General features: G+C 32.3%; 4 protein-coding genes and 1 long non-coding RNA gene across 5 annotated transcripts; 2 read left to right on the top strand and 3 right to left on the bottom strand.

Annotated features, from left to right (window-relative positions):
• Positions 1 to 28,424: 28,424 nt before the first annotated feature.
• On the bottom strand, positions 28,425 to 37,471 carry LOC139524928 (uncharacterized). Its single transcript, XM_071320106.1, has 5 exons — positions 37,090 to 37,471; positions 33,704 to 33,916; positions 32,277 to 32,604; positions 31,659 to 31,716; positions 28,425 to 28,920 (listed from the first exon to the last, which is right to left on the bottom strand). The coding sequence occupies exons 1-5, from the start codon at positions 37,118 to 37,120 to the stop codon at positions 28,441 to 28,443; spliced, it is 1,110 nt and encodes a 369-aa protein (XP_071176207.1). The 5' UTR covers positions 37,121 to 37,471; the 3' UTR covers positions 28,425 to 28,440.
• Positions 37,472 to 41,538: 4,067 nt separating this feature from the next.
• Positions 41,539 to 56,901, bottom strand: LOC139524920 (uncharacterized). The gene is made up of 2 exons (XM_071320096.1): positions 56,285 to 56,901; positions 41,539 to 42,959 (listed from the first exon to the last, which is right to left on the bottom strand). The coding sequence occupies exons 1-2, from the start codon at positions 56,847 to 56,849 to the stop codon at positions 42,463 to 42,465; spliced, it is 1,062 nt and encodes a 353-aa protein (XP_071176197.1). The 5' UTR covers positions 56,850 to 56,901; the 3' UTR covers positions 41,539 to 42,462.
• A 6,451-nt stretch (positions 56,902 to 63,352) lies between these two features.
• Positions 63,353 to 77,015, top strand: LOC139524915 (uncharacterized). The gene is made up of 3 exons (XM_071320087.1): positions 63,353 to 63,542; positions 73,031 to 73,291; positions 73,800 to 77,015. Exons 1-3 carry the CDS (start codon positions 63,485 to 63,487, stop codon positions 73,982 to 73,984), a joined length of 504 nt encoding a protein of 167 aa, XP_071176188.1. The 5' UTR covers positions 63,353 to 63,484; the 3' UTR covers positions 73,985 to 77,015.
• A 3,338-nt stretch (positions 77,016 to 80,353) lies between these two features.
• Positions 80,354 to 108,415, bottom strand: LOC139524907 (histidine ammonia-lyase-like). The gene is made up of 22 exons (XM_071320074.1): positions 108,123 to 108,415; positions 107,369 to 107,435; positions 107,213 to 107,243; positions 104,914 to 104,988; positions 104,513 to 104,585; positions 104,147 to 104,213; positions 102,867 to 102,904; positions 101,851 to 101,976; positions 100,479 to 100,618; positions 95,979 to 96,026; positions 95,725 to 95,776; positions 94,830 to 94,925; positions 94,408 to 94,503; positions 93,979 to 94,037; positions 89,122 to 89,202; positions 88,080 to 88,145; positions 87,310 to 87,388; positions 86,511 to 86,597; positions 85,728 to 85,862; positions 85,083 to 85,191; positions 81,748 to 81,817; positions 80,354 to 81,008 (listed from the first exon to the last, which is right to left on the bottom strand). The coding sequence occupies exons 1-22, from the start codon at positions 108,352 to 108,354 to the stop codon at positions 80,862 to 80,864; spliced, it is 1,974 nt and encodes a 657-aa protein (XP_071176175.1). The 5' UTR covers positions 108,355 to 108,415; the 3' UTR covers positions 80,354 to 80,861.
• Positions 108,416 to 111,352: 2,937 nt separating this feature from the next.
• On the top strand, positions 111,353 to 118,446 carry LOC139511210 (uncharacterized). Its single transcript, XR_011661985.1, has 3 exons — positions 111,353 to 111,483; positions 117,366 to 117,494; positions 118,341 to 118,446. It is a non-coding gene; the product is annotated as an uncharacterized lncRNA (long non-coding RNA).
• Positions 118,447 to 121,395: the final 2,949 nt, after the last annotated feature.

Genomic DNA, 121,395 nt, shown 5'->3' with positions numbered 1-121,395 from the left:
AAGGCTTTTCTACGTCAGGAATAGATTACCTTAGCTGATTTGGCAAAACTTTTTGGAATTTTTGGTTCTCAATGCTTTTCAACATCGTTCTATTTTTGGCCTTTTAAACATGTTTTGATTCGAGCGTCACTGATAAGTCTTTTGTAGACGAAACGAGCGTCTGGCGTAAATGTAAAATTTTAATTCTGGTATCTATGATGAGTTTCTTTGTAATCTTTCTTATTGGGAATACTACCACATCTACTTATTTTATAGGTTACAGAAATAAAAGTTTTGAATCGACGCATTAAAGTGACTTCTGGGTATCGTAGCAAAGTTTACCCCTGGATATTGGAAGCTGCACCGGTTCTTATATTTTTATCTTTAATTTGTTAACTTTGGCCTCTGACACACAATAACAATTTGTGGGACGTGTTGCTGTCTTTGAACAGACCTTGTGTTAAGCAACAACCAGTGCTAACCTGTGCATTATTCCAAACCTTGCTAATTTCTACCTATGCGCTACTATCCTGTGCACCGCTATCCTGTGCACTATCTGGCTTATTCATCCTGTGCACTGCCTAACCAGTGCACGTATTTCCGCACAGTCGCCTATACACCTATTACCCGGTGCGTAAATACAACTTTAATACTCCTGCAACCTTATTCAGGTACGCAGATAGATTCTTATTCAGATTCTATTAATTCTTTTATAAAGTGTAAATAATTACCTTTTAGCTCCGTTAAAGACTTCTTATTATCCAACAAGCGACCCTTGTTTTGACAGCACATCAGCTTATATACTAAGGTTTTGGACCATACCATTTAATTTGGACGATACCATATGTCTTATTCATATGAGTGTTTATAATTACCTAACCCTTAGTGCTACAACGTTTGAATGACGGCCCTTATGTTTACGACTACCGATCGGAATATTTCCGGGTATGCTAACCACGACCGGTCCGTTACTGATTCTAAATATCATAAATATCCATAGCAATGTAAACAAAACAAAACCGAAAGTAGACAACTGTTCAACTTTCAAACATAACGAGTTCGTATAACAATGTTTCAGCTTGATAAAAGAAATAAGATGAACCGTAGTAAAATAAAACTACAAAAGCATTTAAAATATATTATTCTTCAACAACACTTTCAACTCTCAACAGTTTTCTTTTGATCAGAAAACATTTTTTCTTGCTTCTCTATAAGCAATTGTATACTTCTTTCATTTGATATTAAGTTCATCATTGTTAGCATTACAAGCTAATAGCATATTGTTTTCATGATTTAGAACTTAAACAATCTGTAGATCCAATGTTATCTTTTTTATACTGATCATTAATTTTGCCTAATTTGAGTTAAGATCTATATATGATTGTGAAACTAAATTCACTATCTTCATAAAATTGTCATTGACTGTGTCACCTCGTATGATTTCATTCAAAGATAATGAGAAGTTTTCATAGTAAGTTGAAATTTGAAAACCCAAAAAGTGTTGCATCCAAATGTTGGAATTTTGACTGTGTAACAATATCTATCAAATTTGCATTTTGGGAGTAAGTTATAATTCAAAATAATTCTTCGATTTGAAGATTCTGATGGGATTTTTAATTCATCTACCCGCAAGAAATGCTTTAGTACTAAGTGGATAGTTTGGCAAATATTCTAAACTCTTACACAAAAGAATGCAAGTCTTGAACAATCTTACGGACAGCTGGAAGATACTTCACATCCGAAAATTAAAAAATATCAATCGAAACATGTTCATCAAGAAGAACAAGTATACCTGTTCTGTCAAACTAGTAATGTTCCTTTTTCTTGTGGAGACTTCTTCTTAGTGGGTATATCAGTTGATATTGTTTCGAGTCGGTTTTTTTTATATGTTGCGCATGATTTCATATTGTAATTTACAGTCAAAAGCAATTTCAGTTGAAAATTCAAAATTCTGATTCCATAAATCTAATTAAAATTAGTTCTCTGCACTTGCTTCTCGATCTTTATATATGATTTTTGATATGTAAACAACAATTTGAAGAGTAAGTGCGGAGAAATATTTTTTATCAGATTGTGAGTCTATATTTTGTATTTCTAATCCTGGGCTAATTCTGAATCTTCCCTTTCAAAGTTTCACAGATGTATCTAACTTTTCTTTCGTGCTTTCATTAAGTTTGATTGTTTTTACTGCTAGTATCTGTTCGGCGATTAAAATAGACTTAAAAAGGTTTTCTAAGTAACATTCTTTTGATTTATTTTTGTAATTTATTTCTCAAGGTGGGAGGAGATTCAAGTTAGAAGTGATGTAAAATGTGCTTGAAAATTCTATTATAGTATATAGTGCTTTGACATAACAATGAACATGAACAAGAAAGCCCCACTTAGGACATAATGTTTGTTCCAGTCTGTGAGTCCGTTAGTCTGTCCGTCCGTCTCTCCCTTTCGTCTGTCCCACTTTAGGTTAATATTTTTTGGTCTTCAAGCTTATAGTTTTTCGTCCTTGTAGTTTTGGATGAAGTTGAAATCCAAGCAACTTGAAACTTAGTACACATGTTTCCTATGATACGATCTTTCTTATTAAAATGTCAAATTAGAGATTTAACCTTAATTTCACGGTCTGGTACGCATAGAAAATAATATTAGATATAACTTATCTAAATTCTCTGTTTATAAAGTATTAAAAAACCTAATATTTCAACTACCTTGGCGAAAGTTGGCCTAATGAGGGTTTTGGTAATTATTTTACGCCTGCTTTAACTATACCTCTCCTCTAGTGTTCAAATTGAAATACACTCATTGTGATACGTTTTGGATGTAACAAAGATACATTCTACCTACTGTTCAAGCTATCGTTTTAATGAGTCAGCACTTCAGTGTTGACATTAATTAAGGAATAACAGTACTGTAGTTGAAGAGTTGCCACCGTCAATTGTAGATTTGACGGTCGCAAATGCAGTTTTACTCGCGATGCGTAACGGAGACAGTAAAGCAGAGATTTGCGACCGTCAAAACAAAATTCATGAATGATTTTTGCGCAAAGACGTCATGGCTAAACGTGACGTCATACAAATGAACACTTACAAACTGGAGGTTGTTACGTTACCTGTACGCTTCTAATTCGGACAAAATCACATTAAAACAGCGAATTCGAGGTAGGTGTTGTTTTATTTTCGATTATATAGTAGTAATCGAACATTTGCTGATTCAATCAATTCAAAATGGCTGGTCCCTCCTTAGTTATGTCCGGTCAACTGTGGATTTGACGGCAACTTTTAGCCAATGACAAGAATTGTCACATACAAATTGCATTACAGTTGGAAAGCAGGTCACGGTTTGAACCCAAGTTTATCAGCAACAATAAAATCAACGGTACTAATTTTGTTGCACCAGATGCGCATTTCGACAAAACATGTCTCTTCAGTGATGCTCGTGGCCAAAATATTTGAAATCCAAAGCTTATATAAAAGATGAAGAGCTATAATCCAAAAGGTCCAAAAAATATAGTCAAATTCGTGAAAGGAATCAGAGCTTTGCATGAGGGAGATACATTCCTTAATTTATAATAATTTCTAATATTTTGTAACAGCAAATTTTAATAACACAAAAAATCCGTATTTTCATGCCAGTACCGAAGTACTGGCTACTGGGCTGGTGATACCCTCGGGGACTAATAGTCCACCAGCAGAGGCATCGACCCAGTGGTAGTAATAAAATCAACGGTACTAATTTTGTTGCACCAGATGCGCATTTCGACAAAACATGTCTCTTCAGTGATGCTCGTGGCCAAAATATTTGAAATCCAAAGCTTATATAAAAGATGAAGAGCTATAATCCAAAAGGTCCAAAAAATATAGTCAAATTCGTGAAAGGAATCAGAGCTTTGCATGAGGGAGATACATTCCTTAATTTATAATAATTTCTAATATTTTTTAACAATAGTCACGTGACCGTGATAAATTCAGTAAAAAAACGGACGAGACAAACCTCATTTTTACTCATGATCACTAAATACTATTGTCGTAATAAAAAAATATTGACCCAACTAATCTTGAATATACATAGTTTTCACTCGTCAAAACTTACACATCAAATCAAAGTCCTTTATTCTTTATTTTATCTTCAAACTTGGAGTTTGGGTAAAAATTGTCAAGTCTCCTGATCGAAAAATTTAAATATTTACGAGGAAACTAAAAATGATGGGCTGAATTTAAATTTAATAAAGCATCTCATTAAGACAAACACTCGATATAAATATCTCGTCAATAGAATGTTGGATACGCAAACGTCAAGTTATTGTCGATACGAAGCGGTGGTTTTTATGCCGATTTGTGCAAGTGGTTATCTCCCCTTAATATCACCAGTCAAATATAATAAACCCACCAAAATGCATCAAAAGAAGTTTACTTTACAAAAATTAGAAAGAAAATAAACGAAACTCGATTTACATCTATGTTATAATAATATTAAGAAGAGATACTTCCTTATTTTTCAGAGATGGACTAAATGTAATAATTAAAAGACAAAATATTAGTAAAAAATAACAATTCAAAAATGTGGATAATGGCACCTACATATAAAACTAAAAACCTAGCTATCTTGATATAGATTAGATCTGGCTGATGAAATATACTTTGTAATATTTATAAATGTATATGGGATCAAACATAGTAGAATTTTTTTAAACACTTCTGATAATATTTAATACCATAAAACATATTTTATACAATTTGAATAATCTTTCTGAAAATTGATAGAATAATAGTACTGATCATTTATATTTTACAAGAGTCACAATAACTTTAGTAAGAGAGCCTTTAAATGGAAGCCTATGTAACTGTTTCTTAGTTGAACAGTAAAATACTGTCTAGAAAAGAGGGACGAAAGATACCAAAGGGACAGTCAAACTCATAAATCTAAAACAAACTGACAAAGCCATGGCTAAAACTGAAAAAGACAAACAGAAAAACAAAAGCACACACGACACAACATAGAAAACTAAAGAATAAACAACACGAACCCCACCAAAAACTAGGGGTGATCTCAGGTGCTCCGGAAGGGTAAGCAGATCCTGCTCCACATGTGGCACCCGTCGTGTTGCTTATGTGATTACAAATCCGGTAAATAGTCTAATTCGGTAGGTCATATTCATGAAAGGGAAGGGGATTGTAGTTACGACGTAAGGAACATATCCGATATCATTTGTGAAACGGTTATTCCATAACGGTCAACCAACTCGTTTACGAAGGGATGATTCCAACTTCACCATTTGGAACTCTTGGTTTAATAGCTTCCTTTTGAGCAGCAAACCTCTGTCAAGAAAATCATGATAGGAAATGCAAGCACGGGAATATCGTATCAATTGGGAGATATATACCCCGTATGCAGGTGCTGCTGGAATGTTGCTACTTAGAAATGGAAAGTTCACAATTGGAAAGCTGAAATCATCTCTTTTGTCGTAAAGTTTTGTTTTCAACCGACCCTCATTGTCAATTTCTAGATGTAAGTCAAGATATGAAGCCGACTTAACTGTATCTGTAGTATCCTTTATCTCTAGTTCGATTGGATAGATGCGTTCCACATAGTCTATATATATAGCGGAAAGTAGAGTTAAAGGATATTGCTAACTTCTTATCTTTCTTCCTAAGAAGTTCCTGCATGAAGTCAGCCTCATAATAATAAAGAAACAAGTCGGAGAGTAGAGGGGCACAGTTTGTTCCCATTGGAATGCCGACAGTCTGTTGAAAAACACGTCCTCCGAACGTAACAAATATGTTGTCAATCAAGAAATCAAGCATCTTGTAATCAGTTTCAGAGAATTTTTTGTTTGAATCAGAGTGATTCTTTACAAAGTAGGATTTATCCCTCCCTAAGACAAGATACTTGTATCTACGTTGGCCATTCTTTTTTATGAAGCAAAGTTATGTAGAAAATATCCTACAAGAATTTGCCAAATAAATTCAATTTTGTAGGAGCACATCTTTTGACTTTATAAACTAATTGTTGTTCTTATTATTGTTGCTTACTTAGTAAAGATATAATAATATAAGCAAGATTTTAACTTATAAAATATAAATATAATTAACTGACCTTCATTTCCTTTTTTAGTATGTTTTTTTCCTTCAGAAATTTTCTTTGCAATGCATTTTCTATTGCTGCTTTTTTGTGCCTTAATTTGTCCATCCATCAGCTAGGCTAACAATAATTTGTCAGATTTGTCAGAATTTCCCGAAACGTATAGTTTCAAACGCAATAAAGAAGATCTTTGTTTGTTGTTTCACTTTTCCAATGTGTAATTTTTTTACTATGTACATGACCCTGACACATTTTTATAAACGTTACATGACGTATGTTGAAAAAAGAAAACAATGTCACCGTCAATTTGTGATGGGGATCAAAAGGGTTTTAGTTACTTTAAAATACAGGTGTAGTATGGAATTGTGAAAAAAAAAACTTTTCATAAAAATTTCATTCATATCTTTAATAAAATCAGTATTTTAGAATACTTTTGAAACAGGTACAATGAAAAGAAGCTAAACTTCACTGTTTTGAAGTAGAAACGCAGCTAAAACCAGATACAAATTGACATGGCTGGTGGTCACTAAAATTGATGTAGAATAGTAAAAAATGAAGGCTTCCAAATTGTGTAGAAATTTGAAATAAGTTTCCCGGTTTGATTTAAAATTATAACCGTTCTTTTCTTTATTTGGATACGCAAACGTCAAGTTAGGAAAAATCGATTTTTTGGGATAACAAAAAAGATGGCTATTTTTTTTTAGAACGGACAGGATAAAGGAATAGCAATAAAAAGCTATTTTTTATAATGTGTGTCTGTCGTAAAGAAATTATATTGGTAAAAAAACCTACAAATTTTAAAATTTAATTATAATAAAAGCATGACAAGTTGAAGAAAATACTTTAAACGTCAATCTTTTAAGCGATTGATTTGGCGGACTTTTTGACGTTACGGACGACTGATTAATTCCCCCTGCTATTGTTGCTGATAGAACTTGACGACAACGGATGTTTCCAAGAACTTGCTTTCCAACTGTTAGAATAACAATTATATGGTCATTTTTTTTAAATTTCATGTTACATAACTTTGATTTTTTTTTTGTCCAAGGAATAAATTACCTTAGTCGTATTTGGCATAACGTTTTGAAATTTCGGGTCCTCAATGCTCTTCAATTTTGAACTTGTTTGGCTTTATAACTATTTATAACGATTTTTATCTGAGCGTCACTGATGAAGACGAATCGCGCGTCTGGCGTATTAAATTATAATTATGTTACCTTTGGTAACTATTTAATGTAACAACGCTTATCCATTGTATCTCCATTATATGATAGTGATAGTAATTACTGACAACAAGATACACATTATGAAAACAGCGTTATACTACTGTTGTCTTTATTTAGCATGGTTAGTTGACATTACTTTTGGTAATAGAATAGTTTTCACTGACAACGAGATTATTAGTATAAAATATAGCTTTTTTGTGATTTTTTGATAGATATTTGTTTGTTTTACAGTGATTATAAAACACTGTTGACTGCTGTACCCCTATTTGAGACATTTTAACCTATAATGTCTGTTTGTTTTGCTCGCACATCGTTGTCAATATAATGCAATTTTATGAGACTGTAATACGAGTGAGAGGTTTAGCAAGGTATAAACCCGGTTCAATCCACCGTTTGTCTACATAAGAACATGCCTGTACCATGTCAGGAATATAACAGTTGTTATCCATTCGTTTGTCTGTGCTTTTGATTTTACCATTTGATTAGATACTTTTCATCTTTAATTTCCTTGTAGTATTTTTCTTTTTTTCCGTACCGTAAACTTAACCAGGTGTTTATGCTTTAAGTCAACTAAGAAGATAGAAGCAAACTTGGTAAATAAAGGAAGCTATGGGATAATGCTTCAATAAAACAGCAACCAACATAGTGACAACTATACCATGGAAAGATAAGGGTTTCAATAATACGCAGATGTCAATGGATATGTCAATCCTTTAATCTTCCCGGCTCTATGCAAGTTATGAATTAATTTACAAGAAAGTCAAGCATCTGCAATCATTACCAAATTCTTCAAATAACTATTTAAAAAACAGTTAAATATGACATTTAACAACTGACTTCAAATTCCTGACTTTGAAAATGTCACATTGTTTTGTGAATTAAAGCTTAGGTTTTTAAACTTTTCCTTTTTTCAAAATATCGAACAGTAGATACGTTTACGTTCAAAACGTACACCAAAAAACATACAACTAAAACAAAAAAGCTTTGAAGAAGCATTTTACTCTTTAAACTAATATGAAGTTTAAAAAACACTTAAGACTAAGAACATGTTGTCGTATTAAATAAAAAGTCCAATTACAGAAGTCGAGTTAAAAGGGCTAGACGTACTATCCTTAATATAAGTCTTTATCACAGAATTATATCTATTCTCAACCTTAATTTTTTTTTTTTGTATAGTATCAAATAAACTGCTTGTTTGTTAGTTTGTTATTTATGCAAGCTCATAGTTATATGGTATCAAATACTCTGTTTGTTATTGATGCATGCTGATAGTTATATGTATTTATTCATATTTTATTATGGAAAGGACAAATGGTAATGGTATATAGATTGGGGTGGGGACTGTTTAAAATACACAACAATCCCTTCGAAGAGGAGCAGATAACAGTACAAGGCCCCCAATGGGTCTTCAATATAGCAACACAATCCTTTCTTAATTTTTTGCTTTAAATTAGCTTATCAAATATTCTTAACTAAACCATCCTACACATCAGATTCCATACATGAACGTCAAAACATAATAATATAAAGGAAAATAGGATCTTATAAAATTCCCACAAAATATGAAAGAAGAGGTGGTCTGATATCCTGTCTCATTCATTTTGCTTTAATTTAGAAAATACAATATTTTGATATTAACCATCATACACAGATTCTATATGTTGTCATTTTGATTTTATATTTAACAATGCCATCAAAGTGCGAGGTTTAGCATGCCACAAAACCAGTTTCAACCCATCATTTTTTTCATTAAAAATGTCCTGTACCAAGTCAGGAAAATGGCCATTGTTATATCATAGTTCGTTTCTGTGTGTGCAACATTTTTACGTTGTGTTTCCGTTGTGTCGTTTGTTTTCTCCTATATTTGAGTGTACTATAAGACGTGTCACGGTACTTTTCTATCCCAAATTCATGTATTTGGTTTGATGTTATATTGGTTATTCTCATCGGATTTTGTCTAATGCTTAGTCCGTTGCTGTGTGTGTTACATTTTAATGTTGTGTCGTTGTTCCCCTCTAATATTTAATGCGTTTCCCTCAGTTTTAGTTTGTTACCCTGATTTTGTTTTTTGTTCATAGATTTATGAGTTTTGAACAGCGGTATACTACTGTTGCCTTTATCTGTACAAGAGCGTCATAAAAATACTTAATTTCAATTCGTACAGAGTTACAGAGTTTAAATAAAAGTAGGTCTGATATAGTGTCTAAATATATGTCTTCAATACCTGTTACCCTTGTTATGTAAAACAAAACAAAACAAAACAAAAAACAAATTACATTAACTAAGGAAGTTTAATGGTTCTCCAACTAAAACATAGTTATTTGAAAAGTTAATTGTATGTGCGTAAGCGTCTTTATCACTTCTCTTAAATCAAACTGTGAAGCTTTAATAGTAAATAAAGGCAACAGTAGTATACCGCTGTTCAAAATTCATAAATCGATAGAGAAAAAAAAAATCCGGGTTACAAATGAGGGAAACGTATCAAATATAAGAGAACTACTACACATCAGAAACACAACACCAAAATGTAACACACACAGAAATAGTTACAATTAACATAATTTGTCAAAAAGTTTATCCTGTCCAAAAGTTTAGAGCCACATGAAGGTTTATTGATATTTACGTTGTTAATATCTTTCATAGTATTTTCAAAACACCGATTAACGCAATTTGGTATTTAAATTTTAATACCATGAAAATAAGAAAATGTGGTAGGATCAATAAAGCGAAACGTGTAGGTGTATGCAACAGATAAAGTTATCGTGTGGCTGTCAACAATTAGCAATCCACAAATTTTACATAAGTCCAACATCGAAAATTTTAACAAAAAGTACATGTATATATATTAATTTGAACACAAAATATTTACATTTTTAGATTATCGAAAAAGATTAGGCAAAGGACACTAATAACTAAACAATATTAAAACAGTATGATATCACGTACACGACAACCACTGATACAGTTTCTTACTTTAAACAGGCACACGCATGTAGAGTTTTTTGTCTGGATCTCAACCTTTTCATCAACAAAATATCCATATAACAAAACAATATAATATTGCAGTGATATTTATCTAATCATACTTATTAAGATGATTCTTATGTTCATGCATTAATATGGACCGAAATTTCTTTTATACCTTGTTTTAAATGTGTATATGTATATTGGAACTAATATCTAACATGAACCGGACGATTTTTCAGTTGTTATTGTTAATTATCCTTTTTTGAAGATTATGTTGTGATAGATTTTTAAAATATGTTGTTTCTCATGTTGTTCCATTTCTGGGTGGATGTTACATCAACTCTGATTTCAATCGACTTATTCGTTTCATTTTTTAGATTTTTTTTCATTAGAGATATAGTTTGCCTGTCCTATATCATGAGTTTCGGTTATGGTTGTCTTAAAAAATGAAAACAACACGTTAAAAGTTCATGCGTACGAAGCGCATCTCCAGATTTACCTTCATCAAGTCTTTCTAAATGTGTTTGCTACTCAAGGAAATTCGGAACTGATAGATCACTGATAGCCTCTTTTAATTCTTTACTTCTTCAACTCGGATCGAGTCAGATATTACTTAAGAAATAATTGATGCAAGCTATACTTTATTGTAGTTTTAACATGGTTAGGCATTAAATTCATGATTATTTTTGCCCGAGTGATAGTGAGGGCTAAAATAACACGAATATAATGCCTACCCATGCTAACACTACAAGAAAATATAGCTTGCATCAATTATTTCGATTCTGAATAGAACAATTAAGGTAATTTTTATGTCAGATAAGTATAGGTGTAAAAGCGTTTGTGTAGGCGCTTCCATGAACTTCCCTTTTTTGTTTGTAAAGAAGCAAACGGCTGGCACTGTGATTTTTCAGAGGGAGGAGTTTGAACAGCCAGCATGAACGGTTGTCGTATCTATGTCAAATATGTCAATTTCGGAATGCAACACATTACAGTCATAATAAATGAATAAGTAACATCATGTGCACCATTATAGAGTTTGAAAGTGTTTTAAAGTACATGATAATTTGATAAAATTCATTATTCTGAAGAAGTCAATATATACACATGTGCAAACAAATTTTGGATTTAGAGCATGTGTTTGTTCACAAAGCGAAAGAAGCACGCCATATTAGAATTTGACTTTAAGATCTTTATATTCTTTTGTTGTTAATTTGGTGGTTCTTTGGTGTAAATCAAACGCCTTCATTTGTCCATAATTATTATCAATTTGTACTTTTTAAATCGATTCCTTAAATAAATTGCATCATTTCACTTCTTGTCTTCTATCGAGAATTTTTCTTTCTAAGGATGCGTTGTGAAGACCTTTCTGAGACCCAGTTACGGGATATATATTAAAATTATCAGAGTTTGGAAAACTATTAACAAGTCATAAACCAAAGAGCGACCTTAGAAATTTCGATAATAATCTGTTATCGCCTCCATATGTATTATCAAAGGGTAAGCAAATGTTTTTTACATAGAAGATAATTGATTATTGTAATATGAAAAATGTTTTTATTCAACAGCAAGTGTATGTCAAAATTTCATTCAATTTCAACTTTTGTAGCAAGGAAGTGTAACTCATTAGACAATGGATAATACTATGATGTTTTGAAAACTCAATTTGAAAACTCTTAATCACAATTAACATCAAGGTATAAATCTTTGATCGAATTGTGCACCATTTTACTCATAATAATGACGCTTAAAAAAAGTATCAGAAATTGCAAATAAAAAACAAATCGAGAAAATGATGAAACAAAATTATTAATTAATATTTGTGAAAAACAAGTTATTATTTTCTAACCAAATCAAAAATAAAGCAGACAAACAAAGGAGGATGTTAGTATATGAAACTAGAAGCATTCCATACTCTTTTGGAAAGGTTAAATTACACATAAACACATTTTAACGTTTATTAACAAAAGTGAGATGCACACCTTACTCTATAAAAAGGTTAAACTTGCAGAAAATAAAGATGGTGTAAATTTATGACACTGCAAACCACACAATACCATTTTTGACAAGTTAAACTAACGTGTCAATGAGTTGTTTTTGTTGTCCTGTTGTCTTGAATTGGATCCATACCACAGCTTTTGCACTTATAATTCACAAGGTTGTCATCAGTTCAGTAGTAAGTGCATCAGTACAGGTAAGATTCACATCATATCTTATATTAATTTTCCCTTTATAAATTTAGAAAGTATTATAAAATAACACCCCAGGCAAAGTTGGCCTATTAAGGATTTTGATAATATGTAAAGCCTGTCTATGGCTCCTATATAACAGTTGTTTTCCATTCATTTAATGTGTTTGAGTTTTTAATTTTACTGTTTGATAAGGGATTTTCCGTTTTGAATTTTCCTTGAAGCTCGGTATTTTTGTTATTTTACTCTTTAAAAGTACTCATAGATATAGGAAGCTGTGGTGTAAGCACCAATGAGACAACTCTCCATCCAAATAACAATTTATAAAAGTAAACCATTATAGTTCAATACATACTTTCCAAATTAGCTTTTTTTGATATTTTAAAGATAAAGCTCATCAGAGAATATCCGTTCCTATGATATGCGAGAGACAGCGCGATTCGACTACTCTGCTCACCGAATTACATTAATTGTTACATTTGTGTGCTATTTTCATGAAGTTTGGATTGGCTGATTAATTGATTTCTGTTAGTCTATACTTGGGATATTTTTCAAAATGTAAAATTGACAAGACACAAGATTAACAACTTAGTAATTTCTTCTCAACAGCAATCAGACATATGCAAATGAATAATTAAACTCAGTCAATTTTCTGTTCATTAATGGAATTCATTGAAAAAAATATTTTACTTTTGCAAATGCTATTTGCCGTCATTAAGTCACCAAAACGGAGTTTTGGGGACTTATTGTTTTTGTATCGTTTCTTATTATGGCACCCTCAACGGAGTTGGGGTGACATATTGTTATTGTTCGTTTCTTTTTTTCTTATTATTATGGCACCCTCAACGGAGTTGGGGTGACATATTGTTATTCTACGTTTCTTTTTTTTCTTATTTTTCTTCCACACATTTTGTCCGCGCGAGTTCTTGGAATCCAATGGACCAATGTTGATGGAACTCTACTATAATGAAGACCCCCATGTGAAGTTGTGCACCTTGATATGGAATGGTAAAAAATGGCCGCCGTTTCCATGGAAACAGCAAAAATACGAAAAAAATCAAAGTGCTCCAAACTGGAAGAAACTCCACAGGAATGTTAACCGGCATGTGCTGATTTCCAGTTTGAATTTGGAATTTTCAAAATGGCTGCTGTTACCATGGAAACAGCTAAAATATCAAAAATTCTAACTCTTTCGTTATAAGATCCAACTGGATGAAACTGTATGAAAATGTTCTCCAGTATGCGAAGATGTCAAGACAATATTCAGATAGTTCAAAATGGCCGCCGTTGTCATGGAAACTGGGGCCAAGTTTTGCATTGACCCTATGGAAAAATGCATAAAATCAGCATTTTCTCAGAGAGTAGTGCACCATAGTCACTGAAACTGTATTGATATAAAACATGACATGTGGCAATGAGATGTCTGCTTTTAGAATTTTGGAATTATCTACTGTAACCATGGTTGCAGCACAAATGTTCAAAATTTCCAAAAAAAATTAAGTGCTGCAAACTGGATGAAACTTTACAGGAATAGTGACTGACATGTGCAGAGTTGCATTTTGAGTTGGAATTTCCAAAATGGCCGCCGTAACCATGGAAACAGCAAAATTGTTCAAAATTTCAAAATGCTCCAAACTTAGTGAAATTTTGCAAAAATGATAACTAGCAGGTGTAGATGCAATCTTTGACTTTGGAATCTCTAAAATGGTTGCCGCTCGCCTGGCAATGGGGGGACGAGGGTGCCATCCGTTATTGCTAGCAATTACAAATCTAGTTATATTTATTCTTCCACACTTTTTTGTCCATACTATTTCTCAGAATTGGCATACACAATATTGATGGAACTATACCATAATGTTGACCACCACATTAAATAGTGCAGTGAGGTATGGCATCATCAAGATGGCTGTCGTTGCCATGGAAACGAAACAAATGTGAAAAATTTCTGTCTTTTGTTTTGGTGAACTGTTTGAATATGCTTACACTCAGAATCATCATATTTTAATACAATGTAGGTGCCCACTATATACAGGTGTTGGATGATTTTGGCACTCATTGGACCTACTATGTTGTCATGGAAACTACACAAAAAATTTCAAAAATATCAAAATGCTCCAAACTTAATGAAACTTCACAGTAACGATGAGCAACATTGGAAGATGTGGAATTTGGCGTTGGAATTTCCAAAATATCTGTAGTTTCCATGGAAACAATGCAAAAAGGTCAAAACTTTGAATTTTCACAGAACATTCCAGAACATCAATGTTAAATTTATTCTAGAGACATTAAATGGTATATATGATTATGGAGGGAAAAAATTGCAGCGGGGGTTTGACTTTGGAATATTCAAAATGGCCGCCGTTACCATGGGAACAGCAAAATAATGAAAAACTTCAAAATGCTTTAAAGTTAATGAAACTTATAACAAATTTTGCCTAGCTTATGTAGACTTAACTTTTGAGTTTCGAATTTTCCAAATGGCCGCCGTTGCCATGGAAACAGTAAAAATTTTCTAAATGGCTGCCGCTGGCCTGGCAATGGGGAAAGGGTGCCATCCGCTATTGCTTGCAATGGCAAATCTAGTTATTATGTCACCCTGACGGAGGTCGGGTGACATATTGTTATTGTACGATTCTTTTTTTTATTATTATTATTCCACACTTTTTTGTCCAGACTATTTCTTGAAAACGTATGGACCAATTGTAATGGAACAATACCAGAATGTTAATAACCATTGTCCGAAGTGCAGTCGAGATTGGCACTTCCAGGATGTCTGCTGTTACCATGGAAACAGAAAAAGAGTGAAAAAACGAAGTTTTAGTTTTTGGTGAATAATTTGACTATGACAAAACATTTAATCATCATATTTTTATACAATGTAGCTGTCCTCTATATACACGCTGTGGATGTTTTTGAGATCTATTGGAACTACGATGTTGCTATAGAAACTGATCAAAAATATCAAAAATTTGAAAATTCTTTAAAAATATATAAAACTTTTACAGAAATGTTGCCTGGCAAATCTAGATGTGGCATTCAACTTTGGAATTTCCAAAATGGCTGCCGTTACCATGGAAACAAGGCAAAAACATCAAAATGAGAAAATGTGATGGAACATTCCAGAACATAAGTGTTGTACAGCTATTAAATTTTATATGATTGTAAAATATTATGGGGAGTACAATATGAAGCAGAAGTACGACTTTGGAATTTTCAAAATGGCCGCCGTTGCCATAGAAACAGTAAAAACATCAAAATTTTAAAAATGCTTTAAACTTTCTAAAATTTTGCAAATTGATGCATTGTGAAGTAAATAAATTAATTTAATGTTAAAATTTCGAAATGGCTGCCGCTTAGTGGCAATTGGTGGACCAGGGTGACATCCGCTATTGCTTGCAATGGCAATTCTAGTTATTATTCTTATTCTTCTCTTTCTGACCCCTTAAACTGTCCTACCATTTTCTTTAAAGCATTAGGGGATGGAAACTTGATATTTATTCTGGGTATAGGTCTGCATCATGGGGGTTGCAGAACCCAATGTCCGTGATACCAGGGTGTCATCTTGGCATAATTAGGGGGGCTCAAAGATGGGTGGGGTCAATTTTTTTTTGTATTTCATCAATTTTCTGCTGTAAATAGAGTAGATGGTATTATATTTTCTTTTATGAATATTTAGAGACACATGTCAGCTTCAACTTGGAACTAATTTTATTTCAGTAGGGGGTCTCCTTGGCATAATTTTAGGGGGGTGAATTTTTATGGAACATTCCAGAACATCAATGTCAAATTAGTTCTAGAGACATTAAATGGTACATGATTGTATATAATTATGGAGGGAACACATTTCAGTAAGGGTTGGACTTTGGAATATTCAAAATGGCCGCCGTTACCATGGAAACAGCAAAGATATGAAAAACTTCAAAATGCTTCAAAATTATTGAAACTTATAACAAATGTTGCCTAATGTATGTAGACTAAACTTTTGAGTTTGGAATTTTCAAAATGGCCGCCGTTGCCATGGAAACAGCAAAAATGTCCAAAAATTTCAAAATGCTTCAAAATTGATGAAACTTTAAACAAATGTTGCCTACCATATGTGAACATTACTTTTGACTTCAAAATTTCCAAAATGGCCGCCGTAACCATGGAAACGGCAAAAATGTTAAAATATCAAAATCCATTCGATTTAATGAAACTTTACACATAGGTAATTTGGCATCATTGATACCGCAGAACAAACGATTTGGGGTCCGTTTTGGTGACTTTTGTGTTAGCATCCTAACACAGGATTACTAGTTCAGAATTGAATTTGTATGACTGATATCAAATACATTAATGATTTCTAACATGTGGACATGTACCATTATATATATTTAATTATGTATCTCTGTTCTCTTGTGTGTATATGTAATGTATTCCTGTCTCGCAATGTTGTCATTTTAGTGGTACTTCTAACATTGCCATAAATGCAAGAGGTTTGGCTAGCCATAAAACCAGGCTCACACATTATTATGTCTAAAATGTCCTTTACCAAGTTAGAATGATGACAATTGTTATCAAATAATCATTTTCTGTGTATGTTGGTGTTTGTCTATGTTGCTATTCTGTGTTTCTGTTGTTCCGTTGTTTTCCTTTTAAAGTTGGTAAGTTTCCCATGGTTTTAGTGTGTTATTCGGATTTATTTTCGCTAAATCGATTTGTGTCTATTACAGAGCAGTATACTACTGTTGCCTTTACTTAAAGCCGATGATAACAGGAACTACGTTTTGGAAATGCTATAAATTGTAAAAGACGTAACAATAATATTTAAATAACAGACACTATGAATACGTATTAGATCATAAAAAAATGTCATTCGTCTTTCGGGTTGAATTTACTATTTATCAGTGTATCCCGCTTATATGAAGATAGTATTTACTATCAACATGATCCTTTAATTTTTGTAATACTCATAATGAAGTTAACCTGGTTATATGATATAATTCTTTACTATCGAGATTGTATTCAACGACAGCAAGATTAAACAATAGGGGAGTGCTCCAAAGTGAAGTTAACAAGTTAATATACTTTAATTTATCGTGGAAGAGATAGGTAAACTGGATGAATAAAAAGAGCTGCGGGATAAAAGAACTGCGGGATATGTGTCGATGAAACACGAACCCAGCAACATCAATAACATGGAAATATAAGGTCTCTAACAATAGGCAGGTCTCTATGCAATTTGCCAAACCCTTAATTCGCTGTTTCGGAAGCTTATGCATCATGGGTAAATAAAGGCAACAGTAGTATACCGCTGTTCAAAATTCATTAATCGATAGAGAAAAAAAAATCCTGGTTACAAACTAAAACTGAGGGAAACGTATCAAATGTAAGGGAACTACGACACAACACAGACATAATATTTTCAAAAGTGTACACCAAAACGTCCTGATTGGTTAAAAATGTCATAAACAATGGGAATTTAACCAATGACGTGCGTTATTTTCATTTTGGGGTACGAACAATGAAATGCGGGTTAAACTGGACCCTTAATGATTTGCTTGTGTCTCATCTATTTTGCTTTAATTTAGCAAATAAAAAATACATTCTTACATTTAAGATTCCATACAAAAACGTCATCAAAATTACTACAGGAACAAAGGTTCAGAAGAAATATAATGTCTGATATTCGTTTTTGATACCTGTCATCCTTTTTATGGAAAACAAAAGAACAAGAACAAATGAAATAAACTAAGGAATTTGAAAAGTTGACCAGTTCAAACTGTGTTATATCAAAAGAATAACTTTCTTTGTCTAAGTTTTATATAAGTATCCACTCTAAGACCAATTTGTGAAATTATAATTAATAAAATTATCACAATTCTCATGATTTGTCAAAACTTTTGACTTAGCCAAAATGTTAGAGCCACATGAAAGATGGTTGATATTTAAGCTGTTCATATTATGTTGTGTATTGTAAAAAATCTAACACAATTAGTATTTAAAATATTATCATATAAAATAAAATGTGATATGATGACAAATAATACAGCTATATATCAGAGACCAACTGATGTAGGTGTAAGTCACAGTTTAAGTCATTGTATGACCTTCAGCAATTAGTAAGGTCATAAAATTAACTTAAGTAACACATACCAAAATTTTGAATAGCTTGTAATAGCAGAAATGAACGAATAAAAGGTACCCGATACAATACAACAACAAAAACTCATTCTAATTTATAACAACAGATATCAATCAAAGCCTTAAAGGCTGTAAAAGCAATTGCTGCCATGTTAATGTTTGGGGACTTTTATTTTTCATCCACATATATACAAGAATTAAACCTGACATGAGTGTTGTCTAGTTAAAAGTAAGAAGGTTTTAACTTTATATAAATAAAAGACTTTAGCAGAAAGTCATTTTTAATATGTTTTATATTTCACAAGAAGACAACACGTTTACCAGGCTAAAGTTGGGGTCAAATATACATGTGCTGAAACATATAACTCAAAAAGAAATCATCATGGATTATCCCCTGGTAGTGTTTGTAACTTCCTTGGCAATAATTTCCTTTATTGATTTAATTTTAACAATTTTCATTATTAATTTATATTTAACCATTAACACAAATGATTAAGTTAAAACATTTCAACTTTCCAGACGCAAATGTTAAAAAACGGGAAAGAAATAAAATATCTTACAAGACATAAACATGTAAAGAATAAATGTATATTTCAGCTTTTTAAAAATATTTTCATAATGTTACTTTGTCATCATTTTCATGTTAAAACTAAGTTCCAAACATTATTGCTCAGTTGATATGTGTCCTTCTGATGCGGTACGAGCACAGGCACTTGTTTCTATCCATAGGAAGGTCGATTATCCATATAAATAGTTTTATATGGATAGTCCACCTTCCTATGGATAGAAACAAGTGCATGTGGGTACGAGATAACTACAATTCTCATGCAATCCCGAAAAGGGGGGTCATCACAGACAAACATGACATTAAATCGTTATCACTGAACTAGTATATATATTGTATAGGGGCCAGCTGAAGGACGCCTCCGGGTGCGGGAATTTTTCGCTGCATTGAAGACCTGTTGGTGACCTTAATTCTGCTGTTGTATGTTTTTCTATGGTCGGGTTGTTGTCATTTTGACAAATTCCCCATTTCCATTCTCAATTTTATTATACGAACAAGAACAAACAGCTCTACGTTGCTTTGATATTTATCAATTTTCAGGAAACATTGCGAAACATGATCTTCAATATTTCGAAAACATGTGAAATAAAATTGCTAACACGGTGGACCGTCGAGTGTCAACAAACGTAGTAGACTTGTTCACTGAAAAGACGAGGATAATGGTTTCATCTAACATTTGTTATGCAAACCCAGTTTTGATCATGATATTTAAAAAGACGTACTTTTTTTTAATCTATGTATTAATAAACTAGAAAATTCCAAATTGTAAATATCTCTTCATCTGGACCGACTTGGCATCTACTACGTTTGGACGGGTCCATTTCATTAGTAAGGTGATCGATAAATATTACGGAGTTTTGACAGAAAAGGAAAACGAACTTATTGTTATGTGTTTTCAACAAGGGTTTCGTTCCGCTAAATTATTTGCGCAAATAAAGTTTGTCTATTTTTAGATTACAGGTAATAATTTGACACTACGCATTAACCTGTGTAGTGATTTTGATTTAACGATAAATGTATGAATGAACGATAATTTTATGAATGAACAAGAGCACCTGACCTCTTAAAGAAACACAAATTAAACATAAAAAACCATATTTATTAGGAGATAATTCAGTTAAATTTTCAATACTAAATCAACAACTGAAATGAATCCATATTTTGTTGAAACATCGTACGAACGGCGGAAAACGGAATCGCATTTATAAAAATGTACTTTTTTTCACTCGGACTTCTATGTTATTTGATAGTCAAACGGTTGACCCTTTAAATACAAAAATACATCTACAAGAACATATTCTGAAACTTCTAAAATCCACTAACTTTTTTTTAAAGTTTCAAGCTATGTATTGCATTAGAAAACATACATAGGTGTTAAAGAATGACTGACCAGGAGCCTGTTTAACAAAATACTATGGCTTGATCTGGGCGGAGTCTCTGATCTGGGTCACAAAGATGGCCATACGCGACGGCATAAAAGCAATTGCTTTAAAAATGAAACAAAAATGTCAAGTTCTGCCATGTTCACATATTTCTTTTAAGAACAACAAAAATTATGATATAAAGCAAACAACAGCCACTGACGCTGTTATTTAGACACATGAATGCGGGATTAGTTTTTTTATATCTCAGACTCTAGCACAAGAATGTGTCCATTTACTTAAAAAAAATTGTTGGGGGGGGGGGTCTAAATACAGCACAAACAACATTTTACAAAAGACCAAAAAAGTGAAAAAGTATATTTAAACAAAGCACATTTTACTAGCAGGTCGAACAATTACTGATGTTCTTAAAACTGCCATTGACTATTGCAAAATAAATTTATCACAATATGTAACAACATAGATCTTTATATTATTGAATACCAAGTAGAAAACAATAAACTAGTGGCATATATTTATTGCTTCAGATAAAATGGATATAAAAATAGATTTTTTTTCTCAACAATATAGCTTGTATAATGAGTAAGTAAAAAATGAATAAACCGAATTTTTCACTGTGCAATTAACTAGATAACAATCCACAGAAAAGTGTATCAACCAATGCGAACAATTCATACTCTGGCTATTGGTTCCCCGGTTCTTGTTCTTAATCCTTAACGCCGCGTTCTTATAGAAAAAGCATCACATTTCATCCGATCAGGGATCAAATCTACGAAACTCGCAGACTATAATGTACTCGTTAAATGTAATGCAATAGACAATTTGTTGAAATAAAAGAAATGTCTTTTTTAAATTTTAGTTCGTTTATATGTTTTGGAGTTTAGTGTGACGTCAATTTTAACTGAACTAGTGCACAATGTTATGTATGGGCCAGCTGAGTACCACCGGGTGCGGGATTTTCTCTCTGCGTTGAAGACCAATTGGTGGTCTTCGACTGTTATCTACACTTTGGTCGGATTGTTAATTCTTTGACATATTCCCCATTTCCATTCTCAATTTTATTTCATGACAATATCTATTCCATCATTTAAGATAAACAGGTCGCCTAATTGCCTTACTGTAAATTATCTTGGGGAATGTGTCAAAGAGACAACAACCCAACCAAAGAGCAGAAAACAGTCGAAAACCACCATTGGGTTTTTAATACAGCGAGAACATCCCGCACCCGGAGGCGTGCTTCATCTGGCAACTAAACAAACATGCACACTAGTAGAGTAATGATGGACATCATAATCAACCTTTAGGTATATAAAAGAAACTAAAATTTAAAATCATATAAGACTATCAAAGGCCAGAGGCTCCTGACGTAGGCTTTGTGCAAAAATACCGCGGGTTAAACATGTTTTTTATATCTCAACCCTCCCCATATGCATCTAGCCAATGTAGAAAAAACAAACAAACATCAATACGCACAGTAAAACTCAATTAAAAGAAGTCAGAATGTGATGTCAGAACATGTAACAAAAGAACGAGACACAGAGTGCTTGTCCCATGCAGGGGCCTCGGTGGTTGTTTGCTACTTTAGGAATCTCTGTGTTGATTGGAGATCACTGACAGTCACTGTTAAAATTATTGACTACTTCCTTAGACTCGGGCCAAGTCAGATTAAAATATCATAATGATAAGAAATTATACCGTTCTTCATATATGTCATCATTAGAGAGATATATTTCTCCTTATTTTTGCTTCTTTTTTTCTTGTTCGATATAATCCAATAAACTGCTTGCTATAAATTTATGATAATTTTATCATTATATATATATACTCATATTGTATTATAGAGAAGACATCATATGTATTCAAAAGATAATGGAAATGGGGAATGTGTCAAAGAGACAACAACCCGAACAAAGCGCAGAAAACAGCGCAAGCCACTAATGGCTACTCGTCACTGGGAAATAATACTGCTCAAGGAGGCGGTCTTAAACTAAAGGATTTACCTGTGTCTAATTCATTTTGCTTTAGCAAATTAAATATGTTTGATACTCACCCCTCCTACATTTAAGATTCCATACAGAAACGTCATATGAATAACCACAGGAACAAAGGTTCAGAATAAATATCATGTCTGCTATTCGTTTTTGATTCCTGTTATCGTTTTTGGATAAGAAGGTTGAATAGTTGACCAAATTTAACTTTTTACAGCGGATAACCGTAAGGGCATTCTTGTGTATTGCTACCGCCTTCGTTTCCATTACATAATATTCGTTTTGTTTTTTTAACCGGTCTATAAACAAACATGATGAAAACGTAGACATCACCAAGTACAAATTATCATTCCTTGTCGCTTGTTATAAATTATTTTTTCATTGAATACTCGTCAATTACTTTTTAAGGAAGAGACATTAATATTATTGAAATGTTTTGTTATATGTATATACATATAAGTGAAAAATCATTAATATCTATGCACACGCATGTGGAAGAATATCTCAAAAACGTTTGCAATCTTAAAGATCGATAACTCTGCATGGATGATTAAACACTTTTTGTGGGAAAATACGAAGCTTACTCAAATCCATTCTATTAGAAAAATCGAATTATTACAGAAGAGTGACGTGTCCACCATGCACCTTCACTGCACTATCATTAATATAGTAGAATAGAATGATACACAACTGCATGAAAATTATATATATATACAAGTAACTGTAATACACAAGTATTAATATAATTTCTCTAATTCTTTGTCAATTTATCCCTTTCTGTACCCATTGTATAAAACAATTCAATCAACGTGTGGATCGTTTGATCTCAGTTCTTCATTAGTTAAGTTAATATTCGATTATGACGTCGAATTTTCTTGCTTTCCTCTGAATTTCCTATTGTGACGGCATGAAAAAAGGCGACCATGTCTGATGACGTCACATAGAAAGTACACATCTTTTTGCGGATCATTCGAAAAGGAGGATAATATTTGCCTGTATATTGTTTGCAAGTCATTAGAGATAGAAACAGATTCCACCACCAAATCTTGTTTAAAACGATATTTATCCACTCTCGACAGTTAAATTTTTAAATACTTAAAACACACGGCTAGCCTCGCTGTTTAAATTTGAAAATTTAACTGTCTCGAGTGGATAAATATCGTATCACACTCGATTCAGTGGTAGAATCTATATATATATATAGTAATAAACCAGAATATACTGATTTGTATCACTACAATATAATACTCATTGCGGTGAGGATGAATTCCCTGTCATTAATTTATCATCCACGCACGAACTTATCCCAGAAAAAATATATATCTATACATTAACCTCACTTTCAGGTATAGAGATCTGAATTTTTTTCTGAGACAAGTGCTTGTCGGACCATCCACCTGAACTTGCTGTCATCCGATGTTCAGTTCTTCAGTACTTTAATTTATCTTGAAAAGTTAATTTTCTGTGTGTAAGGTATATAAAAGTGTACATGGTAAGATCAGTTTCCGAAATTTTAATATTTAGATTATCACAATTATCAGATTTTGTCGATACTTTTATCTTATCCAAAATGTTAGAGCTACATGAAAGATGTTGATATTTAAGTTGTTAATATTTTTCTGTGTATTGTCAAAAATATGACTAATACCATTTGGTATTTAAAATAATATTTTGTAAAATAAGAATATGTGATATAATGACTTATAATTATTTATCAACCAATGACCAAATTATGTAGGTGTTAGTCACAGTTTGAGTCATCGCCTTAAACAATGAGCAGACCCATAAAATTGACACGAACAAAGCATACCAAAAATTTAATAGCAAAACATAAACTAATAAAAGTAGCCACAACATTATAGCAACAATAAATCATCATGAGTTATAACAACAGATATGAAAAATGAAACAAAAAATATCAAATTCTGCCATGTTCATATAATTTTGTTAAGAACAAACATTATGACAACAAGCAAACACCAAGCCGGATTTTGCTCTTACTGATAAAAGTTCTTATAGAAAAAGCTATACATTTCAACTGGTCAGGGATATAATCTACGACACCCTCACGCGAAGAGTCTACGCTGTATTCGTTTATGGTATTACAAGATGTAATTGGTTAAAATAAAGATATGGACTTTTCATGACAATATTTATTCCGTCATTTTAAGATGAACAAGTCGCCTTTTTTTCTTATTGTAAATTATCTTTTGTTCAAAGATGATGTTGCAGTGATCGCTTTTGATTGATTAGATATTTATAAGAAAATGTGATATGAGTGCCAATGAGACAACTCTCCATTCAAGACACAATTTATAAAAGTTAACCTTACAATGCGGGTTGATGACTGCGTGTAGTACATGTATCACCTCCGATTTCAATAGACATATTTTTATTATTGTTTAGAAAGTTCATAATAGAGATAAAGTTTGCCTGTCCCATGTCAGGCACCTTGATGATTGTTGTCTAATTCCATGTTTAAATTTGTTCATTTGTTTGCTACTTCAGTAAATTATTGGTTGATTGCAAATTGTTTACAACTTCTTTATAAGTCTCGGGCCAATTTAGATCTTGACATAGAATGAAATTCAAAACAGTGTGGCTGTGGCCATTGATTGACACATTAAATTCATCCACTGACTGGGACAATTTAGGTGAACGTTTGTAGGTAACGACCACTGCTCACGATGTACTTTTTAAAGACACTTGAACTATGGGGCCACCAAAGGTTCTCAACACCTTAATAAAGTAATTCGAAAAATTAATGAGAAATAACACGATGTTTTGATTTATATCAATTATATAAATCAAAACATAAAGGTTATTCCTGATTAATTTTTCGAATTATTTTATAATTAAAGGCGTTAAGAAACCTTTGGTGACCCCACAGTTTAAATGTCTATCGTAGGTACGTCGTGAACAGTGGTCGTTACAGACAAACGTTCACGTAAATTGTCCCAGTCGATGGATGAATTTAATGTGTCAATCAATGGCCACAGCCACACTGTTTTGAATTTCGTTATCTATTATGAAATTAATGAGACGTGGTATGAGTCCTATGAGACAACTATCAAGTTCAAATAAAGTGAAGCTAGCAAGTATAGGCAACAGAAAGTAATTTTCTCTTGTGTATAAGATGCAATCGATCATAAAACAGTCGGACAACTTCTAAATTAATTCCGAAAATCAGCTAAATATGCTATGATATTGTATCTATTTTGATACTTTTTTTTATACTTGAAGACTATTCTTACATTGTTATGTCGTTGATTTTGGTGGCTCATTGAAGTATACCAGACATCAGTCCGTCTTTATCCATTAATGATATTATTATGATTTTCTGTGTACTTTTCATTTGCCGTAAATCAGTGCGACATTTAACTTCTTGTCCATATGGACCCGTTTATCTTTTACGTGTATTGAATAACAACGTTTATCATATACTTAGACTAAATAACATATGATTTTTACTGTATGATAATAGCATAAAATTAACGTAAATTTTATATTTTTCGAATTGGTGTTTAGCGGGCTGATATGAAAAGTTTATCACATGCTTCGAACGTTATCACATGCCTTTCCGTAACGTTATCGCATGGCATTCCGTTGATACTCGGCAAATTCCGGAAAATACACCTCAATGCTACGTTTTCAGTGAAAAACATCACAAAGTAGTGTACAAAACAATAATTTGATTAGTGGAAAGTACATTTTGTAAAAAAACAAAATAAATGCATTTTAAAAAGTATCAAACATAATTTAGAAAGTAACTTTTATAAAATTTGACTTTTCCAAACAGGGTTCATTATGTAGATTGTTAAAAAAAAATTGTTGTTCATTCGTCCATATTAAAATGTTTTTCTTTTCTTTTGATGCATATGATAGAAAGATTTCATATCGAATGTACTAAATTTGGGGTCCGACGTTCGTCACATCGTGAACGTTCACTCTTTGAACTTCTATTTGGGGACCACATGAAAGGATCTGTATTCAATATATGAATCTGTTATTTTTCTCCATTGTTGAAGCATATGATAAAAAGATCAAAACATGTCATTTTTCATATCGCATGTATTATCAGCCCTCGGTCAATATCAGCCCTCGAGCCATGCGGCTCTTGGGCTGATATTGAACCTAGGGCTGATAATACATGCGATATGAAAAATGCCATGTAATAATCTGATAATATAATACTGTTGTGTTTAACATTGACTATGCGAAAATAGTAGCCAGAGTGATAGACAATAGTGTACGACCCAAAGGTGCACGACAATAGTGCAGTTAACGCTATATATTTCTTTCAAAAACTATGCAAAAAATGAGCAATTTTACTATAGAAGGACATTCTAACAGGAAGTATTTATAATAATGTTCGATAGTATGGGCATACGTTTTTAATGCACGATTAATGGGCTATATATCTGACCTGTAGTCAAGTCCCTATGTTATTGTCTTGAAACAAGAATTTTCTTTCTATGGGAAGTTTTGCAAATATATTATTCTAAGATCAAGCTATGGGGTTTATATCAAAATTATCACAAATTTTGAAAAATATTAACAAGTCAAAAACTAAGGATTTCCTAACAGATTTTGATAAATGATAATTTGTTATTGACTCCATGGCTGTTATCAAAGGTTAACCTCAAGTTGGTCTTGAAGAAAAATTAAAACAAGAACACACCCACGAAATCTCGGGCATTCAAAGCGTGGTTGAAAGTATGTAAACTGTTGTAGGAAGAATTTTGTAAAAGATTTTGTGACTGGAAAATTTAAGGAAAGGTATCAAAAGTCATAGGTGCTTGGGGATAGGACAATTGTTCTTGTCTCTCTCCTCCTTTTTTTTCCAATTTTCCGTTTGTTTTGTTTTCTATTAATTTCAATATGGACATACATTTAGTATATTATGAACATGCATTACTATAAATAAAGGATATTTGCTCTTTACTATCAATTCTCAGTTTATAAATCAATGATTTTTTGTAAAAGATTTTATGACTGGATAACTTCAGAAAAGGTATTAAGTCATAGGCACTTTGGGACAGGACAATTGTTTTTCTTGCCCGGCTCCTCCTTCTCTCCAATGTTCCCATTTTTTTGTTTTTTTTTTATCAATTTTACTTTATCAATTTTACTAACACAGGAATTATGTTAGCGCTTATCTATATATTGTTAATTCATTCCTATAAAAGGGGTCTCTGACTCATTGGGGGGTTTCGATCCCGGATCCCACTTACACTATGTACGTAAGCCATTTTCTTTTTTGTAATTTCCCATGTCCCGCTAGACTTCATTTACCGTTTTCATGGCACAATAATTTGACTTTCACGTGTCACGCTGTAACTGCCGCGGATAATTAACTTGAAAATGATAGCAGATAGCAAATACACTTTATTCGTAGCATATGTATGTTCACTGTAAACAGAAAAACGCCATCCGGAAGTCTGGTCTGACTTAAAATTTCGTCCAATAACGGAAACAATACCCGGATTCCTTTTTTCTTGTTTTTCTCCCAAAATAGTTCAATCTGAATAATCTTAAGAATGGATGACAAATGCGACTATGCACTGTACCTATAGGACACATAGGCATGATGATTAATTTATTGTGGAAAGAAGAGAAGCGACACACAAAATGAGGTCTTCTCGTTTAATAGTATAGATTTAATAGTATAGATAACCCTCGTATCTTATATGTTTGATGAAATTTAAGTGGATAAATGTGGTAACCTTGTATTTTTAATATTGAAAATTGAACAATTAAATATCGGTATCAACGCAGTGAAAGTATTGATATTTAACCCTATTGGGTCGGCATCACTGCTATTTGACTTTAATCCCCGAAAAGACATTATTCTACGTCTTAGACTTCTGCTGTAAAGCGGCAATGTATTATATTGAATTAACCTTGCAGATATGATATTAAAAACAATTATAAGCTTTGGTATGTTACACTTTATTTTTCAGATGTTTTCTCCAGTACAAAATATGTCTCCTCAGGTTTCGAAACTTCGTCGTTTTCTTTTATTTCCTTCATTGGTGGAACGTTTGTGTCTGGTTGTGTAAGTTCATCGGGATCTAAAATAAAATACTTGTGGGACGATGTCGTTGACATTGTATTACTTATAGCACTATCTCGAAAATATGAGTTGTAAACGATGTCATTTCCGGTTTGTTCTAGCTTCCGGTTTGTGGAAGCATCGTCTGCAAATGTCTGATACAAGCTACTCTGGTCGGAAACTCGTCTGTTACCAGGAGTATTGTTTCCGTTGCGAAAGTTTCTTGATTTGATACTTTCATATTTTGGTTCACTAAATGTCCTTGATAGAGCACCAGGTTCTTGATTCGACGAAACTTCATCATAGCGATGGTCACTTAGAGAACTATTCCTATTGATTGCATTTGGCACGTCTATAGAATATAATGGGTTGTCTGTCTGAAAATTAAAAAAAATGATCAAAGTATTATTACTGCTCCCTAATTTGTAAATGATCGTGTAATCTGATTCATTGTAGAGAAGTAAAAAGTTGCACGGTTTAATCACGCACTAACATGTCTTTGTATCAAAATTCATTGATACATGGACATTAACGAGTTTTAGATACAAAATGCGAGAGGAAGAACAGACCATATGACTACTATAGCACTTACTTTACTAGCCGACAATATGATTAGATATAAATATCTATTTATGCCCGCGTCACACTGTCCCGATTTTTATATACGATGGACACCCGAATGCGAAAATTGTAAGTTCGTACGAAGTTGGTCCCGATCTCGTTAAAATACCCTAAGGTAGCACTCCACAGTTAGGTGTGCAGTTTCGCATTTTGGCCCCTGTGGATTTTTCAAATATGAGAGCTAGTGTGCAATAAAAATCATTTTTGGATAGCTGAGTATTAAAATAGCCTTTGTATTGGGTTTATATGATCATCAAGGTTATGTAATGTATGTAATATAGGCTGTTTTCTGTATGACAGTCCGTATTTGCATGTCCCTACCATACATTGGTCCTGCAATTATTGCAATGTTTTTTTCCAACTTTTTATCGCACGAACTTTGTGATTGGATTTTACGAAAAAATGAGGCGAAAGACACCCATTTTTTATTTGATCATTAGGAAGATTTAGGAAAACAGTTTCTAAAAAGGTATCACTCAAAAGCATTGAAATTCTAGTTTGATCCAAATTTTTGGGGGAAATGAGACATGTTCACCCCCCTTTTTGCCATATTTTATTGGAATTAAATGCAGAATGTTGCCATGGATAAAGATAAAAGGAATTTATTTTCACCCTTTTAACTTTTGAAAATCAAATCTATGGAAGATACTGATTACATACATATGCACATGTACAACACAAACAGTAAGGTTAATGTATTAGAAATCCAGGAATAGGAGATGATAAAACATTTTGGGGCTCATTTTTAATTTTATTTTCTAACTGTGGAGTGCTACCTAAAGTGACCGTCGCCAGTAAAACTGCATTTGCGACCGTCAAATCTACAATTGACGGTGGCAACGCTTCAACTACAGTACTGTTATTCCTTAAATATACATTATATTGTACATTTAATTTTTGGTTTAATCATAAGACGGAAGATCGTGGGTATTTCCAGTTACTGACTAATTTGGTTGATTTCTAAAAAAATAGTTTATGTATCAAATATGCGTATTCACCATTGTCTGCATGTGTCATATACAAATATAGTGTCCATATTTGTCCCCAATATGTTACATACGAGGGGATGCCACGCTCGGCATTGCCTTGTTTGAACTGTTAAATGTTTGCACTAGTCTGAATAATCACCCATAATTATGCCCATGTTTACTGATCTATCTTAAAGGTACGGTAATGGGTTCGTTGATCCCTTTTATTCAAAAAGAGCTCTTTCCAGGAGAATATCATAATAATATAGACTAAAGGAAGGATGTGGGGAAAGTAACAAATGCGGCAAAATATGACATATAGAAAACAAAATGTTAATGGAGTAAACATTCGTGTGACAACAACTCAGACGATACATACAAAATCAGAATAATGAAGAAAAAGTTGGTTTCCCTATATACGTGTACCTGCAGTGTTGGTATACGAGGCGCGTTTATGATTTTCATTATGTTATTTGATATGAAAAATTGACAAAAAATAATATTTTATTTGTAAAAGTAAATCCTGAGCCTGTAATAACTGCTCTTCTTGTTCCATTTGAATTAATAGAAACAACGCTGTCGCCTTTCTTGTTCTCATAGAATCATATGATATGAGCGCCATGTTTTGTGAACGTCTTTCTTAACTGTCGTATTAGACTGACCAGTGCATATCGCGCATGGCACTTTAAATGTATTTAAGCGAGAAAATTAACATATATTTAGCTGGATTAATTGCCGTCGTAGTTCTTCCATCTTGTCACCTTCGTACTTTTATTCGATGGCATCACGACGGGATTACGAGGTCTTCACGAAGTCGTGTTGCCATCGTAAGACCTTCGGGTAGCTTCGTGATTCATTCGTGTAGACATCGTAATGTCAAAACTGCCCGATGGAAACGATGGAAACACGAATGCAATACGATGTTCAAAGATGCATTCCCGGTGACATTACGATGGTGAGGATGGTGATACGAACTCAATACGAACCCTTAACATCGGACGCACCTTCGGGGATTTTTTAACATGTTAAAAAATTTAGAACCCTTCCCGAAGTTGTCCCCGAAGGCTAGAAAAAGTGGCCGATGGTTCTACGATGGTTAAAGATGGCACTACGAATAGTCCGATCTGGATACGATCAGTCCCGATTTTGAAAATTTCCATAATCGTGTTGCCACCGGCGTAAAAATCGGGACAGTGTGACGCGGGCATTATGGAAATCAGGTCTAACGTTTACTGGTAAAAGGACATGAGCAAAAACCTTTCAATAAAAGACTACTCACACTTGTTTGTGACATATGGATATAGAGATAATCTTTTGTGTATGTATACGTCCAACGTATTTGAAATTCATCCAGTCTACCACAATAAGATGGAGCCGTAAACATCATTTACATGTAATCATTTTACTTTAAAGAATAACATAGGTTGGGATCTAAGGTCAAACGATAAGAAACAGTTTGAGCATTATGAAAATGTGTGCACATGCATTTACCAAAATTCAGTTTCTAGAGACAAATCACACAGTACCTGATTAGATGCTGGTGTAGCTACTTCTGGATTATTTTCTGTCATAATCCTTTTCTGTCTGAAATAGTCAAAACAAGATAATTTAGTGATGTTGTAGATGCATGCGTGTTTTGAAATAATATGTAGCAATTGATAATTAGTGTCTTAGTGTTTGTGTTCTTGTTCATTTGCGATTGCTCTGAAGTATCCAAGCGGTGGGCGTTTGATTGTTGGTGTTTCTGTGCACGTTTCTAAAAGTTGTTTTGTACCTACAAATTTAGTATTCTATCTTGTAATTTTCGTACCGTTGTTTTCTGTCGTATTTTTTCGGTTTTTGCACTTACATTTTCAGTTTGTTTTCGACTTATGAGTTTGAATGTCCTTTTGGTGCTTTTCGCCTCTCTTGAATATGGAATAGTAATAATGAAGGTGTTGATGCCAATAAAATATGGTTTTAACACTAAATTTGTATTATCTGTAAATAGTTGATTTACTTTGTTATATTTTCTTGATTTTTTTGTGTTCAGTTATCGGTTATTTTACACGGACTTATTGATTTCAAGACGTTTTGATTGTTTAACTGTCCGCTGTTAAGAAAGTATGCTGTACTTTAACATTATTTCATAAAGTTAAATATACCTTTTTAAATAATATTTCCAGCACAGAATAATTGCAAGTACAATGATTACAGCAAACACTGCTCCGATACCAATACCTATAGCTAGGTCCTCCATAACAACTCCATTGTCAGACATATCGATTGTGGGTTTTGTGTGAAGTGAATTCCCAGTATTTTGACTGTTCTCCTTTGTTACTTTGCTACTATGATTGTTGGCTGGTTTGATTATGTGGCCTTTATTGTTTATTGAATTGGTAAACGTAGATGTCGGTGTTATAGGTGTGGTTTTAAACACGGGAAAAGGTTTCCAAAAATTTGGGACAGCTGGGAAGTCACTTGGCTGGTAAACTGTAAAAAGAAGATGGTATTATTGTTTTGATCTTTTAGTTATAACATTTTACAAATGAACCCTTTAAGTAATCACAGTGATCAGCTAAATTTTTCAAAGAAATCGACATAATTTTAATGCGGACCACAAAGAGGACCCCAAAAAACAAATTTTGTTAAAGTACAGCATATATTTTTAACTGCGAACAGATAAAAAATCAAATTCCATTGCTTTATGTGTACTTGTACAAATTAAGACCCCTGTTACCCCGCTCCATGTTGAGCATAAACTTAAATGTCTTTTATTAAGACAAATGATGTCTACGATTAAGACCTAATGTTAATATGCTTTCTTTTGTTAAAACATCTGACATGTTGTGAAAGTAACTATAAACAAAGCATAAATTTCAGATCAAGTTACATAAAACTGTTGCCTGATTTAATTATGCCGGCACTTATGCAGTTCGATGCTCTTATATCTATAATCATATTTATCCTGCAATCAGCCAACTATTGTACAAATAACAGGTATACAAATTATTTTTTGATTTAATGTGTACTTGTACAAATAAAGTCTCCTGTTACCCCACTTCGATGTTGAGAAAGCAGTAATGTGGATATTGCTATTAGCGTAATAGTTCATTTTGGAGTCCTCTTTGCGGTTCGCATGTCGATTTCTTTGAAAAAATAGAGACAATGATTTGGATTTAAAGAACTAAAGCATCAATCGTAAATTGCAGGATAAAAACAATAACACATCGTCGGAAAATATAAAAGGTAGTTGTACTCGATACGAAACAGGAGAAAAGCTTGTCGAGTCTCGCTTTTCGTCCTTTTTTAAAGCTCAAACAAATAATTATATATTTTCAGACAATGAACATGTATTGTATATTTCTCTAACCGAACCATAATCTCTGATAGCTTCAAATCAAAGCCGTTTTTTCCGTAACATAATTCAAATAATACATTTTTTTCTAGATTGTAAGTAACTGAGCCAGCTGAGTTTCGTTTAATTCGAAATACATGTAATAAGTAATCCAGAGAAACACTTACCCCTAAATAACACAAAATTAAAAATATATATATATCATGCTTCTTTATTTATTTTTGTTTTACCAACCTGGGCCAGAACATATTTTGAAAGTAGCTTTACATCCAGGTCTGACGTAAAAGATTCCATAATGGTTAATTTCATCAGCATTGTGTACGCAAGACGGCTTAGAGTAATGAATTACATCTACACAGTCGACATTTCTCAAGGGAAATCCACAATCAGAATTATACCCTCCATTCCCTGAACATTCCACCTTCCTACAATACTGATAACATCCACCTGTCAAGAAACGAAGTAAATTATTAGAAGAAAAGTGTATTTTGTATTGAGTCTTTATTCTTTTTGATTTGTTCTTTGTTCAAATTCATACAATAAGAATCACACTGATTCAAAGAATAAATATTTGACGAAATATTCGTTTTTCATTGTGCATTAATTTTGAGGTCTATACAGAACATAGAACATTTACTTTAAAATATTTATTTAGATTATAAGTGATACAAAACTATCAAATATGTTGAATGTTTATTTTAGAAATTTTGTCTAGTTCATATTTTGAGAGTTTGGGTTTTTTTGATTTGGATAATGTCTTATGTAGTAAAATCATTCAATTTTACTTTTAGATATTTTTATAATGTTCTTTGATAGTCAATCTTAAAACCTCATTTGTATCCAAGTCGTATTCTGACAGTTTTAGGTACTTATAGTTCGAGTCCTTTAAAACGTAGCAATTTTTATATCTTCCAAAAATTTGATCTTTAGAGAACTATATGAGGGATATTCCATAAATATGTGTCTTTAATACTAAATTGATATTATGTTTATATGATAACCACTGGGTCAGTACTGCTGTATAAGTGGATTGTAAACCAATGTAGTTAAAAAAAATTCAAGTAGCTAGTACGATTTAAATGAGATACTAGTATATTATCTGTACTTTTTTTTCTTGTCATCACAAAACTTATAGAATTATACTTGAACTCCTTCAGTAAGAGTTTGGGCGGATTTAGAATATTGGTTAAGTGATTCGAAACGTTAAGACTATGGCCGTGTTCACATTGACCTAAATTCGGTGTTGTGTAAGTGTAACTCACACGTAAACTAAACAAAATTACGTTCCCATTGATAAAACTCAATGTTTACATGTAGTGTAAATCATGTTTTGTCTACATGCAGTCGATACTCGATGTAGGCCTTGTGTAGATTAAGTGTACACAAAACTGGGCATTTAAAACATTAGTTTCACCGTGCATATTTAAGGAAGAAAAGATTTAAAAAAAAAAAAATTACATTTATAGCAATTATTTATGAAGTTCTTTACAGAAATATTTGTCTGAACTTGATATATTAATTTGTTTTGTTTAGAAATAAAACTTAACGTAGCTTTAATAAGCCCTTATCAAGACTCAAAGCAGCATCATTGCCGAAAACATAATTCATTTGAAAATTAAGGTCTTTCCGAATCGACTTGACTTACACAGAAATATTTGCCACTGGTCTTTACTCAAACAACGATTCACTCATAAATGCATTACTTAAAAAGTGTGAGGTAAATGTATTGCTTGTCTAGTATCTCGGATCCGTGAAATTACACTTAAAAAGTAAAAAAAAAAGCATTACCTCCTCCCTTTGCCAAATACCTCTTTTGAACATACAGGAAAGATAGAAATATAGTGATCCCTAATATATCAATCCTTCTTCTTCGTCTGTAAGCACGCTGTTGCAGCCTACGTTTTCTAATGCTTAATCGAGACATCTTTATTATTTTTAAACTACTGCAAATCATCAAAATGGCTTTCATAAAGAAGCAACCACTTAACTTCAAAAAAAAGAGGGGGGGGGGTATTTTGATTATTTATCTGAGTCAGAATTTTGCCGCGCAAACGTTTTATTCCGGGTTTTTTTCGATGCTGGTAATCATTTTTTTTCTTCAACATTTAACACTTTAATGTATGGGGAAACTCTTGATTCAGAATATTTTTTGTCATCTGTAGAACCAGAATTGTTTTCTTTGTCCAATTGAGGTTCGGAATATTTCCATCCCTCCTATTTAGAGTCAAATGGTCGTTCCCTTACTGCTAGAAAAGTTGTCCGAAAACGTTTCATTCGATTCTACGTAATGAACATTTAAATGACATAGAGTTTACAAATGTGAACAAATCTTATGTACAGGTAATTAAACAAGGTGTATAGATGTGAACAAATTTAATGTGAAACCAATGAATGTCCAGTTCATTAAACTAATTGTAAACAAGTTTACTGTACATGGAATTTGGTGTGAACACGGCCTATGTTTAATGTAGACCTACTTTTTATTTAGAAAAATGAAAAAGTGGTCTGTTTAAAATAGTTTTAGTGTTTCCTTGCCATTTATTTGAGTAATAATCAAGTTGAAGGAATCATGAAAAGTTGAACTTAACAAAACTTATTCAATATTGCTTTCAATAGCTATAAAAGTATCAACGAGCATTTGTCGCTTTATCGTCTAAAAAACATTGTACATGTGAATTAATGGTTTACTGTTTGCTTTACGTCCAGTGGCAAATATTTTATGCATATTGACGTCGAGGACCAATTAAACAAATAACTTATCCACGTCTGGCTTGTTTTTCACTTTGACCGCTCAGATTTTAAAGTTGGATAAGCAAAAAAAAATTAATTAAGATATAAAGCATGCAACATTACAAAAGTAAGGATAAAACACATTATTAAAAAATTGTCGTGTTGCAACCGTCATGTTTTCTTGTTGAAAAATTAGGTAAGTTGAATCATGTTGAACGTTGGATATTTATCATTTGCAATAGAAAGTAAGGACATGTTTATTTAAAATGAGAAAATGTAACATGTTTTTCAAGAGTTTTCAAGTTTAAATAGCTGTAGTTATTTCTATTTTATAAGGTTTTTGAATGTGGAATATTGTGTAACCGCCTTCAAAAGACTAAAAATATTTTTACCACATGTTACACAACAATCTCTTTCGTGACGTGGTATAAATATCGACATTGGAGGGAATTTCCTTATATTATACCTTACCTTGTAATACTATGATCTACTATATACAAGCATTGAGTGTATTCGTCACTATCTGTCAAATTTGACATTTATGTATATTTTGATGTGAAATATTTACCTATTGAGATAAACTGATGAGCAAAAAACCAAGAAACATTGATCCCCTACCCCATATTTTTTAAACATTGAACAAAAGAAAAGATCATCATTAACACTACATGTAGAAATAAGTGCACTAACTTTCCTAAAAGCCGATTTAAAAACAAATCATTTCTAAAAAAAAACCAGATCGTTTGTTGAAACGAAGAAACAGTCAATTAAATGTGTATAGTTAGCATTTATAACTACGTATGTATAGTATTTATTTTCATATCTGAATATCTGAATATAAAAGATGAAAACAACATGTAGTCCGAAGCGTAGGGTAAATGTATACTGACCTTTACAACAGTGGTTATCCGGACAGTTCATTGTCGTTTTTCAGTCTTTAACTTTATTCCTGTTTTCTTTGTTTTGTCACTACTGATTTATTTGGTTGTTAAGTGAAGTGTGGTATTACGTACATAGGCCTTCCTTGGTTCAAATGAATCATTTTTAATATACATGTACACTAGCCTCGGGCAGTATTGTACAGAACGCTACATCATTCTAAATTAAAATCACAAGGAGAAATATAACTTGATTTTCCCCGGAAGAGATATTCCTGCTTGTAATGGTTCATTTCTATTTCACAAAATGTCTAATTAAAATGCTATTGTTCCAAAATTGACACCTCTGTTCTGTACTGCAATAACTACATGTACCTAGCTGTATATGTTTGTCATCGTTTTATAACATGTAAGACGTGTTATGTTATGTTTTATGATTCCGGGTATTTCGGAAATTTAATTTTCTAACAATTTTTAGAAAATAGGCATACACTGAATGTATTGGGGTTTTTTTTAATCACAATTTTTTTAAGTAGAGCAACGTATTTAATTAAGCATAAACCTAATATGACAATGACAAGTTCGACATTGTATATTTACTTGAGAAATGACATAATTTTTAATTTATCTTCAGGCTATAAAATATATGTTTATAACGGCACGGGACGTTTGCGCTTTTTCATAGGACATTTGCGCTTTTTTTTGTGGACACTTGCGCTTCAAAACATAGGACATTTGCGCTTTTTAAAAATGGACATTTGCGCTTTTTACATAGGACATTTGCGCTTTTTTTTATATATATATCTATAACTTCCCAGCCTCCTCTTTTATCCGGGCTTGGGACCGGTAGGTAGTCGACTATAGGTAAAAAGCGCAAATGTCTGGTGAATTTAATACAGGTGAATCAAAATTAAAAGCGCAAATGTCCATAGTATTTGAAGCGCAAATGTCCTATCGTTTTACAGGTAAAAAAGCGCAAACGTCCTGTGCCCGTTTATAAACAATACAGGTAAGGATCTTTATTTATATACTATATTAAAATGTGACTGTCTTGGTCACTATATACTAGCATTATAAAAATGTCATACAATCATTCTAAAGCTATGCGGATGTTAGCTTTTGCTGTAGTATAGTTTGAATTAATTGAAAGATGCACGATACCTGAAGAAAGTGACATGTCAAGAATATGCAAGAATAAAAATGAAACTTGCTTGGAACTTTATTAAAGCGACGGTTATTTTTGAACAGATAACACATCGTCGGCTTGAATAATATGAACAATTTAATTTGAAAATTACAAGATGTCATTGTACTCAAAATGCTTTGAACATACAATACTTTCCCATTTTATGCCAATGAGGAGGTTATTGTCTAACGGTTTCTTTATATGAGCAGATGAAATCACCTCATTGAAAGTATTACGGGGGCTATGTAAAGGAAAATCTAAGTCACATGTGTCCAGAAAGATGCTCCATTTGTCGAAGCCAAATTATTTTTTCTTATCCCCAAATGTGACTTGTTATTTGTAATATGAGATGACAATTCAACGAAACTGTTTTCAACCCATTGTCAAGGTTTTGGTGTGTTCTGGTTTTGAGTAAAGGTTATGGAGTCATTTTAAGGACATGCTATTTACATGTAATCCACCGATATCAGTTCCTAACTCAAAAAAGCTGTAAAAAGTTATTTAATTGCTTAAAGCTATATATTAAAAAATTAACAATATATTTTTTTGCAATAATTGGTTTTCAAATATTTTTGGTTGAATACAAACAGAAATTGTTACGAAATTATATATAAAACGATGCTCAACAACATAGTGTTATTTACTGTTTACGTAGAAAGTCAACCAAAGCTGTTGGCTTCTACAGCGCCAAGAACCATATGGCTATCAAGTAGTTATGTTTGTTTATCAGAAGATCCGAAGTAAATGTTCCTGACATGCTGTCTAAGCAGATGGAAGAGTCAAATGTATAACTCTTCACCTTTTCCACACAAAAAAAAGAATACGCAATTAAGTAAATCACGTCGTGGACTAACCAGGTGTTTAACTGTGGGAACTCACTGTTCTTGAAATGCTGTCTCAGTAGTTGGAAGAGTCAGTCTTATTTATGTCCACTTCCCCCTCCCCCCCCCCCCCAAAAAAAAAGAGAATACAAATTGGGTATACACGTGGTTAAAAGGGGTTTTTGACTATGGTTACTGACTGGGGAATGTTTGGGGAAACGAGACCACACCGGGTTTTTGTTGTTCAATCTTTACGGGATTTTTTTATGTTATATTTTATGTTTTGTGGTCTGTGTCTAATCGTCTTATTGCAATGCGCTATAACATCATATTCTTTAATTTTCAAATCCTATTTCACAAACGTAAATCAATTTTTTATAAGACTTGTGTCAAGGTCAATAAGTGTATGGAAATTAAATATAAAAAGAACATTTTATACATGAATTTAATTCTATGAAATTCAGGTCGTTCCAAAGTTAAGATTGTGTAGTCCTCTGTCATACGCGTAGTTGCTTCACACAAAGTACTTATTGGCAAATGATTTTAATATTTACAATTTTACCCATGTTTGGTTGCATGATACTTTCCCAAAACATTTTCGGGAATATCGAGAACTAAATTTCTGATAGCAAAAACTTTAATACTTAAATTTTGGTCTGCAAAAACACACGTTTACACTACTCGGAGTTAATATAAAAAAAGAAGATGTGGTATGATAGCTAATGAGGCAACTCTCCACGTGAGACCAACAATGACACAGAAATTAACAACTATAGGTCACCGTACGACCTTCAACAATGAGCAAAGCCCATACCACACAGTCAGCTACAATAGGCCCCGAAATGACAATGTAAAACAATTCAAAGTATTTTTGTGATTTAACTTTTTGAAAGCATACGAACACTCGCTAAATCATCAACTTATTCGTGATTTCATCTGCTAACAGTGTGTTAAAAATGTTGGTAACATAATCAAGGATCCGTTTGTCAAATATTTGCTTTCGAACAAAGATTAGTTTAGCTATTCTGTTTAGGTCCCATTATATCATATAGCTCTAAATGTTTCTGAGCATTAATACATCCCTGGATTTTAAATAGTTTGGGTTTAACCGTTCCCAAAGAAAGCACATTCAGAAAAGCTGTTTGGGCGTACATCATTTAATCCTGGTATCTATGATGTGATTATTTTCAACCATTGGGTCGATGCCACTGTTGGTGGAGTTATCATTTCCCTAGTAGTCAGAACTTCTGTGTTGACATGAATTATCATTGATATGGTCATATTTATAAATTTATTGTTTTCAAAACTTTTATTTTTAAATACTACGGCTTTCTACCTCAGGAATAGATTACCTTATTCGTATTTTGCAAAACTTTAATAAATTTTTGGTCCTCAATGTTCTTCAACTTCGTACTTAATTTGGCCTTTTAAACTTTTTTTGATTTGAGCGTCACTGGTAAGGCTTATGTTGACGACAGGCGAAATTAAGAACATATAATCTTGGTATCTATGATGAGTTTATTATGAATTGTAATATTCATTTATCGATTTTTTTTTATGTTTAGCAGCATGTACTCTACCTTCAGAGCCACGCTAAATGGAGAAGTACGAGTTCATCCATCGAAGTAATTTTTTGTGTGATAGTTCCATAAAATGACTACAATCTTTTATCTTTCCTCAATAGGGATGTTTGCCTACCACACAAACTAAGATTCTAAATGATTTAAGTCAAGATATGAGGCCGTTTAACTGTATCTGTTCTATCCTTTATCTCTAGTTCGGTGGGATAGATGCGTTCAACATAGTCACCAAATTTTGAATTATTTAGTGAAAGAACATCATCTATATAGCGGAAAGTAGATACATCGTGATATTTAAAACGTCAACATGCATAAATTCAACGGCCATTTAAGGATAATCATAATGACTAGACTCGCTTCTCAGTTGACATTTTAAATATCACCATGGCGTTGTCAGTTTAATTTTGATATATGAGTTGGCCAGCTGAAGCACACCTCCGGGTGCGGGAATTTCTCGCTACATTGAAGACCTGTTTGTGACCCTCTGCTGTTGTTTTTTATTTGGTCGGGTTGTTGTCTCTTTGACACATTCCCCATTTCCATTCTCAATTTTATTGACTGTCCTTCTGGTATTTTTCGTCCCTCTTTTAAACAGAAATGCACGTCAGAGCAAAGGACAGATAATGTCATGATTTGCCTCTAATATTTAGTAATGCGCGTACTTTCAAATTCTAAATATTGCCCGTGTGTGCTCAAATCAAACTTGGCAATGCTTTTTTTGTTATCTAAAGAAAAAGGGACAATGTTGATATCACCATGTTTATAGTGACGTTTGGGTTTCTATGAGCGGTAAATTAGTAGTAAGTCAGGGATTTCTTTACCACGATTGACTTCACTTAATTCTTTCATAATGAGATAGATACAAATATTTTGTTTGAAAAATTGGTTGGAATTAAGATACGATTCGAATAAACTTATCAATCCTTTAAATAAACTTATTCTAAATGATTTCCAATTCAACACTGTACTTAGATCTTCAAATAATGTTTTATTGGTATAAGTATTGATTTTGTTATCAGCCAATTACATCCATACTAAATATTATCGGTATACAGTTAATCACATTCGTGGTACTACAATCTGTCGATACCGATATTTTGATATTGTACAATCTCACGTCTTTACACTAAATCTATTGGATGTTGGATGTGTACTGATTGATAATTTAGTCTAAATTACACGATTTCTGTATTTATTGTTATTGGCCCTACACTAGCTGTCCGCAACTGCGAATACATTTAAATCTTTACTGTATGTCTTTTTTTCGTGTGATGATAGATAAGCTTCTAAGTCTGGTCTGTGTTTTTGTTAAATTTTTTCTGCTTCGGATCGATCTGATGAGTTGAGCCCTTTTCAACTGATTTATATAGTTCCAGAATAATTGTATCATTGAAAACCATACTACTCGAATCTATCCTTCTTTTAATGTTGATTGATAATTTATTGCAAATTTTCTATCTGATGATTGCTGGATCAAAGCAGCCTCACGTCTTCAAGAAGTGCTTAATGTATTACTACATAACAGATTTGATATATTTTGATATAGTGAATTATTCCTTCGTGACTGTACATCTATTTTCGTTACTGAATTTTTAACCTGCTCACATATGTATTAATTTTCAACACCACAGTCAACAAATTTCACACTCTCACAAAAGAGCAAGCAGTTTTAAATTTTAATGAATTCAGATTAGAAACTCGAACAGAAAAAAATTAACATTTATACATGGATTAGAAAATGCACAAACATCTCTGGATAATCCTATTTACAATCCAATTCAATAACACATTTTCCTATTTAAATTACCTTCTCTATAGTTTCAGAAGAAAACTTGCTTAGAGTGGAATTAAACTTAATGTCTCCTGCTGATGAGTAAATTCTCTTGTATTCAGAATGCAAATTGTTAATGAATGTGGCTGCAAAAAATGATGACGATCCTCCATGAACTTCTTCGTTTACAATATAAGGTCCATCATCATGCCTAACAAAGAGTAAATCACCTTTTTGTAAATTAACAGGCAGGCCAAAACTTCCAGTATTCCAATTTCTTCCATATGCTAACACTAATTTTTCCCTATTTTTCCAGAGAAATGCGCTAATATGTCTATTTTCGATTGATCGAATCGTGCAGGAAACAAAATAAATTCCGGCTTTTGGAACGGTAAAATATCCCGTAGCTGAATCGTATCCTTCTCCGATGTTCAAATTGACACTGTCAAATTTTAGTATTTCGCCATGGGATAATGGCATCGCCCTTTCATTTGTAAAGGAAGCTGCAAATGCTGGTCGTATTTCTGAAATAATAAATGCAATCAACCTAATTTTTTTTGTTTAATTAAGAACTTCAGTGATCCTCTTTGTTTTGGAGCTGTTTTTATAATTTTATTATATTTCATGAGGTGATACATTGTACTTTTGATAACTATTGTACATAATAATGTAACAGTTTTAATTCTGACGTCAAAGTGACATTATTTTTTGGATTTTTTCTTTTTATAGATTTAAAAGACAACGTGTTATACTGCTGAGCAAGGACATTTTTCACAAAACCAACGTATCATTCGTAGGGGAATGGGGAAAAACACTTCATAAATTTCGTGCGTCAAAAGTGCTTTCTTTCTTTACCTACATCAGAAAAATATATTTCCAAGCAGGATACTTTTGTGATTGATTTAACAGGTCAATATAAAATTGACGAACTTCTGAAAATTAATAACAACATACGAGAAAGATCCGGCTATTTTTGTTTAAATAAAAGATTTCATCATTTATGTTACTTTTGCTCCAATAATTCAATCGATTGACCGACTTAAACGATGAACTTTGTTTACGTAGTTTATCATATTAGGGATTTCTCAACTTTGAAAATGAAACAAGGGTAAACAGTTTGGTTAACTGATTTGATCCACAAAAACTTATTCTAATACAGGTAAAAATGACAAATTTACATACCTATGACATGAAATAAAGACTTAGAAAAATCTAATTGCACGCGTTTCCTATTTATTTTTATCTATATTTATGTTTATTTAGTTTTATAAGACGAGTGGAAGTCTTCGGAGGTCACCTCGATGGTTAATTAGATGGCGTCTAAACTTGAATTCAACGAAATTCTGATACATATTATCGAGACCGTAAATTGTTTAGTTTCTCTGACTTAAATTCATTAGGATATACGTTTAAGGAGGCTCGAGGGAACAAAAATTTCAGCAAAAATTTAAACTTTTTTTTCATGACAAATTTTAATTACTACACGATAAGCTGTTACTTTTTGATAAGGTACAAAAATCTCTTTATTATTTTTTTTTTTTCAAATAAGCTGTACTTAAACTAAACAATTGTAAAATTAAAGCAATTTCTGTAATTTAGTCCTTTTCTTGTTTCGATATTACCTCTATTTCTCACATTAGTTCAACAGAAAAAAGGTACTCAACAAAAATGCATGCTTTTTTTCGAAGGTAGATTGTTAGCTTAAATAAACAGTGACCCCAATTTTTAATTTATTTTTCTATTAAGTATATGATAAAGTTCATTTCTAGAAAAAAAAAATGCAAAATCCTACATATAAAACCCTGGAGCCTCCTTAAATTTTTATCGCAGATTCGATTTTTATAACTTATCTTGATCACCACAACAAGATTAAATTTCTTGCTTGAGCCGGTACGGCGAAAGTGAGAAAAGGATGACCAAAGATAATCTGTTTATCGCTATTTAACCTATGACGAAGTCACGCCACGTACCCCCTTAGTTTCTACCGATAATTTTTCATTTCACTCGTATCCGCTGAGAATGAAAATTATTAGTCAAAGGAAATCTCGTTAAATAGCGATAATATCAATTTCGGTTTAATTGATATGTACATTTATCATAAATATGCAATGAACAATACTATTTAGCTATTTTCATGAATATCTGCACAAACAAGTAGACATTTTCAATGCAAGCATATTTTAGGTCAATATTTTCTAAAGTATAAAAACAAAAATAAATCACAAACTCCGAGGAAAATTCAAAAAGGAAAGTCCATTATCAAACGGCAAAAAATAAAAGCTCAAATACATCTAATGAATGGATAACAATTGTCATATTCCTGCCTTGGTACAGGCAATAATTTAACTTTATCCAAGATGTCATAGTTCCTTTCGGCTGTCTTGATGATTAAGCGTAAAGTTTTATGATATTCCATGAGAAAATTTTGTGAAAGTCGATATTGAGTTATTGTGTTTATGTACATTATATTTACTTTAGAGGTCTACTTTAAACTTTAAAAGCAAAATAACCTCAACGTTAAAACATACTATTGATTTTACCTGTTTTCATTCTATTGATACTATTCATACAACGATTATTTGGATTTTTGGAGTGATAATTTAAATTCTGCCCTCATGGTACTCTGACTAATTTCATTTTTCATCATAAACATATTCATTTCCTCACGTACACTGGACATCTCTTTTTTATTATCGTTTTCTTTTTCTTCGATCAAAGTTTCAAATTCAATAATTCTTGCATCCGCTTCTGTCGAGAATACTTGTATTTTTTTCCTCAATATATTCACTTCCTTGTCGAAATGACTTTCTGTCTCTTTCAGTTTATCTGTCACAACGTTTGTGTTGTTTGTAAACACCCTTTTCATTTCTAACATTGATACTTTTTTAAAATCTTTGTTGAATCGATTTTCGATTTCGTTTATCTTAGTATTTATGTTGTTAATAAAAGCCTTATCCAATTCATCCTTCACGCTGTTTATTTTGTTTGAATGGGCCTTATCCAATTCATCCTTCACGCTGTTTATTTTGTTTATATGAGCCTTATCCAATTCATCCTTTAATACGTTGATTTTATTTGAATAAGTCTTTTCCATGTCGTACATTGCTTCTCGCAAGTTTGTCTTAAGTCGAACCTCCATTTTTTTCTTCATAAATTCTACTTGAACAAACGATACGACATACATTATCATTAGTCCGACCATTGAACAAACCCATGCTGCTTCCATGAATGATTTACTTCTAAGTTGTGATTCAATGTCCCAGCCAGTTTGATTTAGTTTTTAAAAAAAAGCTCATACCACTACCGCATATAAAACTATGGTTTAAAGGTTGATACGATAAGAAATAGATTAACCGATTATATAAACATGATAAATACAATTGCAAGTTCTTGCATGTAAATACAATGTAATTAAAGTCAATTCTATAAGCCTCTATGTATCATATCTTCAGGTTCTTATAAATTTCTGCACAGTTTTGAAGCAATGAGTCATGTATCCAACAAATGCAATCCATTTATATATTCGACCATTTTTCAAAAAGCTAGTTCAATATATAGTATTTGCAAAATATATTCATCTACTCCGCTTTCCATAACGTTTTGTGATAGTTTTATTTGATTGGAAAATTATTTGATTGATTCAAATTCTATATCCAGTTTTTTCTCTATCGATTTAGGAATTTTGAACAGCGGTATACTACTGTTGTCTTTATTGATGATGAAGTGAATAGAATGAACTTATTCCTACTCTTAATGTCATTGATCTCTCCAATGCTGATCCAGACTTTTCAAGACTTCCTATAGAAACTACGAAGTTAATTGAAAACTTTCAGAACTTCTTTTGCAGAAATTGGTATGAAAAAAAGAAAAATTCCTATTTGTTTGGATAGAATTAATAAATTCCTCTTAAAGTAAGATGGAAAATAATTGATAAATTGATAATTAGAATGGAAATTCGTGAACAAACTGCAGAAACAAAGACAATAAAAAGTGTCTACAGGTCAGAGGAATGTATGGTTAACTGTTTTCTTATGAACACAAGCACATAATAATCTTCCAATGCGGTTCTTTAGGTTTATTCCCGATTGTCCCACTTTTTAAAATTTTAGAGTTCTGATTGTCCCACATGAAAAGTTCTGATTGTCCCACATTATTTTTTATGTGAAATGTTCTTAAATAAACAGATGACTTTGTGTTTATTTTGTTAAAATAACAAGAATTGATTATTAACTTTTATATAGTATTATTTTTGGATTATATCCATTTTATTAAGTATAAGATTTTTTTTTTTAAATTATGAAATTAATACACTTTTCATTAAATAATATAACATGTCGTATCTAAAAACATATCTAAAATGTCACTTTTAATTATAAAACATATACAAATAACAACATTTATAATTTTTCAAAATAAATATCAATATAATGCATACATTTAACATGTTTAAAAAAAAAAAGTATAAATAAATTTAATATAGATGTGCCACAAGAACCTGCCCTGCAACTATTCGTACATTAAACAACATACCCATTGGATTCAACCTAGTACACAATCATTCACCAAACCCAGCCAAACTAGAGGTGACCAAAGTATTCCAACACGTAAAGAAAAGATGTAGAGCAGAGACTACTCCTGTACCAGCAATCTATAAACAGGAAATAGCCAAGCTTCGTACACCAGAATGGAATGATGATACTCAAAGGATGGTTGAACAGCTACCAACTTTCCCTTCTCAGAAGTCCAGTCTTTATCGTCAACGAGAGGACCTTATACCACATCTACCAACATCTCTACTGAATATTGACCTCCAGGATGAGTGGACCCAAACTACAACTGCTGAAAGATTCTTGCTTATCAACGATGGTACTTTCGATAAGATTCTTGTATTCGCCACTGACAGCAACCTACAACACCTGGCAAACAACGACAACAATACAATCTACGCTGATGGTACCTTCTACACATGTCCATCAATCTTTGAACAGCTGTATACTCTACATGCACTGATTGATGGAGAGATGTTCCCACTGGTTTTTGCACTTTTACCTGGAAAGTCAGAAGACATCTATACCAGATTCTTCTCACTACTGAAGAATGCTTGCACCCAACGCCAGATTCAACTGAACCCAACTACTTTCTTCATAGATTACGAATCTGCTGTACAGAATTCTGCCAGATCACCTTTTCCGGGTATTACTATCAAAGGCTGTTTTTTCCACTTTACACAATGTATTTGGCGTAAAGTGCAATCAATAGGGCTCGTCACAAACTACAAAGGGGAACCAGACATCCACCAACTGATACGCAGGGCAGCAGTTCTCCCACTCGTACCAACAGCAGAAGTAGAATACGTCTGGTTTCATGCACTAGAAGAGTTGGAAAACTCAGACTCAACTGCAAATACTACCCCTTTTACAGATTACGTCACTACTTACTGGGTTGAAGCAAACAGACAGCTGTGAAATCACTACCAAACAGAAGGACCAAGAACAACATACCACCTAAGAGGTTGGCACAGCGGCTTGAAGAAAATGATCCAAGTGCCACACCCAAACATATATACACTACTAAAGTACCTCAAAGAAGAACAGGCATTTAACGAGATAACTCTTATCCAGTACCATGCAAGAGGAATAAGACCTACAAAAAGAAGGAAATATACCAAACTCAACAACTGAAAGATCAACTACAGAATGGTGATATTACTGTATTTCAGTTTGCAGACACTGCCTCCTATTTGTTACATTTGGACTAGATTTGTTTAATGATATTTTGTGCTATGTATGATTAAGCTTTAATGGTATACTTATGTATTGTGTATGCTTTATTGTTGAACCTTCTACATTATGTGTGCTTTATACTATCAATTGTGTTCTAAAATGCTTGATTGAAAGCCATTATCACACATTAATGAAGAAATGAGTAGTGCTTGATGTATTATATTTTATGACTTTACATTATATTCTATGTTTACTGCTATTTCATATTAATATGTGCAAAATAAAATATTTAATAATCATTTTATCTTTTTTTTCATATTTTACAAGTTAAATTACCGAAAAATTATCAGTTACCTGTAATTACCTACTTCACACTATAAAACAGATTAATCACAATCAAAACAATTCCCGATTGTCCCACAATTAAACTTCCCAATTGTCCCACAAACATCTTCCCGATTGTCCCACAAAAATTCACTACCTTTTTACCTGTAATTTTAAAAAGTGGGACAATCGGGAAGACACCTCCAATGCTATATCCATGGGATATATATTTGAGCAAAAAGTAAAATCAAAAAAATACTGAAAATCAATTCGGAAAGTCCATAATCACATGGCAAAATCAAATAACAAAACGTATCAAAAAACGAATGGACAAGAACTGTCATATTCCTGACTTGGTACAGGCATTTTCAAATGTTGCTTAAATTTCCAGATTTAAATAATTAAAATATTTGTACATTAAAAAAAAACATCAGCAGTACAGTGTCATTCCCAACCCTTATTTTATATTTTTACATTGCCCTCGAAAATTCGTGTAATTAACCGACCTTTCTTAGAAGCCAATTTACAAGTTTCTAGTATTGTCATATTTGTTTGGTTTTTTTTTCTTTAGATTGGCAACACGCATGTGTATATGGTTTTTTATTATCTATGTTGCGTTATATTCCCGACCTGACATATGACACCCGAAGAAAAAAATTAAACGAATGAATGTTTATATAATACGATTTGCAATACGCTTCGTCAGGGAAATACTTTGAAGTCCCCTATCAATAATCTAAAATTATCACCATATATCGCATATATATATATATATATATATATATATATATATATATTTATAATATATTTAGTAGTAAATACAGTAGTTTTGAATATTTGATAAATAGCCTGCTGTTTAATCCATATCGCACAACTTTGATGCGCACCCTTTATCATACCCTTCATAACACCTTTTATCACACTCCTACCCATTATCGCACCCTTTATCACACCCCTACTCATTTTTTTTTCATTTTTACATAAACTCCGTTTTAAATTTATGCAAGCTTCTGAAGATTATTTTTTTCTCCCTTAAAATTGGGTTCTAAATGAACGGTCATTCGGGCATGACGCAATTTATTGAATGACGTCATTGTTTCGAATGTGACGTCACAAACGTCGAGTTTTCATATTTCTGACACAAGAAATGCAAATATAAAAAAGAACTCAATGAAGTACCATACAAAACAGACAAAAAAAATATTTTTTAAATAACAGCACGCAAATTGTAAGGTAACCCATGTGCTTCGGATGAATAATTGAGCAGTTCTTTTAAAACTTTTAAAACAAGACAAAAGAAGAAATGAAGGTAACCCAGGTGCTATAGGGATCAGAAAGCAGTTCATATATACTCTCCTGTTGAAATTTATGATAAAGCGTATAAAACATGACAAAATCCGTATCACATGCCGTATCACCCTCGACCAATATCATCCCTCGGGCCTGAAGGCCCTCTGGTTGATATTGGTGTCTCAGGATGATACGACATATGATACGGATTTTACCATGTTTTATACGCTTTATCATACATTTCAACAGGAGAGTTATATTATATGAACTGTTTTCTGATCCATTGCACTGGGTTACCATCAGTTATACTTTTGTTTTGTTTTAAAGGCACAAAAGAACTGCTCAATTACTTATCCAAAGCACCTGGGTTACCTTACAGTTTTGCGTGCTGTTGTTTAAAAAATATTTTGTTTATTATTGTATTTTTTTGTGTGTTTTGTATTTTTTATAGTTGCATTTAGTGTGCCAAAAAATATGAAAAATTGACGTTCGGGACGTCACATGTACATACCAAACAATGACGTCATTCAATAAATTGCGCCACGCCCGAATGACCGTTCTATTGGACCTATTTTGAGGAAAAATATTTCTTAAGTTTACATAATAAAAACTGACTTAATGTTAAAAAAAAAGAAGAAAAAAGTAGGGGTGTGATAAAGGGTATGCGATAAAGGGTAGGGGTGTGATAAAGGGTATGCAATAAAGGGTGCGCATCAAAGTTGCGCGATATGGATTAAACAGCAGGTTATTTATCAAATATTCAAAACTACAGTATTTACTACTAAACATATGATAAATATACATATGAGGGTATATAAAATAAATTATCAATAGCAAGAATTCCAGTACTTTTTGCATGTAAAAGTCAACAATATTTTGCTGACCAATACATAAACGACCCCAATTTTCATACATAAGGACACTTTGTGATTACGTCTATCAATACAGGGGAAAACTAACTGTTAATACAATTGTGGATCATTTTATCACAGCTTTAATGTCGACCATCGATTATTTTGTCGACATAAACTCCACTTTCAGATTATCGAGACACACTTAACTGACTGCATCATCCGCAATATTTCATGCAGTGTAATATTTCCATGATTCTTTTAGCTTTAGCTAGCTATAAAACCAGGTTTAATCCACCATTTTCTACATAAAAAAAAATTCTGAACCAAGTCAGGAATATGCCAGTTGTTATCCATTTGTTTGATATTTTGAGCTTATGATTTTACCATTCGCTTAGAGACTTTTCGTTTAGAATTGTCCTAGAAGTTCGGTATTTTGATTTTTTACTATTTCGGGGTGATAGCAGATACGGGTCTTCAAATGCTGCTTAGTTATAAACTGGTTTTGCTAAATTTGGATATGATTTATTGTGTCATAGATGTTCATTAGTTATGTTTATTTTTGGACAATTGAGATGTGCATCATATTCAAAATTTAGATAAGAAATGTCTCATACTCAGAATAAAGAAGCATGTTTGAAATAACAGTGGTGTGCCACTGAAGGAGTATATAGTTATCACAGAACCAGGATTATAATTTAATACGCCAGATGCGCGTTTCGTCTACATAAGACTCATTAGTGACGCTCAGATCAAAATAGTTAGAAAGCCAAGCAAATACAAAGTTGAAGAGCATGGAGGACCAAAATTCCTCAATGTTGTGCCAAATACGGCTACGGTAATCTATTCCTGGGATAAGAAAATCCTTAGTTTTTAAAAAAATTCAAAGTTTTGTAACAGGAAATTTATAAAAATGACAATATAATTGATATTCATGTCAACACCGAAGTGCTGACTACTGGGCTGGTGATACCCTCGGAGAAGAAACGTCCATCAGCAATGGCTTCGACCCAGTGGTGAAAATAGTTATCAATATGAATGAGACTATTGAACCCCCCCCCCCCAAAAAAAAAAAAAAAAAAAAAAAAAACAGCACACTGACCTTGACCTTGTTTTTGTTGTTGTTAAGAGGGAAATGTTTTATGAAAAACAACTTTAGAAAGAGTGTTATATTTACCTTTTTCGTCCATTTTCATTCTACCCAAAAACTCCACGGTGATATTTGTTATGGTGCCAAAAATAAAGTTAGATAAATCTTACATAACACATGTATTAAAGATTTCCAAGGTTCAAGTTAGAAACGTAAAGAATAGACATGTACATTCACACGTGGCGTAGCAAATCTGAAAACTTTACACTCAAGTTTATCCTTATTAACAATCCAATAAAAAAAAACATTTAAGAAAATCGAAATTATAAGTTAGTGTAAAACTTAATACATGTAGATATAAAAAGATGTGGTGCCAACGAGATAACTCTCCATCCAATTCACTATTTATAAAAGTAAACCATTATAGGTCAAAGTATGGTCTTCAACACGGATTCTTGGCTCACACCGAACAGCAAGCTACTAGTATGAAGGGCCCCACAAACTACTAGTGTAAAATCATTCAAACGGGAAAACTAACAGTTTAATCTATAAAAAAAAAACAAGGAACAAGAAACGCTTATGAACTCCATCAACAAACGACAACTACTGAACATTATAGTCCTGGTTTAGGACAGGAGCAAACAATTGCAGCGGATTTAAACGTTTTAATGATACCAAACATTTACCCTAATCTGAAATAATAGTGTAACATCACAACATAGAAAGACACACTATCAAATATCAATTGAAATAGCTTAAAACCCATTGTTGGCCTTCGGCTGTTGTCTGCTCTATGGTCGGGTTGATGTCGCTTTGACACATTCCCCATTTCTTTTCTCTATTTTAACTCAATCAAAATACATATTAACACAAGTGCCGTAATACACTGAACAAATAGTTTGATCTATGATACAATGCAAATACAAAATCATTAATTAAATGAATGTTTCGTCTCCAGTTCAAATAACCATCAAGATATTCTTGCTTAGAATGGAGTTGAATTTCATGTCTCCATAATAAAGATTGCTGATGAACGTGGCTGCAAAAACTGATGTCGATCCTCCATAAACCTCTTCGTTTACTGGCAATATAAGGTCCATCATCATGTCTCACAAAGAGTAGATCCCCCATTTGTAAATTAATAGGGAAGCCAAAACTTCCAGTGTTCCAATTTCTTCCATATGCTAATAATAATCTATCAGTATTTTTCCAGAGATAAGCATGATAAGCGTGAATATGTTTATTTTCAATAGATCGAACTGTACAGGAAACAAAAAAAAATCCGGCTTTTGGAACGGTAAAATATCCCGTCGCTGGATCGTATCCCTCTCCGATGTTTATGTGGATATTGTCAAACTTGGGTAGCACTCCACAGTTAGAAAATAAAATTAAAAATGAGCCACAAAATGTTTTATCATCTCCTATTCCTGGATTTCTAATACATTAACCTAACTGTTTGTGTTGTACATGTGCATATGTATGTAATCAGTATATTCCATAGATTTGATTTTCAAAAGTTAAAAGAGTGAAAATTAATTCCTTTTATGTGTATCCATGGCAACATTCTGCATTTATTTACCATAAAATATTGCAAAAAGGGGGGTGGACATGTCACATATCCCCCCAAAATTTGGATCAAACTAGAATTTCAATGCCTTTGAGTGATACCTTTTTAGAAACTGTTTTCATAAATCTGCCTAATGATCAAATAAAAAATGGGTGTCTTTCGCCTCATTTTTTCGTAAAATCCAATCACAAAGTTCGTGCGATAAAAAGTTGGAAAAAACCATTTCAATAATTGCCGGACCAATCAATGGTAGGGACATGCAAATACGGACTGTCATACAGAAAACAGCCTATATTACATACATTACATAATCTTGATGTTCATATAAACCCAATACAAAGGCTATTTTAATACTCAGCTATCCAAAAATGAATTTTATTGCACACTAGCTCTCATATTTGAAAAATCCACAGGGGCCAAAATGCGAAACTACACACCTAACTGTGGAGTGCTACCTTAAGGTGAAATTTTTCCCCTCCTACCTCAATTTTTATTATATTTTCTGTATTCTACTAGCTGTTACGATGAAAATGGTACCTGAGTTTTTAAAATTGGTTCAGTAATAAAGATTTTATGAAGGTTAGCAGTTGATGTTGAAACGCGACAAAAAGTGATTTAAAAATAAATGCTGGATAATAGTGAAAAACTTCAAGTCTGTCTCATTTTTGGGGTAAATTTCTAAAACTTTTCCCATTATCTAATTTAAAATCATAAAATTACCTTAAAAGAGGACAAATTGTACAATGTTTAGGTATTTGAAAGCACTTATAGGTCAATTTTGCTGTAAATAGCATACCTAACCTTGGTTTAGAAGCTCTCAAGCAGGGTATAAATTTCTAGCAGTACTGGCATCATTAAATTTAATTAATGCCAAATTATAATATAAAATCCTGCTAAAAATGTTTATTTGACTTATTCGCATTCAAAAATATAAAGCGATACATTCTGAGGATATCATATAAAGCGCAGTCTTTGGTTACAATGGCGAAGCTAATGGAGTACAAATTTAAGACCGCAACATGTCTAAGTGTCAAAATGTGTATATTTGGTTGCTAAGGACAGTAAACAATAAAATAAACATAAATTGGATTCATAGCAGATTTTTTACCTTCAGAACTAAAACAAGAACATAAAAGACTAAAGATTTGTGGTCAATTTTATCTTAAAAAGTGCATTTCTGTGCTTTCTGATGTGCCATAAGGTAGCACTCCACAGTTAGAAAATAAAATTAAAAATGAGCCACAAAATGTTTTATCATCTCCTATTCCTGGATTTCTAATACATTAACCTAACTGTTTGTGTTGTACATGTGCATATGTATGTAATCAGTATATTCCATAGATTTGATTTTCATAAGTTAAAAGAGTGAAAATTAATTCCTTTTATGTGTATCCATGGCAACATTCTGCATTTATTTACCATAAAATATTGCAAAAAGGGGGGTGGACATGTCACATATCCCCCCAAAATTTGGATCAAACTAGAATTTCAATGCCTTTGAGTGATACCTTTTTAGAAACTGTTTTCATAAATCTTCCTAATGATCAAATAAAAAATGGGTGTCTTTCGCCTCATTTTTTCGTAAAATCCAATCACAAAGTTCGTGCGATAAAAAGTTGGAAAAAACCATTACAATAATTGCCGGACCAATGTATGGTAGGGGCATGCAAATACGGACTGTCATACAGAAAACAGCCTATATTACATACGTTACATAATCTTGATGTTCATATAAACCCAATACAAAGGCTATTTTAATACTCAGCTATCCAAAAAATAATTTTATTGCACACTAGCTCTCATATTTGAAAAAATCCACAGGGGCCAAAATGCGAAACTACACACCTAACTGTGGAGTGCTACCTTGAGTATTTCGCCATGGGTTAATGGTATCGCCCTTTCATTTGTAAAAGTAGCTGAGAATGCTGGTCGTTTTTCTCAAAATATTAAATTTAATCAACTATTCTACGAATTCCAATTTTGATTTTGAATTTGGTTTTAGGATTGAGCCCCCTAAGTGTTCATTTTTTAAATACAATAATTTATGTACGGGTCTTCATTTTAAAATAAACGTCAAAGTAACGTCCCAAAGTAAATGAAACAATTTTTTACCGGAGTCCAAATAATATGTATGTAGGCAGCTGTAGATAACATAAAACAATATACATATCGTAGCATATGAGTTTTTCATTCGTGTCTATTTGATCTATGTTTTGGGTTTTCTTTTCTACGACTGTGATTGTATTCTAGTAACTAATGAAACGTTTTCTTCTTTAAGGGGGAATTTGGTGCTACTGGCATATTTTTGTACATTCTCTTTAAATAAAGGCAACAGTAGTATACCGCTATTTGAAATTCATAAATCGATTGAGAAAAAACAAATCCGGGTTACAAATTAAAACTGAGGGAAACGCATCAAGTATAAGAGGAAAACTACGACACAACATAAACACAACATTAAAATGTAGCACACACAGAAACGAACTATAATATAACAATGGCCATTTTTCTGACTTGGTACAGGGCATTTTATGAAAAAAATGGTGGGGTTGAACCTGGTTTTGTGGCATGCCAAACCTCCCGCTTTAGTGGCTATCTTTAAAACCGATTCACTTTTTTAGACACATGGTGATTTTGACCGTTTTAGAAAATGAATTTACTTGTCTAAACATATTTTATTGTCGATATTGAAGGATCGGACACTGTAATGTATATAATCAAAGAAGGAAACCATGGACATGAAGCTTAAGTGTAATGATCGCACTGCTTACCATCATTAAAAAAATATTCGGTAAGTCGAGTCGACCGGAATACGTTCTAAACACACACGGGATTCAATTCAAAGGTCGGGATGAAGAATCAATCGAAGGAAATAATTTTTAGAAATGTTTTTACTCGGTCATGAAAGGCTTTACTTCATTGTAATCAGGTATTGAATTTTTACCATAAAGTATGATAACTTCCGTATTAAAACTTTTTCAGTGTACAATACTGTCGATCTTACCTGTTTTCATTCTATATATACTATCCATACAACGATTATTTGATTTTCGAATGGACAATTTATAATCTGTCCTCAGGGTTACCAGACTAATGTTCGTTTTCGTCTGCAAGATAAACATTTTCTCTTTCATCTCAGTCATTTCTTCTATATTAGCATTTTCTTTTTCATTAATTACATTTTCTATCTCATTCTTTATTCTAATTATCTTGTTGTCCTTTTCAGTCGAGAAAACTTGTATGCTTCCATTCAATGTGTTTACTTCCCTGTTGAATTGACTTTCTCTTTCATTCATTTCAACTTTCAAATCCTTTACCAATTTTAAAATGTTGGTCTCTACGTTTTTCACATCCTTGAAGAATCGACTTTCTATTTCAATCATTTCATCTCTCATAGAATTTATTTTGTTTGTATAAGCATTTTCCATGCCGTGCATTGCTTCTCTAAGGTCTCGCAGGTCTGTCTTGTGTCTATTCCCCATTTCCTTCATTTCAGTAAATGTTACATGAGCAAACATTGCGAAGGCTATCATAATTATGAAAAGAAAGCATGCCACACATTCCCACATGGTTAATTATCTACCAAGTTATGATTTTTTAAAGATCTTATACAACTATGTTTAGAGGGTTGATAAGATATGAAATAGATTATCTGATTATGTAAATACATGTAGTTGGTTGCATGTAAATGCATTGTTGTTCACGTCAATTCTTCAAGCTCCGCCCTCAAATTTTGCAGTTTTCAGGAAACCAGTTACATATCAAACGAAATAACTGCCTTCATAACTCTTTCATCTTTTCAATGTAATATTGTACCGGCAGTAGCAAAATATGTAAAGCTTTTTTAATATATACTATTTTCAGAGTATTCTTGAAACAAAAATAAATGGTTAAACTTCTATTTTCACTTTTAATCAAAAAGTGAATATTATATTATGATCCTATTTATACTGACACGTCTTTGGTCACTTAATTGATGGTGCTAGCCTTTTAAGAATTCCTCCAAAAACTACCAAATGTACGTTAATCTTGCTATTGGGATAAAAATGTTGACATTTAATTTACATGATTTAAGATAATCTAAATTCTGTTCTTCCATTGTAACAAATATTGGTATGAATTAATTTAAAAGAGAAATTGTTTATTAACACAAGCACAATATCAACTTGTATGATATACCAACAAGTTTCGCTGGAGATATCAATAAGCATATTTAGTATGGCTATCTAAAATCCGAACTTTCACTTTCGCTTTCATATTGCTACAATAAATGTTTAGTTGTATTGCAGTAAAACGTACATTATAATGATGAAAGATAAATATTTGCTTTGCTTTTAATAGCTATTTTATATTATGTTACACTCTTTGTTTTATGAAATTGGCGTAGAGTTTTAATTGTTAATGTTTGAAAAAGACCAACACCATGGAAAGTAAAATGGTTGTGGATACAGTTTCACACTATTTTCTTATTTCTTTGATTACTGGAAAGTCAGGCTTAAAATTTGGTTTCAGGATTTTTCAAACCGTTTTTATTAATAGAAATAGTGGAAAAGATACACACGGATTTTTTTTAACAATTAGTCGAAGAAAAACGGCGTAACAGAATGAAAAGCGGCTAAATTTCCAAATTTGAATAATTTGAATGTTCTAATAATAATAACATTATAACAAATACACATTTATTTCGAAACAGCAGAACATTGTCATTTCCAAACCTTATTCTTCTATGTTTTGTGTTGAACGCTATAATTCGTGTAATAACTCATTGTAATAATACAATAAGGTCACAGACACAATTAAGTTGAGAATAAGAATAACTAGAGGCTCTTAAGAGCCTGTGTTGCTCACCTTGGTCTATGTGCATATTAAACAAAGGACACAGATGAATTCATGACAAAATTGTGTTTTGGTGATGGTGACGTGTTTGTAGATCTTACTTTACTGAACATTTAAGCTTCTGACAATTATCTCAATTTATGATGAACTTGGCCCATTAGTTACATAGGAAAATATTTTGTTAAAATTTACAAAAATTTACAAAATTTACAAAACTATTTAAAATTGACTATAAAGGGCAATAACTCCTTAAGGGGTCAACTGACCTTTTTTGTCATGTTGACTTGTTTGTAGATCTGACTTTGCTGAACATTATTGCTGTCTACAGTTTATCTCTATCGATAATAATGTTCAAGATAATAACCAAAAACAGCAAATTTTCCTTAAAAATTTCCAATTCAGGGGCATCAACCCAACAACCAGTTGTCCGATTCATCTGAAAATTACAGGGCAGATAGATCTTGACTTGATAAACAATTTAACCTCTTGTCTGAATTGCTCTTAATGCTTTGGTTTCAGAGTTATAAGCCAAAATCTACATTTTACCCCTATGTTCTATTTTTAGCCATGGCGGCCATTTTGGTTGGTCGGCAGGGTCACCGCACACATTTTTTAAACTAGATACCTAGTATGGTTGAATTTGGACCAGTAGTTTTAGAGGAGAAGATTTTTGTAAAAGATAAGAAAAAATTACGAAAAATTGGTTAAAATGACTTTAAAGGGCAATGACTCCTTACGGGGTCATCTGACCATTTTAGTCATATTACCTTATTTGTAGATCTTACTTTGCTGGACATTATTGCTGTTTACAGTGTATCTCTATCTATAATAATATTTAAGATAATAGCCAAAAAACGGTATAATTTCCTTAAAATTGCCAATTCGGGGGCAGCAACCCAACAACCGGTTGTCCGATTCGTCTGAAAATTTCAGGGCAGATAGATCTTTACCTGATAAACAATTTTACCCCCATGTCAGATTTGCTCTAAATGCTTTGGTTTCAGAGTTATAAGCCAAAATCTACATTTTACCCCTATGTTTTAATTTTTAGCCATGGCGACCATCTTGTTTGGTTGGCCGGGTCACGCCACACATTTTTAGCTCACCTGGCCCGTCGTCGTCGTCGTCCGGCGTCGTCTGTTAACCTCTACAAAAATCTTCTCCTCTGAAACCACTTGGCCAAATTGAACCAAACTTAGCCACAATCATCAATGGAGTATTTAGTTTGAAAAAATATGTCCGGCAACCCACCCAACCATCCAAGATGGCCGCCATGGCCACAATCATCATTAGTTTAAACATATTTATTTACAGTGGATTGGGAAACAAGTTTTGCAACTTATATTAATCCCTTTCCACTTTGCGGGTGCGAGTGCTGCCTTGTAGCGGCATTAGCCTGCTCTTTTTCGAAATCTACAAGGGTGTATTTAACGTGCAAGAGATATGGCCCTCTCTTAACACGGGTCAGCCATTTATCGTCCCCGTCCGACGGACTATCATCGTTTCCTCAAGACCATGCTCGCAAATGGTGTCAAGGGAGAGCCGAAAATTCAGTCCCTGAAATTTTTCATCCCAGACGGGAATCGAACCAGGAACCTTTGTGTTAGTAGTCCGATGCACTAACCACTACACCACGGCTCTCTAATCATCATTGGAGTTTCTATCTGGTGACCAGGCCAACCAACCAAGATGGCCGCCATGGCTAAAAATAGAACATAGGGGTAAAATGTAGATTTTGGATTATAACTCTGAAACCAAAGCATTTAGAGCAAATCTGAAAAGGGGTTAAATTGTTTATCCAGTCAATATTTATCTGCTCTGAAAATTTCAGATGAATTGGACAATGGGTTGATGGGTTGCTGCCCCACAATTGGTAATTTTTAAAGAAATATTGCTGTTTTTGGTTATTATCTTGAATATTAGTATAGATAGAGATAAACTGTAAACAGCAATAATGTTCAGCAAAATAAGATCTACAAATAAGTCAACATGACCAAAATGGTCAGTTGACCCTTCAAGGAGTTATTGCCCTTTGTAGTCAATTTTTAATAATTTTCATTAATTTTGTAATTTTTAAAAAAAAATTACGAAATATTTTGCTCTGTGTAACTAATAGGCCAAGTTTATTATAGATAGAGGAAATTGTAAGTAGCAAGAATGTTCAGTAAAGTAAGATCTACAAACACACCACCATCATCAAAACACAATTTTGTCATGAATCCATCTGTGTCCTTTGTTTAATACATGTATGCACATAGACCAAGGTGAGAGACACAGGCTCTTAAGAGCCTCTAGTTTAAACTAGATACCCCAATGATGATTGTGGCCAAGTTTGGATTAATTTTGCCCAATAGTTTCAGAGGAGAAGATTTTTGTAAAAGCTAACGACGGACGACGACGACGACGACGGACGACGGACGCAAAGTGATGTGAAAAGCTTACTTGGCCCTTCGGGGCAGGTGAGCTAAAAAGGGGGAACCGAGAAAAAGTTTCAAAAATTCACAAAGATCGTATGAACGTATGTCAACAATGGACACTAAATTCCAGGAAATTCAACTTCAGCAATTAAAGAAAACATTTGGCAAAATAAATTATTAAAACATCTGTTGCGTCTGGTTCAAGATACGCATGAAATACTGGTATATTATAAAGAGTCTGTGCCTTGTAAATTGTTTATTTGGACTTTGTAATTTTAATATACTAATGATTACTCTGACTTTCAATTAAAATATTGATCCATCATTATCAGTCATTGTTTGGATATTTTAACAATTTAGACAGAAATAAAACAGTGCAGCTGCTTAATCGGTGACCTTTACAAAACTTCACATCAGCTCAAGCTTGGGCTAAAGTATATTTTGTGAATAATACTACAAGAATAGAGGTTAACATTAAAAATATAATATTCCATTCAAATGAAACATTCCTTTCTTGAAAATGATAATCCGTTTTTATCATATGCAAATATTTTAAAGAAATTCGAAAACATTAATTTTTGATTGATATACTAATGAATTATTCAATTTTATTATGAAAATAAAGATATATGGTTGACAATAAAATATGTGTCCATCAGAGTCCAAATTACGTGGATGTAAGCAACTACAGGATGATGTACGACATTCTTAAACGAACAAAACCCATACCGTATAATTAGTTTGTTAGGGTTTTTCTCATTCTTGTCCTTGTGAAATTGACCAGTACTGACACCGTGTTAACGTTAGCATTCTACAATCCAGTTTTGAAATAAAATATCTATAATGCAATCTGAAACTGAAAATTTGGTTTATACAAGACTCATACAAAACAGTCCCCAAATTCATCTTTTATTTCGTATTTGGTTGTTCGAAAATCAGTCAAAGTCTTATTTATGTAAATGTATACGTGCACATACACGTGCATAATGTCGATTCTGTCCGATGAAGCTCATATGACAAAATTCTCATTTTCAAGGCTATCTATAATACTAAAATTACGAGGTCCAATTTGTCAGCCGTCATCGGGTAAAAACGACAAATCAAAGAATTCAACTCTAATATAACTAATATAGGACAATGGTGTAGATTAAAAATTACACCACTCCAGACCCTTTTGTTTTCAGCATAATTAATATTGCCAATAATTAACAAGTTCCGGGTCGAATCCGATACCGATACAAATAGTATATTCAGCTATTATCTTATCTGTATGTTCCGCATTTGACAGGCGCACCACCAAACGGTGTATTTAGGATTTTACTATATACACGGGTCATAATCAAAGGACTGACACTACTAAATTCAATTATTGTCAAATGGTTCCCTATTGTAGTTTTATTCAGCAATCAGCAAGACTTTCTAAGATAACTAATATAGGACAATGCTGTTGATTAAAAAATACTCCATTCCTGTATAGCCAAGACCTTTTGTTTTCCAAATAATTAATATTTCCAATAACTGATAAGTTCCAGGTCGACGGGTTCAAACAGAAAGATTTGAAAGCAGAGAAAACTGTGTATCTTATAATCGACATGACTTATCAGATGACAATACCAATTACTAAAATAAGGCTTAGGCATAGTTATATACTTAAATTCAGTCACGGACCCGCGATATCACGGGTGTGTACTTGTATAAGTTATGATTTAGTGTCACAGGCAGTTGCGGATTGAGTTTTGAAAAAAATGAATACCAATACGACAAATAAGGATATATTGTGGATAAGAAATATAGTTTTATTAGTGTATTACTTGATTATGTAAATAGTAGCACATACATTTATTGTAGTTAATGTCAATCCTACGAGATTTATCTCTTTGTTAAGCATGTTCTATATTTATAAACGTATGCACCGTTTCCAAGATACAAGTCATGTATCTAACCTATCCCTTTAAACACTGACCAATTTTTAAAGTATGTAATGTCGTTTATATCGTGTTGGCAGTTGAAGAATATGTAAAGCTGATTCAACGTATAGTATTTTCAAAGAGGTTCAATGGAATTCACTGACTTCAATAACATTTTGTATCTATTTTCTTATCTTTCGAATGCTGCTTCTGACTTTTGTCACAATCCCTAAAGTAATCAAGTAGCTAAACATACTTGGCCTTTTAAAAATGTTTCGGATTCTAGCGTTCTTTGTGAGGGTCAATAAAATAAATATTTAATTTCATGTTCATAAATGGCGAAATCCGTAAAAACTTGCCAGAATCACTAAAATAATTAAACGCATTCTTTAAATTTCTAATTAAATACTTGCTAAAAAAAGTGTCATCCGTCATTATTGTACACGCGCCTGGCGTACCAAGTTATAAACCGGGTAACATAGATAGATTTTTGCATTCTAGCTAACAATGCTGACATTTCATTTGATAAGCATATCTCTTTTCAGTATGTACTCTAATCTCCTCAATTGCTTCTCTATCTTCTGTGATATATTGCATCTCCATTTACGGTATAACGATTATTATCGGCTGGAAAATCAAGGAACAAACTACAGCTTCAATCTTTTTCACAAAGAACTGTACGTAACAATGTATGTAACATTAGTACATTTGTTTCTACGTTCTCTTGCTTTTGTATTTCGTAGTCACTTTTTTATTACAAATAGACAAATGACTTACGCGATCTATCTATTGAAAAAATATTTTATAAATGAGTCTTTTGTCAGCAATATTTATTTTATAATGAAGTTCATCGATTCTTCCACACTTGAATACATTGAACAATTTAATTGTTCTAGCTATAAAGTTCCGTACTGTTTGTTTTGCCGGATCAATGTTGGCATTAAAAATGTAATGCAAGGCAATCAATGGAAACGTTGTTAATTTTAAATTAAATGGATGTATACGACTGTAAGGACAGTTTTCAGAGTTTATGAAAAAGTCTAAATGACTTGTGTTCAAACGTTATTTTCTGGACTGATATATCTGTTTTTAGGATTAAAAGGTAATTGAAATTTATACATTTTCTTACAAATATGAAATTCCTTATGGTCAGACGAACTTGTACCTCTATATATCATCGTTTCCTTGATTGTACGGAAACGTAATTTAACTTTAACGTTAGGTTAGTTGGGTTTTTTTGTAGCGATAGTCAAACGCTCAATTCAGAAAACAACAGATCAGAATGTCCGGGATATCCCCAAACGTATAGCTTAAAGAGACTATGGTTGATGTTATTAAATGAGGAAGGTAGTAGGAAAAGGTGGTTTCGTTGGAAGAATGAGTGCCATCACAACAGAAAATAAAGTTAGAGAGATTTCTGTCTTTCATACAATAAAGTTTGATGTGTAATACCACCAAATCATAGTACTTCACATCCGTTTGCATACGAAAAAGGGTCGAAAAAGTTTCTCTTGAATTTGACAGTTATAGGAAATTAATCCTACATTTCGTTGCAGTAAAAAATGTCTGCGTCATAAACATATTTTGGGTGTTTCAAAGCACTAAAAAAATAATTGTTGTTTCTATAAAATATTTTAAAACTTAAGGTCACATGGGTGCTAAAGCTTGGTCACATGTTTAAAAGAGGTTAACATTTGATTGGTTCACTTCCGGTGATGGTTATTTTCTTATATGCAATGAAATGTTATGTGAATTTGTCTTTATACTTTCCATGATGTATTTCCTCATTTGAAACAAAGAAAAATTCTGCACAATCGAAAAGTGTAAATTTAACATAGACTAACAGGAAAATATCAATTATGCTATTACACCTATTAAATCATTTAGTTTGTCCATAGATGTAATACATCTTTGGTTTGTCCTTTACAATGTGTTCTTCATTTGAACACAAAAATATAGAATGTTAACTAATGGTGTGGTAAATGTTACACCTAGATGATATTAAATTATATTGGTCAAATAACAACATAATGACCTTCAAAAAGATGAAGAAGGAAAGGAAATTTATGTTTAGAAAATATGTGAAATCTAAGTAAAAGCAAAATAGCAAAATATATGTGAAATCTAAGTGAAAGCAAAATAGCAAAAAATATGTGCATATAAAATATCATCAAATATATAGAAATGTCAATAATGTTATAAAGAAAGTGAAAGTTTAAGATATCTAGTGAAATCTAAGATATCAAGTGAAAATTTAAGATATCTAGTGAAATCTAAGATATCAAGTGAAAATTTATAATATCTAGTGAAATCTAAGATATCAAGTGAAAATGTAAGATATCAAGTGAAATCAAAGATATCAAGTGAAAATGTAAGATATCAAGTGAAAAATCTAAGATATCAAATGTCAAATTAGTGAAAGTTCTGAAATATTGTCATATTATTTAGTAATTCTAGTCAGTAGATCTAGTCATTTTTGTTTTATTCAATACTCAGTAGAATAGTTGTTATTTGATATAAAAATAGACATGGTTAAGAACAATTACAATAACATTCATAGTTATGATTGATGATCAGTATTAACATTGTTTAAAAGGAGACAGTTTATACAAAGCTTTAAGATATTAAGAAGTGACAATTTATACCATTAGTGAAATCCATTAGAACTTTATTAACAATAATGAAGATGTGACAACTTAAACTTTAACAGTGAAATCCAGTAGAACTTTATCTATATTGCACACATTGAATCAGACTTTATTCTTAAAGAGAGAACTGTTATTTAATTTAATTTAATTAGAGTTGAACAGCGAACTTACAAAATAACTCTTTTCAAAAAAGGGGGGATGTCATGTATTGGTCTTACATTGTATTTGGTTATCAGATGTATCTGTATGTTGTACTCTCTTATGTGAAGTCATTAAACATATCTACCATGCTGAACTGAGTTATATGATAAACGATAGATAAACAAAGTATTTAATTTTGTCTGAAATCAATGTCTTCTATTTCAAATACAAAAAAAAACGTTAAAATTTTACTTTGACATACATTTATATCAAATCTCACATTTCTTTTACGTAACTCTGTTCGATTTTTGTTCCATACTTTACTGCAGGTACCTTAGAATAACCTTTATTGATTTGCACACATTTGTATAATGAAGAACTACTGTTATCCGTAAGGTTTTTAATAAATTGTTGTATTATTGTCTTTCATGTTATGACATGTTAAATTGTCTTAGATGTGGTATGTGTTCAATCTAAAGAACTAAAAGTTACTATGAGTAATTGTTGTAGGAGCAGAATGTTGCTTCAAATACTTGTTTGTTGCTTGTCTATGTGCTTTTTATATATACCTTTTTATGTTTCTTCATAACATATATGACGTGGCTCTGTACTTACTCATCCCGTCATTGAGGTCCTACTAAAATGCGACCGGGAGCGCCCGGGTAAATAAAAAGCGCCCGGGGAAAAAAAACGTCCGGGGAAGAAAAAATAGCGTTCGGGGAAAAGAAAAGGCGCCCGGGGAAAATATATAGATATTTTATTGGCATGAGACAACTTTTTGTTGATGAAATAAGTTATGCACATTTATTGTTTTTAATTTTAGACTAGTAATTTTCAAATTCAGATAATAGACATTTGTAATAAAACAAGTATGAATGTTTCAATTTCAACAATAATATTATTTATGAATACTATTTCGAAAGACTGATTATAATGGATCACAGTTTATGCGGAAGATTTATAAAATGTAAGACATCAAAAGGCATGTTTTTCAAAAACGATATCAAAATGAAAAATGTAAAAAAAACGACTTAAATTTCAAAGATAAATAAAAATTTAATCGAAATTAAAAGAGTTACACATAATACATTAACAAATAAAGCAGTACTATGCATGTACGGTAGTTAACACAAGGGGGTGTGTTACTAGTATTGTACAATGGTAAATTTGGGTATTCTTGTCTTTAATTTTTTACTAAAATGCTTTTTAAGGGGCCAGCTGAAGGACACCTACGGGTGCGGGAGTTTCTCGCTACATTGAAGACCCATTGGTGGCCTTCGGCTGTTGTCTGCTCTATGGTCGGGTTGTTGTCGCTTTGACACATTCCTCATTTCCTTTCTCAATTTTATTGGTTTGTATGCCTATTTTGTGCTCCTTTGTTACATGCTTGAATAGGCCTTTTTAGTGATTAGGATTAAAGCACAATGTTGACTGCTGTATTATTGACATTTAAGTCTGTTTGCTTTGTTCACGCATCGTAGTCAATATAATGAAATTTGATGCGACTGTCATACAAGTAAGGGTTTAGCTAGCTATAAAACTAGTTTGCAATCCACCAGTTTCAATCATCATTTTCTACATAAGATAAGAAAATGCCTGTACCAAGTCAGGAATATGACAGTTGTTTTCCTTTCATTTGATGTGTTTGGGCTTTTGATTTTGCCATTTGATAAGGGACTTTCCGTTTTGAACTTTCCTCGGAGTTTAGTTGGGTTTCTTTCACGTTTAAAATAAAAATGGCTCTAAATAGATAAACTGAAATTCAAGACGTGGTGGTAAGGTTTTCGATTTCAACGTCTATTATTGCCTGAAGTATGGGTTTTTAGCTTTGTCATGATCTTATCATAGGAACATAACAATCGTCGAAACATTCTTTCAAAAAAAAAGACTCAAATGATTGCTAATTGGCAGCTAATAATATTCTTTTTGATGTTTTGAAATTACCCCGATTTTAGCGGTTACAAAGAACTTTTTCAAAAAAACAACGTTACATTGAATCAGGAGACAGCAACAAAGCAAATAGCCTGTTTGAAAACTTTTTTATATTTTTTCGCATATTGTTCATGCATCAGAACGCGTAAAATCTTACACTAAAAAATATCATTGCACTTACGCCTATTTCAAAGGAATCATAATTTGAGTTAGCGTCAATACAAATACATTTCATTTGTTTCATTTCATAATGAACATATATGATCACATTCATTTAAATATTTCATAAGTTAGTCCTAGGACTGCAGGTCATTTGTATTTAATAAGGCCCACGTTGCATGTTTTCGTATATACATAATTGAAAAAAATCTTTAAGATGGATCCCATGCATACAATAAATTTCTTTGATGAATATTTTTGACCGCAATCTAAGATCAAGTACCGACGTAATAGTAACTCGGATGAACCTTATACACGATGGCTGTTATATGAATAAAAAAAATATCTTCCCGTAGACTGCTTAAAACATGTTTCTAAAAAAAAAAGTTCATCAGAATATACCACGACCTTGTTGATAAAATTTCCGTATCAACTTCAAACATAATACACGGTGACGTTGAATTATAAATTCTAGGTTCTGACGTTGTTTATTATCTTTATCAAGTGTTATCGTAATCTTTTATTTGTCTTCGTGATTATTTCTTTTACTGTTTAGTCTAATTTTGGTAATATCCATTTGGCGTGGTTCGGTACTTAAACATCCCGTCATTGTTTTCTTTTTTTGTTATGGTAAATTTGTGTAATATGTCTTTCATTTTTGCTAATGCGCTTTGTCTATATGCCTTATAGTGTTTCTCTGTTGCCATATTTGTATGTATTTATAGTGATAAAGATTATAATACAATGTTGACTGCTGTACCCTTATTTTTGACATTTTTACCTTTTATGTCTGTTTGTTTTATTCGCACATTGTTTTCAGTATAATGCAATTGTATGCGACTGACATACGAGTGAGAGGTTTAGGTAGCTTAAAAATCAGGTTTAATCAGCTATTTTCTACATAAGAAAATGTCTGTACCAATTTAGGAATATGACAGATGTCATCCATTCGTTTGAGATGTTTGAGCTTTTGATTTTGCCACTGGATTAGGGACTAAAATACACTTATTCTAAAAGGTTACCAATTCATCGCTGTAATAAGACCATTGGACATTGTTTTATTGGTATAAATATTGATTTTGTTATCAGTTAATTAAAAGCTAATTAATTATTACTTGTATGTTACATATATATACACATTCATGGATCTACAATCTGTCAATACCTGTATCTTGAAATTGCGCAAGGTCATGTTTTTTTTCTGACTGTTTATGACGTCTTTTAAAACACGAAATCCATTGGATGTTGGATGTGTACGGATTGATAATTTAGTCTTAGATGCATGATATTTTTATTATTAGTTGTAAGATGCTTTGAACTAGCTGTCAGTTAACTGCGAGTACTCTCATAGCGGTGCCTAGTGTCTTTTTGTTGTAGGGATGTACAAGTACCCGTCCTCGTCCTATTTTTATCCATCTGATAAGTTGACCCTTTTTCAACTGATTTTTATAGTTCGTTCTTATGTTGTACTATTATACCACTGTCCCAGGTTAAGGGGAAGCGTTGGGATCCCACTCACAACTTTAACCCCGCCACATTCTGTATGTATGTGCCTGTCCCAAGTCAGGAGCTTGTAATTCAGTGGTTGTCGTTTGTTTAAGTGTTACACATTTGTGTATCGTTCATTTTTTATACATTAATTAGGCCGTTAGTTTTCTCGTTTGAATTGTTTTACATTGTCATTTCGGGGCCTTTTATAGCTGACTATGCGGTTTGAGCTGTTTTTCCGTTTATTTGTACTGTACTACTGTCACGTATTGTTGTCATTTTAGAGGTATTTTTAACATTGCCATATAGACTAGAGGTTTGTCTACCAAAACAAACCAGGTTCAATCACCCATTTTGTCTTAAAATGGTTTATACCAGGTTAGAAATATGGCAGTTTTTATTAAATAGTTCTATTCTATGTGTGTTGGCGTTTGTTTTTGTAGCAGTTACGTGTTTCTGTTGTTCTGTTGTTTTCTCTCTTATGATTGGCATGTTCCCTAGGTTTGGTTTTGTGACCCGGATTTAAATTAAATCGGTTTATGACTACTAAAGTATTGAAAAGCGCTATACTCCTGTTGCCTTAATATATATACATATTTTATGTATATCAATTATCACATTTTCTTCATTAAAATTTAGGCCAGTATGAGTATAATCGAGTCATACCTACTAAACCCGTGTGGAACCTGCGTTTTCCAAGTATTTTTCACTTGGCTGGGCAATACTCGTAATCCGTGATTTATTTACAGACTCTGCTAACAATAGTCTGGTCATGGTACCGATAAGTCATACAAGCTGAATGCAATAGTAAAATCAGTTAGGCTTTTAATGATTTTTTTTCATATATTGAAGCACACACATTAAAAATTAAGTGATAATTGTATTAATTTATTTAAAAGCTTTTGCTCAAATAAATGCATCTATAAATGATTTAAAAATAAAAGTTAACCATAATTAATCAATACGAGAGTTTAGCGTTATCCAGTATATAATAGCACAAGTCCCTTATAAAACGTGTTATATTATCTGCCGATGATGTAAAATAAATATGATTGTAAATAAACCTTCAACCGCTGGCATGATGAGTTTCGGTAACTTAAATAATTATAGATATTTCCCAACAATTTATTATATGTAATTTAAAGTTTAGCAAAAGTGCAATCAATTATTTATAATACTGTTGTATTATTTGCTTCATTGCACAATAAGATAAGCAAAACAATATTACAAGTTTGATGAAGCGTTCGGTTACATTTTTTCCTGGTTTCAAACGTGTTTTTGAATATCAAAAAGAAGTGCGTATTTTTTGTGGATAAAATAACTACGATTTTTTTCAAGGTCATCGTTTAAAAAAAAAATTCTTAAAAGTATCACATTTATGGCAGATACTCGTGTATAGTAACTGACAGAACTTCGGCTATACACGGTGTTAATTTGGTTTATATGCTTTTAAATTTTGTCATAAGTTTTGGATTTTCAAATATGTTGAAAACGAGTGTCATTGAAGAGACTGGTCGAAATTTGCATCTGGTGCAGTAAAATTGATACCGTTCATATAACACAATGTTGACCGTTATACCCCTATTTTGACATATTTACCTATTATTTTTGTTTATTTTGTTCACACATCATTGTCAGTATACTAAAATGTTATCCAACTGTTATACCAGTGAGAGGTTTAGCTAGCTATACAAACAGGTGTGATCCACAATTTTGTCCATTCGTTTGATGTGTTTGAGCAATCAGTTGATTAGGAACTTTTCATTAAAATTTTCCTCGGAGTTTGGAATTTTTGATATTTTGCTTCTTATTATGTCTACAACGTTTACTTGGTCAATATCTCTGTTTGTGGACGGTAAGTTCTCGATGGTATCACGAGCCAAGTAACCAGTCCTTTGAAACTAGCTGAAATTACGGATATAGTGTTATTAATATTTGCCGCTTAAAAAAAATTATAAATTACTAGTAATCTAATCAAAGAAATAAAAGCTATGATTGCATGATATAAAAAAAAATGTGGTATGATTGCCAATGAGACAACTCTCCACAAGACACCAAAATGACACAAAAATCAACAACTATAGGTGTTTTTTGTCCTTTCCGTTTATAAGCTCTTCAATATTTTGGTTAGGTTTCGATTTTCAAATTGTTTGTCCTCATTTATTTCCAAAATGCGCACATGATGCAGTAAAACAAACAATAAGTGTTAAATTACCTTTTGATATTAAAATCGTTATTAACTCATCTTGGAAGAGTTCTCATTTCAAGCAACCGCGTGCTACGCAGGGTATAAAGATCAGACGGAAGATGATTTTAATTGAGACTACATCGACAAACAAACATAACGCTTCATACATTCCATGCGTTCGATGCGCTTTCTTGATCGACCATCATAAAGAACAACCAAACCTAAACATTGGAAAGTAAATAAAGGCAACAGTAGTTTACCGCTGTTTGAAAGTCATAAATCGATTTAGAGAAAACAAATACGGGTAGGATATAGGTAGAAACGGTATGAACTAAATGAGCGAAAAGGACATAAAAATAGCTAAAATCATCTAAGATCATCTTTGCTTCAAAAAAGTTGAAATCGAAGTTGGATAGAAGGTTCAACTAGTATATGCCCACGTTTTAAAACTTGTTAAGTGAATGAAAATATGTTGGCATGGTTGAGTCTTATACGTTAGTATACACTGAATTAATGGAAAGATAACAACAGGTAATTAGGAGCTAATCAATAAACAACAAGTTTAAAATAAGCCTTGAGATTAAAAAAGTAACTTTAAATGTTGTAAATTGGCGTAAGAGTTACATCGATATTTTCTTTTGTTTCTGTGTTTGAGATGTGTTCTGAGTTGGTATTGAGTAACCTTGTCTCTTGTTTTAATTTCATTGTATTTGCGAATTTTGTGTATTTGATAACAACGGATTGAAATAAGCCAGATCTATTGCATTAAACATTCAAAAAATCAATTCTACAGAAACAGAAAAATAAAAATGAGTATTATTGATAAAATCTAATATAAATTTGTGCTATTTTATGTTTTAAGAAGAAATAAATATGATTGCTATTGATTCAAATTGGCAAATAACAACTGTTGGATTAAGGATTTATCAGATTTTTATTCCAAATTTATCCTTGCGGGAGGATATGTTTTTTTTTTAAATCAATTGTTTGGATCTAGATTTCTAAAAATTTAAAAGTGAAACTATACGTTATTTTTTTCTATGAAAAAATCTTTAAAAACAATAACAAGTTGTTCAGAATGATAAAATTAAAGATTGTAAATCATTTGTAAAAGTAATGACTGGTACTATTAATTTGGATTTGAGCATTTCTATTACTCAACATTTTACATATAAAAATGAATATAGCACGTAATGTTTACTTCAATCACATGTTATTCCAAATACATTCAAATCGACAATATGAAAAAAAAACTCATTTTAAACGTATGCAAACCGATTGTTCCATCGAACTCATTTGCTATACTTAGTATATGGTAAAATGTTTGTATAAAACGACATTTTGCTTATTTTCCAATCAAAAACATGTGTATCGGGATAAAAACATATTTCTTGTTAACAAAAATACTGTTCGGGTCAAATAACCGAGGGACTCGAAATGTTTTCATGAAACACCGGCGGATGATACCAAGGAGATATGAAAACTCATAAGCCGATGACAAAATAACACTCAAAGAACGAAGAACGACCGAAGTAAAAACGACAACAAATATGTAAAAAAAAAAACACACACACCATAGAAAAGCAAAGGCAACAGAAAAAAAACGCCAAAAACTGTGTTATCTCGTGTTATCTGGAATAGTAGGCTGAATATAATCAACACGTAGCATTTGTCGTGTTGTTTATGTAAGTACAAACTCGGTTATAAGTCTAATTCAGTATTGTCACAAACGAAGAAAAAAAAATTCTAACGACCAACCAGCACGTGATGGGGTCCGCAAAATTTTTTTAGGACTTTCTTCAACTTCACCAGTTGTAACCCTTGTTTTTTTTCAATCAGCAATCCTCTATCAATTAGAGAAATCATAATTGAATAATGAAAAAAATAATAAAAAATACTGAAATCCAATGCATATTCAAGGAGAAGTCCATAAAAACTAGGAAAACCTTTAGAATATTGTATGTATTAGGAGATCATATACATTGAATAAAACTGCATAAAACATTCACATAGAAAATGTTGATATTTTTACAGAATGTCTTGCTGGTGATGTGTGTACCGATGAAGGAGAATCTATTTACTGTAGTAGTGGCTGTTGTGGTTCATACAGAGACCATCACTGCTGTTCACATACAGGACTCATTGTTGGCATAGTAGTTTGCGTAGCTATTATAACAGGCATTGTTGTAATTTACTGTTATTTAAAGCATCGAAATAGGAAACGCACACATGCGCAATTCTTGAGACCAGCTGTACATGGACAACCTGTTCCTCTTGTGAATAATATAAATCGAGGTATGCATTGGAGTTTTCAAACACATTGTTTCAAATTATTTCAGATTACTATTTGAGTAGTTGATTGTGAATTTATCATGCTTGCAGCTAATAATGTGAATTTGATATTGATGACAATATATCTCTTGATATTGTATATAGCTGTGTGAGGTAAAGGTTTAGATTTGAATAATTCACAGTTGGTTAGGGAAGTGTCAATATCTAACATCACAGCAAACTAGATGCATAAAATGCTACTCAATTTTTTAAGGAAAATCAGGAAACCATATTTTAATCAATCGCCTAAAAGGATAAGATAAGGGCTGAGGGTTACAAATAGGGAAATGGTCGAAATTACCAACAAATGAAAGACAGCCGTGGTTTGATTAAAAGAGAGCAGTTTTCAAATTTTCATAAAATATTTATACTTTTTAATCTTTTTGGCGTACTCCCTTTGTTTATTTATAAGTTTTATTTATTTTATCATTGGTTGTTTTCATGTCTTTATAAATAGTTTTTTTTTTTAAAGGTCCAGCAACAATAGCAGGACCAGCCTTGCCGGGATATCCGCCACCATATGAATACTGCTACAACCAACCGCCAATACAACCAAAGGGTCCACCTCCCGCATATGATGTCGTGTACAGGACTGCAGCTGGAATAGGTGCTACTCCGAGTAATAACAACGGCGGATATCCGCCACCAGTTAGCTAGAGACAAATGTATAAAAAAAATTGCATTGCTGTGATATGACATTTTATGTGTAAATTTGAAAAATTGTTTTAATGAATGATTTCATCAAAAGTTCATTGGTTTTGGGAAATGAAAACGAAATCTTCATTTGTAAACTCCTTAAATATCTTGCTCAATAGGTAAAGCAGTTGATTTTCAGAATTGCTAACCAAACAATTTATTGTTTAACAACGATGGTACCTACTATTTTAAGTCATTTTAACGATGTTTTCTACTCATGATTTCAGTGAATAATGAAGGCAATTGAAAAAAAAATGCGTCTGTCTTTCGGAATGTCTTAAAAAATATAATTAAAAATTGATCTTAGCAGTAATTTCAATTTATGAGTTATTACTGTTAAACCGTTCCTTCTTGTACAGGACAGTATTTTATCTTATTTATCAGTATTTAGTTATGATGTTTTATTTGTTATTCTGATTAGATGTTGATTTATATCTTATCGTTTGTGGTTTTAATTCTATTTTTCATATTTTCTATATAGACTTTTGATCAAAAGAAAAAAAAATACAATTAATTACACCATTACTAACATAATTCTATACTAGTCAACAAAAGAAAAAATACACGACTTTTTTTCAAATTAAAGATGATGTATTCCATTTAAAGAAAATTTGGGGGGGAAAAGTCTACACAAAACGACAATTTTAAAAAACAGAAGTTCCAACTAATGATACCAACCTCTCATTTAACGGTTAAGACAATGTTTGCCATCAATTCTTGTTTTAAAAATCATACAGTTTCTTCGCTTATTTAAAAAGCAAAGTTCGGCCCCACAAGAAATCGTTAAAATGTATACATTATCAATTGGTTTACCATAGACATTATGTGTAAAGTGAAATAAAAAAAAACGGTACCAATCTTAAAACTAATCCGAAAGGTTTCAAATTTAAAGTGTGTTGTTTTCTAATCTACAGCATTTATTTGAGACGATTTTTTTTTGTTTGTTAAATGCATTTTAAAAAACACTTTTTTTTTACCAAAAAATAAAAACAAAACAATATTTCAACCCATTAACATGAACATAACTTGATTACCATATTGAATATCTTAAAACACAAATTTGAAAATTCATTTAGCACTTAGAAAATTGTGTGTCAATTTTTTATCCAACTTTCCGCAAAAATAATTTACACCCTATTATCGTTTACACGGAATTTAGTAACTTTCCGACAGGTTTGCTATTCATTATCATATGTGCATATATTGCAAATGAAAGCTTTTTAAAATAGTGTATCTCGTTTTGTTTTATGTTTAATACTTTTTGATAAATTTTATTCCAAAGTCGTGTATCGTTTCTTTTGTTGACTAGTATTTTTTAATATGCTACATCAAATAACACCATTACAAAATCAATCCCGCATTTAACACTCAATTTTTTAGAAATTTACCCGTGACGTCACTTTTTGTGGCTTTGATACATTCGTATGACGCGTAATTCATAATTCTATTTTGCTGTATTTGTGTACTGTTTTAAACAAATTGTAGGTGTTCCTTGTTATTCTGTGGTTTACATGTCAAAATGTACTATTATATTATTTATTTATGTATTTTTCTGTCATGAGTGTTCTTGTATTTTATTGTTCTGTATTTCTGTCACATAATGTTGTCATTTTTAGGGTATTTTAACATTGCCATTAAGCTGGAGATTGTGCTAGTCATTTATACAGGTTTACCATTAAAAAAAATGGCAGTTGTTATTAAATATTTTGTTTCTATGTCTGTAGGCGTTTCTTTTTGTAGCAGTTAAATGCTTCTGTTGTTTCGTCGGTTTCCCTCTTGTGGTCGGTGTGTTTCCCTCGGTTGTGGTTTGTGACCCGGATTAGTTCGTTTCATTGTATGTTGCATTGGCGTCTGTCTTTGTTGTTTCTGTTTCTGTTCATCAGTTGTTTTCTTTATCATAGATTTTTTTGTTATTCATTTATATGTTGTCTGTACTTTAAAAAAGTCACTTTGCATGTGTTGCTCAATGTTATATTTTTTTCTATGCATGTGTTTTTAATTTTGTGGAAATTGAGTTGCTAAATCTTCCGTTTTCTTTCTTGTGTGTTAGTGGCCGTTTTTGTCAGTTCATCGTTGTTCTGTTTGGCCATGTTGTTTTCTGCGTTTCTTTAACTAATGGGTTATGATAGACCCTTTGTTTTTTCCAATCTCCATTCTAATTTAGATTTTATTCAATAGAGAATGTATCATGCACGAAGTAAGAGAAAATATTTTTATATATATAAATGTATTCATGGTTCAGCTTCAGATACAGATTTTATGATTAAAATATAATTTCCAGCAGGAGTGTGTGTATGAATAGAAATGAAAGAAATCTTAAAGAATCAACAATTTGAAAATACATTATCAAAAGTCGACTGGAAAGGATTTTTTTAAAACATACCAATTTGTATAAGAGACAGCGCAAACCATTTGAAGATAAAAAAAAAATATATATATATTAAGGAATTTGTAGTAACTACAGTTCACAAACTCTAATGCGACGTTGATATTGGAAGCTTTTTTATTATTTCTTGTAGATACTGTTTGTTTATATTTCTCTTCAACGTATTCATTACAGTATATCACTTTTTGGATTAAACATTGCTAATAAAGGTCAATACAGAAAAGCGCTTCGAACACAAAAAAATAATTTCAAATATTTGTCCGGGTGTTTATTTGTTATAATTAACAATATAGTTGAACGCCTAGCTAAGTATGATATGCGTTACAGAACACACAGACGTTTGTCTATGCTCAGGCTGCTTATTGTTGGTACCTATATTCGCTAAATTAGTTATGTATTTATTTTGAAGAAATTGCAACTTACGTTTATAAAACACTTTGAATGTCCATTTTGAATGTTGATTTTGATAGTGATAATAGTTTATCTTGCTTGGTTTTTTTATTTCTGTTTCCTTGCAAAATTGTATTATTATGTCTATAGAAAATGTTCGTTTTTATTATTTTGTTATAATTATATCAATTAAAAAGTAAGTTTAAGTTTCAGTTACTTCTCGCTTATCAATACCATATACATATATATGTATATTATTCTCGTCATAATTCTCTCGAGCGAGACTTACTAGAGGTAACTCATTTTTTGGGATGTTCACATAAGTCATTCTTTAGTTCTCTATTGTTTTTGCTGAATTGTTTGTTTTTTCGTTGTCTTTGGTTTGCTGTCTAATTAACGTTTATCAAACATCTCCATATCGAACAAACACAATGTAGGCTTAAATAACATTATTAGAATCAAATGTGTGGAAGCTGTAAATATATGTAATTCAAACTGCCTTAATAAGTAGCAACTGCAGTTTTGCCGATGGTCAAAACTCCAAAAACCAGTTTGAGGAAAAAACGACCGTAGAAAATACAACTGGGGTAATTACATGAACCATAAAAATAGAGATTATGTCAATAAACTCATCGTAGATACCAGGAATGAAATTATTAATTTGCGTCAGACGCGTGTTTTGTCTAGAAAAGACTCATCAGTGACGCTCGAATCAAAATATTTAAAGGTCAAATAAAGTACGAAGATGAAGAGCATAAGGGTCTCCTGCAATGCATAGAGATATTTAAAAAATATGTTTATGTAATCGTCAATGAGAACGACTACAGAGGCAGCTTGTCAATTCCTCGGAATCAAGAGACATGTTGTTATTAACTTAACAAATTTGAAATTGCTTCATCTAAAAGGCTTTTCTTACTAACAACCGCCAGCGACTCTCAAAATTAAGGATATGCATGTATCAATACAAAAAGGACCGTAGGAGCTACAAAAACGTTCAAGGTCAGCATGACATGAAGGTATTGAAACTTTCATCTTTTGATACATCTTATGGTATGTAAGTTATGAGTTCTGCTGTTGTTTACAGCCTCTATTAAAGAGGCATTAGCTGTCAAATTCATGTTCACCGATTTAACTCAAATACGCATTTATGATCTATAACATTCTAAAACGTATATCTAAATTTCAAAAAGTCTAAAATAAACAATTAACAAGACATGGACTCAATAATATGTATCAGCATTTCATGTTTATTTTAGTCTCGAAGCCATCTGATTAACCATCGAGAAGACCTTTAAAGACTGCCAAAGGTCATATCACCAAATAAAAACATAAAAATAAATATAAATAGATAGCGAGCACGTGTAAATGAATTTTTAGGTGTTTTTGTAACCATGCCATAGGTTAAATCAAATATATTAATCATCATTTTAACATTTACAATAAGGATTTTTTTAATTTATCAAATCAGTTAACAAAATCGTTCACCCTGTATGAATAAATGATCACTCGTGTATTCCAACATACAAAATTCTATCATTTGACATTGAGATTTTGGCGAATCTTAATTATAAGCCCTTTATGGCTTCAATGAACATTATATTAAACAGCAAACCTGACTACTTGCCTAGTTTGTATTGAATGACTAAGCTTCACTAAATTCTGTATAAAAAAAATGGTGTTTGCCGTCTCATCTAATTGTTCTACAAAAGAATTTCCAAAAATTCTGTCCGCAGAGAAAGAAGGTCTCCAGAAATACGGTGAAACTGTTTACTTGTTTAGTGATATTAACCATATGTGGATTCTACAAAAGAACTTTTGGAAAATTTTAAACCTCGATCTTTCTCTGAAATAGGCTTTTGATTTTTCGACCCTTTATTCCGTCATTCCCCATGTCAAATTGACGTATCTGTAAAAGGAAAAATCCACAATGCTTTTCAATATGCTATAAATTTCTTGATTTTTGGATACCATACAAAATATTTTGTTAGTATTGATCAAAAAGGTAGAACATGCTACACAGAGGAACAAGTGATCATAATGGTGGAGTTTCTTATTGACAACATATTCATTTTCAGCATATTGTCGGCAATCCTATGGCAACGAACTGTGCGCCTACTCTTGCCGAACTCATTATTTTCTTATGAGTCGGAGTTCTTTCAGACACTTGTCAAAACATAATCAAAGAAGCCAGATCATTTAATTTCTTTCCATTAACAATCCAAACTTTTCTGATTGCGTTCCATTAAAATATATCCTACAACAGTAGAAATTAAAGAAACAACAGAAACGGCTTCCAACGTCTTATTTTAGACTTATACATCGAATTTGACACAAGCGGTCATCTCAGTACCAGAATCTATCACAATCGAGACGATTTTGATTTTGAAATTATAAACTTCCCCCACCTTAGCAGCAATATACCAAACTTCACCTGCATATGGGATAAACATTTCCCAACTCATTCGGTATTCAAGAGCTTGTTGATGAACCAGGGTTGTGTCCAAGAACGTCTCGCCTCGTCCTTTTTCTTAAAACGTTCATTGGAAAGAAACACGACCTTGTTGATAAATATTCCGTATCAACTTCACACATAATACATGATGGTCTAAAAGTATAGATTCTTGATATTGGCGTTGTTTATCATCTTAATTACGTGTTATAGTGTTCTTCTTATTTGTCTTGGTATATTTTAACCTTAACTGTTTAGTTATTTTTTAGTTATATCATTTTGGCGTGGCTCGGTATTTATACATCCCGCCATTGTGTTATTGTGCTATGGGCATTTTTTTATTCTTGTCTTTCATTTTTACTTATGTGCTTTGTCTATAGAGTGTCTACATGCCATTTTGATTTTCTTTGTTGACGTAGTTGTTTAATTTTATAACGATTAACATTATAACACAATGTTGACTGCTGTTATCCCAATTTTTGATTTTTATCTATAATGTCTGTTTGTTTTGCTTACACATTATTGTCAATATAGAATATGCCTGAACAAAGACAGGAATATGACAGTTGTTTTCCATTCGTTGATGTGTTTGAGCTTTTGATTTTGCCATTTGTTAAGGGACTTTCCGTTTTAAATTTTCTTTGGAGTTCGGTATTTGTGTTACTTTACTTTTCGCACTTGTTTCACTTTCACTTTTGACATTCATTCATTTCCAGTTAAGGGGTCAAATTGACGGTAACATGAATACCAGTTCAACTGAGGTTGAATTATTGACCTGTATGTCAATAATCCATCAGCTATGTTATTAAACTTATTTTGACAAATTTGGGCAAAGTTGACTGCTTATAACGAAATATAATTTCAAAAGGTCCCTTTTATTAATAATTGAAACCAAAAGAATCGTAGTTTTGTCTAAATTGTAGCTAATGTCCTTTTAAGATTGGTTACAGTCCTTGTATGGTGTAAACTTCCCACTAACACCATACACCATTACACCATTCACCATACACCAATGCACCATACACCCTGTGCCATTACACCATAAACGTAACACCTTTGCACCATACACCTTACACTATAATGCAATTTAATTTCAAAGAAAGCGTGCGACTTCAAAATTTTTTATTTATTTTAAAAAACGAATTTTGATCACAATATTGTAAATTAATGTATAAAATTAAAAATCATTTCCTATCAATATTTTGCATAGTTTTAAATGTCGTACACCATTCATTCACATCATTCCCGATCGCACGTTACACCATTACACCATACACCATAGCACAATACACTTTCTACCATTGCACCATATGCCATACACCATTACACCACACACGGTTTTTTTGGTTAGTTTACACCATCCAAGGGCTGTATAACAATATAAGGGTTTTGCTGTTAAATTATTAGGACAAATATTTTGAAAAGTATATAATTATTTAATTAAATTATATTGTTGCAATGAAAGCTTGATCATGACAAAACTCACGGTTATACATCTAGTTCCCAACTTTATTTACATGTAATAATAAAATTAGTAAATGTTTAATTATAAGACTTATGTTTAAATTGTACTAAAGACTAATTTTAACAATGACATCTGCTTTTTTGACAGCTCAGTTCCGTCGTGTTAAGCTAGTCGTTTTCCTTCTCTTTGGGGCTGGCCCTTCTGGACGACCAATAGAAGTAGGGGAAAACACGCGAGTTTCGACCTGTTGTTGTGAATGATAGTTGTCTATGAAGGGCTTTACTTTATGCCAGACCTACAAGAAACAATAATTTTATTTTGGTATAGAACATTAATAACGTGGATACACATGTTTTTACATAAAGTCTGTAACAAAATATTTTGTAATTAAATTTTCTAAAAGATGCTCATTTGGACAAATAACTTTCGGATGTTGAAACATTTATACTGTGACCTTATCAATTTTCTAATAATATTTGCAAATCGTTGCTGCCGTTATGGTAAACAATTAAGGCAACAATAGTTTACCTACAAATCTCATAAATAGATTAAGAGGATATAAATCAAGTAAACAATCAAATACTGAGGAATCTAATGAACTCCAAAAGGAGAGAGACCCAGTGCGTCGACAGGGTGGAGCAGATGAAGCAGTTATAAATATTTTATTTCGGAAAGTGAATGATATATGATATTAGTATACTTCATGTAAAAGTGCCGTATTTTGATTGGTTAATACAAGGTAGATAATTTACTCTGTCCCATGACAAAATACATTATTACCCTTCATATAAATACGCTTGATCAATTGTGCGCTTTATTAAATACGGATGGTTGTTATGAACAAGACTTCATAGTTTATAACTTCGAATTTGAAATTTAATAGACACTTATAACAAAGAATTCAGTATAATGAATTTAGTAAAACATAACTAAAAGAGGGATAGAGCAGATTATTATACCTCGTAGACATATACCTCGGGGTACCAATCTGCTCTATCCCCCTATCAGCTATGTTTTATTTATATAATATCTACCTTCTCCTCTTGCAAGAGTTTGGTTGCAGCTTCTATATCCGGTGCCATGTATCTGTCTCTAGTCCATGGGCTGAATAAAAGATATTTTAATAACGAAAACGTCTTTTATTCATATATTGCTGTACTGAAATCTTTTATAATCTGGTTAAAGCTAATTTCCCTCTGTTTCTAAATAGTATGACAAAACATGCAAAATATGTTGGTGTGTCAGGAAAATAAAGGTTATTCCTTTGAATTAGTTCTTTATATAAGTGGCATTTTAAATTTGAATTGTAAAATGAAGGTACAAGATTTGCACATCATAACTTCTAGTGTGTACATATGTTGCTGTAATACAAATATAAATACATATAAATTATGGTGGCGTGTTTGAAACTAAAGGTTATTTCTTTGAATTGGTACTTTATGTAAGTGGCATTTTATACTTGACTACGAGATAAGCACTTCATAACTTCAAATGAATAAAAATACAAATATAAAACATACAAAATATGTTATCGTGCTAGGAAAATGAAGTTGTATATATATAGATATAAACAAGTCTAAATTGAAAACAACGTTCAAACCTATAATTGCGTTGGATAAAAACCGCAATTTTTATACGTGTGCATGTAAAACAAATGTCTTGGTAGAGGGGTCGCGAGATGTTACATGGATCTTAATTATAGGTGCAAAAAAAAATTATACGCCATATCATGATTTCGACAATTTATGTATCTTCAATGATGTTAGGGATTGAAACGGTATTTGGAAGGCGATACAATTTACCTCCATTTAGGATAGACTTTTGAATTTTAAAGATTCGAAATAGGATGAACGAATCATATACACCCGAAGGACGATATAATACAAGCCCAAACGACAAAATATAAACAAGTCTAAATTGAAAACAACGTTCAAACCTATGATTGCGTTGGATAAAAACCGCAATTTTTATACCTGTGCATGTAAAACAAATCATGTCTTGGTAGAGGGGTCTAAATGCAGCACAAACAACATTTTCCAGAAGAGTAAAAAGTGAAAAGTATATTTTAACAAAACGCATTTGACTAGCAGGTCGAACAACTGATGTTCTTAAACCCTGCTGACTGCCATTGGCGATTGCAAAATAAATTGATCACGAGATGTTACATGGATATATTTAGACATATAGATATAAACAAGTCTAAATTGAATTTTAAAGAGTCAAATTAGGATGAACGGACTATATAAACCGGAGGGAAAATATAATACAAACCCAAACGGAATAAATATAAACACAGTCTTCATTGAAAACAACGTTCCAACCTATGATTGCGTTGGATAAATACCGCAATTTTTATACGTGTGCATGTAACAAATTTCGTTGTAGAGGGGTCTAAATACAGCACAAGCAACATTTTCCAAAAGACTAAAAGAGTAAAAACATATATTTTAACAAAACGCATTAGACTAGTAGGTCGAACAAATGATGTTCATAAACCCTGCTGATTGCCATTGATTATACACGTCTAAACATGTGACATCTGTATGACAGACATTCTACATTGGATAACACGTGACTATACAGGGCGAACACAATATATATATATATATATAATGCTTCTCAAATAAGATCTTGAAAGCAAACTTTTGTTCTTCCCTCATCGGGATTTGAACCCTTGCATCTGTGACATCGCAACACTACTCGACCACCTAGGCTACACAAAAATATAGCTTTCGGTGGTCGGTGTAAAGCCTTTTTTCGTCGGCTTTATCTAGGGTTGTAACACAGTGAATGATGTATAGTGGCAAGCAGATGGTGTACCTTTCAGATCAGCTATTTTGTCTGTTGTAAAGATGATTATGTTAATTAACATGCCGCCACATCAAATATATACACACACCCTTAAATACGAAAAAAATACGGTAAAAATGTAAATGTTGAGATAAATTTATAAAGTTGACAAGTTGACATGATAAATACAGCAACTTGAAAGGATAAAACCAATATAAGCTATGGAAGTTCAATCAATATTACGAGGATGAAATTATAAGGGGAATCAAAATAAAAAGTCGTACAAACATAGATTAATTAATTGAATGATTGTTTTATGCCGCATCAGCACAAAAAAGCTTTATCTCGGCGATAGGAATGACAGAAAACACTTTGGCTAAAAAGGGGAAATATCAAGGGGGAAAAACAGCAGTCCACATAATACAGTACAGATATTTGTTTTAAAAAATACACAAAAACCCTACAACAATTAGATGGTAGCTAATGTGCACAGGGGAGAAAGCAGTTTCCCTCTGGCGGCACCCTCTTTTTTTATCAAGACAATCATTCATCTGGTGATAACTTGCATTCGGTGGTTATATTTGACGGAGTACGTTGACCAAGAGAGTCTATCAATATCAATCAAATAAAAATGGCGTCAATACAACTTTAGAGATTTAAAATTAGGAAAATGCCTGTTCCAAGTCAGGAATATGACATTTGTTATCCATTCGTTTGATGTGTTTGAGCTTTAAATTTTGTCATTTGGTTTTGAATTTTCCTCGGAGTTCGGTATTTTTTGCTTTTTGATTCAATAGTTACATTATTACCCGTTTGCAAATCATGTTTGTTAATTGTTTTGTTGTTGTATTTTCGTGTACGTATGTGTGTTTTGTTAAGATAACTCATCTTCTGTAATTTGTGCGATCCTTCCAGAGGCCAGTTCTAAATGACTTTATACTGCACTCGTTCTATTTGAGCAGTCAAAATGCGTTGACTGTATATTTCTATGCCATATACAGTCACTGACCTGATATCACTTTTCCTCATGAATATTTAAACAGAAATTGTCGAAATTATATTTAATTATTCATACGACCTCTTCAATCTGTTCTTGTTTCCAATGTAAACAACGATGCGTTTAACGACTCAAACTTGTTTCTTTTGCAATTTTTGGGAAAACATATTTCACTTATTAATATATTTTTGTTTGCAACCTATAAATCATTATGTTTTATGTTTATTGTTGATATTTTAGTCTGCAACGAATTCGTTCATCATTGATTGGGTAATGATGTACATTTCATCTTGTTTGATATTTCTCCGTCTGTGTGATATGAGGCCTTTTTAAAGGGGGATTTTTCCTAATATTTAAATCAAATAAATAACATTAACACAATAAACAACAATTGAAAATGTTTTTTTAGATTGCAGTATAAAGACAATAATAGTGCATTGACTTGACATATCAACGATATAAGGATTCGGCCCGAAACGGAGAAAATGCTCGGCACAGCCTCGCATTTCCCCGTTTCTAAGCCTCATCCTTATATCGTTGATATGTCAAGTCAATGCACTATTATTGTCTATGTATACGTACTTTACTACACTCCGTACTAATTTATAGACCTCTTCTAAGGGTGGTGTAGATTTCAAGGGACGAAGAAATTCCATGGCTTGGCAAGCTGATAACAGTTCAATAGCAATAACTAAAATGTAAAAGCACCATTTTAAAGAAAAAATGTACTTAATATCTCAAAACATAATTTGCAAAATACACATGTTGTGCTCATGGTAATCCTGAAAAGACATTGTCTACTTCTCATTTGAAATTTGAAAAACAATAACGATACTTACCTTTTAAAAATCATGCATCGAATAATATTCTTTTATTCTTACAAATGTTAACACTCGTCTGCGATTTTCTCCAAATGCATCTCTTTTACAAAAGAAGGTATCGCTCAACATAAGAAACTCTTTTGTTCGATTCGCACTTTAAATAGACTGTGAACGACTTGATTTAATGATGTAAGTGTAATGGAGATAAGATAACTAGATATTCATTATGTTTTTTTGAGTTTGTCTGAAGTGTATCTAACTTTGAAAAATAAACATTTGAAAGCAAACCAACCGAATATCAATTTATGTATGAAACAAATGGATAACAGATATTACGAGATATTAAAAAAATCCAGAAAAACATAAACATCAAGGGGAGCGAGCATAAGCCCGTACTATTTCCTACCCTGTTCAACATGTTCTACCACTCGTAAACATTTTCTAGCCGCAAATCCACCCATAGACACGTGATCTTCTGTGCCAGCACTTGTTGTCAATGAATCCACTGATGCAGGATGGCACAAAACTTTATTTTCACTGACTGAAAACCAAATATTGTAAATTATAAAATATATAATGGTCGATTTGGAGAATGTCCTTTGCAGTGACATATTATTTATTCGCAATTATCAATTTAATTATACAAAAATAAAACTTACCATGATTAATGAAAAGAAGAAAAGTCTTCTGATACTGAATGGTCTTTAAAATATTCGAAAGATTTTAACTGATTTGAAAGTTTTTCTAAATGAAACGCCAGAGTGGCATGATATGCCCGACCTACAAATAGATGGTAGTAAACATTGAATGCACATTTAATTTCTGATTAAAATAAACCTGTCAGACAAAATATATAATTAGATGATATTTCCATGACTTAAATTTCCATTCACTATTTGGCGTCATTCTGATGGAGGACTAAAAATAACCAAGTGGTGTTTGAAATTTCTATTGGACTTTTGAGAACTTCTCATTAATTAGAGAAACCAGCTAACAAGCAGATTACTGGAACAGTAGCACATATATATTCGTTTCTATATCTAAAAACTATTAATTTCATTTCCCTTTTGTGCAATAATAAGGTGAATAAAATAACTTTACAATGTATGAAAATCCTAATGTTGCTATTACCGAGTTTGTCAAGTTTCTTTTTTCTTGCATTACCTTTAATGTAGCAGTATAATATTACCTAAAGCAGCTGCAGTACAATGTGCAATCATAAATCCGGAGTTGAGTCCTCCTTCGGGTGTAAGGAAAGCTGGAAGCTCACTGTAAGCTGATCAGAATATTGAAAATAGTATTTGCCGAAATTCTTATAAGTTTTGTGAATACATAGAAACGATCGTTAAAAGTGTAACTTCTCATTAAATAAAATATGTGAAACTCGATCATTGGTAGAAGATGAGGAAAAAACAGGAAACATAAATTGCTTCGTTAACCTTGAACTTCCATCAAGTTCAATTGCTGTATTCTTTTTGACCTTTTCTCATATTTGTTTTTGTTTTAGATCATTAAATTTTCATTTAAAAACGTGGTGATGCGTTATTGGTTGATTTTTTATGGTAGGTTTAGGTTGGGTTTTTTTGTCCCAAACTTTTTTATTCGGGTTCTTTGATGGTTAACATTTTCTGATTTATTGCTTCGTTGCAGTCATACATATCTTTACTGATTTCTATCAGGATAATAGAAGTATTTCCCTTTTCCGGCATTATGTTGTCCTTTTGTGTTCCCTAGAAGCCAGCCGTGTGCACTCATTTAGTATTATATTTTATCATGTCTTGAGCATTTTCACAAAAATAAAGTATAATTGTTTACAGGCTGTCAAAGAACTTTTACAAATTATAATAAGCATGTTTATGGCAACATTAGTTTAACTTCCAATTGTTATATTAAAGATCATTATTTCCGTAGGCTTATGTTTTTTTAATAAATATGACATTTTTTAGAAACTTTTAGCTTAAGTATTTTTGATGAATACAAAATTATACCTGGATTGACAAGTCTTTCTATTCTTCTTTCACTCATGTTGGCTAATTCGTGCACACCTATAGCTAAATAGTCTAAAGCCTGTAAAGCACGAATAAAGAAGTGGGAAAGCAGAAAGAATAACATGTACGAAACGTAGTAATGAGGGGGGAAATTAATCATGTACGTATACACATTCGCCATTTGTTTGATCATGTACTCAATTTTTTGGCCTAAATCAAATATCATACAAGGCAAATAAGTCCATTGGGTAATTTTGTCAAGTGATTTCGGGGTTATTTCCAAAATGTGCAAAGAACAAAAAATGGCATTTCAGATTTCTCTTTTGCATATTTACTTTATATATAAGATATGAATTTTGTAAGCACAAGATCTGTCACAATATGATTTAAGACGAAATTCGAATATCGAATTAACAATAATTTGTTATTTATTTTTTATGTATACCAAGTCATATATAAAACACATACCTCTCTATAAAGAAAAAAAGCTTTTTAAAAGACAAATAGCTACATACCAAGCCTAACTGTGTCTCAATTAAATGATGACTATGATATTAGTCCACACGGGAGATGCATTATTAATAGTAAATATATGATTTATGTGACAATTTAATTTTTCTCTCTACAAATGAGTAGCGAAACAAGCCAATGGTTAGTTATAAAAGAATATGTGTAATATTTATAACAAATAGCAGGAAATCGTCAAAAAACAGTTGTTGTTTATGCAACAGTTGTACTTAAATTTTGTTTGAAACTATTTCCCACAATACCTTTGCCGGATATTCTCCATGGAAATTTCCTCCTGAAATAATCTCCATTCTGTCTGCAAATACCATCTTGAACTTGTTGAGGATAAACTTAATGCTTGATTAAACTTTAATTACTTGGTATATATAATAATAATAATTATAAGTAGAAGTTGTAATAGATTTTATATATAATCAACTTTATGAAATTTGGAATACGCATTGACCCATTTATGCTCGAATGCAAAGATTGCAACTTCCTCTTCCAATGTTGGTAACAGTCTTTAGGTCTTTTGGTTTCTACGTTATGTATTTTGCCCCCAATTTTTATTTACGTCGAACGTACTTGATGAACATGTGCGTGCGTATTGAAATCGGTAGCATACGTCACATGGAATTGACATCTGTTTCATGCGTTTCAATTTGATTTTGATTTTGGAATTGAGCAACACTTAATTAAAACGAATATGAAAAATTTGTACAAGAAAAGAATATATTCTTAAGTATCTTTGAAAGTTGCTGAAGGATCATCAAGAATATAAATTGGAAAACTTTTCTAGAGGTTATTGATATATGTGTACAACGGAGCGTTTAACTCGCAATCTAAATATGTAATAAAAGTGTATGGGACAGCAGCCGACACTAAAAAAATATGTATGATCATAAACTCATTTATATGTTATTTCCTTTTCTTTCAGGCAATTTCAAATTTCTTGGTTCCATTGGATTCTTTTTTTAATATGTATATCGTCAATGGATCATATATCACAATGAAATATACAAAGTGTCTACATAAGTTACGAAAGTATAAGTTTCGGCAACATTGTCTATAAGTGTAAACCCAGGGGGAAATGATTCTAACGGACCAATCACATTCAAATATTTATAGATCTGCAATTCATATCAGAATTATTGAGCAATACACATATTATATTAAATTCATATTTGAACAAGCGAGCTTCGTACTCACTAAAATTTAAAAGATAAAGGCTAAAAAAGTAATTGCATTATGATACATTCGCATATTTACCAGTATATTGAATATATGTCAATACTAAAAGGATACAGGGTTATCTGTTGCACTATTTACTTCTGTGGTTAAAATTCCTCTCACAAAATCTATAGTGTCATTTACAATACCATGGACCTACAAAATATCACAATGTCATTCGAATAACAAAACTAGAGAATAAGGTTTTAAAGTATCAGATTTTTAGCTCACCTGGCCCAAAGGACCAAGTGAGCTTTTCTCATCACTTGGTGTCCGTCGTCGTCGTTAAATTTTACAAAAATCTTCTCTGAAACTACAAGGTCAAATTTAACCAAACTTGGCCACAAGCATCCTTGGGGTATCTAGTTTTAAAAAAAAATGTGTCCGATGATCCGGCCAACCAACCAAGATGGTCGCCGTGGCTAAAAATAGAACATAGGGGTAAAATGTAGATTTTGGCTTATATCTCTGAAACCAAAGCATTTAGAGTAAATCTAACATGAAGTGAAATTGTTTATCAGGTCAACATTTATCTGCCCTGACATTTTCAGATAAATCGGAGAATCCTTTGTTGGGTTGCTGCCCCTAAATTGGTAATTTTAAAGAAAATTTGCCGTTTTTGGTTATAATCTTGAATATTATTATAGATAGCAAAGTAAGATCTACAAATAAGTCAAATGACCAAAATGGTCAGTTGACCCCTTAAAGAGTTATTGCCCTCTATAGTCAATTTTTAACAATATTTTGTAAAATTTTGTAATCATTTACAAAAATCTTCTCTGAAACTACTAAGACAAATTTAATCAGACTTGTCCACAATCATCATTAGGGTATCTAGTTTTGAAAATGAGTCTAATGACCCCGCCCGCAAACCAAGATGGCCGACATGGCTAAAAATAGTACATAGGGTAAAATGCAGTTTTTGGTTCATATCTCGGAAACCAAAGCATTTAGAGCAAATCTGCTGTGGATAAAATCGTTCATTAGGTCAAGATCTATCCGCCCTGACCAATCAGCAACTTGTTGTTGAGTTGCTGCCCCTGAATAGGTAATTTTAAGAAAGTTTTGCAGCTTTTGGTTATTATCTTGAATATTATTATAGAAAGAGATAAACTGTAAACAGCAATAATGTACAGCAAAGTAAGAGCTACAAATAAGTCAAGATGACCAAAGTGGTCAATTGACCCCTTAAGGAGTTATAGCTCTTTATAGTCAATTTTTAACCATTTTTATAAATTTTGTAAATTTTTGTCAATTTTTACAAAATATTTTCCACTGTCACTTCTGGGCTAAGTTCATTTTAGACAGAGATAATTGTAAGCAGCAAGATTGTTCAGTAAAGAAAGATCTACAAACACATCACTAACACCAAAACACAATTTTGTCATGAATCCATCTGTGTTCTTTGTTTTTAATATGCACATAGACCAAGGTGAGCGACACAGGCTCTTTAGAGCCTCTAGTTTATGGTATTATAATCGGTGTTCCCTGTATTTGTATCATTCATAAAATTGAAAATCACGGCTTTGTGACGTCAGTATGCTTGACCCAGTGTTAATAACTGTGACACTGACTTATGTCCGGCGTCATAATGTTTGACCCGATGTTAATAATTTTGACACGAATTTCTCAAGTCGACTACTGTTTCGCTGATATAAAAAAAAAAGAAGAAAACAATTGTTTCTATAATGAAATACACGCAAATTCAATCCGTCGGAATAATCGATTGTCAGATTTCGTCATATTGACAATGTGAAATATCAGTTGCTAAACACATTATAAAGCGTTTAACTCATTGGCTGCCTTCACCTCAACAGAAGCTTTATAGTGTAACTTGCAGTTTTACAGAATCAAAAAGCAGGACATCAATCTGATGAAAATACAGATCCTGATGCCAACCTTCGCTTACAATGGTATGAAAATACAGATCATGATGCCAATCTTCGATTACTATGGTATGTAAATACAGATCCTGATGCCAACCTTCGCTTACAATGATATGAAAATACAGATCCTGATGCCAACCTTCGCTTACAATGGTATGAAAATATTGTTCAGCCAACATTTGATAAAAATATATTCAACCTATGCCTACAATCAAAATACAATAGGTGTTGTTATAGCAATTATTAATTAATAAAAGGTAAAATACAGTCAGTATATTTAAGCATTAAAATATTATTCTTTGAAAATTCAGAAACAAAAACAAAGTATTTGGAAAATTGTGTTTTAGTAAAAATGGAATAATTAAACATTTTCTAAAAGGACAAAAATTGTTAAATAGAACCCTTGATACAAGCAAAATTGTGTTGAAAAAAAAATATCATAATGAAAAAAAATAGACAAACTTTCTGAAATTAAACACTTAAAAATATCAATACTTGAGAGATAAAAAAAAAGAGATAAAAAGCTATTTTTTTGGTGCAATTTTTTATGATAAATGTTGTTTTCTCTAATTCGAATTGATAATTAGATAACAATGAGATAATTTGCAAAACTACTAAAAATATTTAGTGTAATTTATATAAAAAAAACTTGTGACTATCCTAAGACCATCATAAAAAAACGCTCGTGTAGTCCTTACATTGTGACCAACTATAGAAAATGTCAAATTTATGACCTCTTTGTGAAATCCACTAAGGATTAGAATATACATTAAAAGTATCCTATGACATGTCTTACTCCTGAGATATCTTTGTGAAACTTGCCCAAGAGATCAGAGGATAACATGGCAACATTTGATTCGTTTCTAGTTTCTTGTTTTTAGACGGGACGTATTATGGTATACCGTTGTCCGTCTGTCTGTCCGTTGCGTCCACACTTCGAACATTTTACACTTCGGACAATAACTCAAAAAGGCTTTCACCAATGTCCATGAAACTTTGGTGAATTGTTTATATCTATTGATGTAAGCTCCCTTTCAATTTTTATAAATTTCAGATTTTACATTTCCGTGTTATGAATTTTTATGCTTAAAAAAGGGGGGATTTTCCAAATTTGGGACAATAACTAACACTTTCACAAAATTGTATGCAACTTTGATAAATTGTTCATATCTATTGACCTTATTAGTGCCAATTTGTTTGTGCATTTTTATTTGTTGGTTTTTTTTTTTTTTGGGGGGGGGGGGGGGTATTTGACAGGGCTCACACTATTTCTAGTTGATCATATAAATTCATATAAAGCATAAAAGACAAGTTAAGAGAGCAACCGGTGTATCATGCGCTAAAGCGCAGCCCTTTATTTTAAATAGATTAGAATGTTGGTTTTCCCGTTTGAATGGTTTTACACTTGTAATATTAAGGCCCTTTATAGCTTTTTGTTCGGAGTGAGCCCAGGCTCTGTGTTGAAGGCCGTATATTACCAAATGGTTTACTTTTATATATTGTTATTTGGATGGATAGTTGTCTCATTGAGACTCACACCACATCTTCCTATATCTATATGTTGGAATTAATAGTGAACATTTATAATAGATATTTTACATGATTCAGTGCTTATTAAATACACGAGTATCAATTGTGTATTATGTCATTGTATTTGAAGAAAACTATTTTATATAAAAATTAAATTTTTTGATCATATGTTTTATGAGAATGACACGGATATAATATATTCAATATGAGTCTGATGATTGCTTCTTTAATAAAAATCCATAAAATTCTTTTTTTTTCATCATCATTTCATTATATTAATTTTTAACTAGTTCCTATATGAAATAGAGATCCTCAACACACACAAATAAACCTACATTTTCACTTGTACTTGTAAAAAGTTTATACTTTAAGGGTAGTTTTAAACTGGTTGTAAATTGATTAGCCCCTGATTAATTTATGTTTTTAGAACACTTAATCTGTAACAAATTATTCAACCTATGCCAACATTTTTTCATACAATTTTATACCTAAATTTCAAAATGTTGGCATAGGTTGAATGAACCATGTTTGACCCGATGTTAATAATTTTGACACGAATTTCTCAAGTCGACTACTGTTTCGCTGATATAAAAAAAAAAAAAAAAGAAGAAAACAATTGTTTCTATAATGAAATACACGCAAATTCAATCCGTCGGAATAATCGATTGTCAGATTTCGTCATATTGACAATGTGAAATATCAGTTGCTAAACACATTATAAAGCGTTTAACTCATTGGCTGCCTTCACCTCAACAGAAGCTTTATAGTGTAACTTGCAGTTTTACAGAATCAAAAAGCAGGACATCAATCTGATGAAAATACAGATCCTGATGCCAACCTTCGCTTACAATGGTATGAAAATACAGATCATGATGCCAATCTTCGATTACTATGGTATGTAAATACAGATCCTGATGCCAACCTTCGCTTACAATGATATGAAAATACAGATCCTGATGCCAACCTTCGCTTACAATGGTATGAAAATACAGATCCTGATGCCAACCTTCGCTTACAGTGATATGAAAATACAGATCCTGATGCCAACCTTCGCTTACAATGATATGAAAACGCTCCGTTCGTTCTTCTAATTGCCTTTAAAAGACCTTCAGGATCCTCTGGTTTTGTTGTAATGATACACACCTTCAAACATTTTGCGGCAGAAATTTCTTTGGTTGATTTGATCATTACCAGAACAGAAAGTACAATGTTGTGATTTTAGATACCTCTGAGCTAAGGATCTGTATATCAGATTGGCAGAAAACCTGCTCATCGATACAAACAAACTCATCATTGAGTTTCAGGTTGATGCAAATTCTTGATAAACTACTTGAGGCCAAAATGCTAACCCGATGCGGGATGGACGAACTGGCGCCGTACAGACTGGAAAAAATGGTATCCTACTCTATCATAGGCCGAAAAACCAAACAAAAAACGCATTGTGGCAAAAAAAACCTACAATGATCTGTATCAGATATTCTTAAATATCTGTATCGAATGAGGAAGGTAGTCTTACCTGAGGACAACACCTTAATGTATAAGCATCTTGTACTCTATCACAAAATCGATGACTTTCTACAAAGTAAAAGTAACAAAGTAATACGTATCTATTGAAATTGATCGATATTAACTTGTATTCAGCTGATGGTTACTAAAACTGTATCGTCTAACTTCGGGGAAAAAAACTTGAAAGATATTAAATGCACATTTATCAATAGATATGTTTACTCATTATGAAATCGACAAATATTCACTGCAGAAACACCACCACGAAGATACCCAATACTGATCAATTAAATCACTAGACAACGAGAATAACAACAGCTTTTTACAATAAAGTTAATCCCAATTAACATGCACTGTGCTTACAATATTTAAATAATATATCTTGAGTCTATATCGTGTTACATGTATATGAAAAGTAATTAGTTAAAAAAAATGTTACCTGCTATTTCTGAAGGGTGTGTGTCCGAATGTAATAGAGATCTCAATCTACTGGCCACATTTATCTGACCTTTGTGGGGTCGTACACTCTGAATATCTTTAAAATATTAGGATTCAGTCTATAGTAAGGGCTTTACATATATATGAATTAATATACTGTGTATAATGAAAAATCAAAATAGGATAAAATATACTTCAAAATAAAACATAGCATGTGTAATTTTCTCTTAAAATATTTGAAATAACATTACATAATTGACAGTTTATTTAATCTTATTGAAATACAAATTATGTATGACTATTAAAGCGTTGATACAAGATAGAAATTATAAACAGATTGCAGTTAAAAAGACATAAAGACTTTTTTTTATTTCAAGAGTGTGTTGTTTGCTGTAATTTTTTTGATATAAAAGTTCTACTTACTACTGTCGAAAGCTCTGGTGGATCCTTTAAGAACATCCAAGGTAAATGCAGCTACTACATCAGCTTGTCTCGCTATTGACTCGGCACGTTCTACAGCTAAATAGTAAATATACGGTTTAAAAGAAAATGTTAGAGAAAATACTTGGACTAACCTTATTTATACTTAAACAAAATTAAGCGAACCCTGCGTTGAGCTTGCATGCAGTTTGCATCGGCGGAGGACATTTTAGCGCATTGATAGGACAGTATAGCGAAAAAAATCGTTTTGGACAGTATAGCGAAAAAAATCGGACGTTTTAGCGCTAAAGTATAACCGATTTTAGCGCAAGTTTTTTCAGTCATTTCAACAAAAAATTAAATTATCAATGACCATTTTAATGACAGAAATTAATTCATAGTAGAATAATAAATTCATATAGTATCAAGACAGCACAGCATTAAACTACTTTGTCCATTGAATACAATTTTCGTTAATACGGTTCCGTTCTCTATTCTATAATGTCTGAACTAAAATGACCCCTAGTACTTTTAAATTCTTCGCTAAAATGTCTTCCGCCCGTTCGTCGTGACATCATGGGAGAATGTGGGGTGGTGTTGTTTTTTTTTTAAATTAGTCAGAACTATTGATTCAGTGTGAATTTATATGTCCATTTTCACTGAACTAGTACACATTTTTGTTTAGGAGTCACCTGAAGCCCGCCTCCGGTTGCGGGATTTTCTCGCTGTGTTGAAGACCCATTGATGGCCATTAGCTGTTTGTGCTCTTTGGTCTGGTTAGTGACTCTTTGACAAATTCCCCGTTTCCATTCTCAATTTTATGTATCTACAACATTTCAACTCTCCCGTCTGACCTTTTATCAAGTTTTCGAAATATCTCATTAAAATAACCGCTTACCTTCCGCTCCGAGGGCTGCAATCAACTGAGTTCCATTAATAAGAGCTAGTCCCTAGTGATAAATATGCATTTAATTATAGAGGGTGATCTCGAAACACATAAAAGAGAGCATTCATAGTTATGGAGCGTGAAATTCATTTATGTAAGCTTTTCGTATTTTTTTATATGTATAATTTTCTGTCTAATAAAGTTTTTATAATAATGATACAATTATCATCACTAACTGCTTAAGTATAAAATAAAGGCCTCTTTACCTCTTTAGGTCCAAGCTTTATTGGCTCCAAATTGTTGAACTCTAAAACCTACAAATATGCATGTTATACTGTTTTAATTTAATTAATGGAAGTTTAATGAATATATAAGGTTGATCAGTATACGCTACATGTTCGTTCAAAGTGTACATGGTAACGGGCATAATCTCCATCAAGTATGGAGCTTTTTGGTTTTCTTATCATAAGTGAGTAAGATTTGCTTTTCCAGATTTTTTGGCTTTCAACAAAATACACTTGGTCGATACCACTGTTTATTTGTTGAACTCCGATGTGATCCGTCGTGTTGTCGATATTCAGCACTTACTTAACACAATTTGTATATTTCTTTCTAAAACTGACAACGGTTGATGAAATTATAACTTTAATATAAATAAGGTACCAATCTCTGCAGCCTGTCGGAATTGAGAGAATTTGCTCGAGCCTTTGCTTATTTTTGTTGTTTTTTTTTCTGTTTTTGTTTTATGAAAGTAAGAAGAGTTTGTATGTCTCTCCACCAGAGACCAAATGACGTAGAAATTAACAAGTAGAGGTTTAACTTCTGTAAATATAGACAATGCAATTACACATAGGAACTCCTTTTACGGCTAAAACTGTACCATTTTACTATGAAGTTTCGTAAAAAGTTATAATCTGGAATGGAAAGTTCATAACATGCAAGTTACTATTGTTTTCAAAGGTAAAAATAAAGGGCTGTACGGCATGTTTTTAAGATTTATATGCCCCGAACTTCTAAGAGTTTAAACATATACTAATATTTAGTACTGTCACTTTTGGTCTTCATCAGAATTCAATATGGCCGCTATTCATGTGTATTTAATATTTATACCGGTAACATTCCCAATGCAAGTTATGTCTCTACGAGCTGAAACATAGAGATCATATCTGGGAACCAGTAGGTAAACAAAACAAATTATCTATGAATATTATAGTATAAAATTGAGAAAGGAAATGGGGAATGTTTCAAAGCGACAACAACCCGACCATAGAGCAGACAACAGCCGAAGGCCACCAATGGGTCTTCAATGTAGCGAGAATTCCCGCACCCGTATGTGTCCTTCAGCTGGCCCCTAAAAATATGTATACTAGTACAGTGATAATGGACGTCATACTCAACTCCGAATTATACACAAGAAACTAAAATTAAAAATCATACAAGACTAACAAAGGCCAGAGGCTCCTGACTTGGGACAGGCGCAAAATTGCGGCGGGGTTAAACATGTTTATGAGATCTCAACCCTCTCCCTTTACCTCTAGCTAATGAAGAAAAGTAAACGCATAACAATACGCACATTAAAATTCAGTTCAAGAGAAGTCCGAGTCCGATGTCAAAAGATGTAACAAAAGAAAATAAATAAAATGACAATAATACATAAATAACAACAGACTACTAGCAGTTAACTGACATGCCAGCTCCAGACCTCATGGTTTGGGGATACAAACTGTAGTATTTACAAAGTGCAACCAAGACGGTCTTCAACAATGAGCAAATCAATACTGCATACTAAGCTATTAAAGACCCGAAATAACAAACGTAAAACAATTCAAACGAGAAAACAAGCCGACAGATTTATGTAAAATAACAATATAATGTAAAGCAAAATTAATATACATCTAGCGACAAACAACACCCACTGAATAACATGCTTCTGACGTGTTTGTTGTTGTTCAAAACAAAAATATTCAAGAGTTAGTTGGTGATTCTTGACATTTAAAAATTAAGTCACTGACCAACCCTGCTAGATTCGTGCTAAAAACAAATCACTATTTGTGACCTTTAAATATAACAAATTCTAGAATTTGTATCTTATAATTTAAATTTAATGATTATTATAAAGAACAAGAGGATAACTTATATTTTATACATGAGAATGATTATTGTCAGAAAAAATAATCCTACAAGGAACATGCAAAATCAAAGTTATAATGAGTGCATGGAGATCGACATAGCATATATCACACATAAATAATAAGAGAGTATTAAACATGTTAAATGGGGGGAAAACGTATCTGTTTACATGAATATTAAGAAATAAAATATAAAAATCTTAAATATAAAAATGACTATCAGTAATCATTCAAAAAGAAACATTGTTCAAATTGCATAGAAACCTGTGTATTGTCAAAGATCGATTGTTGAAACCAATATGTTTTTTCAAAGTCCTATTTTTTTTTTCTATTTGAGGTAAGTACATTTCAGGGGCGTAGCTTACGTTGAGGCAACCGAGGGAACTGCCTCAGTAAAAAAAAAATAAAAAAAATATTTTCCTTCACTGTATTTTCTTTTAAATGATTATTGCAGCAAACTAGCTACTAAACAATAATGTAGCAACTTAATATGTCTTGTTGGCGCGGTTATTGATTCATAACCTTTACGAATTATTAAAGACTTATGGGAACATTTGAATTAATTTTCCCTCCTCTACTTGGAAATACCCTTTACGGTAGTTTTCTGTAATTCAAGTTTGTGAGAGTAAAAGGAAATCGACAACAGATTTATTTTGTCCTACCCTATTGCAAGCGAAAACAGTGAGTAGAATAGATGAGGATGCAACTCACGAGTCTCCCGATCAAATCACTTTACCATTGAATTAGGTCAATTAGTTAATTTTGTGTCAGAATAATTTCTAGTACATTGTATATGAGGGCCTGGGTGAGGTTTTAAGAAAACAGAAATATCGGCTCTGAAATTAATTTAAATTTGAAAGAATATGGATTTAAAATGGTGCTAAATTATAAAATAAAGGAAAATCAAATTATGGGCGACAATGATTAAAAACTAAATATTTGATAATCACATTCTAAGCATTCAAACCCTCATTTATAAGTGTTGACATGTTCCCCTACGACTATGTTCATTGACTTTGGTACTAAACAAAACAAAATATGCATTTACATTTATACATTATAGTGCACAGAAAATAATTTATAAGATCTGGTTCACAAGTTTTATTCTCGCTATTTTAAAATCATAGTACGTTTTCACAAGCAGGGAATTTAAAATATTTAAAGGAATCACTAATCCCAGAGAAATATGTCTGTTAGTTAATACATAATGTCAGTTTATATATAAAAAAAATCAACCAAATATTATACTGTTCATTTATAATGAAGACTTCAGAATACAGTAAATGTTAGTTATTCGCCGGTTGTCAGATTCATCGTGAATGAAAAAAAAAGTTAAAAATCATTCAATATGTAATTTCAAGACCTTCGAAGGAATACACCACTAAAACAAGTGCCGTGCTACACTTTACATGTAGCATATGTTTTTCTCCTTGTTTATCCTGAAATTTGTTTGTTCAATCCAGCAGTCATTTTGTGGGGATTATCTATGATTCGTTGATTCGTGACCTACGACCAAACAAATTATCATCACAAAACTTATTACAAATAAACCTTAATATTTGCGGGTTTTTTTCTGTATTGAACATTTTGTACAGGTTTCTTCTATCCACCGAGCAAGTGGATTTCTTGTGATATGACGTGTGATGTACAGCCAACTATATTAGAGTGTACTACGGCTTGGAAATATATTGGGAGACATTAGGTATTTGAGCTGGCTTTCTGCTGGGAACAGTATGTCAATATACATATATATGTATATATGTTCCTGCTTTCTGTAACTGATAGCAAGTCAGGACTTTTCATTGGTTGTCTAATGTGATACCTTCACCGTCGTATTTTGTTATTTTTATAGATTTGAGTATAGATAGTAAGGCATAATTAACATAATAATGATGAAATAACATTGAACAGCAACTATTTTTTAACGATTTTTTCTTGTTCAGATTGTAAAAACCTCTATAGCTTCAGGGGGCCCCCTGACCCCCTGCCTCGGTATAAACAGAAGGCAAGCTACGCCACTGCGTGTATACCACATATTTCCTTTCATTCCTTTATGACTGATGTATTTTTATACTACTGCTTTTTTTCCCGTATCTATTAAAAGTTGTCTTTTGGTAGCTGATATCAAGGGTATAAACTAAAAGGTCAATAAACCATGTCATCGAAATTCAATAAATAAGATTGACGTACAATCATCCGCACTATATAAGGACAATGTCGTGTGGGAATTTAACCTTCATTAAATTAGCGGGTCTTATAAGAGAGCAGATGCTGGATAGTTAGCGGCATATGTACACCTACATGAAGATTTCAAACGGATTTATTTTAGGTTAAACACATGGCAAATGCCAATAACGATCTTTCACCTTAAGAACACGTTGCAAGGTTTGTATAAGGCAAATAAGGTGATATCTTACATGCAAAGCAGATGTCTCAAGAGAACATCAGACACCAATATGTATATGATATCTAAAAAAGTAACAATAATGAGTTTTTATTTCTGTTATTTATTACTTTGTAATGTATTATTGTTGATACAATTACTTCCATTATTGTATCTGATTTAAATGCTCTTTATGGCCCATGTAATTTGGAAAAAATGAATATTTATTCTATTCAAGTAAAAAGAGAACTTACATATTTTGCATCAGCCCATCCACTTTTAGGACTCCACATTTTACCTTCCCCCATCATTCCAAGGGCTAGATGCGATAGTGGTGCCAAATCTCCACTGGCACCTACTGTTCCCTTTTCTGGTATCCACGGTAAACATGATGCTAGGTTTAAAAAATGTTACAAATCTTCAGTAAAAGAAAATTATAAAAAAAAATCTTATACACATAATATCAACCGTCGGATATTTCTAAATATCTTATAAACAATGAACTATATTGAAAAACAACGCACCATGTATGTAGGTCAACATGCAATCAAACTAAAAATTTTCCTCTGCTGGAAGCAAGTACTGTACTTTTCTCGTCACATGTTGTGGTTAATTTTTGAGTAGAACCTATGATAAGCATTTTCTACAAGGGTGGAATATTTCATGTTTATCATTATGCCACCGCTACTCAGTGGCCTCAAAACATATATTATAGTGTTATCCATGTAATACTATCATTCCGAAAGCCAACAATAGTACGAACTTTTGGCGTTTCGTTATGGATTACATATTTTTCATTGAAGCACACGCTATAAACTAAACAAATCACAAAAATTAAATTTCCAGCATGAGATGGCGTTTTTGTTCTCTCGACGCGTCTAGTTCTCTTAGTGACAGTATGCAATCTCAAATCGTCGAAAATGTCATAATTCAAGTAATTAGTTTTCACATAAAACCTTGTTTGCTATATATTTTTACAAAACTGCTGCATCATTGTGAAAATAAAATTTTACAGATTGTGATGTGTTGACTTTGTCTCGGTACTATAGATCAATAAACAAAGATAATCTCCTGAGTTAGATGTGAATACATTAAATAGATAATTAGAAGATTATTTTTTTAAACCATTAAATGCCCTAAAATGACATATAGCAAAGTAATTTTAGAAGGTACCGAAGTATTGATTTTATGTCACTTTTATGTTGCATGGTAATATTCATGCCACTTACCACCACACTCGATTTTTCCTGTGGCAATACAAATTTTCTGCCCCATTTTGGTCGAACCTTTCTTAACCTATTATTGACAGCTTAACTTGTTCTTGTCGTATAAGTATTTAAAATTTGGCGTTAATTAAGCAAAGAACAAGCAAACATTTTACAAAATGACTCATTTCGTCTCGACTTGGTTTTATAATGTAGCTCGGTTTCGAAAAAAGGTTGCTGAACAGTTCATTATCATAACACGTCAGACAAAGATACTAGCTATATGGTGGTGGTGGTGGGGGGGGGGAACAAGTGCTCGCTGTTCATGCAAGACCCTAGTGAACAGTTAACGTCATTTAAAGTGTTGAGTTTGCTTTTGTAAGTCTTTTATTGCAACAATTAGATCGCACAAATATATTACCATTAAACGCCTTAATATATTTTTTAAGATTTGCCATCGAGATTCCACTGTACCCCTTGGTTAAAACATTAATCCTAAGTGCCAATAACATCCTTGTCCTCTCTGGCGACAGCGGTGGTCCAACTCCTGCAATTATAAACAAACAAAAATAGTGATTAAAATAACATTTCAAATAAGGCCAATTTACTCAGTAACTTCTTGCACATTATGGTCAAACTTTAAATTTTTCGAAATACTTTATGGATTTTCTACTACAGGAATAGATAACTTTAATAAATTAGCTGTATTTCATAAAACCTTTCGGAATTTCAATGTTATTCAACTTCTTACTTTATTTCGCCAATTGAATTTATTTATTGTAGCGTTTCTGTAGAATCTTTTGTTGACGAAATGCGCGTCATGTAATCCTGGTATCTATGATGAGGTTGTCCAGTGTTTGTAACTTTGAAAAAATATCTTAAGTTTTGTTTAATTTCTATCATCAGAGGGGGTGGGGGCAATAGGGGGTCCGTTAACATGTTAACAACACCTCGATTTTGGCAAAAACAGTTAACAAAAAATGCAAAAATACTGATAAAAATTAAAAAGTGGGTTGAAAACAGTTAACAGCTTAAATTGATCTCAGATAACAGTTAACAACACATTAAAAAGGCCAAAACAGGTTAACATAAAAAGGTATCCCTCCCCACCCTCCCCACCCTCATCAGATTATGATATCGATATAAATTTGTCTGTTGTTTTTTTTCTTCTTTTCCATTTTATTATTTCAATTTCATAAAATCATGTACCGACTGTCTTTAAACTGTGCTAGCAGCATCTCCTTCAAGCAAATACAAACTTAATAAAATTTGGCTGTTTTGGTTCTGATGCAGTAAACAATTTCATATCTTTTGATTTTTCGGACATGAAGGATGAAGGGTAAATCCAGAAACACGTGTTGTATGGAAATTGTACCTTGTTTTTACTTTTTTTTCAATAACTTATTTATACATGCATTTTTTTTTTAACTGACTTACCTGCTGCGTGCGATCTAATCAAGTTTTCCTGTAGCTCACTGCAAACAAAATACAGAAGTAGCAGTGTGAATTGTTTACTTAAAGTGGTATGGGTGTCTTTCGCCATCTTGGATTATAAAAAACAGAGAACATAAGGTCCAGATTTTCTATCAAGTTAGAAACATTTGATGCAGGAATGAAGATATATAATGTAAATGTTCATTTAAAAGGACCAGTTTATAAAAATATAACTTATAAATATTAAATATTTTTACAAATGTAGATTATTTTTGGTTGTTTTTAAATGTTTTTAAAATTGCATTTTAAGGGGAGGTAACTCTAAAACAGTTCATTTTCTGAATGAATCTACATGGAATTTTCCTATTTTGTATTTTAGCCGAAAAAAATGTACGGTGACCCTATCTTTTCTTTTGATATTCTCAAAGCATTGTCTGAAAGCTATCTTTTCGTAATTTATAAAAAAATTCTATCATTCCGATTACATTCTAATCACAAAATGATGTTTTTTCCTGTATAACATATACAAAATGTGTCATTTTGTCACAACCTGTAGTTTGAGAAAATGCGCGGTGACCTATCATTTTTATTATATTTTTTAACATATATAACAAGTATGGACACAGACGCAAATTGTCAGTGGGGTTGAAGGACGTTACAAATGTATTGAAAGCTAGACTGGAAATGTGTAATAACAAATTGAGTTGATGTGTACATGTCTTCATTCAAATGCATTGACTGATAAAAAAGGGGGCTTCAACTTCCACCCCTCTCTATGAATTAGTTGTTTGAGTGTTTGAATATGGAGTTTGTTAATAAATAGCTGCACTGTAAGCGCATGATATGTCTTGATTCCTTTTAAGCTTGCTTAAAGGTTGAACTATTTTGTTTTAACATATATAAATAGATACTACGTTTTGGCAAAGTATGAACAAATTCTATCATTTTTATTTGAGACTCCCATATCACCTTAATTAAATGAGGTATCAGCAAAAAGATAAATAAACAACTGAGGTTATGGTACAAAAAAAACATTTAAGCAAACAATAAATTCATACGCAGTTTTTACTGACTAAAATAATCAAATAATGTATTGATTGGAATGTCGATAAAAATCTTTGGAATTTAGTTTATTTCATTTATTGTAAAACTCGTACCGACAAGGTCGCTTTTGGTAGACTATGTAATAATGGAGCTTAGTCAGTCTGGTTAAGATGGGTCCTTAATTCCTTTTGTTTTGGTATACTTTAACCCTGATGAACTTAGTAATTATAATATCTTACTTTAACTTATCTTTCTCTACATTGACCCTGGCGAACTTTCCGAATCCTGTTGTGATTCCATATACAACTGAAAGAAAATTAACATTAAAAAATCATGAAGATGTAGCACTGGAGTATTTCTAATAATTTGTTCATTTCTTCAAAGTAGAATACCAGTCGTTTTATCTTTAAAATTTCAAATAACTGAGGTTTACAGTCCTAACCCTAACTTGAAAGCAGCAAAACAAAACAAAAAATGCAACAACAAAAAAGCTGAAGAAAACAAGGGGACACTGAGTTCATCAAACTATCAATCTAGCAACGTGTTATCTTTTCGAATGTCGGAGTCCCGCTTGACATTTTCCCGAATGAAGTTAAATATCTTACGTTTGTTTTTATCCACGATATCTTCCAAGAGATCTCTGGCTTTCTGGACTTTCTGTTCTGCATCAACTGTCATCTACAATTACAGGTAACAATAGGGTTAAAATTAGCCATATATGTGTAATGTAATACGTATACGCTAAAGTGGTCATATTGCTTACTACACTGCTTAAATTTTGATATATATATACTAAATTTAAAAAAATCAGTCATATAAATATTTTGTAGCGAATTAAAGGCAACAGTAGTATACCGGTGTCTAAAAGTTAAAATCGATTGAGAGAAAAAAATCTGGGTTACAAACTAACCGGTATTTAAACACATATTGCTTTTCCATAAAGTTTAGATACCACAACATATAAGCATGACCTGGACGTAAATATAATGATGAAAGATACAGTCACCTTTATTAAGTAATGTCCTTTTCCAAGTCTGACCAAGTCATCCAGTGACAAGCTGTTACCATCTAGAGATAAATACTAAAAAAAAATAATAAGAAAGGTTTAGTTCAGAGTTAAAGACATTTTTTTAAGTGTTTCATTAAGTACTTGTATTTTCTGCTTCCCCATCAAACATTTAACGCAGACACGTCAACTCGTAGTTTAAACGAACTGTCCTCTTCGAACGACATGTTCTCCTATGCCAACTGTAACCCATATATTTGTTAGCAATTGGTACTAAAACATTGAAAGAGTACATTGAAAGAGGGCATGTTCAGTCAAAGATATTTTATGTAGATATGGTTTTCATGATGTATGGCTAAAACAAATGATATATTCATACACGAGTTAAAACAAAGAATGAAAGATACCTTTATTGCTGATGTTAATGCTTTTTTTAACAATTCATCAAAATGTATTCTTTATAGATATATATATATATGACAGAGATATACTGCAATTTTATTTAGATAGATCTGTTAATCAAATATATTAACCTTTTATATGTAAATATAGTATCTCCGCCCTTAGCCTCAATATAGAAACAGGCAGATATTACAAGCTAGATAGAGAAAACAGATTATGAACTGTGTGCAATAACAATATGGTAGAAGACGAATACCATGTTATTCTAGAATGTAATAGATATAGTGATGTAAGAAAACTATACATTAAGAAATATTATTGGCAATATCTATCCACTTTTAAACTTATACAGTTGTTATCAGTTCACAATGTGAAAGAACTTAATAATTTAGGTAAATTTTTGTTTAATATTGAAAAAAATAGTAATATGTATAGTTGTATCAATTATTTATCATATGAATTTATGTTCATTCTCCGCCATACATGTATTGTGTATAATTATTGTATTTACAAGTACACACCCGTGATATCGCGGGTCCGTGACTGAATTAAAGTATATAACTATGCCTAAGCCTTATTTTAGTTATTGGTACTGTCATCTGATAAAGTCATGTCGATTATAAGATACACAGTTTTCTCTGTTTTCAAATCTTTCTGTTTGAACCCGTCGACCTGGAACTTATCAATTATTGGAAATATTAATTATTTTGAAAACAAAAGGTCAAGGCTATCCAGGAATGGGGTATTTTTTAATCAACAGCATTGTCCTATATTAGTTATCTTAGAAAGTCTTGCTGATTGCTGAATAAAGCTACAATAGGGAACAATTTGACAATGATTGAATTTAGTAGTGTCAGCCCTTAGTCAGTTTGATTATGACCCGTGTATATAGCAAAATCCTAAATATACCGTTTGGTGGTGCGCCTGTCAAATGCGGAACGTACAGATAAGGTAATAGCTAACAGGTGAATATACTATTAGTATCGGTATCGGATTAGACCCGGAACTTGTTAATTATTGGCAATATTAATTATGTGGAAAACAAAAGGGTCTGGAGTGGTGTAATTTTTAATCTACACCACTGTCCTATATTAGTTATATATAGAGTTGAATTCTTTGATTTGTCGTGTTTACCCGATGACGGCTGACAAATTGGACCTCGTAATTTTAGTATTATAGATATTTCACTGATGCATTAAAAAAAAATATTGTGAAATTGTATATTCTATAACAGGGGCGGATGCAGGAATTTTCGAAAGGGGGGCTGCTAACCCAGGGCACCCAGGGCAAAGGGGGGGTGCAAAACATATGTCCCGATACAAATGCATTGATCGGCAAAAATAAAGGGGGGGTGCGCAACCCCGGAACCCCCCCCCCTGGATCCGCCACTGTATAAGCTGTATTGCTTCTGAATAAAGTATTATTATTATTAACCGGGATGTTCTGGTTAAATATGAGTTAAATCAGCTTAACGATTCTCAGGAAGAATATTTATCATATTTCCTATTGATTGAAAAAATAAGTATATAGGTATTCTATGGTTGGGTTGTTGTCGCTTTGACACATTCGCCATTTCCATTCTGAATTTTATCAAGCATATAAATTACCGTATGCTTTAAGATTTCCTGAAAACTACCAAGCAACTATTTCAGTTTGTCTTAAAGTTAATGCTCCTGTAATAGGTTTAATGATTTTAAGATTCATAATGGATATGACATCCATGGAAGAAGACTACATATGAAATTACAGAAAAGTACAGAACTGCGGAGAATTTACAAAATGCATGAATATTTTTCATAAACATTATTATTAATTCACATACAAGGGGTGGTAAGAAATAAAGTGCTGTTAAATGTTCGAATGGAGACGACAACATTATATACATAGTAAGACTCACCTCTCTCGCTCTCTCCACGCTGGCTTCTGGTCTTCAATTTGTTAAGGAGAAAAGTTGACATTTTGATAAAACTTTAAAGAATATTGCAACTTTGTAAAAACTCATTAAATCAGTAAATTTATATAGCAGATTTTGTTTATTGATATTGAAGGATACATTTTTTCTTCAACGTACACAGGTTCTGCAGGACCGGTCACTGGACTTGACATATCACTGTCCAGAACTAGAAACATAATGGAAATCAGATATAAGAAAATCAGCAGTTTACATCTACAATATCGTTGCATTTAAAAAAAATAAAAATATGTTATATAAAGTGAGCCCCCAATATTAAAATTCATGATGGCATAATTTCATTTAAGCATGTTAAGTACTTTGCTGTTGCGTTCGGTTAGTTTGGGTGCTCTGAAGTCAGACATGACAAACAATAACCAGTGGAATTCACTAGATTACATGCTCCTTCACAGCTTAGGACATACATATATAACGAATGTGGCAGGATTTGTGAGCATGGGAAAGTGGGGAACAAAACAGCATTAAACAAACTATAAAAATAAGCATAAAAAGTTTGATTTATAAGATCGGTCCATCTCTTAATTCGACTATGCGAAATGAAATTGACATCAACATTACTTATTATTCAATTTTTACTTCTTGAGGCTGACATATAATGCCCCCAAAAAAATCGACGTGTGTTGTATGTCTATATATATATATATAGTGCATCCTGTCATTTCAACATGCGTAGTTATAAAAAAAAGTGCATTGTCCTTTTCGTCAGATCAGATTAGAAGCACGTGTTTCTTTGTAATACAATAGGCTCTAATATTATAAGAAGTATTGTAATCATTATTATCATTATTAAATTATAATCATTAGTATCATTATTATCATTAAATAAGACACTGACCCACAGTAACAAAATCATTGTCATCCAGTACATGTTTAATGGCGTCATCTTGGTCTAAAATTGCCCCTCCTTTGGCTTTTCTCACTTCGAATACTTTTTCTATAGCATGCCCCGAGGAACTCTTGGCTTTATAGTATCTCCTTAACGTCTCCTCTCCCAACCATTTTACACTTTCGCCCCCTTTGCATGGTACCGCGAACCAATCCCCTCTAACTCGAGCAGATAATTTCATTGTTTTGAAGTTCTATCTGTATCCGATAAGAGTTGTGACTGTTTGACCGGTGTATCAGACGTAAGGTTCTAGACTCGTGGTTTATCTTGCTAACTTAACTATTATCAGTACAAGATCAAATTTTATACAAAGTCAAAATACGACCAAGGAAATCGAATTAAATTTGTATATCTACGTAAATAATTTATAGTATGTGTAGACAGAAAGGGTTGGATAATTCGTACAGATATTAAGTATATCTTTAGGAACTTCTTCTTTTGGAGAAAGGTAGTGAAATATATTATAAAAACTGGGATAATATGTTTCCTTGTAGATATTTTGATTTAAAGGAGAAATCGGTTGAACGTCAATGAGACAGAAACTTAAATACCAATGCCAAAAAATACATAATTTGAATGACCTATTTTTATATTTAAAAGGTACTGCGTTGAAATAATAGTCCATAAAACTATATCATACATCTTGTTATATGAAAACACTTCTACTTTCTCCTTGTATTGTGTGAATTGTTTTTGACGTTTGTCAACAAACATATCTTAGAATGCATAATTTTCACGTTTCTATTTTATCATGTCCAACGTATAGATCTGTGCGTATAGAATTTTATATTTATCTTACTATTCTTGGCCAAATCGGCACAAGTTAGATAATTTATTCTAAATCTCTGATAGTAAAACTATGCATTTATTCAAATGCAGCCGCTTGGAAAATTAGATCACATATAATGTCATAATATTATTGTATACTCTGTAACTTCTGTTCTCTGCTGCCTTTTGTTTGTCATATGTTGTATATATTTTCGTTTGCCATAGCATCTGAAAATACAGTATGCATTAATCTGACTACAGTAATAACGATGCCGATCTGATAAATCAATAAACTAATAATGCCCCCAGTTTATCAAATCTCGTATCTAATTAGTCGATAACGCAAAATCACGATCGATCTTGCACATGCGCATTGTTTCCCTGAACTAGAGTATTACACTCAAATCTTTAATTTGAAAGGTATAAAAACAAACAAAAAAGAATGCCATAAACTTTGTTGACTTTGTTGGGATCACTGTTAAATTACACGAAATACTTCTTTAATTTGAAAGGTATAAAAACAAACAAAAAAGAATGCCATAAACTTTGTTGACTATGTTGGGGATCACTGTTAAATTACACGAAAGACTTCTTTAATTTGAAAGGTATAAAAACAAACAAAAAAGAATGCCATAAACTTTGTTAACTATGTTGGGGATCACTGGTAAATTACACGAAAGACTTCTTTGGACAAGATAGAAAAGGTTCTTGGTTTCGGAGTTTATAAATTGTTTGTAAATTGTTTATAATCATGTATATAAAATGTCATTTCAATTCCAGAATAGGCATTCCCTTATCAGTATATATGAATATGATATTAACAGAAGTGGAGCATGATAAGTGAAACACATGTGAATAATGCATACATATACCATAAGATCACATAAGCTTATCGGTCGCGATCGTTGACATAGATACGATACCAGGGGGATAATTTATGTTCTAATCTAACCAATTATCTGATTATATGTCTCACATGTACGACTCGAATCATTAAGGGGTACTGGTAATGATTTAAATGTTTAATTGATAGTTTGTTCTGTACCTATTATAAGTTGGTTTTGCTATATAAAAATTCGGTTATTTTGCATGACCTGGTCAATCAAAAATGTTGTCATGAAGCGAAACTAGCGGTGTCAAACAGATGAGGATTTTAAAAATTAAATTTAGGTCTAAAATCTTCCATGGCGATCAAACCAGTATCGCAATTATATCAAAACATGTGATCTTTCTACGGTCTGTACTACTCATTTGGTAATGTTTGTGTAGTTTCTTTGGTGAAGACAGACGCAAATTGCTCCAGTAGAATTTGGGCCTTGTCTTTACTGTTTATGAGCTGTCCTTGTTTCTTTAGAGGGATAACCTCAATGTTATCCTGCTTTCTTGGTTTAACATATTTCCAGAATGATTACGTGTTGGTTCTATTCATTCTTTCTATGATAGCGTTGTTGAAGTAATAATTTCCTGCTTTCCTGATTTCTCTTTTGCAAGTTTTTCGGTAATGGCGGTAGTTTGTCCATGGTGTTGATCTTGGCTTGGTTGTATATGTCTTGTTTTTTCTTTAGCATTTCCTTGATTTTGTTGGTTATCCATGTTAGTCTGTTAATGAACTTGACTGTTATGTTTTGTCTAGCCGGGCAGGCGAATAGGTGATTCTTAAATGTAAGCCATGCTTCGTTGACATTTTGGTTGAGTTTGGATGTTATTCCTTATTTGTGTTCTTAGTGGATCTAAATATTTATTCACTTCTTTCCGACTGAAGTATTCTCTTCACAGGCACTTGTCTCAGAAAAACAAATCCTATATACCTTAATATAACATATAGGTATATAGGATTTTTTTTCTGAGACAAGTGCCTGTGATTATCTTGCCAAGGTGTAGAATTTTCGGGTTATAGATTTTGAGCACTAAGGTTTGATGTCTGCTGAGACTACTATAACACAGCATAGTGTTATAGTAGTCTCAGATGTCTCAGGCTGTAACTGTTATGAGGATGGCATGATCAGAAATCACCTGGTATCGGTTTGTTGGTGTTTTCACTAATGACGAGTTTTGGTGTAAATACATGGTCCAGCAGGTTGTTCTCTCTTGTTGGTTCTTCTTGAAATATTGTGAGACCGATTTGGGTTGTAATGTTTATGACTGTTTTAATAAACATCTTGATCTCAGCTGTACGGTGCATCTTTCTCGCCGCTTGTCCCCCGTTATGTCTGGGCAGTTGAAATCGCCTGTTAGTATGATTCGGTGCCAACATAAGAAGTATTGATTATTGTTTAATATTTGTGTACTATTGTATGCATAGACACCTTCTTGTTGTGAAGAAAAGTTTTACATTATAAACAAACGGAAACAGTTCAAGTATGAGTGCTCCTACATTGGAGTCATAAATTTAATATGACATAAAACAACACACGATATGTCCGTTTTCACTCCCCAACACAGTATTGTCCCCCTAAGAAGAACGTGTTGTGTCAACAAAACACAAAACCAACATGGATTTTAAAAAGACAGCTAAAAGTCTGTGGAATAACCAGTTTGTTTGGTAACAAAAGTTTTGTTTTTCACATAGAACTAACGGTATTATAGGGCAACCTTCCCTTCCTGTAAAGTTTGACGTGTTGCATAATAATTTTAATAAAAGGTTTTCAATATCACTCGTCCGCCTCGGGTCATGTGGTTATGAAGTTATGAATGATTCTTTCAACATCGGAACGACTTTTGTATAATTCTTCAGTTGTATTTAAAAAATGATTTATATGCTATGAAAGCTGATAAAATGGACGCTTCTATCTCTAGTAATGATAGTCGAATCCCTTTTGGATTTGGAGGTCAACTTGCTGTTTTCTGCTGATACATGACATGATTCTTGTTTGGCTTAGGTCTGAAAACATCTGTGACATGGAATGACTATTTTTCATATGATTTATGATAAAAACAGCAACTTTTTCTAAAGATGAGCAGTCCTGACATGAGTCGGTTAAAAGCTCATTAGAGCTTATGTTGTCTCTGTTTGTATAGGTATCGGGACCGTTCGCCCTAATAACATGTTCGCCCTAGGTCCGTTCGCTCTGAGTTCGTTCACCCAGAGTCTGTTCGCCCTACTATAAAAATATTAATATTCAGGGCATTGAAGTTGAATAAACTTATTCAGATATTTCCATGGTATATTTATATCATGTATATTCTTGAAATTTATGGAAACATTGAAATATTTAAAAGTTTATGGCTTGTTTTTTATCATTAATTGTTCAATTACAAAATAATTCGGATAACTGATTATTGTGAAACTTGTCTTTTGATGGATTAATAATATTAAAAACAAACGTTTTATTTTGATAAAATATTCAGCTTGAAATTAATAAAACTAATGATGTACGAACTGTAAATTATGAAACGGATTTACAAGCTCATTTATTTATACTGCATACTTTCGTGAGTGACTGATAACAATTATTTTGTTAACAAATATCAATAAAGATAAATACATTGTATTCCAGTATTCTACTCTGCAAATCAAAGGGAAAATGATAAATTGATTGCGGCAATATAAATATTCTGTCAATTTTTCAACAAACTTTAACATAATTTGTTCAAACACTTAAAATAATGCCACTAGACAGCAATTAGAAAAAAATAATAATCAGGGCGAATGGACCCTGGGCGAACAGGTATCAGGGCGAACAGGTACTAGGGCAAACATGAATTAGGGCTAACAGACCCGGATTCGTTTGTATACCTTGCCGACTCTAAATAAAGCTTGTTTATTTATGAGTTTATGAAGAAGCTATATATACAGCTCATAGTTAAACCATTAGTATTTTTATATAAAGTTAATTACAAGGCGGCAATAGAAGTTATCAACTTAAAGATTGCTGCAATTATCCAGGTAGAATCCAGGGACATGTAAGTAGGTACATGTAGATGTACATATCCACATCTCATGGGTTTTCAATCTAATTTGCTGATTTTTCTACTTGTCTCTATTTTCTTTCTTTTTGTCACTTCTTGATGCTTATAATAAATTCTTTATTTAAAGAGGGTAACTCAATTAGAAATAGTCTAATTTTCATTGAGGCCCTCAAACAAAGTACATGCATACAGTTAACATTCATACATTCATACATTAATTTACAATATATATTACTAGTATATACACAATTCAATCATTGAAATATACAAAGGGTAATAAATGACAATATTTGATATAGTTTTGTTAGAGGAAAACAAATTAGTTGACTTGCATATAATTTTCAAGAAAATGATTATAACAATGTTTCTTGAATAATTCCACATTAGGACATTTCTTTATTTCGAGTGGTAAATTATTCCATACTTTGGTTGCAGAATAATGAAAAGATTTTTTATAAAAATTTGTATTTGGTCTTGGAACAAAAAGATCATTATTAGAGACAGATCGTAAGTTGTGGCGTTGCACATCATCAATATTTAGTATTGCTAAGTAATCAGGTGTTAGCCCATTTACAATTTTATACATTAGAATTGATTGTTGGTATTTTATTCTTTTGGTAAAAGATAGCCATTTTAAAGAAGAAAACATGAAATTAGATGGAATAGAAATATCGCATTCCAGTATAATTCTTGCTACTCTTTTTTGAAGTTTTATGATTCTATCTGAATCTTTTTGTAATAAATTTCCCCAAACTGAACTACAATAGTCTATATATGGTAGAATATATGCATTATAAAATAGTTGCCTTGTGTGTATTGGCAAATATACTTTAATTTTATATAAAAGTGATACTTTAGATGAGATAATTTTACATATACGATCAACATGATCTTCCCAGCTTAAATTTTCATCAATGTCTATTCCAAGTAATTTGAAAGAATGGACATTCTCAATACATGTTTCGTTGACGGTAATACATAATTCTGATAGTTGTTTAAGTTTTTGTTTTGAACCCAATTTCATACACTTAGTTTTTTGTGCATTGATTTTCATACTGTTATTGTTACACCAAGATTGTATAGCATTTAAATCAATTTGCAATATGCTGTCTATTTTTTCAATGTTTTTATCATGAAAATGCAATGTTGAATCATCAGCATATAAATCCATATTGGATTGTTTAACATGAAGTGGTAAATCATTTATATATATTAAAAATAACAGCGGACCTAAAATAGAACCTTGAGGCACTCCATACTTTACAAACGATTTATCAGATTTAATGTTAGCGTATTGGACTTCTTGTTGTCTGTCAGACAAATATGATTTTATCCAATCTATTATATGTTTTCCGATATGATAAAATTTTAACTTTTCTAGAAGTATGGCATGGTTAATAAGGTCAAAAGCCTTACTGAAATCTAAAAACACTGTACCAACTATTTCTCCATTATCTAAATATTTTAACCATTCGTCAATTAGTTTAGTTAGCGCTGTTTGGCAGGAATGACCTTGTCTGAAACCTGACTGGGTGATATGTAACAATTTTTTATTGTTAAGGAATTCATATAACTGTGTACATACATGTCTTTCGAAAATTTTAGATATGGTATTCAAAATAGAAATTGGACGATAATTTGAGGGAATATCTCTTGGTCCTCCTTTATGTATAGCAGTTACTCTTGCAAGTTTTAATTTTTGCGGAAAACGATTTGAAGTTATACTTTTGTTTATTAAAAAAGTTAATGATGGGGATATTATTTCTGCACTTAACTTTAAAAATTTGGGACCTATTCCATCTAAACCTGCGGATTTATTAATATTAAGATGTTTTAGTTGAGAACACACCTCTCCAATGGAAATGAGTTTTAAATGAAAAAAATAAGTGAGACCGGTTTTTATCCCCACTGACATGACCTATGGGCATTATATATATTTGTCTGTCTACATGTCCATCAGTTCCTTGCAAGGTCTGTCTGTCCCAATTCAGGTTAAAGTTTTTGGTCACAATGGTTTTGGATGAAGTTGCAGGCCTCGACAATAACGCTTGTCCGATTGTCCGGTACCAGAGGGAATAAAGGTCGGACAAGTAAAAGCTGTATCAAACTTCATTACTTGTCTGTCGGGACATGTACAATTATTCAACAGAAAATAAATTTAATCCAACTTTGATGAACAAAGTTATTATAAACAAAAAACAAGAAAACAAATATTAATTTGACATGTTTCTGCATTCTGATTATTCAAATGTAAAACTTCTTTTTTCAACATTACATGTTTATTTGCAATCGATATTTTTTAACTGTTTTTTTTGTCAGGTACTTTTTAACAGGTAAGAAAATACTATTCTCCAAACCAGTCTTGCTGATCTTAATCAATGATGCCCCTTATAGATAAGGTAACTTTACAGGACAGTTCGTCACCTCGACAGGTTTAGCTCCAAGTTTAATAGACAGTTTGGCACCATAGGAGACATATTTAGTAGACATGATTGATAGACAGTTTGGCAAGGCAGGGGACATTTCGGGACCATGACAAATCAGTACCTCACTTTGCTACCTTATTCTGTTCCTTATAACAAATACCATACCCGTATTTTTTTCACACAAAATGTTTTTTTTATTTACCATAAAATTCACAAAATCATATTTGATCATAAGTAGAAAAAAACAACACTGGCAATATGGTGACCTATAGTTGTTAATTTCTGTGTCATTTGGTCTCTTGTAGAGAGTTGTCTCATTGGCAATCAAACCTTATCTGCTGCTTTTTATTGATTGCATTTCAATAAACTTTTTTCAAGTTAAAAAAAAACAGGATACAAATCCAATGAGTGTACAGGCCTATCAGATGGTGCCTCATGTTTAGAGTCTGATGAGACTGGCATTGATGAAAAACTAGAACCTAAGTCCTGTGACGTCATGACTAGATTCAGTTGTACTTGACTCATATTTTTTAAAAGTATTTCAAATCAAAAGAAATACACCAAATCCTGTCTATTGTTTAAATTTGTTTTGTTCCTTTAATCAACTAAAAATGTAAAAAGGTTATTTTTAATAGAAATTTTTTAGACAAGTAACAATTTCATTCGGACAGGTAAATTTTGTTATTTACTTTGAAAAAAAAGTTATTGTAGAGGCCTGAGTTGAAGTCCAATATTAACTTGTTCTTATAAATAGGCCATGCATGCAGGTGGAAGACCGGAAAACTTAAACTTAAAGAAACTTGAAACTTAGTACAGATGTACCCTATATAGCTATGATATGATCTTTCCAATTGTAATGCCAAATCAGAGTTATAAACCCAATTTCAGGGTCCACTGAATATAAAAAATTATGTGTGTGTAGGGCATCTGTGTACAATGGTGTACTAGGGACTCATTCTTGTTTTAAACATGAAAAATCAATTTAATTCACAGAGAAAATGATTTCATTTCATTTAAATTATGAACATGATAAATTTGTATCATTTTAAGGTGGTACCTAACACTACAGGGAGATAACTCTGTAAAATCAGCAGAACGTTTTAATGACGTTGGGTTGTTAAGGGAATATTAAGCTTCTCAATGATCAAAATAAGTTTTTGTCAAACTGCTATATAACCAGTGTAATTTTTCTGATCAAACGGTTGGTTCAACTTTTTTTAAATTTTTATATTTTTGTCAAAGGGTCAAAGTAAATACTGTGTCAAAATTTTAAGAAAATTAAACGAGACAAATTAATTTTAGTTAAGGTGTTGGGTTACTTGGGTACCACCTTAAGTAAAAATGCAGGAGCCAAGATTTTCACAGTCCCCTTTTTATCACCATCAAGTTATTGTTCAGTTAAAGGATTGTAACTCATTTAAGGGGTAGTTCCCTTTTTTGTCTGATGTCCCTAAACTGTTATATTGGATATGCTTATATTTATACATATAATATGGAGTGATGATAAATGTATTACCACATTTCAGAAAGTCAAAACTAAGTGGTCTCCCCTTCACATACAAAAAACATGTACAAATGTGTATCTACAATGTACATCATAATCTATAAAAAAGTGCTTATTATATCATCTTAATCAGAGGCTGATTTTTTTCAGAAAAAATTTGGTTGGTTATATAGGGAATCACTGAAGTGTGACAGAATCGGCCCCACTTAGGCATGTTAGGCAGTCTATGAAAATTTCTAGATCTGCCACTGTTAATAAATTCATAATTTATAATACATGTAGTTTAATTGCTATATACATTAATGACATTGTATGTTATTTTTAGTGTGAAACTTTCAAAAATGGAATTAAGGAAATGTAAATATGATGTAATGTGGAGAAAAACAACATCAATAATCAAACACAAACTTTTCGTTACAAATTAAGCAATTAAAACCAAATAAAAAGTGGGTAATGCAAAAACACAACTTAACAGTCTGTCAGGAGGCATGCAAGCCATTTACTCTTTAAAATTACATGGAACTGGGTAAAAAAAATATTGATAGGAGTTAGAATTATTTCAAAACATGTTTTTATGTTTTTTAGGACATTGGGTAAAAGTTGGGGTGTATTCCTAGTAGCTATTTTTGTAGCCAGAGAGATGGCAAATGCAGAAGCAGAACAAGCTATCGAGGCAGCAGCCCAGAAAGTCATTCCAACATAAATGTTTTACAGGTAAATAACTCTCTCATTAAAACTATTTAAGTCTTAATTTGGTAGGTAGAAAGCATAAAGTAGAAGGGACAGAAAGTTGTCAACTGTCTAAAAAAAGATAGAAGGAAGTCAATTCATTTTATTGAATACCATTACTATAACAAAATGCTTTGCTTTCATCCTTGGAAAAGAATGAACTAAAATAATGCAAGGTATACATTGTATGTAGCTGTATTTAAAAGGATGGACACACATGCCATTACATTTCAGGGCAGTTTTATTATGAGGTAATACTAATGAAAAAGTGTTGTTGTTGGTTCAACTTACTATCATGACTATTTAATTATTAATTTTATCTTAAGGATGTACTAAGGTGATCTAAGGTAAAATTAAATAAATCAAGAATACAAAATTGATACTTAATGCTGGAAGAGTATTAGAAAAGGATATAACTAAGCTAAAAATATTGTTAGGTCATGAAGCTCCTTTTTTAAATATTTGATTAATAAAATATCGCGGGGAAAGGCTAACTCAGACTTTTACCTTAATTTTGCATTTGGGTCTCAAATCAAAAGAAAGAAAATCAAGAATCTGCTTAAATTTTGTTAAAAGATAAATAGGTGTTATTGGGAAAAATAATTTACTTTGTATTGTATGAAAAACACAGAGGAGTCCAAACATTTGACACTTATTCCAAAACCTCACCCAAGTACATCCTTAAAATTGATGTTTCAAGATATTAAAAGATGTTACAATATTAGACCTTTATTTTCCAACTTGTACAAACATACTTCATTTGCATAAAAAAAACACACTTTCAGTACTGACCACTGGACATTCATGATTTTCCTTTCTTTATTTTTGTAGAATGTGGATCGTAGTACAACCAGTTCAAAGACACCACTACTGCCTGTGATATGTAATATGGACAGAATTGAAAAGAAAATTGAAAAATTAAAGAATCTGTCTTTTTTATACTGTTGTTTTTATATTTACAAAGAAAATATTTTCTATGTCTCTCTCAGATCTAGTTTTGGGTCTGAAAAGTTTGTTTGCTCTTTCTTTACCAAGTACTAGCATTTCCAACCACAGAATAGGAACCTGTTCAAAATTTTTGAGATGGGGAGTCTTATGTATTTTGTCCTTAACCTCATTTTCATTGTTCATTTTTGTGTCAAAAATTTAGGTTATTGATTTGGGGATGTACATCGGGCGGTCAGGCGGGCGGCAACCAAATGTTGTCCGTGCATTTACTCATGAAGCGTTCAACTAAACCTTTTAAAATTTTAATATGTTGTTACTGACAACAAAATGGAGGTCAAGTTCAATAATGACGATTTTGACTTTTACCGTTCAGGAGTTACGGTTCTTGAAAGTTTAAACTAGAGGCTCAAAAGAGCCTGTGTCGCTCACCTTGGTCTATGTGAATATTAAACAAAGGAAGCAGATGGATTCATGACAAAATTGTGTTTTGGTGATGGTGATGTGTTTGTACATCTTACTTTACTGAACATTCTTGCTACTTACAATTATCTCTATCTATAATGAACTTGGCCCAGTAGTTTCAGTGGAAAATGTTAGTTAAAATTTACAAATTTTATGAAAATTGTAAAAAATTGACTATAAAGGACAATAACTCCTTAGGGGTCAATTGACCATTTCCGTCATGTTGACTTATTTGTAAATCTTACTTTGCTTAACATTATTGATGTTTACAGTATATCTCTATCTATAATAATATTCAAGATAATAACCAAAAACAGCAAAATTTCCTTAAAATTACCAATTCAGGGGCAGCAACCCAACAACGAGTTGTCAGATTCATCTGAAAATTTCAGGGCAGATAGATGTTGACCTGATAAACAATTTTACCACATGTCAGATTTGCTCTAAAGGCTGCGGTTTCAGAGTTATAAGCCAAAATCTACATTTCACCCTTATGTTCTATTTTTAGCCATGGTGGCCATCTTGGTTGGTTGGCCAGGTCAAGGGACACAATTTTTATTTTAAATACCCCAATGATGATTGTGGCCAGGTTTGGTTTAATTTGGTCCAGTAGTTACAGAGGAGAAGATTTTTGTAAAAGATAACTAAGATTTATGAAAAATGGTTAAAAATTGACTATAAAGGGCAATAACTCCTAAAGAAATCAACAGACCATTTTGGTCTTGTTGACTTATTTGTAGATCATACTTTGCTGAACATTTTTGCTGTTTACAGTTTATCTCTATCAATAATAAAATTCAAGATAATAACCAAAAACAGCAAAATGTCCTTAAAATTACCAATTCAGGGGCAGCAACCTATCAACGGGTTGTCCAATTCATCTCAAAATTTCAGGGCAGATAGATCTTGACCTGATAAACAATTTTACCCCATTCAGATTTGCTCTAAATGCTTTGGTATTTGAGTGATAAGCCAAAAACTGCATTTTACCCCGATGTTCTATTTTTAGCCATGGCGGCCATCTTGGTTGGTTAGCCAGGTCACCGGACACAATTTTTTAACTAGATTCCCCAATGATGATTGTGGTCAAGTTTGGTTTAATTTGGCCCAGTAGTTTCAGAGGAGAAGATTTTTGTAAAAGATGACTAAGATTTACGAAAAATGGTTAAAAATTGACTATAAAGGGCAATAACTCCTAAAGGGGTCAACAGACCATTTTGGTCCTGTTGACTTATTTGTAGATCTTACTTTACTGAACATTTTTGCTGTTTACAGTTTATCTCTATCTATGATAATATTCAAGACAATAACCAAAAACAGCAAAATTTCCTTAAAATTACCAATTCAGGGGCAGCAACCTATCAACGGGTTGTCCGATTCATCTAAAAATTTCAGGGCAGATAGATCTTGACCTGATTAACAATTTTACCCCCATGTAACATTTGCTCTAAATGCTTTGGTTTTTGAGTTATAAACCAAAAACTGCATTTTACCCCTATGTTCTATTTTTAGCCATAGCGGCCATCTTGGTTGGTTGGCTGGGTCACCGGACACAACTTTTAAACTAGATACCCTAATAATGATTGTGGCCAAGTTTGGTAAAAATTGGCCCAGTAGTTTCAGAGGAGAAGATTTTTGTAAAAGCTAACGACGGACGACGACGACGGACGTCGGACGCCAAGTGATGAGAAAAGCTCACTTGGCCCTTTGGGCCAGGTGAGCTAAAAATGTTGTGTCCGTGCATTTACTCATGAACCGTTCAACCAAACCTTTTAAAATTTTAATATGTTGATACTGATGACAAAATGGAGGTCAAATTTGATATTGACAATTTTCACTTTCTTCGTTCATCAGTTATGGTTCTTGTGATATTGCCAGGACACAAATAAATGTTAATAAATCCGGTTTGCTGTCGTTGTGACAGCCTCTTGTTTTAATTGTGAATTTCTCGTTTCTTATGCCTAATATGATAACTTTAATTAGTAATGGTGTACCTCATGCCTGTCAATGGCTGTCAGACATATTTTTACTTGACATCTACCTTATTTCATGGACCAAGGAACAAAATTAAGTTTTCGTGGTCAAGTCCATATCTCAAATGCTGTAAGCACCAGGTTTACTTTATTTCGTGTATGTGATGATTGGTCATGGTCAACCTACTTTTTGGTATCATTGGGCAATGTTTTTAAAATTAAAACTTTTGTAGTTTTGTCTGTTTCTCAGATATTGTCAAGCACAAGGTCAATTATATTTGATGAATGGAACAATTGTAGGGTGTACATGTAGGTCTGGCAGGGCAGCCTTCATATGACCAGACCTCATTTTCATGGTTCATTGGTCAATGATGTTTTCTTAATTTTGTCAGTTTATCAGATACAACAAGTAATAGGTCAACTATATTTGGTATATGAAATGGTCATAAAGTGTATGTTTAACTCTTTCTGGCTGGTATCATATGACCTTGGCCTCATTTTAA

The sequence above is a fragment of the Mytilus edulis genome, chromosome 1, assembly GCF_963676685.1.
Source record: "Mytilus edulis chromosome 1, xbMytEdul2.2, whole genome shotgun sequence".
Taxonomy (NCBI): Eukaryota; Metazoa; Mollusca; class Bivalvia; order Mytilida; family Mytilidae; genus Mytilus; species Mytilus edulis.
The sequence above is the reverse complement of the archived record's forward strand: the minus strand, read 5'-3'. Positions and strand labels throughout refer to the sequence as shown.

Excerpts from the sequence above, each read along its gene's own strand:
- LOC139524915 (XM_071320087.1), top strand. The coding sequence starts at position 63,485 with ATGACTTGTGTTCAAACGTTATTTTCTGGACTGATATATCTGTTTTTA. Across the intron at positions 63,543-73,030 it reads TCTGTTTTTAGGATTAAAAG|AATGTCTTGCTGGTGATGTG; the intron begins GTAATTGAAATT and ends ATATTTTTACAG. Across the intron at positions 73,292-73,799 it reads TGTGAATAATATAAATCGAG|GTCCAGCAACAATAGCAGGA; the intron begins GTATGCATTGGA and ends TTTTTTTTAAAG.
- LOC139524907 (XM_071320074.1), bottom strand. The coding sequence starts at position 108,354 with ATGAAATTATCTGCTCGAGTTAGAGGGGATTGGTTCGCGGTACCATGC. Across the intron at positions 107,244-107,368 it reads GTGTACGTTGAAGAAAAAAT|ACCAGAAGCCAGCGTGGAGA; the intron begins GTATCCTTCAAT and ends AACAAATTGAAG. Across the intron at positions 95,777-95,978 it reads TAAAGCTTGGACCTAAAGAG|GGACTAGCTCTTATTAATGG; the intron begins GTAAAGAGGCCT and ends ATTTATCACTAG.
- LOC139524920 (XM_071320096.1), bottom strand. The coding sequence starts at position 56,849 with ATGTGGGAATGTGTGGCATGCTTTCTTTTCATAATTATGATAGCCTTC. Across the intron at positions 42,960-56,284 it reads TATATATAGAATGAAAACAG|AAATACGACCAGCATTTGCA; the intron begins GTAAGATCGACA and ends TTATTATTTCAG.
- LOC139524928 (XM_071320106.1), bottom strand. The coding sequence starts at position 37,120 with ATGAACTGTCCGGATAACCACTGTTGTAAAG. Across the intron at positions 33,917-37,089 it reads GGATAACCACTGTTGTAAAG|GTGGATGTTATCAGTATTGT; the intron begins GTCAGTATACAT and ends GTTTCTTGACAG. Across the intron at positions 31,717-32,276 it reads TGGAAATATTATTTAAAAAG|ACAGAAAAGGATTATGACAG; the intron begins GTATATTTAACT and ends TGACTATTTCAG.